General features: G+C 39.7%; 6 protein-coding genes and 3 pseudogenes across 6 annotated transcripts; all 9 read right to left on the bottom strand.

The window, feature by feature from the left end:
* Window positions 1-24,393: 24,393 nt before the first annotated feature.
* LOC101549908 (taste receptor type 2 member 50-like) lies at window positions 24,394-25,347 on the bottom strand. The gene has a single exon (XM_004611395.2). It carries the CDS (start codon window positions 25,345-25,347, stop codon window positions 24,394-24,396), a length of 954 nt encoding a protein of 317 aa, XP_004611452.2.
* An 8,198-nt stretch (window positions 25,348-33,545) lies between these two features.
* On the bottom strand, window positions 33,546-34,544 carry LOC129399100 (taste receptor type 2 member 19-like). The gene has a single exon (XM_055117977.1). The coding sequence runs from the start codon at window positions 34,542-34,544 to the stop codon at window positions 33,546-33,548; it is 999 nt and encodes a 332-aa protein (XP_054973952.1).
* Window positions 34,545-36,560: 2,016 nt separating this feature from the next.
* Window positions 36,561-37,724, bottom strand: LOC129399139 (proteasome activator complex subunit 3-like; annotated as a pseudogene).
* A 13,118-nt stretch (window positions 37,725-50,842) lies between these two features.
* LOC101549650 (taste receptor type 2 member 19-like) lies at window positions 50,843-51,802 on the bottom strand. The gene has a single exon (XM_004611394.2). It carries the CDS (start codon window positions 51,800-51,802, stop codon window positions 50,843-50,845), a length of 960 nt encoding a protein of 319 aa, XP_004611451.2.
* A 1,978-nt stretch (window positions 51,803-53,780) lies between these two features.
* Window positions 53,781-69,253, bottom strand: LOC101544697 (taste receptor type 2 member 50-like; annotated as a pseudogene).
* A 1,695-nt stretch (window positions 69,254-70,948) lies between these two features.
* On the bottom strand, window positions 70,949-72,461 carry LOC129399137 (proteasome activator complex subunit 3-like; annotated as a pseudogene).
* A 4,992-nt stretch (window positions 72,462-77,453) lies between these two features.
* On the bottom strand, window positions 77,454-78,413 carry LOC129399101 (taste receptor type 2 member 19-like). The gene has a single exon (XM_055117980.1). The coding sequence runs from the start codon at window positions 78,411-78,413 to the stop codon at window positions 77,454-77,456; it is 960 nt and encodes a 319-aa protein (XP_054973955.1).
* A 5,361-nt stretch (window positions 78,414-83,774) lies between these two features.
* LOC101549387 (taste receptor type 2 member 50-like) lies at window positions 83,775-84,773 on the bottom strand. Its single transcript, XM_004611393.2, has one exon. It carries the CDS (start codon window positions 84,771-84,773, stop codon window positions 83,775-83,777), a length of 999 nt encoding a protein of 332 aa, XP_004611450.2.
* A 5,472-nt stretch (window positions 84,774-90,245) lies between these two features.
* LOC129399102 (taste receptor type 2 member 19-like) lies at window positions 90,246-91,244 on the bottom strand. The gene has a single exon (XM_055117981.1). The coding sequence runs from the start codon at window positions 91,242-91,244 to the stop codon at window positions 90,246-90,248; it is 999 nt and encodes a 332-aa protein (XP_054973956.1).
* Window positions 91,245-141,690: the final 50,446 nt, after the last annotated feature.

The following is a 141,690-nucleotide window of genomic DNA, read 5'->3' on the forward strand; positions in this document are numbered from 1 at the left end:
GATAAATTCCAACAAAAATAGTGAGTCTGTTTTGAAACTCTAACAACAATAGTGAGTTATGTGTTGAAATCTGGAATGTAATCAAGGTAAAGAGAAAAGGAAGTGAAATTATCACTCACGTACGGGGTGGGTTGGGGGGTGAGGGGTGGGATGTATACTTTTTTTGTTTGTTTGTTTGTTTTGTTTTTGTTTTTATTGGTGGTGGAATATGGGCACTGGTGAAGGGATGGGTGTTTGAGCATTGTGTAACTGAGATATAAGCCTGAGAACTTTGTAACTTTCCACTTGGTGATTCAATAAAATAAATTTAAAAAAATTATTTACTCTTCTAATAAGCACATGGTGATTAAATGTAGCAGAAAACTTTTTGTTTAATTGATCGGTAGGGAATTGGTACAAGAGAAACTCATTATATCATCACTCTGAAACAAAACTGTTATTAAGAAAGTAAAGATTATGGTCACTACACAATTAAAAGATTGTTTGTAAGTAGTGCAAATATATGTAGCACTATAAATTAAGAGAAATTTATTAGCATCTGGAGCATCTGGAGTTTTTGGATCCTAAAGCATTTGATGGCAATACTGGTAACATATGTTCACTACACCCCAAATCTCTCCCCCACCGCACTAAATGGAAACTTTAAGCTTCAATTACTTTTATCCAAAACAAAAGGTGAGGGTTGGGGAGATAGGACCATGGTTAGGGCACTTGTCTTGCATATGGCTGACCCTGATTTAGTTCCTGGCACCCCATGTGGTCCCCTGAGTCCCACCAGGAGTAATCCATGAGCACAGCCCAGTGTAGGCCAACACACACAAAAATTAGAAAATATGAGATAATATAGAAAGAGTTAAAGTATTTAAAGAAACTAGAAAGAGGCAAACCAAAAGAGAAATAAACAGAATGAAATAAGACATTTTATAAAACTAAATGCAGGACAAAAGAATCTTCAAAACACACTATGTTATACAATGTTAGTGCCTTAGACCGATTCAAAAAATGTCACCTAGTGCCTTAACTTGAAAATTAATAAAGAAGGCCATCTTGCCATAATCAGCAGTGAAGAATACGGGCCATTCTGTCAAGCACTGCAGGCCGGAGAATGCTCTAGACCCCAGACCAGGCCAGCAACACAGGGGGGCCAGACAAGGAAGGTACAGCCAGCACGCCTTCTCCAGATGGAGCCCCGGCGACACTGAGCTTCTACTAACACGGCTCTGGTATGCGGGACTGGACATCTCCAAACTGCACGGCCACACAAGCAGCCGCACAACCTTTCCTGATATACAAAATATATGCTCTGGAATGGCTCCGCCACTCCTAAGCATCCATTATCCCAGAGGCACAGAAACTTATCTCAGAATGCAGTGGCTGCTGGCAGATATACTGAACTAAGCTATGGTCCCGTGCAGCCCCGGGAGGGGAAGGGTTTCTGTCCCTTGGCGTTTTCCTCCCTGTGACAGCATGGCGACCGCCACCGTTCAGAATCAGAGAACGTTGGACAGAGAGATAGGAGTTTGCAGTGATGGGACGGGATGCATGGGAATCTTGTGATGGGGGAGGCAGAACCGGCCCTGCCTCCTGCCCAAATGAGACCCCGAGCGGTTGCCCATGTACGGCTCCTCCGCTCCTGAACAGCCATGATCCCAGCACCACAGAAACCAATCTCGGAATGCAGCGGCTGCTGGCAGAAATACCTCTGGACTTAATATGAGAACATCATAGGCTCTTTGTTACCAACAATAGAAAACATACAATCTAATGATGTCATTCCGACAGGTGTGACTGTTGGGGGTAAAACACCAAATAATGATAGCGAGTTTTCTGTCAAAAATTGAATGTAATCAAAGTAAGGAAAGAGTAAAGTGCTAATCGTCTGCCACACGGGCAGAGCGGGTGTGGGGGGGGTATGCTGGGGTTATTGGTGGTGGAACATGTGCACTGGTGAAGGGATGGGTGTTTGAGCATAGTGTGACTGAGACTCAATCCTAAAAGCCCTGTAACTGTTCTCACAGTAACTCAATTTAAAAAATAAATAAATAAAGAGCAAAAAAAATTAATAAAGAAGATTTGTTAGATGTGGTTTTGACTGAACACCCTGAGAAATGTCTATATTTTTTAAAATATCCAAAAGTATTTAAAAATATCGGTTACCACTCTACAAAGCCAAACACTAATAATTCATCCTTACACATTTTTTATTTCATATAAATTCTAGTATAAATCACCAGTTGTCTTATGAGATGCAACAATTTTGTGAAATCCTTTCTTACTGGTAACAGAATTCTATATAATTTCCAGAGTTGTGTTTCCTAAAGTAAATATTTTGGATTTTGAATAAAAATTTCTAGAAAAAATTCTTTCCAAGTCATATGAATAATTACATAATGCTATCTGAGGGAGGAATTTTTGCTTACAATAAGTTTTTTTAGCAATGGAAGCAAAATGATACTAAGTGTTCTTCCCCATTATGTGGGCTCTTTCTGTATTTTGGTCATTGCTTCTTTTGAAGTGCAGAAGCTTCTTAGTTTGATATAGTCCCATTTGTTTATGTTTGCTTCCACTTGCACGGTCAGTGCTGTTTCATCCTTAAAGATGCTTTTAGCTTCAACTTCATGGAGAGTTCTGCCTACATTTTCTCCTATGTACCTTATAGATTCATGTTTTATATTGAGGTCTTTAATCCACTTTGATCTGACTTTTGTGCCTGGCATTAGACAGGGATATCAGTGGTGGGGAATGTGCACTGGTGGAGGGATGGGTGTTTGATCATTGTGTGATTGTAATCCAAACATGACAGCTTGTAATTATCTCACAGTGATTCAATAAAATTTTTTAAAATGATACTAAATATTAGGTATCATTTTCTGTGTATGATTAATTTTTTATATAGTCTCATTTGTTTATTCTATATTTTTGTTACCTTATAAATTGAATTTAGTCTCCAATTGCATCACTCATGTAGAACCCTGAAGTGTCTCCTTTATATATTTTTTATATAGTTTACTGTTTCAACTCTAAATCCATTTTGTATGGTATAATATAAAGTTATGTTCTTTTTCTTTCTTTTTTGTACTAAACAGTGTAGTTTTTCTTTCAGAATTTATTTAGAAGCTTTCTTTCTTCAATTCATTGTATGGCCTTGGTTTCTTTGTCATATATTATATCAGTGTATTCATTTCTGGGCTGTCTCCTAGTCTATTTTTTACTAAAACTATTTTGTTCTGGTGCTATAGTCTTTTAATGGTCAATTCCATTTCTCCAGCTCCCATGAACATTGTTAAGGTTGTACATAATTGAAGCCATCTGTCAAAAATTTTAGATATAAATGTAGAGGAAATGACTGACAATTCTGATACCCTAAGGCAGTATGGGGGAGGGGAAGCTAAATAGTCTCATATCAGATCTTCTCTCAGAAAAGAGCTTATTTCAAAAAGTGAAAGAAATGATGTTCTTATCTGCAGTGAGTACATAACAACATCAGCAACTGTTCATTATTCCTTTTCTTATTTTTCACCCCTATTGAAAATTCTGCCATGAATTCTTCAATGAAAAGATGAGAACATAGAATATGTCAGTGAAAACTTGATGGCTGGAGCAATAGCACAGCAGGTAGGGCGTTTGCCTTGCACGTGACCAACCCGGGTTCATTCCCAGCATCCCATATGGCCCCCTGAGCACTGCCAGGAGTAATTCCTGAGTGCAGAGCCAGGAGTATCCCCTGTGCATCGCCGGGTATGACCCAAAAAAAAAACAAACTTTAAAGTTTTTAAATATTTGCCACTTGTAAAATCAGATGTCTTTATGCAGTTTACTGTGGACATATAAACATGTTTGAAAATTATTGAATTTTTATTTACATGTTTATTCTGCCATTATTAAAATGGAAAAGAATCTTGATAAAGTTGACATGTCTAGAAGAAGAACCCAAGTTTTAGAAAATCACTGGCTGTGATAATATCCTGACCTCAAGTTCTATGTACAGTTCATCTCTATGCATAAAACCCTTGTTAAATTCTGTGCCCAATATCATGCAGAAAAGCAATGGAGTATGACCATAGATGGATTCAATTCCGTCTTTACGAAAAAATATTGATATTCTCTACTTGCTCAAATGGACTCCTTTTCATGTAGTGTTTGTCTCTGATATAGGTTGAGATATTTATAATTAATGCTAAGTGATTGCTGAATTCTCACTTGCCGGCATACCAGTAAGAGCATAGTTTTCTGCATTTTCCCTTGCTTAACCTATCCATATTTTGCACTCATCACCTAAGTTGCTAAGCAGCATTTTAAACCTCATATAGATCCAACAGTGAGTATCTCATATATGAGATGGAACTTAATCGTAATGAGGATGGCCATTACCTTTGGACTCTCTGTTTTTAAGATCACATTGATGAAGAAAGCATCGAAGGTCTCCTATCAAAAGCATCTAAGATTTTCTTGGAAATATGAGAAAATTCAATACTCCCTACAGGCTGAGGGAAAGGCAATCAAATCGCCGTGAACTCTAGTTCACGGAAGAACACGGTGCTCTCGTCCACAGTTCTCACATTTGAGGAGTCCCCCAGATCCACAAGAGGGAAACAAAAGCAAACAAAAGGGAAGTGAAATATGACCACTTCCACAGATGTTTCTTAACTAAGGGAGAAGCCATAAAACTCCTTAGTTTTTAACTATCAGAAATAGCACTGTAGCACTGTTGTCTGTTGTTCATCGATTTGCTGGAGCAGGCACCAGTAACGTCTCCATTGTGAGACTTGTTGTTACTGTTTTTGGCATTATCGAAAACGCCACAGGGAGCTTGCCAGGCTCTGCTGTGCGGGTGGGATACTCTCGGTAGCTTGCCAGGCTCTCCGAGAGGGTCAGAGGAATCGAATCTGGGTCAGCTGCATGCAAGGCAAACGCCCTATAACAATAATAGCAATGTGGTTTTAAAGGGCGAAATATAACAATTAGCACAAATTAACTTTTATTGATTTTTTGCATAGTTTTATTCACCATTTTGTTGTAATAAGAAATATGATGTAAGTTTGAGGCTTGGTGGCTGGATGGGGACATTGGTAGAGGAAAAGTCACACTGGTGGTGGGACTGGTGTTGGACATAGACTGCCTGAAGCAACTCTATTATGAACAACTTTGAAAATCAGTGCTCTAATTTTAAAAAATATAAACTATATATATTCATCTTGATTATGCTATTTGATTATATTTGATTATACTTGATTATGCTAAGGCTAGGTACTACAATGATTTAATAAATCACTGAGATGCATAATTATTTAAACATTTTAACAAAATTAACTTGGAAACGTAACGGTGCAGATTATGGAAACTAAAAAGAGTAGTGTTTTCATCCAGATGCCCACCTGGCAAGGTTTACCATGGTATTTTCTGGCCATCTTATGATATGTACATAATTCTCAGCATTTGCACTACTTTGAAAGAAGTACATTACCTTCATCTGTCATTTCATCAAGAGTAACATCCAAGAAACATGGCTTTGATGATTTACAGCATTTTTCCTTGGTTTCATCCTAAAAATAAGTCAAAAGTAACCTCAAGTAGCATTTTTGTCTGAATGTATATGGAAATACCTATATATGTTTTTAAACCATATATAATATTTATTTTCAAATTTAATAGTGTTATTAGCAAACAATTTTTCCACCTGTGTTTTGCATTTTCAACAATGATGCACTTGGGAGGATTCAGACATAACAGTCACAGAAATGTTACATATATATGCACAAAAACAAACTTTACAGGGAACATTAATTAGGGTTTATTAACCTTAACGTCTTATGTCTGTTTTATTATTCTATCAGGAAATAAAATATTGTATATCATATATATATTCTATATCTAATTCATAATTTGTTTTGCCAAATAGGATTCTACTGTGTCATTATGCCATGACTTATTTATCTATTTGATCTCTAAGAAACATATATATGAGTTCTCAGATCCACCTATTAGAATGATAGTAATAAGTTCATTTTACTGCGTATCCAAGTCACATAAACAAAAGGCCCTCTTGCAAATAAAATAGGACAACAGAATAAGCATATTCACATTAATTACATAATGCCATATTGTTATATTGCAGTTTTTTATTGAATTAAAATTGTCTATGCATGAAAATTCCCATTGTTTCAGATCTAAAATAGCAACACGAGATCCTATTTAGACTTTTAGATAGATTTGACAGATCGTTATATTTAATATCATATTTTTTTCTATTCTATTTTCAAACTTATCTCTAGTTTGAAAATATGCTACCTCTATCCTCAATCTATAATTTCATGTTTATTGATATTGTTTTATAGGTGTCAGATTCACAGACTCAAGAGTTGGTGGGCTGTCGGTGTCCATCAACAGGGGACAGAGTTCCTGTTTAGGAAGGTGAATACTGGAGAGTGTGGCTGGGCCAGTTGCACCACCTGGGAACGGATGTCACGCTCTTGGCTTTCTAAGGTGCCAGTGGCACTGGGCAGAGCATCTAGCAATGCAACACAAGCCATCATCCTAGAGCCACATCTTAGCCCAGGGTGCAAGGTCTCTGTTATTCTGTCTTGGGGCTACACCCTGTGGTACTGGGGTGGGGGCCTATATCTGGTGGCGCTCAGGGAACCATGCAGGGCCAGTGATTGAACCCAGGTCTCTGCATACAAAGCCTGTATTCTGGCCATTGATCTTCCAGCCCGAGATGGCCAATTTTTAGTGTGTATTTATTTGACCTGACTGGAGCAATAGCACAGCGGTAGGGCTTTTGCCTTGCATGCTGCGGCCAACCTGGGTTTGATTCCTCCTCCCCTCTCAGAGAACCCGGCAAGCTACCGAGAGTATCCCACCCGCCTGGCAAGCTACACGTGGTGTATTCGATATGCCAAAAACAGTAACAACAAGTTTCACAATGGAGACATTACTAGTGCCCGCTCAAGCAAATCGATGAGCAATGGGATGACAGTGACAGTATGAATATGTTAGTTTTCAGTTTTCAACTTTATAAACTTCCTTTTCCATCTCAACATTTTTGTTATAAAAAAACTGTTACTATATATAAAAGTTGTTTTAAAGAAAATATTATAGTAGATGTATTTCTTTAGACAAATGTTTTATTAGATAACCTTTAGAAAAAGGTAGTCACTCAAACACATGTTTAAAGGGAAATTTATAGTACTTTTTAACAGCATCTAAATGATACAGTGAAAGTAATGTTAAAATTGAAAATAAACCTTAAGGTCTTCCACTTTGTCATAGAACACAAAATATTGTTTCAAATGTAGGAAGTAAAATGTTGAGTTTTCAGTTGTACAGAACTTAGATGTCATATTAGTGTCAATGTATGAGTGGCCTGAGGGAGAAATAGATCAAAAAACAATGACAAACATTGTATCCTGATATTTCTATGCAGTAAAGGAAGACTTGCTATTAAACTTGAAACATAGTGACAAATAGGTTGAAGAATGTTGTCATAGTTTCATTAGTTTATCTGTAGATACAAATGAGTACATAGACTATTATGAATAAATCCAGTCCTGTTATCAAAGGTCGAATGACCCTGGTCATTGCCATAGTGGTCTGAATAAAATCATCTGATGAGACTTTTTATTCTCAATGTAGCTTCCCATTTATTTTCCCAGCCCAGTGAACCCATTTCCCACTTCATAAGATGAATTCTGTTATCTCTACCAAAAGAAGACCTTTATTCCCAATAATATTTCTATTACCAAATATTCTACAAAAATATTGTTTTTTTTCTTTACTCAAAAAATATTTTCAATGTTCTGGTTCTCCAATAGATTTAAGCAAACTCTGTAGATTACCCCTAACTGCAATGTGTTTTTTAAAAGCTTAATCATAATTCCAGAAAATACAATAAAAATATACTATATGATATGGCTTCAGAGATTTCTTGGGGAAAAGGTTTGCTGTAATTTATGTGCTAAAACAAAAGATTCTAAAAGGGATAGCTTTCTTAGTACTTACAGTCAACTACTATGTCATTTAAGAGTAATTGCTAATTCTGTTCAGCTTTCCTTGGGTCAGTTGTAATTTTTATTTTGTGCCAATAATGAAAAGGAGGAACTCAAGTAATAAGCAGTTACATATGAGGAAGATTCTTTCCCAGTGTTTATATGCTCTCTCTTCTGAGCTGTGCTTTTGAATGTAAATATCTTGGATTTTGTACCAAAATGACTAAAACAAAAGCTGTATGAGTCCTTCATTACTTCTCACTCATCATTACATTGCTATATCTCTCAAATAATTTTTGGCTTGATGATTTTATAATATGTAAATAAAATCCCACATCAAATATACAGTCAGGAAAAAACTAAAACAAACAACTATACAATAAATAAACTAACACCAATTGATAAGCAACTACACTAAAACTATAAAAATATATACGAAGTTTATAGCTGGACAGTACATAATAAAATATGATTTATAAAGATAAGATTTTTAGTGTTTTGGAGGCTGGAACTTTGCATGTGGGAGGCCGGGTTCAAACCTCAGCACCGCATGGTCCCCAGAGAACAGAACTGGAACCAGCTGCCCAATAGGTCTGCCTGTGGTCCACCCACACCCCACCAAAATGAAACCAACAATAACTAATAAAAGAATTTTAGTGACTCAGAAGCAAAAGCTGGTTAGGAAAAAACTAAATAGTTTAACATCAGCACTCACTTAAAACAAAAATTATTTCAATAAGAAATTACTTTCTTAAGTGGACACACAATAGTATTGCAAATAGGTCATGATCTTTTCCATTAGAGTATTACGGTTTAGAAGTTGATCTTTCTCTAATTTTATACCTTCTGTGTAATCTAATACCCTTCATTGCTGTCTGATATATATATGTATATATATACATATATATACGTGAACAAAATTCCCTGTGTCAGTGATGAGTTTTATTATGCCCATCTTTTGTTAACAATGGTTTTGGGGTCAGAGAGATAGTACAGCAGGTCGGGCTCTTGCCTTGCACAATGCTGACCTGGGATTGATCCCCAGATCCCCATATAGTTCCCTGAGCCAGACAAGATTACAGAGCCAGGAGTATACCCTGAGCACCACCACTGTGCTCCCCCAAATAAAACTGTCCCCTTATTAGCTTTAAAGTAAGGATATATGATGAGATAGTGTATTCATCCCACAAAAATATTATACATGATTTAGAATTATATTTCTGTGAAATTTGCTGTGCTATGCTGGAACAACAGCACAGCGAGTAGGGTGTTTGCCTTGCACACAGCCAACCCGGGTTCAGTTCCTCCATCCCTCTCAGAGAGCCTGGCAAGCTACTGAGAATATCCCGCCAGCAAGGCAGAGCCTGGCAAGCTACCCGTGGCGTATTTGATATGCCAAAAACAGTAACAAGAAGTCTCACAATGGAGACATTACTGGTGCCCGCTCAAGCAAATCGATGAGCAATGGGACGACAGTGCTACATAAGTGTGGTGTTTATTATAATAGAAATAATAATAATTGATAAAATAAGTCTTGGTGTTTAAATATATGTGAATATAGTGTCATTCTTTGATTAAAGATTATAACGTGAATATATATGTGAAATATGTATGACTTCATAATATAAATAATCCTCATAATAGGCAAAGATTTGTTTTTATTGCCTACAAAAACTGATTAAAAGTATTTTCCTCTTATTATTTTCCTTACATTCATCATGAACACATACATAGTTTCTGTGATAAACTCAGGAAAATGGCATTCTTAGCAAAATCTTTGGAAATGACTCAGATACACACTGGAAAAGTTAAAAGTGTGTAGAAGTCGCAGGTTCATTAGTTCATTTTCTACGTGAACACACACACCTTCCCACTTTCAGCAGGAACTTCAGCTGCCGCAAAAACGCCAGAAAGGCCAGGTTCATTTTCTTGTTCCCCCAAATCAGGATAACTGAGTGTCCTGAAGGATAGAGTCCCAGAAGAGTCTGGCAATAGGAGATAATGGATCCGTTTGATAGCACTGCTGTACCCAAGAACATAATGATTAAAGCCACAAAGTAACTGACAAGTAGCAAAAGAAAGGAGATGACTGTTTGCATGGCTCTGATGTGGACCTTCGTGCTGTGGTCTTGGCATCCTTTGTCATTGAGCTGCATCTTCTTGAGATGTTTCCACAGCGAAAAGAGTAACAGCACAAAAGATATAAAGGACATAGCAAAGGGTATGAAGTTTGCTATGATGAGGGCAAGTATACTAGAAAAGTACACAATATCTTTCCTTATGTTCTCCCAAGTCATATTTCCATTGTATTCATTCATCCATACCTTGTGACTTGTGTTTGCCACCACTAGATGAAAAACCAAAGAGGGAAAACTTCCAAGGAGTATTAGGGGAACTGTTCTATTTACTCTGTTTTTAAAATAAGCAAATAGAAGGCTAGAAATACGGGCTATCTTGAGCAAATAGAAAACACTAAGGCTAGTAGCAAGCCAAATACTACAATGGCTACTTATTGCCCAGACAATATAAACAACAGTATCTGCTTCTAAATTATATGCAGTTTTATCAAGCCATATTGTAAACCAACTTATTAGTATTACCCAGAGCAGAGCAATTCTGGAGAGTGCCAGACCTGTGAACATTTGATCCACTAAAGAAATCTTTTGCTTCTTGATGTAGTCAATGCAATTCACCAGCACTATGAAGACGTTGGCAAAGTTTCCTAGAACAAATTCTGTCATGAAAAGAATGTAAGGAAGGCTTGGTTTTAGAGTTATCATGCTTGGGAAGAAAAAGAAAGTCTATTATCCTCAGTATCCCAAGGTTATGAATCTTTGCTGATCTGACCTTAGTCTATGTGTAGTTGAGCGTGCATGAAATTCTTGGTTCTTTTACATTCTGTGAGACAGTCAACCAGAAATCACAAGGGTGTTCTCACAGAGAGCTTGTTTCTATCTATTTGAAAAAGGCTCTTACTTTCCAAATATCCTGAATTCATTCTGTTCATATGCTCTATGCCCTAACTGTATGCTGTAATATTTCGTAACTTTGAATTATGTAAATGCCAAAGTTTTGTTTAGCAATCATGCAAATGAAGACATACTCTCTTTGATGCTTTGCATATTTTCTTCTGCGACCTCTCCATCATTTACGTTCATCAACTTTATTTGTTATTTAGTAAAATCGAAAACTCAGTATGTTGACAGTAAAAGGATTGTCTGGATTGTTGATGAAGCTTGGCTAGTATTATGAATTCCTTTTTTAACTTCATGTGAAGAAACCTTCTGGGTCATTTTAATATTTATATATTAATTACTAAGACAAAATATTTAAATCTTTTATAATATAAAAATAATTAAAGAACATGTATATCCCTGCTAGATTCTAGATTTTTATATGTAAATATTCAGTTTTATTTCCTTTTTTAACTGACTTTTATCTCCTAAATATTTTCTAGTTCAATGTTAGAATAAGTTCCTAGTTTTTTATTTTTTTACAGTTCTAATTTTGTATTATTTTTTTCAGTATACATATGAAGCAATTACCTTGATTTCCTCCCTCTTACTTTCATATTTTAAAACACAAATGAGATCCATTTGTATCATAGTATTCAGGCATTACTCATTTTATAACTTGAGCTCCAATGTCAGAATATCAAGAAAAGTAAGCACCACTCATAAATATTCCCTCCTCTTCTGGAGAAGGGGTTAACAGGATAATCACAAAATGTTGGGGAAAATAATTACTTTATATGAAGTCAGATATTATTTTAAAATATGTGTATTGTGCCAGTTTTCTCTGATTAGACTTGTGGACATTGGTTTCATGTGTCAGCTTAATTGGCCCACAAGGCGGTCCAAATACTAGGCTAAAAGTTACACCAGAAGTACCTGCAGTGAGGATGCTGAATGAGAATAACAGTGAGTCAGATGACTGAGTAGTACAGAATGCTCACTGCATTGTGGAGGGGCCTCAACCAAATCACTGAAGGTCAGAGAACAACAAAAAGACTGAGTAAATGAGAATTCACTTTCTCTGTTACCAGACTGTCTTCAACCTGATCTGGGTTTTCTCCTCAACCAGACTCAAACTAAACTGATATTTTTGGCATACGTTCTTGTGATCCTCAAGCATGAAAATAAGGACAGAAAACTCACCATCACTCATGGATTTTTCAGTTTGCAAATCACACAATTTCTCAACCTGCAGAAACACGTGAGCCAGTTCATTGCAGTATAATTTATTACATATATCTATATCTATGATATATTACATATCAACTTATGCTAGTTTTCATTCTCTGAAACATAAAAACACAACTATGCAAAATTTAATAGATGCTTTTCAGGAATAGCTTATACAAAGACCATAAATCATGTATTTGAATAGTTAATAAATATGTAAGAGGTCTACAATAAAGAGTACAGTGGATCTTTAATAACCATTTTTCCTGATTCTGTTGTAACAAACACAAATTGATTGGTTTGTGGGTCAATCCTAACAAACTGTATAACAAACATTATACAGTTCTGGAGATCATCAGTATAAAATAAGTCTCACCTTCATAGACATTCATACAATGTACTGGCAATTTAGGGCAGAATCCACTCTTTCCCCTTTACACCTTTTGCAGGTGGCTCACAGTCTTTCCAAGATTCCCTTTATTCTTTGAAACCATCAACTACATAATCCTGATGGATGTTTCCACCATCTCACTTCCTTCACTGTTTCTGGCTCTCCTGCTGAAAAAGAGCTCTGTGATTACAGCTGGAGAATCCACAACCTCCCAGCACATCGGAAAATTCTATTTCTTCTGTCACCTTGATTCTTCTTACTTTTCAACATTATTCATTGGCATAAGGATCATTATAGTACCTGCAGATTGAGAATGCCATTTAGTATAATTGAGATAACAAGTTCATTAGGGATCTACCTATGTTAGATGCAAACTGGAGTCATAAGAGACATAGCTTTTAATATAATTCATTTTACTATGGCATTTTCTAAAAAGGGCAGTGGAAAGGTCCAGGTGGATGGTAGTAGAGTCCATCTACTACTATGTAATTGGGGGTTCTATCTCTGTTCACTTAAGTAATATGGAATTCCAGGAGAGATCTGAGTAATTTTTTTTTCTGAAAGGGACTTGTAGCAATTTAGTTTGGGAGCCTCTGCTTAAAAGCTGAGAATCAGTATGTTAGTTTTTGAGGCATATTTCTGGGTTTGGCCATTGCATTCATGTGTATCTAAAGGTAGCCATTAAAAAATCTTTCCTACTCATGAAATCTTTTTGTCTTATAAGATATAATCCTGATTGAATTATTTTTGACTGCCTTGAATCAAAATATTGTTAAGAACTGACTTAAGGAAATCTATACCCCACCAATTCATTTGAATACCAGTAGATGTTTTGAGAATGAAATACTTTATAAAAGTTATTTCAAACAAAGAGTACCTTGGTGGGGTTCATTTTGCATTGATTTGGATATGCTCATATGCTCTATTACTATAATATGATCACTTTCAAATTTTCATAGCATCATAAGCAAACTAGTAACACCTGCTTATTTGCGTTTTTACCGACTCCAGTGAAATATGGGTTGTTTCTTCATGTTTTGCTTGGTTTTTTTTAGAGGCTACATTCTGTAGTGCTCAGCACTTATTCTCAGATCTGTGCTCAGGGATCACTCCTGGAAGTGCTCAAGGGATCATCTGTAGTATCAGGGATTGAACCTGAATTGACCACAGTAAGAAAAGGAGCTTAATCCTTATACAATCTCGCCAACATCTGGTTATTATAGCAAGGTTTACCTCATAAAAATGATCATATCCAAACATTACACTGAGTTATTTATGCTATATTTAGACAGATTTCCTGGTTTTTTCTCTAATAAGGAATAGGTATCATTTGTTTATTTTCACTCATGCACTATTTTGTTAATATGTCATCTACATGTTTATCCAACTGATATCTTCATTCAGGGCTGGAGCGATAGCCCAGCGGTCGGGCTTTCGCCTTTCACAAGGCCAACAGGAGTTCTATTCCTCCGCCCCCCCTTGGAGAGCCCAGCAAGCTGCCGAAAGTATCGAGCCCGCGCGGCAGAGCCTGGCAAGCTACCCGCGCATATTGGATATGCCAAAAACAGTAACAATAAGTCTCTCAATGAGAGACGTTACTGGTGCCCACTCGAACAAATCGATGAGCAATGGGATGACAGTGATATCTTTATTCACTTGATCTTTGATGGATATTTCCACGCCTTATCATATTCATTTACAGATCAAAAATAATGCCCACATTTTTGCTTAAAGATCCTAGCACAAAATATCTATAAGCAACATTTAGAGATAGATAGAATGCACATATAAAACAGAAAAACTTTCATAGATCCTATATACATCTTTGTCTAAGTCACATACTTTCATACTGTTGCTATTATTGTTTTTATCGATTTGTAATCTTATAAAGTGTCTAAAAAGTTCCAATACTTCAGGTTTTTCCAAAAGTTAATAATATGACTGCAACTTATATGCTTATATTTATTATAGCATGTTATACTTAAATTCTGCACTTATAACGCCTTTCATAATCTAACTTTGAATTTATCCTTTATTCAAAAACTATTGTTCTCCCTTCCATGATGTTTATTTACTCATATTTCATTGTACCTTGTATTACATTCACCATTCCATTACAGCTTTTCCTTCTTGTTGCCAAAACTCTTGTTAAGAACAAGTATTAGAGAGTCAAGACATTTCCTCCAAATGAAAACCTTGTCAGATTACTTTTAGAAAACTTTGTTGGGGGCAGAGAGAATACAGCAGTTAGGGCACTTGCCTTGCATGCAGCTGACCTCGGTTCAATTCCCAGAATCCTTTACGGTTCCCAAACTCTTCCAGGAGTGATTTCTGAGCTCCGTGCCAGGGGTAAGCCCTGAGCACAGTCAGATGTGGCCCCAAAAGAAAAAAGCAAGAAAAAGAAAATTTTGCTTAAGTCATGCTAAAAGGATCCATTGAGTAAAATTTTGAAGGAGAAAATTAATATACAAGGTGTTCTATGATGGTATCTCATATGTGAAATATATATGAAATATTTATTCATATATGCATGTTCGTGTATATGTAAATATGGCAGGTATGGATAGGTTCTTATAAAAGATCAACTTACTCCCACATACACACACACAAAAAAACTTGTTTTCATTAAGGATATAACAACTGAAATAATCTTCACCCAATTAACCATGCCATTTCTTGTGAAGCCATTTTGATAGAGCAATTTGAAACAACTCAGCCCTTTCAGCTTATCTATGAACGTTAAACTATTATCTGAAGATTGACTTCATTCCCCAATAGAAGACATCTTATTCAGACCCCCAACATGTAACCGTAGTTTTGGACCAGCCTTAAGTTGGAATTACCAGGAGCAGGCCAAAATATACTTTGCCTTTTCATAACTCACTTCAAATGTAAATCTCTTTCCTTTCCCTGAAGGTATCCTACTTGTCAAAGTTCTTTAAACCTAAAATCTGTATTTCAACTAACAAAATACATTCTTCTGACTTCAAGAGAAAAGCCCTGAACATCTGTTTAAATTTCTTACATTTTGGTGTGTGTGGGAGGCGGAGCACAGGGACAGTGAGAAGGAATTTCTCCGTGCAGCTAAGGGAACCCAGGGCCTCTCTCAGCCATACATAGAGAATTCAATGCAAGGGCCTGCCCAAGACATAGAATGACTGCACTCATTTGTGGAATGTAAAATAACGTAGTATGAAACAAACACCCAAGGACAGTAGAGACAAGGGCCAGGAGGATTGTTCCACCATTGGAAGCCTCCCTCATGAGCTAGGGGAGAAGGCGGTTGGGATAGAGAAGGGATCACTAAGTCAATGATGGTTGGAGGGATCGCTCAGGGTGGGAAATGTGTGCTGAAAGTAATAAAGGACCAAACATGATGGCCTCTGAGTATCTCCATTGCAAACCTAATGCCCAAAAGTAGAGAGTAAGAAGGAAATTGTCTGCCATAGAGGCAGAGGGTGGGGCAGAGTTGGGGTGACAGGAGGGATACAGGGGACACTGGTGGTAGAAACTACAGCTGTGGAGGGATGGGTGTTCACTTGTTTTATGACTGAAATTCAATCACGAAAACTTTGTAACTCCATCTCATGGTGATTCAATTAAAAAATTAACTTGAAAAAACGGGCCTGCCCAAGAATGCAGTGTTGCTTAGATCTTGCAGTGCACCCAGGACGTGCTCTGGGTCTTGCAGGATACACCCAGTGATACTCAGGAGACCATGTGGTGCCAGGGATCTAATTCAGCATGTGACAGGAATGCACCTTAACTTCTGTGCTGTTCCCCACTCACCCAACCCCTGCCATACACACACACACTCTCTCTCACACACACACATACACAGAGTGCTCTCCTTTTTATCCAAATTTAAAAAATGAATTATGATTGCTGTTGACACATATTAGTTTGGTATTATAACAAGTTCAAGTCTTTGCTTTTCTCCCAGATAATAAAGGATGCCACTGGAGTCTTGTTGCCAGTGGGGTGAGCGGCGGAGTTAGTCACAAGAGAGAGAATACTGCTACCCTCCTCTGTAATCCACCATGAGCTTGTGTTGAACAGCACACTAAGTGTTTTAGCTTCATCAGGGAATTGCCCTGTTTCTTCCTCCAGAGAAGCTTACCGTGCTCTTGCTAGCATCCCTAATTTACTTAATGTTTATCTTTAACTTTGCCTTTGTGTTTTACCTCTCATTGTCTCAGTTCCCCAAGTCAGTCTTGATTACTTATAAGCCAAAACTCTCAGGTAATTCTGAACTTTGTACTTGTAGTTCTTTGTATTTGAAGTGCTGTATATTTGTACCTGCTTTTCTATTTCCTTTTATATTTTACTATCAAGCAAGGATTCTTTGGTTAAACACAGAAAGTCCATTAATGCTGTGCTCCTAATATTTGGGAGTTGATTGAAATATATCTACTCCTGGGCATCCATCATAATTACTTGACTCAGGCTCCAGTTGCTATAGTTCCTAACACCCCAAGAGGGAGGTCCTGCTGGGGACTCGGGTGGACCCGGGGTGAGTGGCAAAGCTACTTCAGCATCGAAATGGGACAGTCTAGAAAGCATTAATGCATCATCTTGATGCAAGCTGTTATGACTTAAGAGACAGAACCTTCTGGGGAAGGACAAGCTGAACTGGCCTGAAGAGATTTAGTCTGGGGTTTACGGTAAAAGCCTTACTTGCTCTCAGAGCCCAGAGAACTAAGTGTTGGGATTTTTGTTTCTTACTGTGTTTATCCAAACAACTGCAAGTATTAATAACATATGCAACTAGAGAGAAAGACAAAAGCAATGTAGATGTCCCTGGACAGTGTCTCCTTGCATTTCATCTCCCCAAGGGAATTTCCAGACGTTTTATGTCTGTAAATGATCAATCACACCTCGGTCCTATACCTTAACCTCCCTGAGATATCCTATAAGTATGCTAGCAGTACCACATTAAATGGGATGCTTTCATCATCAGGTTGTGGTCCCCCCATTTCTCTATCTCTCTGCTGGGGAGGATGTGAGGCAGCCCTTGGCCACTGAACACACACACGTGGTTGCAGCACCCGCACTCTTATGAACTCACAAGCTTGCTAGTGAGACATTCTGACATAATAACTTGCAACATCAGCAGGAGCTCCTGCATGTGTGGATACCCAGAACCTGATTCCACTTGGTCTGCATAGCCTGGGAACTAGTCCCTACCACTGAAATGTTCAGGGAACATGATTCTCTAGATGAGATTAAATTATGCCCCTCATAGATGTAAAAGAAATATTTTAATCTGACAAGATGATTTCTTCCATAGGCTTTTTCTTTTGTACAAAAGAAATATTTTCCTTAAGCATAGAGGGGCTGAGATAGCCCCACCCAATTAATTATTCCAGCCTCTTCTGTGAAATGACCTGTTTCAAAGAATAGGAAGGATCTGGAACTTTCATTCTTTTAGCATATGGTAGAAAAACAAAATTCTTTTATTTTTAAAGCATAAAAATTTTACACACAAGCAAACACGTAACAACACTAGTGCAGGTGTAGCCTGAAGAGAAGCAAGGTATTTAAGTAAGTGCATTTGCTAGCTAGACACATACTCAGAGAGGGGAGAATAGACACAAATGTTATATTCTTCTCTCAAGAACTGTGTATTATTCACACCTAGGATGTATCCCACCTGTAGATGCCCAATGTGTAAGTGCTGTCTTGAATCAGTGAAATTATTAGCAACTCACCCAAAAGTAAAAATTTTTATCTCTTCCCAACCTACTGAAGATGTAAAATTTCTCCTGTTTTGAAGATGTGTATTCCTCCAAAGCATATAAACCTGAAATCTGCATTAAATGGGGAAGAATCTACGGAATGCCCTCTATTTCACTTCTTTCATAGGGTGGCCCAGAAAATTCTGAAATAAAGCTCTTTCATATTATGCTAAGTGAAATGAGTCAGAAAGAGAAGGACATACATAAAATGACTGCACTCATTTGTGTAATATAAAATAAAATAACATAATATGAGCCTGACCCCCATGGACAATAGAGACAAGGGCCAAGAATGTTGTTCCAAAGCAAACTACCTGTGGCATATTCGATATGCCAAAAACAGTAACAACAAGTCTCACAATGGAGACATCACTGGTGCCCGCTCAAGCAAATTGATAAACAATAGGACAGTGCTATATGTCTGCCTCATGAGCTGGGGGAGAAGGCAGCTGGAATAGAGAAGGGATCACTAAATCAATGATGGTTGGAGAGATCCTTCAGGATGGGAGATGTATGCTGAAAGTAGATAAAGGACCAAACGTGAAAGCTTCTTAGCCTCTTAATATTGCAAGTCATAATGCCCAAAAGTAGAGAGAGAGTATGGGGGAGATTGTCTGCCATAGAGGCAGGGGGAGGGTTGTGATGAGGGGGATTCCAGGATCATTGGTGGTGGAAAATATGCACAAGTGGAGGAATAGGTGTTCAATCATTGCATGACTGAAACTCAAACATGAAAGCTTTGTAATTATATCTCATGGTGATTTAATGAAAAGAAAAGAAAAGAAAAGAAAAGAAAAGAAAAGAAAAGAAAAGAAAAGAAAAGAAAAGAATAGAAAAGAAAAGAAAAGAAAAGAAAAGAAAAGAAAAGAAAAGAAAAGAAAAGAAAAGAAAAGAAAAGAAAAGAAAGGAGAGGAAAGGAGTGAAGGGGAGGCGAAGGGAGGAGAGGGGAGGAAATAAGCTCTTTCTTTTATACAAGGGAGAGAAATAATTCATTTAAGTTGACCATTTTGGTGATCACACAAAAGGGTCGAACAAGCTTGCCTAGTTGCCTAGAGCTGAGGAGGGGGGAAGTTGGGCACTGATCAACTCCCATGAGAGGTAAACCATCCCCCCAAAGCTGCACACAGTAAGGCAAGTCTCCCTCTGGGAAGACATCAGGGAGCTGCCATCTTGGTGGAGGTCTGCAGAATTTTAAATGCCTCAGAGATAAGTGTTCTGTCCTCTCCTTCTCTCTGCCCCAGCTTTCTTTCCAGTTTGCTTATGATTTCCTCATTGGCATTTTCCAACACTGTCTGTCCATGTCTCAGCACTGAGAGAACCTGGAAGCATTTCCACTCCCTAGTTAAGAGGAAAATGGAAAAAATACCCTTCCCGCATTACTTGAGGGTAAAGAAGGCACTTTTATTTAGTTAGGGGTTTTTGTTTCTGTTTTGTTTGTTTTTCCTTTTTCTCATCTCTTTCTTCAATGGATTGTGGCCAATCATAAGGTAAATAGAACAGATTCCTGCGGTAAAGCCTTCTGAGGTTGGGGGTGGGATGTCTGGAGTGTCCTCTCAGGTAAACTAGACAGAGCAGAGACCAGCCCCAGTTAAAAGAGGAACCAGGAAGAGCTGTTTCTTCTTGGGAGAAAGAGCCCAGAGGAACAGTAGGGAAACCTAAAGACAAAAAAAAAATTGTTATTGATCCCAAACACAAGAAGAACACAAGCTTTCAGGCGAAATGTTAAAATCCTTTAATTACATATTATTTCAACAATCAACATTTTTGGGAGGACCATTCCTGGTGGTGCTCAGGGCTTACTACACTCCTTTCTCCCCAACAATAAAACACTAAGAGTTTCCAGACACAAATTGAATGTTTGTATTCTTGGACTCAACCCATAAGTTTCACCCACATGGCCTTTCCCCAAATGTTTCACACATCTTTGCTCTTCTTTTAAGGTCTATTGTAATTACCTGCAATTAATTACAATTAGCTTGTATTGCTAATATTAGTACTATACATTACTTTGTGGTTTCATTCTTTTATCTGAAGCCTCCATTTAACCTGAAAGTTCCACCTTTGAATATAATGTATGAGGTGGAAGAAGGAAGATTCAAAGCCTTCTACTAAGTAGCACTAATCAAGATATCAGTGTCTCGTGAAAATTAATTAAAATCTCAAGAAATTTTAATATTTCTATTTACATTTGCCTATCCTCAGTTTTTAATAACATACATGAGGTATAAAAATTACAATATGTTGGGGCTGAAGCAATAGCACAGCAGGTAGGGCCTTTGCCTTGCTGACTCGGGTTCGATTCCCAGCATCCCACATGGTCCCCTGAGCACCGCCAGGGGTGATTCCTGACTGCACATCCAGGAGTAACCCCTGTGCATCGCCAGGTGTGACCCAAAAAGCAAAAAAAAAAATTACAATATGTAATCAATAACGACATGACAAAAATAGGAACATTTAGCATGAACTTGGATTCTTGAGAATCTATGAAGAAACACAGAGTGGCATTGGTGTGATGATGGAATTATGTGCTTGAGAAACCATTATTAATGGTATTGTAAACCACAGAATCTCGAACAAGAAAATTATAAAACAAACACAGGAGGAATTCAAGACCACAAGAAGAATATGCAAAAAGTATTAAAATGATAAGAACTAGCAATATCGTGCCTCCAAGTGAAAAACACCGGAAACAGTTGCTATCAACCCCAATAGATTATTTCCCTTGTTGTTCAATAATCTATTGCTATTGCAAATAAATAGTATTCAGTGTCCTGACGGTCCATGTTGTAAATGTCATGCTCTTCTCTTCTTTGGGGCTACAGGAAGACTATACTTCTCAACTTCCCTAAATGTCTTGTGCCATTGTGACTAAAGATTGAGCAGTCAGGTGTGAGGAATCTGTGCACCAATTAGACTTGTCCCCCAGAGCTCCCCACCCTCCCCACCCTCACGCCTCCATGTCCTTAGCCTCCAGACTGTCTGGCACTGAAGTGATTCCTAGTCTTATGAATGCCACTTGGTGAAGATGGAAGATTTTTGATCAGCCCAGTTTCCTAGCTACCAGCCATGGGAAGACTTCACAGACTATCAGTATCTTTTCAGAAAAAGCATTATTTAATTTATTCTGTATTTGAGTCAGGATCCAGCTCTAACAATATTTTGTCTATGCAGTCTAATGCAGTTATGGGAAGTTAAAGTATGCTCTTTTTAAAAAAGGGTCCATGAGTATAAGGAAACAGAACAAGAATACACAGGCAGCCAAAGATTCTGTGATGCAAGCTATGTTAGCTGTTTTCCAGCCCTCAAAGAGTTTTTATTAATTTACTTAGAATATAATTTGCACAAGTTTTCTTGTGGGTTGTCTGTGAAACTCAGGAATTCTTTACATTTCTGTGCTGGTGTTCCATTGGGAGAGACAGGAGACAGGTGATTACAATGAAAAATGAATACATAAAAAGCAAAAATAGTTTGCCTTCAAGTTTAGATGTTGATGAAAATAATAGTAAATAAAATATATAACAAAAAGCATTGAGCAAGGAAATTCTCCTTACACTGTGACTGTCACTGTCATCCCTTTGCTCATCGATTTGCTCAAGCCGGCACCAGTAACATCTCCATTGTGAGACTTATTGTTGCTGCTTTTGGCATATCAAATACACCACGGGTAGCTTACCAGGCACTGCCATGCGGGCTAGATACTCTCTTGGTAGCTTGCAGGCTCTCGAGATGGACGGAGGAATTGAACCCGGATTGGCTGTGTGCAACACAAACAGCCTACCCACTGTACCCACTGTGCTATCGCTCCAGCTTTATTAGTGATGTATTCACACAAGTATTATTTTCCACAAGATTGTAATATGACCACAAGTAAAGGTATTCCCTTTAGTTATCATAAAAACATAATAAATACTATATTAGTACAAGAAGAACGAGCATTACATTATGTGTTCTAATATTTAGAGTTCTTGAACTTTTTTGAAGTAGGGAAAAATTAAATACTTTTATTCAATATCAAAAGAAAGACTATTTAGTCAGGTAAAAAGGAACATGATTGATAAATCAGTCATAAAGGCAGTTCAGAAAAAATAATTCTTGAGAGCCGGGGCCTGTGCTCGGCTCCGGCCGGCCGGGTTTTCGGCCCGGGTGCCCATGCCTCTGCAGAGCCGGTGGATGTGGAACGAGCTGGAACCAGAGACAGCTTTAGGAATTGGGGTTCCAGCAAGTGCTTGCACCCATGTATGGAGACTGTGAACTAACTTTGGCTACATGCTGCTCCAGGAAGGGAAATGATTCATTTTCAAACTTAAATCTTGGCGGACTTAATTACTATAATACAGAAATTGTAAACCGCGCGGCCGTTTATGAATGAAGAGACATTTTATCTCTTCATTCTCATCAGTGGAAAACTTATTATCAAACATTTCCCTGTTAATAGAGCTGTATTCTTAGGGGATAAATTCCAACAAAAATAGTGAGTCTGTTTTGAGACTCTAACAACAATAGTGAGTTATGTGTTGAAATCTGGAATGTAATCAAGGTAAAGAGAAAAGGAAGTGAAATTATCACTCACGTACAGGGTGGGTTGGGGGGTGAGGGGTGGGATATATACTTTTTTTGTTGTTGTTTGTTTGTTTTGTTTTTGCTTTTGTTTTTGTTTTTATTGGTGGTGGAATATGGGCACTGGTGAAGGGATGGGTGTTTGAGCATTGTGTAACTGAGATATAAGCCTGAGAACTTTGTAACTTTCCACTTGGTGATTCAATAAAATAAATTAAAAAATAATAATAATAATAATAATTCTTGACATCAGATATAACTTTCATTTCATTTGGGACACACCTGCTGGTGCTCAGGGCTTACTCCTGGCTCTGCTTTCCGGATAATTCCTGGTGGGCTCAGAGGATAATACAGGGTGCTGGGGATCAAACACAGGCTAGTGTGTACAAAAACACCTTACTTGCTGTACTATCGCTCTGGCCCCAATAATTTTCAACAATACATGGACTTTGTAAAAAACAAAACTGGAAGAAGTGACTTATCTAATTGCTTAGAAACACACAGGAGCATTTGGAACGGTTTGAATTGCTTACTTTCTTCTGCATCCCTATTTAAAAAATTCATCCTTTTCTAACAATGCACATACTTGTACAATCTAATATTCTTCAGTAATTTGTTGTACACATAAAAAATTTCTGTAGGGGCTGGAGCGATAGCACAGCGGGTAGGGCGTTTGCCTTACATGCGGCCGACCAGGGTTCGAATCCCAGCATTCCATATGGTCCCCTGAGCACGACCAGGGGTAATTCCTGAGTGCAGAGCCAGAAGTAACCCCTGTGTATTGCCGGGTGTGACCCAAAAAGAAAAAAAAAATTCTGTAAGTTCGGCACGCCTAACATTTTTATTGTGTATATCTTATACTCTCAATAATAGTTGTGGGGGCCAGAGAGATCGTATAGCATGGTGAGGAGTATGGCACTGGTCTCACATCAATTGACCTGGGTTCAATCCCCAGCACCATGTACGGTCCCCTGAGTACCACAAGAAATGATTCCTGAGCACACAGCCATATGAGCCCTGAGTAAAGAACCAGGAATAATGTTTGAGCATTACAGGTGTGGCAACAAACCTAATAGTAATAATAGTGATAACAGTTATTGTTATTACCTATAAACCCTTAAGAAATAATTTATCGTGAAATATTTCTCATCCCAAACATATACTAATTGCATGATTTTAAATTTGTCTATGTTCATCAAAAGACTGAGGATCACATTAATGGTAAAAGCAAAATGTGTGTACGACAAATTACCAAGAAAGGGAAAAAGTTACAATTTTATGAGATTGTTGTAAGTTCTTAGACATGCATACGTAAGTTAATTTTATAGCTATAAGGTACATGATATGTATGTGAAATACATATGAATTAGGAATTAGAAATTTTTTAAACACTAGAATTTTTATCTGAAATAAATTATTCAGTGGTATAATAATCTTATATTTTTTCTAAAATTAATCCTAAACATTATCTATAGCATCTGTGATAAATTTAGGTCACACACTTTTATAGTTAAACATCTATAATTGACTCATTATATTCACATTGAAAAAGCAGTAGGACTAGACAGGGTAGGAGATTCATCAGTTTGTTTTCTGCCTGAGGCAAACAATGTCCTTTTCCTTTCTGTCAGCCTCAACCTCAGCTGACACAAAAAGGAAAGGAAAGACTGTTGCAGCTTCTTATTTCCCCAAATTAAGAAAAATGAGTGGATTGAAGGATACAGTCCTAAATAACTCTGCAAGACATGGAGGACGGTTCTGTTCCGCATCCTGTTAGAACTCCAAACTGAGATGAGTAGAGACACAAAGTAACAAGCCGACAGCAGGAGGTAGGAAGTCATCGTTTTGATGGCTCTGATGTGGACCTCGGTGCTGGGATCCTGCGATTCTTTGCCCTCTGCTTGCATGTTCCTGAGATGTTTCCACAGGGAAAAAATCAGCAGAACAAACGAAGTCAGGGACATCACAAAGGCTGTGAAGGTTGTCAGAGTGAAGACAGACATATTGGAAAGGTGAATAATTTTCTCCCTCTTGTTCCTCACTGTCCTGTTCCCACGATGTTGACTCACCCACTCATTCTCATCCAAGATTGACAGGAGAAGATTAAACATGAAAAACACCAAACTTCCCATGAGTATTATGAGAACTACTCTTTTAACTCTCCTCTTCAAGTAAAGAAATAGGAGGCTAGAGAAATTGGCGATCTTGAGCAAATAGAATATGCTAAGGCTGGTTGCAAGCCACATGCTAGAATGGTAGCTTACAAACCAAGCCACCTTCATAATAATGAATACTTCTAAACTATATGAAGATACATCAAAAAACAATGCATACCAAACTATTAAAAATACACAGAGAAAACCAATCCTGGAGATGGCCAAAGCTACGATCATTTGATCTGCTAAGGAGAACTTTCGTGTCTTGACCCAGTCATTGTAGTTCACCAGCACGATGAAGCCATTGGCAAAATTTCCTAGAACAAATTCTGCCATTACTAGGAAGGTAAGAATGCTTGATAGTAAAGTGATCATGTCTAGAAAGAAAAGTCCAGGCTAGAATCACTGGATGTGATTCTTAATATTCTGACCTTCAATTCTCTGTGCAGTTCATCCCTGGATTCGCATGATATTCTGGTTTTTTTTTTTCAAATTCTGTGAACAAAGCCATGCAGATTAGCAATAGAATAGACCATTAGGCAGATTCAGTCTTCTTTACAGATTCACCACTAGCTCAAGATGACTATCTTTCATCCACTTTCAATCTCGGATAGGTTGGGCTATGCAACAAACTGATGTTTGATGATCACTGGGTTCTCATTTGCCGGCATGCAAACAAGAGAATGATGTTTTGCATTTTTTCCCTTATTTAACCTCTATAATTTTAAAACATTGATACTCCCAACTGACAAATGTGAAGTTCTTTTAATCCACTGTGTATCCCTGGATTCTCCATCCCTCTCGGAGAGCCTGGCAAGCTACCGAAAGTACCCCACCTGCATGGCAGAGCCTGGCAAGCTACCCGTGGTGTATTTGATATGCCAAAAACAGTAGCAACAAATCTCACAATGGAGACATAACTGGTGCCCGCTAGAGCAGATTATGTTCACTCCCAGTAAATGCGTGACCTATTTTTTTTCACTGTAATATCAGAATTATGAAAACAGAATCAAATTTCCCTGTCAAAGGCAACCACTAAAGAACATTAGTGCAGGTATAGCCTGAAGGGTAGCCCAGGTATCTAAGTAAAACCATTTGCTAGAAGTTAGACACACACTCAGAGAGGGGAGAGTAGCCACAAATGCTACATTCTTCTCTCAAGGACTGCAAATTACTCACATCTGAGATGCATCCCACCTCTGGTGCCTAAGGTATAATTGCTGTCTTGGATCAGCTAAAATGTGGAATTAGCATCAACCCACCCAAAAGTAAAGATTTTTGTCTCTTCCTAACTTACCGAAAATGTAAAATTTCTCCTGTTTTGAAGATATCCTTCCAAAGCACATAAACCTGAAATCTGTGTTAAAGGGGGAAGGAGCTACAGAATGCCCTCCATTTCACTTCTTTCTTGGGGTGACCAAGAAAACTCCGTAATAAAGCACTTTCATATCATGCTATGGGAAATGGGTCAGAAAAAGAGTGACATATATAGAACTGCACTCATTTGTGGAATATAAAATAAGATAATATGAGACTGACACCTAAGGACGGTAGAAACAAGGGCCAGGAATATTGCCCCATAGTTGGAAGCCTGTCTCATGAGGTTTGGATGAAGGCAGCTGGGATATAGAAGGGATCACTAAGTCAGTGATGGTTGGAGAGATCCTTCGGGATGGGAGATGTGTGCTGAAAGTAGATAAAGGACCAAATGTGATAGCTCTCAGTACCTACATTGCAAACCATAATGCACCAAAGTATCGAGGGAGTATGAGGTAAATTGTCTGCCACAGAAGCAGGGGGAGGAGTGGGATGGGGCAGGGGGATACTGCGGACATTAGTGGTGGAAATTTTACAATGTGGAGAGATGGGTGTTCAATCATTGTATGACTGAAACTCAAACATGAAAGCTATGTAACTGTATCTCACGGTGATTCAATTAAAAAAAGAAAAAAGAGAAGAGAAGAGAAGAGAAGAGAAGAGAAGAGAAGAGAAGAGAAGAGAAGAGAAGAGAAGAGAAGAGAAGAGAAGAGAAGAGAAGAGAAGAGAAGAGAAGAGAAGAGAAGAGAAGAAAATGAAAGAAAAGACAAGGAAAGGAATGAAAAGAAAAGAAAAGAAAAGAAAAGAAAAGAAAAGAAAAGAAAAGAAAAGAAAAGAAAAGAAAAGAAAAGAAAAGAAAAGAAAAGAAAAGAAATAATGCTCTTTCTCTTATCTGAAGGAGAAAAATAACTCATTTAAGCTGACCATTTTGGTGACCAAACAGAAGGGCCTGAACAACCTTGCCTAGTTCCCTAGAGCTAAGGAGGGGAGGGAGGTGGGTGCTGAGCAACTCCCATGGGAGGTAAACCGTCCCCCCCAAAGCTGCACACAGTAAGGCAAGTCTCCCTCTGGGAAGACATCAGGGAGCTGCCATCTTGGTGGAGGTCTGCAGAATTTGAAATGCCTCAGAGATAAGTGTTCTGTCCTCTCCTTCTCTCTGCCCCAGCTTTCTTGCCAGTTTGCTTATGATTTCCTCATTGGCATTTTCCAACACTGTCTGTCCATGTCTCAGCACTGAGAGAACCTGGAAGTATTTCCACTCCCTAGTTAAGAGGAAAATGAAAAAATGCCCTGCCGGCATTACTGGGGTAAAGAAGGGCTTTTATTTGGATAGGGTTTCTTTTTTTTTTTTTTCTGTTTCTGTTTTGTTTGTTTTTCCTTTTTCTCATCTATTCTCTCACTGGATTATGGCCAATCATGAGGTGAATAGAACAGATTCCTGCGGTAAAGCCTTCTGAGGTTGGGGGTGGGATGTCTGGAGTGTCCTCTCAGGTAAACTAGACAGAGCAGAGACCAGCCCCAGTTTTAAAGAGGAACCAGGAAGAGCTGATTTTTCTTGGGAGAAAGAGCTCAATGGAAAGCAAGGAAACTAAGTAAGGTTTACTTACTTTCCTTACAAACTGGGAAAAGTTTGAAAGGAAAGTAACAAGAACACAGACTTTGAGGTGGAATGTTAAATCCTTTAATAACATATTTCTTCGACAAACAATATTTTTTGGGGGGGACCATTGTTGGTGGAGCTCAGGGCTTACTACACTCCTTTTTCCCCAACAGTAAGCGACAACACTAAGAGTTTCCAGACACAATGGAATGTTTGTATCCTTGGACTTCACCCACAAGTTTCACCCACTTGGCCTTTCTCCAAATGTTTCACATATACTTTCTCTTCTTTTAAGGTCTATTGTAATTACTTGCAATTAATTTTATTTGTTGTACTACTTACCTTAGTACTATACATTACTTTGTGGCTTCATTCTTTTATCTGAAGCCTCCACTTAACCTGAAAGTTCCACCTTTGAATATAATGTGTGAGGTTGAAAGTAAGATTCAAAGCCTTCTACTATATAGCACTACTCAAGATGTCATGATGTCTCATGAAAATTTAAATTTACAAATAAGAAATTTTAATACATATGCATATATTTGCCTATGCTCAGTTTTTACTGACTTGCATGTATCACTATATCACTGTCATCCTGTTGCTCATTGATTTGCTCAGGCGGGCACCAGTAACGTCTCCATTGTGAGACTGGTTACTGTTTTTGGCATACCGAATACACCACGGGTAGCTTGCCAGGCTCTGTCATGCAGGCGAGATACTCTCAGTAACTTGCAGGGCTCTCTGAGAGTGGCAGAGGAACCAAATCCGGGTTAGCCGCATGCAAGGTGAATGCCCTGCCTTCTGCAGGATGAATAAAAAACTACAATATGTAATCAATAATGACATGATGAAAACAGGAACATTTATTTGTTTTAATTTAATAGTTTATTTTTAATTAGTGAGTCAACATGAGGGTACAGTTACAGATTTATACATATTTGTGCTCATGTTTCTCCCTTACAAAGTTCGATAACCCATCCTTTCACCAGTGCCCATTCTCTACCAAAAGTAAACCCAACATCCCTCTCCCCCCTCCCCAGTCCTGTCTCCCCCCACCCCACACTGCCACTATGGCAGGGTATTCCCTTTTGTTCTCTCTTTCTGATTAGGTGTTGTGGTTTGCAATAAAGGTGTTGAGTGGCCATTGTGTTCAGTCTCTAGTCTATATTCGGCATGCATCATCTTTCCCCCACATGACCTCCAATCACATTTTACTTGGTGTTCCCTTCTCTGAGTTGCCCAGAATGAGAGACCAGCCTCCAAGCCATCGAGACAACCTCCTGGTACTTATTTCTACTATTCTTGGGTATTAGTCTTATAGTCTGTTATTCTATAGTCCACAGATGAGTGCAATCTTCCTATGTCTGTCTCTCTCTTTCTGACTCATTTCACTTAGCATAATACTTTCCATGCTGATCCACTTATATGCAAACGTCATGACCTCATTCTTTCTAACAACTGCATAGTATTCCATTGTATAGATGTACCAGAGTTTCTTCAACCAGTCATCTGTTCTAGGGCACTCGGGTTTTTTCCAGATTCTGGCTATTGTAAACAGTGCTGCGATGAACATATAAGTGCAGATGTCATTTCGACTATACTTTTTGGCTTTTCTGGGATATATTCCCAGCAGTGGTATTGCTGGGTCAAATGGGAGCTCAACCTCTAGTTTTTTGAGAATCGTCTATATTGGAAAACAGGAACATTTAGCGTGAAGTTGAATTCTTGAGAATTATGAAGAAGCACAGAGTGACAGTGGCCATGATGGTAGAATTCTGTGCATGAGAAACCATTATTAACATTATTGCAAACCACAGAACCTCAATCAAGAAAACTATAAAAGAAAACCAGCAGGAATTCAAGACTGCAATAAGAATATGCACAAAGTATTCAAGTGAAAAGGGCTAGTAATATTGTGCTTCCAAATGAAAAACTTTCCTTTGTTGCTCAATAATCTATTGCTATTGCAAATAAATAGTACTCAGTGTCTTTATGGTCCATGTTGTAAATGCCATGTTCTTCTCTTCTTCGGGGCTACAGGAAGATGATGCTTCTCAGCTTCCCTAAATGTCCTGTGCCATTGTGACTAAGGATTGAGCAGTCAGGTGTGAGGAATCTGTGCACCAATTAGACTTGTCCCCCGGAGATCCCCGCCCTCACCCCTCCATGTCCTTAGCCTCCAGACTGTCTGGCACTGAAGTGATGCCAAGTCTTATGAATGCCACTTGGTGAAGATGGAAGATTTTTGATCAGCCCGGTTTCCTGGCTACCAGCCATGGGAAGGCTTCACAGACTATCAGTGTCTACCTAGAAAAAAAGCATTATTTAATTTACTCTGTATTCGAGTCAGGATCTTATTGTAACAATATTTTGTCTTTGTAGTCTAATACAGTTATGGGAACTTTAAGTATGTTCTGTTTTTAAAGTGATTCTTGAGTATAGGGAAGCAGAACAAATATACACAGGCAACCTAAAATTTTGTGATGCGAGCTATTTTTACTCTTTTCCAGTCCTCATAGAGTTTTTGTTAATTTAATTAGTCATTAGAATAGAATTTGCAGAATGTTTCTATGGGTTGTCTATGAAATTCAGGAATTCAGCAGTGAAAACACAGCCATGCCTGTACATTACAGTACTGATGTTCCACTGGGAGAGATAAGAAACAGGTTATTAAACGCCCACGGATAGCTAAAACAATTCTTGGGAAAAAGATGATGGGAGGCATCACCCTCCCCAACCTCAAACTCTACTACAAAGCAGTAACAATTAAAACAGCATGGTACTGGAACAAAGGCAGAGCCGTACACCAATGGAACAGGGTGGAATATCCCTACACACAACCCCAAATGTATGATCATCTAATCTTTGATAAGGGAGCAAGAGATGTGAAGTGGAGCAAGGAAAGCCTCTTTAACAAATGGTGCTGGCACAACTGGACAACCACATGCAAAAAAAATGGGTTTAGACCTTGACCTGACACCATGCACAAAAGTCAGATCAAAATGGATTAAAGACCTCAACATTAGACCACAAACCATAAGGTACATTGAAGACAAGGTCGGCAAAACCCTCCACGATATTGAAGATAAAGGTATCTTCAAAGGTGACACGGAACTAAGCAATCTAGTAAAAACAGAGATCAACAAATGGGACTACATTAAACTAAAAAGCTTCTGCACCGCAAGAGATACAGTGACCAGAATCCAAAGACTATCCACAGAATGGGAAAGGATATTTACACAATACCCATCAGATAAGGGGTTGATATCAATGGTATATAAAGCACTGGTTGAACTCTACAAGAAGAAAACATCCAACCCCATCAAAAAATGGGGTGAATAAGGGTTTACGGGTGGTGGAGAATGGGCACTGGTGAAGGGATGTGTTCCCGAACTTTGTATGAGGGAAGCATAAGCACAAAAGTGTATAAATCTGTAACTGTACCCTCACGGTGATTCACGAATTAAAAATAAATTAATTAATTAAAAAATTTAAAAAAAGAAAAAATAAATTAATAAATAAATGCTAGTAAAAGTAAAAAAAAAAAGAAACAGGTTATTAAAAGTAAAAAGTGAATAAATGAAAAGCAAAAATAATTTACCCTCATATTTAGGTATTGGACACAGTCACAGTCTCACTGTTGCTCATTGGTTTCCTCCAGTGGTCACCAGTAATGTCTCCATTGCAAGACTTGTTTCTGTTTTGGGCATATCAAGTATGCCACCAGTAGCTTGCCAGGCTCTGCCATGCGAGCAGAAAACTCTCGGTAGCTTGCTGGGCTCTCGAGAGGGACGGAGGAATCAAACCTGTGTCGGCCCCGTGCAAGGCAAACCCCCTACCCACTGTGTTATCGCTATATTCAATAAGGCATGAAACATAAGACACTGAGCAAGGTAATTCTCATTTCACTAGGCCTTCCTCTTCTTGTTATCAGTCATGTATGTACACAGGTATCATTTTCTACAAGATTGTAATATGACAGCAAGCAAAGGTATTTCTTCCCTTTAGTTATCATACAAACATAAATACAATAGTAGCACCAAAAAACTGATCATTACATTATGGTCAAATATTTTGAATTTTGTATGAACTTGTTTGGAGGTAGGGACAAATTGAATATTTTTATTTAAAATCACAAGGAAGATTATTTAGTCAGATGGAGGACAGGACTGATAACACAGTCATAAGGGTAATTTACAGAAAAATAATTCTTTTTTTTGTTTTTTGCATCACACCTGGTGATGCACAGGGGATATTCCTGGCACATGCACTCAGGAATTACTCCTGTCGGTGCTCGGGGATCATATGGGATGCTGGGAATCGAACCTGGGTCCATCACCGGCAAGGCAACGCCCTACCCGCAGTGCTATCGCTCCAGCCCCACAAAAAATAATTCTTGACATCAGATATGACTTTCTTGTTGGAAAGGATGTTTGGGCCACACCTGCTTGTGCTCAGGGCTGACTCCTGGCTCTGCTTTCAGGGACCACTCCTGGTGGGCTCAGGGGATGATATAGGGTTCTGGGGAATTAAACACAGACCAGCGTGTACAAAAAGCACCCTACCTGCTGCACTATTGCTCTGACCCCAATAATTATCACCAATACGTGGACTTTGTATAAAACAAAACCGGAAAATGTGGTTTATCTAATTGCTCAGAAACACACATAGCATTGAAAACGGGTTCCAATGACTTATTTTCTTCTTCATCCCTATTAAAGAAATTCATCCCTTTCTAATAATGCATATACTTGTACAATCTAATATTCTTCAGTAATTTGTTGTACACATAGAAAATTTCTGTAAGTTCATCACTTCTACCTTTTTATTGTGCGTATTTTATACTCTCAATAAAAGTTCTGGGGGCCAAAGGAGAGACAGTATAGTATGAGAGAAGTAGGGCTCTGCTCTTGCATCAATTGACCTTAGTTCAATCCCCAGCACCACATATGGTCCCTGAGCACCACAAGAAATGACTCCTGAGCACAGAGCCAGATAAATTCCTGAGCAGAGAACCGGGAGTAATGTCTGAGCAATACAGGTGTGGCCCCAAGCCTAATAGTAACAGTAGTAATAACATTTCTTATTGTTACCTATAGACTGCAGCGATAACACAGTGGATAGGGAGTTTGCATTGCACGGGGCTGACCCAGGTTCGACTTGTTCGTCACTCTCGGAGAGCCTAGCAAGCTACCAAGAGTATCCCGCCTGCACGGCAGAGCCTGACAAGCTACCCGAGGCCCATTGGATATGCCAAAAACAGTAACAAGTCTCACAATGGAGATGTTACTGGTGCCCATTCGAGCAAATCGATGTGTGTAGTACAAATTACAAAAGAAAAGAGTTATGGTTTTATGAGATTGTTGTAAATTTGTAGATATGCGTATGTAAGTTAATTTTATAGCTATAAGGTTCATGACATGTATGTGAAATACAGATAAATTCCTATTTAGGAATTAGAAATATTTTTAAACACTAGATTGCTTATCTAAAACAAATGATTCAGTGATCTATTGATCTTATAATTTTTCTAACATTAATCCAAAACATTATCTATAGCATCTGTGATAAATTTAGGTCACAGACTTTTATAGTCAAAAATCTAAAGATGACTCATTTATATACGCATTGAGAAAGCAGTAGAACTAGATAAGGTAGGAGACTCATCAGTTTGTTTCCTACATGAGGCAAACAATGTCCTCTTCCTTTCCTTCAGCCTCAACCTCAGCTGACACAAAAAGGAAAGAAAAGACTGTTGCAGCTTCTTATTTCCCCAAATTAAGAAAAATGAGTGGATTGAAGGATACAGTCCTAAAGAACTCTGGAAGACTAGGAGGATGGTTCTGTTCCGCATCCTGTTAGAACTCCAAACTGGGATGAGTAGAGACACAAAGTAACAAGCCAACAGCAGGAGGTAGGAAGTCATCGTTTTGATGGCTCTGATGTGGACCTCGGTGCTGGGATCCTGGGATTCTTTGCCCTCTGCTTGCATGTTCCTGAGATGTTTCCACAGGGAAAAAATCAGCAACACAAATGAAGTCAGGGACATCGTGAAGGCTGTGAAGGTTGTCAGAGTGAAGACAGACATATTGGAAAGGCGAATAATTTTCTCCCTCTTGCTCCTCACTGTCCTGTTCCCACGATGTTGATTGACCCACACATTCTCATCCAAGATTGCCAGTGGAAGATTAAACATGAAAATCACCAAACTGCCCATGAGTATTATGAGAACTACTCTTTTAACTCTTCTCTTCAAGTAAAGAAATAGGAGGTTAGAAAAATTGGCGATCTTGAGCAAATAGAATATGCTAAGGCTGGTTGCAAGCCAGATGCTAGAATGGTAGCTTACAACCCAAGTCATACTAATAAAAATGAATACTTCTAAACTATATGAAGATACATCAAAAAACACTGTATACCAAACTATTAATAATACACAGAAAAAACCAATCCTGGAGATGGCCAAAGCCACGATCATTTGATCTGCTAAGGAGAACTTTCGTGTCTTGACCCAGTCATTGTAGTTCACCAGCACGATGAAGCCATTGGCAAAATTTCCTAGAACAAATTCTGCCATTAGTAGGAAGGTAAGAATGCTTGATAGTAAAGTGATCATGTCTAGAAAGAAAAGTTCAGGCTAGAATCACTGGATGTGATTCTTAATATTCTGACCTTCAATTCTCTGTGCAGTTCATCCCTGGATTCACATGATATTCTGGTTTCTTTCCAATTCTATGAACAAAGCCACGCAGATTAGCAATAGAATAGACCACTAGGCAGATGCAGTCTATCTTTACAGAAACTGATATTCATCACTAGCTAAAGTTGACTGTCTTTCATCCACTTTCAATCTCGGATAGGTTGGGTTATTTATCAAACTGATGTTTGGTGATCACTGGGTTCTCATTTGCCAGCATGCAAACAAGAGAATCATGTTTTGCATTTTTTCCCTTGTTTAACCTCTATAATTTTAAAACATTAATACTCCCAACTGACAAATGTGAAGCCTTTTAATCCACTGTGTATCCCTGGATTCTCCATCCCTCTCGGAGAGCCTGGCAAGCTACCCATGGTGCATTTGTTATGCCAAGAACAGTAACAATAAATCTCACAATGAAGACATTACTGGTGCCCACTCGAGCAAATCGATGAACTACACTGCAATGCTGCAGTATATCCCTGATACATGGGGATAGTTGTTTTATTTTTTAAAGAGGTCAAAGTACCTGTATTTTTAATAATTTCTTGACATGGTAAAAGAATTTTACATTATAATCCAAAGGCAATAGGTGAGGAGGAGGTGCAGTGGAACAATCCAACAAAAAAGAGAAACTGAGAAACACATGGTAGGAGGTGGGAAGGTTTTAGCTGGAAGGGACTGAGGGTGGATGGGGCACTGCCCAACTAAAATGCAATTGGTTTGTTATTGAGTACTATTCATCGGAAGACAGCATCTGGACTCCTTTTTGACAGCTTCTCGGGAGTGAGAACAGTGCACCAAGCTGGAATATGATTGGGATTGGAAGACAGGGATGAGGGAACAGAAATCAGGAATAGACACTGAGTCACCAGCAGGCCGACTGCAGTATCGACTCTCTCGAGAAAAAAAGTAAGGGTTGATGAGGGTAGACACAAAAGCTGTAACAATAAGTGATCTCTCTAGAAAATTCAAGAGACAGGAGGCAACTCTTCTCTAAGTTTTGACTTGCCCAGATTTCCACATACACACAATGTGAACAAGCATGTGTGGGCAGGCAGGCACGCACACACACACGCAGACACACTCACACACACACACACACACATGCACTATTCCTGGAAGCACAATACTATAAGTGAAATCATTTTCCGAGAGGGTGAGCCGGCAGGAGCGACAGCATCTAACCCTCAGAGTGCAGATACCCCACCCCAACTCATCAATAGCCTGGGCAAAGGCAGTCAGAAGTCAAGGGGCCAGTCTTTGCACCCCGATAAATGATGCCCTGTCACAGGGAAGGGCCCCGGTCCCACTGCATAACCCCTCTCAGTTCTCTCCAATTCTCCTGGGCACCGAGAGGCTACAATGTCAGGAGGTGGGCCCTGTGGATGGTGACTGAGACAATTAATCACCTCCTGAAGATGAGAGACACAAGTCAGGTGAAAGGGGTACTGAAGAGTAGGAAGGCGTGTGTGTGCATCTGGCCTGTGGGCGTGCACATGTACCTACATGTGTGTATGCCAAAACCCTAGTTATAAAAACACCTGCAGGAGCTAGGAACGCAAACGTCTAAGGTGTTTTTTGTCATGATCATGTTAAATGTGGGATGTAGGTAGATGGGAAACCCTAAGCCATCACGAGAGCAACTGCGGCAGGGAGGACCCAGCGTCCCACAGAGGCAAGAGCCACTAACCTTACATCAGGAGGGGAGGAGTTGAGGCCCTGACCTCAACTCCTAAAAAAAAAACAAAACAAAAAAACACTTTGTGTTTACCTTCTAGTTCCCTCAACTTCAAACCAATTAATCATCAAAAGGAAGAGGCAAAGCCCAAGACACAGGAGGGAGAGAGGTGGAAAGACAAAACACAAGTATTCTCGTGCCCCCTATCCTGCACAAACCTGGAGTTTTCTCCAGGTTTTAGAAATGGTCAAATATGGGGGTTTAGGGAAGGAAATAGAAGAGTTCCTGAGGCCTGAAAAAAGAGGTAAACTCGTCACAGAACTACATGAGAGTTTCATTAGACTCTAACTAAAAACAGAGAGAGGTGTGATTACTACTTCCAGCCAGTTTCCCCATCACGATAGTCATGTAACAAACCAAGGCAATATCGGTCTTGAACCTGACTCACAGAGTCCCCTGGCGCTGGCCCTCGTACAGGGTCTCTGCATTACTGCTCCGGGGCTGTTTGATCTTCTCGATATTTTTCAGGATCATATCGTGTAGAGTGACTTATTGATTCCTTAATTCTGATATAATGAACCGCAGGCTGATATACTCTTTCTCATCGATCTCTGTCACCGTGCGACGATAGTCCTCCACATGGGGATATTTAGCTATTTTAGAAACCAATTTGGCTCTTGTAATATAATATCTAGAAATCTGGTCCAGGTACGATGCAGCTTCACTCTCAACAGTTCTTAGTTCTGCAACAGTCTCCTCCTGAATGGATACCCTGAAGTTGTTCCCGTCTTCTATTCTGGGAATCAGGAGCTGTACCCACATTTTTTTTTTTGCTTTTTGGGTCACACCCGGCAATGCACAGGGGTCACTCCTGGTTCATGCACTCAGGACTTACTCCTGGCGGTGCTCAGGGGACCATATGGGATGCTGGGATTCGAACCCGGGTCGGCCGCGTGCAAGGCAAACGCCCTACCTTCTGTGCTATCGCTCCAGCCCCTGTACCCACATTTTGACTGTGTTGCATTTCTCGATCAGCAGCTGGATCTCAGGTTTCACTTTCTCAATAATGTCTACCAGTTGCTGGTTGCTTTTCAGCATCCCGTTGGGCATCACAAACACCTTGGTTCTTGGAAGGCCTCTTCACACTCATCCAACCTTCGTTTCTTGTAAGTGGGCCCATGCAGTCCATCACGGCTGTTGGTGAGAAGAATGGGGTCTGGGACCGGGAGATTCATGTCTGAGTGGATCTGAGTTAGGTCATGGATGTTCAGGATTGGTTCTTTAAAAAAACTATCAAGTTCTAACAACTTCTTTGGGAAGAAATTTGCCACCAAGTCTTCAGCCTCACTTGTGATCCACTTCCTGAAAGAATCAACCTTGAGCTTCACTTCCTGATCCACCTTCAGCAACTAGGCCATGGCTGGGCCGGGCCGGGTACGCAATCGCTCTCTTACTCGCCTTCCCTCATAGGGATAGTTTTCAGTGACTAGGTGAAGAGTAAATTCTTATTACCCAGCATGCCAACAAAAATGGAGAATACTTCTCAATGTTATCCATTTTTAAGCTCTCAAACATTTACACTCACAATCTGAGTGCCAGTAAAACTAATATATATGAAATATGCATATCTTCAACATTCATATTTGTGAATATGTAATTTATAAGATCATGTTCACTCCCAAGAAATGAATGACCTATTTTTTTTCACTGTAATGTCAGAATGATGAAAACAGAATCAAATTTCCCTGTCAAAGGCAACCACTAAAGAACTCAGGAATTACTCCTGGTGGTGCTATTAGTGCAGGTATAGTCTGAAGGGTAGCCAAGGTATCTAAGTAAAACCATTTGCTAGAAGTTAGACACACTCTCAGAGAGGGGAGAGTGCTACATTCTTCTCTCAAGGACTGCAAATTATTCACACCTAAAATGTATCGCATCTCTAGTGCCTAAGGTATAATTGCTGTCTTGGATCAGCTAAAACGTGGAATTAGCAGCAACCTACACAAAAGTAAAGATTTTTTATCTCTTCCTAACTTACCAAAAATGTAAAATTTCTCCTGTTTGAAGATATCCCTCCCAAGCATATAAACCTGAAATCTGTGTTAAATGGGGAAGAAGCTACAGAATGCCCTCCATTTCACTTCTTTCTTGAGGTGGTCCAGAAAAGTCCACAATAAAGCTCTTTCATATCATGCTATGTGAAATGGGTCAGAAAAAAGTGACATATATTGAAGAACTGCATTCATTTCTGGAATATAAAATAAGGTAATATGAGACTGACACCCAAGGACAGTAGAAACAAGGGCCAGGAATATTATCCCATGGTTGGAAGCCTGTCTCATGAGCTAGCAGAGAAGGCAGCTGGGATACAGAAAGGACCACTAAGTCAATGATGGTTGGAGAGATCATTCGGGATGGGAGATGTGTGCTGAGAGTAGATAAAGGACCAAATGTGATAGCTCTCAGTACCTACATTGCAAACCATAATGCCCCAAAGTATCAAGGGAGCATGAGGGAAATTGTCGGCCATAAAGGCAGGGGAGGATTGGGATGGGGCAGGGGGATACTGGGGACATTGGTGGTGGAGAGATGGGTGTTCAATCATTCTATGACTGAAACTCAAACATGAAAGCTTTGTCACTGTATCTCACAAGATTCAATAAAAAAGAAAAGAAAAAGGAAGAGAAAAGAAAAGAAAAGAAAAGAAAAGAAAAGAAAAGAAAAGAAAAGAAAAGAAAAGAAAAGAAAAGAAAAGAAAAGAAAAGAAAAGAAACTCTTCCTCTTATCCAAAGGAGAAAAAGAATTCATTTAAGCTGACCATTTTGGTGACCGAACAAAAGGGCCTGAGCAACCTTGACTAGCTGCCTGGAGCTGAGGTGAGGAGGGCGTTGGGCGCTGATCAACTCCCACGGGAGGTAAACCGTCCCCCCCAAAGCTGCACACAGTAAGGCAAGTCTCCCTCTGGGAAGATCAGGGAGCTGCCATCTTGGTGGAGGTCTGCAGAATTTAAATGCCTCAGAGATAAGTGTTCTGTCCTCTCCTTCTCTCTGCCCCAGCTTTCTTTCCAGTTTGCTTATGATTTCCTCATTGGCATTTTCCAACACTGTCTGTCCATGTCTCAGCACTGAGAGAATCTGGAAGTATTTCCACTCCCTAGTTAAGAGGAAAATGGAAAAATGCCCTGCCGGCATTACTGGGGTAAAGAAGGGCTTTTATTTGGTTAGAGGTTTTTTTTCTGTTTCTGTTTTGTTTGTTTTTCCTTTTTCTTATGGCTTTTCTCAATGACTTGTGGCCAATCATGAGGTAAATAGAACAGATTCCTGCGGTAAAGCCTTCTGAGGTTGGGGGTGGGGAGTATCGGGAGTTTCCTCTCAGGTAAACTAGACAGAGCAGAGACCAGCCCCAGTTTAAAGAGGAACCAGGAGGAGCTGTTTTTTCTTGGGAGAAAGAGCCCAGAGGAACAGTAGGGAAACCTAAAGACTGGAAAGAGCTTACCATTGACCCCAAACACAAGAAGAACCCAGACTTTCAGGTGGAATGTTAAATCCTTTAATTGCATATTATTTCAACAATCAATATTTTGGGGGAACCATATCTGGTGGAGCTCAGGGCTTACTATACTCCTTTCTCCCCAACAATAAGCTAAAACACTAAGAGTTTCCAGACACAAATTGAATGTTTGTATTCTTGGACTTAACCCACAAGTTTCACCCACATGGCCTTTCCCCAAATGTTTCACATATACTTTCTCTTCTTTTAAGGTCTATTGTAATTGCTTGCAATTAATTTTATTGGTTGTACTGCTTATCTTAGTACTATACATTACTTTGTGGCTTCATTCTTTTATCTGAAGCCTCCACTTAACCTGAAAGTTCCACCTTTGAATATAATGTATGAGGTTGGAGAAGGAAGATTCAAAGCCTTCTACTATATAGAACTACTCAAGATGTCATGATGTCTCATGAAAATTTCTATTTACAAATAAGAAATTTAATATATATGCATATATTTGCCTATGCTCAGTTTTCACTAACTTGCATGTATCACTATATCACTGTCATCTTGTTGCTCATCGATTTGCTCAAGCGGGCACCAGTAACATCTCCATTGCAAGATTCTTTGTTACTGTTTTTGGCATATCAAATATGACACTTGTAGATTGCCAGGCTCTGTCATGTGGACAGGATACTCTCAGTAAATTGCCAGGTTCTCTGAGAGGGACAGAGGAATGGAATCATGTCGGCGGCATGCAAGGCAAACGCCCTACCGCTGTGCTATCGCTATATTCAATGAAGTATGCAACATAAAACATTGAGCAAGGTAATTCTCCTTTCACTGGGTCTTCCTGTTCTTGATATAGTCATGTATTTACACAGGTATCATTTTCAAAGATTGTAATATGACAGCAAGTAAAGCTATTTATTCCCTTTAGTTATCATACAAACATAAATGCAATAGTAGCACAGAAAAATGATCGTTACATTATGGTCAAATATTTTGAATTTTTATAAACTTTTTTGGAAGTAGGAACAAATTGAATATTTTTATTCAATATCAAAAGGAAGATTATTTAGTCAGATGGGAGACATGACTGATAACTCAGTCATAAGGGCAATTTACAAAAAGTAATTTTATTTTTTTTTTTTTTGGTTTTTGGATCACACCTGGTGATGCACAGGGGTTACTCCTGGCTCATGCACTCAGGAATTACTCCTGGCGGTTGCTCGGGGACCATATGGGATGCTGGGAATCGAAGCAGGGTCAGTCATGTGCAAGGCAAATGGCCTACCCGCTGTGCTATCGCTCCAACCCACAAAAAATAATTCTTGACATCAGATATGACTTTATTGTTGGAGAGGAGGTTTGGGCCACATCAACTCGTGCTCCGGGCTTACTCCTGGCTCTGCTTACAGGTATCACTCCATTTAGGCTCAGGGGATGATATAGGGTTCTGGGGAATCAAACACAGACCATTGTGTACAAAAAGCACCCTACTTGCTGTACTATCCTCTGACCCCAATAATTTTCAACAATACATGGACTTTGTATAAAATAATACTGGAAACAGTGGTTTTTCAAATTGCTCAGAAGCACACATAGCATTGAAAACAGGTTCCAATTACTTATTTTCTTCTTCATCCCTATTAAAGAAATCCATCCTATTCTAATAATGCATATACTTGTACAATCTAATATTCTTCAGTAATTTGTTGCACACATAGAAAATTTCTGTAAATTCAGCACTCCTACCATTTTTATTGTGCATATCTTATACTCTGAATAATAGTTCTGGGGGCCAAAGGAGAGACAGTATAGTATGAGAGAAGTACGGCTCTGGTCTTGCATCAATTGACCTTAGTTCAATCCCGAGCACCACATATGGTCCCTGAGCATCACAAGGAATGATTCCTGAGCACAAGCCAGATGAAAGCCCTGAACAGAGAACCAGGAGTAATGTCTGAGCAATACAGGCATGGCCCCAAACCTAATAGTAACAATAATAATGACAGTTCTTATTGTTACCTATGGACTGGAGTGATAGCACAGTGGGTAGGGAGTTTGCCTTGCACCAGGCCGACCAGGGTTCGAGTCCTCCGTCTCTCTCCGAGAGCCTGGCAAGCTACCAAGAGTATCCCACCCACATGGCAGATCCTGACAAGCTACCCGTGGCGTATTCAATATGCCAAAACAGTAATAACAAATCTAACAATAAAGACGTTACTGGTGCCCGCTCAAGAAAATCGATGAACAAGGGGATGACAGAGCTAGAGTGCTACATTGTCACCTATAATACCTTAAGTAATGATTTATCTAGAATATTTCTAATCCCAAATATATCCTTTTTGCATGATTTAAAATTGATGTTCATTTTCATCAAAAAACTGAGGATTCCATTAAAGATAAACAGTGAGATGTCTGTAATATATATAACAAAAGAATAGAGTTATGATTTCATGAGATTGTTGTAAGTCCTTATATATGCATATGTAAGTTAATGTTGTAGCTATAAGGTACATGATATGTATGGGAAATAGATGTAAATTTCTATTTAGGTATTAGAAATTTTTTAAACCACTAGATTGCTTATCTGAAACAAATTATTCAGTGGTCTACATATCTCATAATTTTTCTAAAATTAATCCAAAACATAATGTATAGCATCTGTGATCAATTTAGGTCACAGACTTTTATACACAAACATCTAAAAATGACTCAGTCATATACGTATTGAAAAAGCAGTAGAACTAGATAAGGTAGGAGACTCATCAGTTTGTTTTCTATGTGAAGCAAACAATATCCTCTTCCTTTCTGTCAGCCTCAACCTCAGCTGACACAAAAAGGAAAGAAAAGACTGTTGCAGCTTCTTATTTCCCCAGATTAAAAAAAATGAATGGATTGAAGGATACAATCCTAAAGAAATGTGGAATACATGTAGGACAGTTCTGTTCCGCATCCTGTTAGAATTCCAAATTCGGATGAGTAGAGGCACAAAGTAACAAGCCAACAGCAGGAGGTAGGAAGTCATCGTTTTGATGGCTCTGATGTGGACCTTGGTGCTGGGATCCTGGGATTCTTTGCCCTCTGCTTGCATGTTCCTGAGATGTTTCCACAGGGAAAAAATCAGCAACACAAATGAAGTCAGGGACATCATAAAGGCTATGAAGTTTGTCAGAGTGAAGATAGACATATTGGAAAGGCGAATAATTTTCTCCCTCTTGTTCCTCACTGTCCTGTTCCCACGATGTTGACTCACCCACTCATTCTCATCCAAGATTGCCAGTGGAAGATTAAACATGAAAATCACCAAACTGCCCATGAGTATTATGAGAACTACTCTTTTAACTCTTCTCTTCAAGTAAAGAAATAGGAGGCTAGAAAAATTGGCGATCTTGAGCAAATAGAATATGCTAAGGCTGGTTGCAAGCCAGATGCTAACATGGTAGCTTACAACCCAAGCCATATTAATAATAATGAATACTTCTAAACTATATGAAGATACATCAAAAAACACTGCATACCAAACTATTAAAAATACACAGAAAAAAACAATCCTGGAGATGGCCAAAGCCACAATCATTTGATCTGCTAAGGAGAACTTTCGTGTCTTGACCCAGTCATTGTAGTTCACCAGCACGATGAAGCCATTGGCAAAACTTCCTAGAACAAATTCTGCCATTAGTAGGATGGTAAGAATGCTTGATAGTAAAGTGATCATATCTAGAAAGAAAAGTTCAGGCTAGAATCACTGGATGTGATTCTTAATGTTCTGACCTTAAATTCTCAGTGCAGCTCATGCCTGGATTCGCATGATATTCTGGTTTCTTTCCAATTGTGTGAACAAAGCCACGCATCTGCAATAATAGACCACTAGGCAGATTCGTTCTATCTTTACAGAAACTGATATTCACCACTAGCTCAAGTTGACTCTCTTTCATTCACTTTCAATCTCGGATAGGTTGGGTTATTTATCAAACTGATGTTTGGTGATCACTGGGCTCTCATTTGCCAGCATGCAAACAAGAGAATCATGTTTTGCATTTTTTCCCTTGTTTAACCTCTATAATTTTAAAACACTGATACACCCAGTTGACAGATGTGAAGCCATTTAATCCACTGTGGATCCCTGGATTCTCCATCCCTCTCACAGAGCCTTGCAAGCTACCGAAAGTACCTCGCCTGCACGGCAGAGCCTGGCAAGCTACCCGTAGTTTATTTGAAATGCCAAAGACAGTAACAAGAAATCTCACAATGGAGACATTACTGGTGCCCGCTCAAGCAAATCGATGAACTACACTGCAGTGCTGCAGTATATCCCTGATAAATGGGGATAGTTTTAAGTGACTAGGTGAAAAATAAACTTTTATTAGCCAGGATGCCAACATAAATAGAGCAGAATGCATTGCAATGTTTTCCATTTTTAAGCTCTCAAACATTTACACTCACCATCTTAGTGCCAGTAAAACTAATATATGTGAAATATGCATATCTTCAACATTCATGTTTGTGAATATGTAATTTATAAGATCATGTTCACTCCCAGGAAATGCATGACCTACTTTTTTTTCACTGTAATGTCAGAATTATGAAAACAAAATCAAATTTCCCTGTCAAAGGCAACCACTAAAGAACATTAGTGCAGGTATAGCCTGAAGGGTAGCCCAGGTATCTAGGTAAAACCATTTGCTAGAAGTTAGACACACACTCAGAGAGGGGAGAGTAGCCACAAATGCTACATTCTTCTCTCAAGGACTGAAAATTACTCACATCTAAGATGCATCCCACCTCTGGTGCCTAAGGTATCATTGCTGTCTTGGATCAGCTAAAATGTGGAATTAGCATCAACCCACCCAAAAGTAAAGATTTTTGTCTCTTCCTAACTTACCGAAAATGTAAAATTTCTCCTGTTTTGAAGATATCCCTCCAAAGCATATAAACCTGAAACCTGTGTTAAATAGGGAAGAAGCTACAGATTGCCCTCCATTTCACTTCTTTCTTGGGGTGGCCCAGAAAACTCCACAATAAAGCTCTTTCATATCATGCTACGTGAAATGAGTCAGAAAAAGAGGGACATGTATAGAAGAACTGCACTCATTTGTGGAATATAAAATAACGTAATATGAGACTGACACCCAAGGACAGGAGAGACCAGGGCCAGGAAGATTGCCCCATAGTTGGAAGCCTGTCTCCTGAGCTTCGGGGAAAGGGGGATGGGATATAGAAGGGATCACTAAGTCAGTGATGTTTGGAGGGATCATTCGGAATGGGAGATGTGTGCTGAAAATAGATAAAGAACCAAATGTGATAGCCTCTCAGCATCTATATTGCAAACCGTAATGCCCCAAAGTGTCGAAGGAGTGTGAGGGAAATTGTATGCCATAGAAGCAGGGGGAGGAGTGGGATGGGGCAGGGGGATACTGGGGACATTGGCAGTGGAAAGTGTACAATGGTGGAGAGATGGGTGTTCAATCACTGTATGACTGAAACTCAAACATGAAAGCTTTGTAACTATCTCACCGTGATTCAATAAAGAAAAGAAAAGAAGAAGAAAAGAAAAGAAAAAAAAGAAAAGGAATAAAGCTCTTTCTCTTATGCAAAAGAGAAAAATAATTCATTTAAACTAATCATTTTGGTACCAAACAGAAGGGCCTGAACAACCTTATTAGCTGCCTGGAGCTGAGGAGGGGAGGGCGTTGGGCGCTGATCAACTCCCATGGGAAGTAAACCGTCCCCCAAAAGCTGCACACAGTAAGGCAAGTCTCCCTCTAGGAAGACATCAGGGAGCTGCCATCTTGGTGGAGGTCTGCAGAATTTTAAATGCCTCAGAGATAAGTGTTCTGTCCTCTCCTTCTCTCTGCCCCAGCTTTCTCACCAGTTTGCTTATGATTTCCTCATTGGCATTTTCCAACACTGTCTGTCCATGTCTCAGCACTGAGAGAACCTGGAAGTATTTCCACTCCCTAGTTAAGAGGAAAATGAAAAAATGCCCTGCCGGAATTACTGGGGTAAAGAAGGGCTTTTATTTGGATAGGGTTTCTTTTTTTTTTTTTTTTCTGTTTCTGTTTTGTTTGTTTTTCCTTCTTCTCATCTATTCTCTCACTGGATTATGGCCAATCATGAGGTGAATAGAACAGATTCCTGCGGTAAAGCCTTCTGAGGTTGGGGGTGGGGAGTGTCTGGAGTGTCCTCTCAGGTAAACTAGACAGAGCAGAGACCAGCCCCAGTTTTAAAGAGGAACCAGGAAGAGCTGATTTTTCTTGGGAGAAAGAGCTCAATGGAAAGCAAGGAAACTAAGTAAGGTTTACTTACTTTCCTTACAAACTGGGAAAAGTTTGTAAGGAAAGTAACAAGAACACAGACTTTGAGGTGGAATGTTAAATCCTTTAATAACATATTTCTTCAACAAACAATATTTTTTTGGGGGGGACCATTGTTGGTGGAGCTCATGGCTTACTACACTCCTTTATCCCCAACAGTAAGCGACAACACTAAGAGTTTCCAGTCACAATGGAATGTTTGTATCCTTGGACTTCACCCACAAGTTTCACCCACTTGGCCTTTCTCCAAATGTTTCACATATACTTTCTCTTCTTTTAAGGTCTATTGTAATTACTTGCAATTAATTTTATTTGTTGTACTACTTCCCTTAGTACTATACATTACTTTGTGGCTTCATTCTTTTATCTGAAGCCTCCACTTAACCTGAAAGTTCCACCTTTGAATATAATGTGTGAGGTTGAAAGTAAGATTCAAAGCCTTCTACTATATAGCACTACTCAAGATGTCGTGATGTCTCATGAAAATTTAAATTTACAAATAAGAAATTTTAATATATATGCATATATTTGCCTATGCTCAGTTTTTACTGACTTACATGTATCACTATATCACTGTCATCCTGTTGCTCATTGATATTTGCTCAGGCGGGCACCAGTAACGTCGTCTGCATTGTGAGACTTGTTACTGTTTTTGGCATACCGAATACACCACGGGTAGCTTGCCAGGCTCTGTCATGCAGGCGAGATACTCTCTACTCTCGGTAACTTGCAGGGCTCTCTGAGAGTGGCGGAGGAACCAAATCCGGGTTAGCCGCATGCAAGGTGAATGCCCTGCCTTCTGCAGGATGAATAAAAAACTACAATATGTAATCAATAATGACATGATGAAAACAGGAACATTTATTTGTTTTAATTTAATAGTTTATTTTTAATTAGTGAGTCAACATGAGGGTACAGTTACAGATTTATCCATATTTGTGCTCATGTTTCTCCCTTACAAAGTTTGATAACCCATCCTTTCACCAGTGCCCATTCTCTACCAAAAGTAAACCCAACATCCCTCTCCCCCCTCCCCAGTCCTGTCTCCCCCCACCCCACACTGCCACTATGGCAGGGTATTCCCTTTTGTTCTCTCTTTCTGATTAGGTGTTGTGGTTTGCAATAAAGGTGTTGAGTGGCCATTGTGTTCAGTCTCTAGTCTATATTGGGCCCGCATCATCTTTCCCCCACATGACCTCCAATCACATTTTACTTGGTGTTCCCTTCTCTGAGTTGCCCAGAATGAGAGACCAGCCTCCAAGCCATCGAGACAACCTCCTGGTACTTATTTCTACTATTCTTGGGTGTTAGTCTTATAGTCTGTTATTCTATAGTCCACAGATGAGTGCAATCTTCCTATGTCTGTCTCTCTCTTTCTGACTCATTTCACTTAGCATAATACTTTCCATGCTGATCCACTTATATGCAAACGTCATGACCTCATTCTTTCTAACAGCTGCATAGTATTCCATTGTATAGATGTACCAGAGTTTCTTCAACCAGTCATCTGTTCTAGGGCACTCGGGTTTTTTCCAGATTCTGGCTATTGTAAACAGTGCTGCGATAAACATATAAGTGCAGATGTCATTCCGACTATACTTTTTGGCTTTTCTGGGATATATTCCCAGCAGTGGTATTGCTGGGTCAAATGGGAGCTCAACCTCTAGTTTTTTGAGAATCGTCCATATTGGAAAACAGGAACATTTAGAGTGAAGTTGAATTCTTGAGAATTATGAAGAATCACAGAGTGACAGTGGCCATGATGGTAGAATTCTGTGCATGAGAAACCATTATTAACATTATTGCAAACCACAGAACCTCAATCAAGAAAACTATAAAAGAAAACCAGCAGGAATTCAAGACTGCGATAAGAATATGCACAAAGTATTCAAGTGAAAAGGGCTAGTAATATTGTGCTTCCAAATGAAAAACTTTCCTTTGTTGCTCAATAATCTATTGCTATTGCAAATAAATAGTATTCAGTGTCTTTATGGTCCATGTTGTAAATGCCATGTTCTTCTCTTCTTCGGGGCTACAGGAAGATGATGCTTCTCAGCTTCCCTAAATGTCCTGTGCCATTGTGACTAAGGATTGAGCAGTCAGGTGTGAGGAATCTGTGCACCAATTAGACTTGTCCCCCGGAGCTCCCCGCCCTCACCCCTCCATGTCCTTAGCCTCCAGACTGTCTGGCACTGAAGTGATGCCAAGTCTTATGAATGCCACTTGGTGAAGATGGAAGATTTTTGATCAGCCCGGTTTCCTGGCTACCAGCCATGGGAAGGCTTCACAGACTATCAGTGTCTACCTAGAAAAAAAGCATTATTTAATTTACTCTGTATTCCAGTCAGGATCTTATTGTAACAATATTTTGTCTTTGTAGTCTAATACAGTTATGGGAACTTTAAGTATGTTCTGTTATAAAAGTGATTCTTGAGTATAGGGAAGCAGAACAAATATACACAGGCAACCTAAAATTTTGTGATGCGAGCTATTTTTGCTCTTTTCCAGTCCTCACAGAGTTTTTGTTAATTTAATTAGTCATTAGAATAGAATTTGCAGAATGTTTCTATGGGTTGTCTATGAAATTCAGGAATTCAGCAGTGAAAACACAGCCATGCCTGTACATTACAGTACTGGTGTTCCACTGGGAGAGATAAGAAACAGGTTATTAAAAGTAAAAAGTGAATAAATGAAAAGCAAAAATAATTTACCCTCATATTTAGGTATTGGACACAGTCACAGTCTCACTGTTGCTCATTGGTTTCCTCCAGTGGTCACCAGTAATGTCTCCATTGCAAGACTTGTTTCTGTTTTGGGCATATCAAGTATGCCACCAGTAGCTTGCCAGGCTCTGCCATGCGAGCAGAAAACTCTCGGTAGCTTGCTGGGCTCTCGAGAGGGACGGAGGAATCAAACCTGTGTCGGCCCCGTGCAAGGCAAACCCCCTACCCACTGTGTTATCGCTATATTCAATAAGGCATGAAACATAAGACACTGAGCAAGGTAATTCTCATTTCACTAGGCCTTCCTCTTCTTGTTATCAGTCATGTACGTACACAGGTATCGTTTTCCACAAGATTGTAATATGACAGCAAGCAAAGGTATTTCTTCCCTTTAGTTATCATACAAACATAAATACAATAGTAGCACCAAAAAACTGATCATTACATTATGGTCAAATATTTTGAATTTTGTATGAACTTGTTTGGAGGTAGGGACAAATTGAATATTTTTATTTAAAATCACAAGGAAGATTATTTAGTCAGATGGGGGACAGGACTGATAACACAGTCATAAGGGTAATTTACAGAAAAATAATTCTTTTTTTTGTTTTTTGCATCACACCTGGTGATGCACAGGGGATATTCCTGACACATGCACTCAGGAATTACTCCTGTCGGTGCTCGGGGATCATATGGGATGCTGGGAATCGAACCTGGGTCCATCACCGGCAAGGCAACGCCCTACCCGCAGTGCTATCGCTCCAGCCCCACAAAAAATAATTCTTGACATCAGATATGACTTTCTTGTTGGAAAGGATGTTTGGGCCACACCTGCTTGTGCTCAGGGCTGACTCCTGGCTCTGCTTTCAGGGACCACTCCTGGTGGGCTCAGGGGATGATATAGGGTTCTGGGGAATTAAACACAGACCAGCGTGTACAAAAAACACCCTACCTGCTGCACTATTGCTCTGACCCCAATAATTATCACCAATACGTGGACTTTGTATAAAACAAAACTGGAAAATGTGGTTTATCTAATTGCTCAGAAACACACATAGCATTGAAAATGGGTTCCAATGACTTATTTTCTTCTTCATCCCTATTAAAGAAATTCATCCCTTTCTAATAATGCATATACTTGTACAATCTAATATTCTTCAGTAATTTGTTGTACACATAGAAAATTTCTGTAAGTTCATCACTTCTACCTTTTTATTGTGTGTATTTTATACTCTCAATAATAGTTCTGGGGGCCAAAGGAGAGACAGTATAGTATGATGAGAAGTACGGCACTGGTCTTGCATCAATTGATTGATGTTCAATCCCCAGAACCACATATGGTCTCTGAGCACCACAAGGAATGAGCACAGAGCCAGATAAAGTCCTGAGCAGAGAACCAGGAGTAATGTCTGAGCAATACAGGTGTGGCCCCAAACCTAATAGTAACAATAGTAATAACATTTCTTATTGTTACCTATAGACTGCAGCGATAACACAGTGGATAGGGAGTTTGCATTGCACGGGGCTGACCCAGGTTCGACTTGTCAGTCACTCTCGGAGAGCCTAGCAAGCTACCAAGAGTATCCCGCCTGCACGGCAGAGCCTGACAAGCTACCCGTGGCCTATTGGATATGCCAAAAACAGTAACAAGTCTCACAATGGAGATGTTACTGGTGCCCATTCGAGCAAATCGATGTATGTAGTACAAATTACAAAAGAAAAGAGTTATGGTTTTATGAGATTGTTGTAAATTTGTAGATATGCGTATGTAAGTTAATTTTATAGCTATAAGGTTCATGACATGTATGTGAAATACAGATAAATTCCTATTTAGGAATTAGAAATATTTTTAAACACTAGATTGCTTATCTAAAACAAATGATTCAGTGATCTATTAATCTTATAATTTTTCTAACATTAATCCAAAACATTATCTATAGCATCTGTGATAAATTTAGGTCACAGACTTTTATAGTCAAAAATCTAAAGATGACTCATTTATATACGCATTGAGAAAGCAGTAGAACTAGATAAGGTAGGAGACTCATCAGTTTGTTTCCTACATGAGGCAAACAATGTCCTCTTCCTTTCTGTCAGCCTCAACCTCAGCTGACACAAAAAGGAAAGAAAAGACTGTTGCAGCTTCTTATTTCCCCAAATTAAGAAAAATGAGTGGATTGAAGGATACAGTCCTAAAGAACTCTGGAAGACTAGGAGGATGGTTCTGTTCCGCATCCTGTTAGAACTCCAAACTGGGATGAGTAGAGGCACAAAGTAACAAGCCAACAGCAGGAGGTAGGAAGTCATCGTTTTGATGGCTCTGATGTGGACCTCGGTGCTGGGATCCTGGGATTCTTTGCCCTCTGCTTGCATGTTCCTGAGATGTTTCCACAGGGAAAAAATCAGCAACACAAATGAAGTCAGGGACATCGTGAAGGCTGTGAAGGTTGTCAGAGTGAAGACAGACATATTGGAAAGGCGAATAATTTTCTCCCTCTTGCTCCTCACTGTCCTGTTCCCACGATGTTGATTGACCCACACATTCTCATCCAAGATTGCCAGGATAAGATTAAACATGAAAATCACCAAACTGCCCATGAGTATTATGAGAACTACTCTTTTAACTCTTCTCTTCAAGTAAAGAAATAGGAGGTTAGAAAAATTGGCGATCTTGAGCAAATAGAATATGCTAAGGCTGGTTGCAAGCCAGATGCTAGAATGGTAGCTTACAACCCAAGCCATATTAAGAATAATGAATACTTCTAAACTATATGAAGATACATCAAAAAACACTGTATACCAAACTATTAATAATACACAGAAAAAACCAATCCTGGAGATGGCCAAAGCCACAATCATTTGATCTGCTAAGGAGAACTTTCGTGTCTTGACCCAGTCATTGTAGTTCACCAGCACGATGAAGCCATTGGCAAAATTTCCTAGAACAAATTCTGCCATTACTAGGAAGGTAAGAATGCTTGATAGTAAAGTGATCATGTCTAGAAAGAAAAGTCCAGGCTAGAATCACTGGATGTGATTCTTAATATTCTGACCTTAAATTCTCTATGCAGTTCATCCCTGGATTTGCATGATATTCTGGTTTCTTTCCAATTCTATGAACAAAGCCACGCAGATTAGCAATAGAATAGACCACTAGGCAGATTCAGTCTATCTTTACAGAAACTGATATTCATCACTAGCTCAAGTTGACTCTCTTTCATCCACTTTCAATCTCGGATAGGTTGGGTTATTTATCAAACTGATGTTTGGTGATCACTGGGTTCTCATTTGCCAGCATGCAAACAAGAGAATCATGTTTTGCATTTTTTCCCTTGTTTAACCTCTATAATTTTAAAACATTAATACTCCCAACTGACAAATGTGAAGACTTTTAATGCACTGTGTATCCCTGGATTCTCCATCCCTCTCAGAGAGCCTGGCAAGCTACCCATGGTGCATTTGTTATGCCAAGAACAGTAACAATAAATCTCACAATGAAGACATTACTGGTGCCCACTCGAGCAAATCGATGAACTACACTGTAATGCTACAGTATATCCCTGATACATGGGGATAGTTGTTTTATTTTTTAAAGAGGTCAAAGTACCTGTATTTTTAATCATTTCTTGACATGGTAAAAGAATTTTACATTACAATACAAAGGCGATAGGTGAGGAGGAGGTGCAGTGGAACAATCCAACAAAAAAGAGAAACTGAGAAACACATGGTAGGAGGTGGGAAGGTTTTAGCTGGAAGGGACTGAGGGCGGATGGGGCACTGCCCAACTAAAATGCAATTGGTTTGTTATTGAGTACTATTCACGGGAAGACAGCATCTGGACTCCTTTTTGACAGCTTCTCGGGAGTGAGAACAGTGCACCAAGCTGGAATATGATTGGGATTGGAAGACAGGGATGAGGGAACAGAAATCAGGAATAGACACTGAGTCACCAGCAGGCCGACTGCAGTATCGACTCTCCCGAGAAAAAAGTAAGGGTTGATGAGGGTAGACACAGAAGCTGTAACAATAAGTGATCTCTCTAGAAAATTCAAGAGACAGGAGACAACTCTTCTCTAAGTTTTGACTTGCCCAGATTTCCACATACACACAATGTGAACCTGCATGTGTGGGCAGGCAGGCACGCACACACACATGCAGACACACTCACACACACACACACACACACACACACATGCGCTATTCCTGGAAGCACAATACTATAAATAAGTGAAATCATTTTCCGAGAGGGTGAGCTGGCAGGAGCGACAGCATCTAACCCTCAGAGCGCAGATACCCCACCCCAACTCATCAATAGCCTGGGCAAAGGCAGTCAGAAGTCAAGGGGCCAGTCTTTGCACCCCGATATATGATGCCCTGTCACAGGGAAGGGCCCCGGTCCCACTGCATAACCCCTCTCAGTTCTCTCCAATTCTCCTGGGCACCGAGAGGCTACAATGTCAGGAGGTGGGCCCTGTGGATGGTGACTGAGACAATTTAATCACCTCCTGAAGATGAGAGACACAGTCAGGTGAAAGGGGTACTGAAGAGTAGGAAGGCGTGTGTGTGCATCTGGCCTGTGTGCGTGCACATGTACCTACATGTGTGTATGCCAAAACCCTAGTTATAAAGACACCTGCAGGAGCTAGGAACGCAAACGTCTAAGGTGTTTTTTGTCATGATCATGTTAAATGTGGGATGTAGGTAGATGGGAAACCCTAAGCCATCACGAGAGCAACTGCGGCAGGGAGGACCCAGCGTCCCACAGAGGCAAGAGCCACTAACCTTACATCAGGAGGGGAGGAGTTGAGGCCCTGACCTCAACTCCTAAAAAAAACAAAACAAAAGAACACTTTGTGTTTACCTTCTAGTTCCCTCAACTTCCAACCAATTAATCATCAAAAGGAAGAGGCAAAGTCCAAGACACAGGAGGGAGAGAGGTGGATAGAGAAAACACAAGTATTCTCGTGCCCCCTATCCTGCACAAACCTGGAGTTTTCTCCAGAAATTAGAAAGGGTCAAATATGGGGGATTAGGGAAGGAAAGAGAAGAGTTCCTCAGGCCTGAAAAAAGAGGTAAACACGTCACAGAACTACATGAGAGTTTCATTAGACTCTAACTAAAAACAGAGAGGTGTGATTACTACTTCCAGCCAGTTTCCCCATCACGATAGTCATGTAACAAACCAAGGCAATATCGGTCTTGAACCTGACTCACAGAGTCCCCTGGCGCTGGCCCTAGTACAGGGTCTCTGCATTGCTGCTCTGGGGCCGTTTGATCTTCTCGATATTTTTCAGGATCATATCTTGTAGAGTGACATATTGATTCCTTAATTCTGATATAATGACCCGCAGGCTGATATACTCTTTCTCATCGATCTCTGTCACGGTGCGACAATAGTCCTCCACATGGGGATATTTAGCTATTTTAGAAACCAATTTGGCTCTTGTAATATAATATCTAGAAATCTGGTCCAGGTACGATGCAGCTTCACTCTCAACAGTTCTTAGTTCTGCAACAGTCTCCTCCTGAATGGATACCCCGAAGTTGTTCCCGTCTTCTATTCTGGGAATCAGGAGCTGTACCCAAATTTTTTTTTTGCTTTTTGGGTCACACCCGGCAATGCACAGGGGTCACTCCTGGTTCATGCACTCAGGAATTACTCCTGGCGGTGCTCGGGGGACCATATGGGATGCTGGGATTCAAACCCAGGTCGGCCGCGTGCAAGGCAAACGCCCTATCTGCTGTGCTATCGCTCCAGCCCCTGTACCCACATTTTGACTGTGTTGCATTTCTCGATAAGCAGCTGGATCTCAGGTTTCACTTTCTCAATAATGTCTACCAGTTGCTGGTTGCTTTTCAGCATCCCGTTGGGCATCACAAACACCTTGGTTCTTGGAAGGCCTCTTCACACTCATCCAACCTTCGTTTCTTGTAAGTGGGCCCATCCAGTCCATCACGGCTGTTGGTGAGAAGAATGGGGTCTGGGACCGGGAGATTCATGTCTGAGTGGATCTGAGTTAGGTCATGGATGTTCAGGATTGGTTCCTTCAAAAAACTATCAAGTTCTAACAACTTCTTTGGGAAGAAATTTGCCACCAAGTCTTCAGCCTCACTTATGATCCACTCCCTGAAAGAATCAACCTTGAGTTTCACTTCCTGATCCACCTTCAAGCAACTAGGCCATGGCCGGGCCAGGCCGGGTCCACGATCGCTTTCTTACTCGCCCTCCCTCATAGGGATAATTTTAAGTGACTAGGTGAAGAGTAAATTCTTATTAGCCAGCATGCCAACAAAAATGGAGAATGCTTCTCAATGTTATCCATTTTTAAGCTCTCAAACATTTACACTCACAATCTGAGTGCCAGTCAAACTAATATATATGAAATGTGCATATCTTCAACATTCATATTTGTGAATATGTAATTTATAAGACCATGTTCACTCCCAAGAAATGCATGACCTGTTTTTTTTTTTCACTGTAATGTCAGAATGATGAAAACAGAATCAAATTTCCCTGTCAAAGGCAACCACTAAAGAACTCAGGAATTACTCCTGGTGGTGCTATTAGTGCAGGTATAGCCTGAAGGGTAGCCCAGGTATCTAAGTAATACCATTTGCTAGAAGTTAAACACACACTCAGAGAGGGGAGAGTAGCCACAAATGCTACATTCTTCTCTCAAGGACTGCAAATTATTCACACCTAAAATGTATCGCACCTCTAGTGCCTAAGGTATAATTGCTGTCTTGGATCAGCTAAAACGTGGAATTAGCAGCAACCTACACAAAAGTAAAGATTTTTATCTCTTCCTAACTTACCAAAAATGTAAAATTTCTCCTGTTTGAAGATATCCCTCCAAAGCATATAAACCTGAAATCTGTGTTAAATGGGGAAGGAGCTACAGAATGCCCTCCATTTCACTTCTTTCTTGGGGTGGTCCAGAAAACTCCACAATAAAGCTCTTTCATATCATGCTACGTGAAATGGGTCAGAAAAAGAGGGACATATATTGAAGAACTGCATTCATTTCTGGAATATAAAATAAGGTAATATGAGACTGACACCCAGGGACAGTAGAAACAAGGGCCAGGAATATTATCCCATGGTTGGAAGCCTGTCTCATGAGCTGGCAGAGAAGGCAGCTGGGATACAGAAAGGACCACTAAGTCAATGATGGTTGGAGAGATCATTCGGGATGGGAGATGTGTGCTGAGAGTAGATAAAGGACCAAATATGATAGCTCTCAGTACCTACAGTGCAAACCATAATGCCCCAAAGTATCAAGGAATCATGAGGGAAATTGTCGGCCATAAAGGCAGGGGAGGATTGGGATGGTGCAGGGGGATACTGTGGACATTGGTGGTGGAGAGATGGGTGTTCAATCATTCTATGACTGAAACTCAAACATGAAAGCTTTGTCACTGTATCTCACAAGATTCAATAAAAAAGAAAAGAAAAAGGAAAAGAAGAGAAATGAAAAGAAAAGAAGAGAAATGAAAAGAAAAGAAAAGAAAAGAAAAGGAAAGGAAAGGAAAGAAAAGAAAAGAAAAGAAAAGAAAAAAGAAAAGAAAAGAAAAGAAAAGAAAAGGAAAGGAAAGAAAAGAAAAGAAAAGAAAAGAAAAGAAAAGAAAAGAAAAGAAAAGAAAAGAAAAGAAAAGAAAAGAAAAGAAAAGAAAAGAAAAGAAAAGAAAAGAAAAGAAAAGAAGAGAAAAGAAACTCTTCCTCTTATCCAAAGGAGAGAAAGAATTCATTTAAGCTGACCATTTTGGTGACCGAACAAAAGGGCCTGAGCAACCTTGAGTAGCTGCCTGGAGCTGAGGGGGGGAGGGCGTTGGGCGCTGATCAACTCCCATGAGAGATAAACCATCCCCCCAAAGCTGCACACAGTAAGGCAAGTCTCCCTCTGGGAAGATCAGGGAGCTGCCATCTTGGTGGAGGTCTGCAGAAATTTAAATGCCTCAGAGATAAGTGTTCTGTCCTCTCCTTCTCTCTGCCCCAGCTTTCTTTCCAGTTTGCTTATGATTTTCTCATTGGCATTTTCCAACACTGTCTGTCCATGTCTCAGCACTGAGAGAACCTGGAAGTATTTCCACTCCCTAGTTAAGAGGAAAATGGAAAAATGCCCTGCCGGGATTACTGGGGTAAAGAAGGCACTTTTATTTGGTTAGCGGTTTTTTTTTCTGTTTCTGTTTTGTTTGTTTTTCCTTTTTCTCATCTCTTTTCTCACTGGCTTGTGGCCACTCATGAGGTAAATAGAACAGATTTTTGCGGTAAAGCCTTCTGAGGTTGGGGGTGGGGATGTCTGGAGTGTCCTCTCAGGTAAACTAGACAGAGCAGAGACCAGCCCCAGTTTAAAGAGGAACCAGGAGGAGCTGTTTTTTCTTGGGAGAAAGAGCCCAGAGGAACAGTAGGGAAACCTAAAGACTGGAAAGAGCTTACAATTGATCCCAAACACAAGAAGAACCCAGACTTTCAGGTGGAATGTTAAATCCTTTAATTACATATTTCTTCAACAAACAATATTTTGGGGGGACCATACCTTGTGGATCTCAGGGCTTACTACACTCCTTTCTCCCCAACAGTAAGCGACACTAAGAGTTTACAGACACAATGGAATGTTTGTATTCTTGGACTTCACCCACAAGTTTCACCCACATAGCCTTTCTCCAAATGTTTCACATATATTTTCTCTTCTTTTAAGGTTTATTGTAATTACCTGCAATTAATTTTATTGGTTGTACTGCTTATCTTAGTACTATACATTACTTTGTAGCTTCATTCTTTTATCTGAAGCCTCCACTTAACCTGAAAGTTCCACCTTTGAATATAATGTATGAGGTTGAGAAGAAAGATTCAAAGCCTTCTACTATATAGCACTACTCAAGATGTCATGATGTCTCATGAAAATTTCTTTTTACAAATAAGAAATTTTAATATATATGCCTATATTTGCCTATGTTCAGTTTTCACTAACTTGCATGTATCACTGTATCACTGTCATCCCATTGCAAATCTATTTGCTCAAGCGGGCACCAGTAATGTCTCCATTGCAAGACTTGTTGTTACTGTTTTTGGCATATCGAATATGACACTTGTAGCTTGCCAGGCTCTGCCATGTGGACAGGATACTCTCAGTAGATTGCGGGGTTCTCCGAGAGGGACAGAGGAATCGAACCATGTCGGTGGCATGCAAGGCAAATGCCCTACCCGCTGTGCTATCGCTATATTCAATGAAGTATGCAACATAAAACACTGAGCAAGGTAATTCTCCTTTCACTAGGCCTTCCTCTTCTTGATATAGTCATGTATGTACACAGGTATCATTTTCAAAGATTGTAATATGACAGCAAGTAAAGCTATTTATTCCCTTTAGTTATCATACAAACATAAATACAATAGTAGCACAAAAAATGATCATTACATTATGGTCAAATATTTTGAATTTTTATAAACTTTTTTGGAAGTAGGAACAAATTGAATATTTTTATTCAATATCAAAAGGAAGATGATTTAGTCAGATGGGGGACATGACTGATAACTCAGTCATAGGGCAATTTACAAAAAGTAATTTTATTTTATTTTTTTTTTGGTTTTTGGATCACACCTGGTGATGCACAGGGGTTACTCCTGGCTCATGCACTCAGGAATTACTCCTGGCGATTGCTCGGGGATGCAGGGAATCGAAGCAGGGTCAGTCATGTGCAAGGCAAATGGCCTACCCGCAGTGCTATCGCTCCAACCCACAAAAAATAATTCTTGACATCAGATATGACTTTATTGTTGGAGAGGAGGTTTGGGCCACATCAACTCATGCTCTGGGCTTACTCCTGGCTATGCTTACAGGGATCACTCCTTTTAGGCTCAGGGGATGATATAGGGTTCTGGGGAATAAAACACAGACCATTGTGTACAAAAAGCACACTACCTGCTGTACTATCCTCTGACCCCAATAATTTTCAACAATACATGGACTTTGTATAAAATAATACTGGAAACAGTGGTTTTTCAAATTGCTCAGAAACACACATAGCATTGAAAACTGGTTCCAATTACTTATTTTCTTCTTCATCCCTATTAAAGAAATTCATCCTTTTCTAATAATGCATATACTTGTACAATCTAATATTCTTCAGTAATTGTTGCACACATAGAAAATTTCTGTAAGTTCGGCACTCCTAACTTTTTTATTGTGCATATCTTATACTCTGAATAACAGTTCTGGGGGCCAAAGGAGAGACATTTTAGTATGATGAGAAGTAGAGCTCTGGTCTTTCATCAGTTGACCTTAGTTCAATCCCGAGCACCACATATGGTCCCTGAGTATCACAAGGAATGACTCCTGAGCACAGAGCCAGATAAAGTCCTGAGCAGAGAACCAGGAGTAATGTCTGAGCAATACAGGCATGGCCCAAAACCTAAGAGTAACAATAGTAACGACAGTTCTTATTGTTACTTATGGACTGGAGTGATAGCACAGTGGGTAGGGGTTTGCCTTGCACCGGGCCGACAAGGGTTCGAGTCCTCCGTCTCTCTCCGAGAGCCTGGCAAGCTACCAAGAGTATCCCACCCTCACGGCAGATCCTGACAAGCTACCCGTGGCATATTCAATATGCCAAAACAGTAATAACAAGTCTAACAATAAAGACGTTACTGGTGCCCGCTCAAGAAAATCGATGAACAAGGGGATGACAGAGCTAGAGTGCTACATTGTCAACTATAATACCTTAAGTAATGATTTATCTAGAATATTTCTAATCCCAAATATATCCTTTTTGCATGATTTAAAATTGATGTTCATTTTCATCAAAAAACTGAGGATTCCATTAAAGACAAAACAGTGAGATGTCTGTAATATATATAACAAAAGAATAGAGTTATGATTTCATGAGATTGTTGTAAGTCCTTATATATGCATATGTAAGTTAATGTTGTAGCTATAAGGTACATGATATGTATGGGAAATAGATGTAAATTTCTATTTAGGTATTAGAAATTGTTTAAACCACTAGATTGCTTATCTGAAACAAATTATTCAGTGGTCTACATATCTCATAATTTTTCTAAAATTAATCCAAAACATAATGTATAGCATCTGTGATCAATTTAGGTCACAGACTTTTATACACAAACATCTAAAAATGACTCAGTCCTATACGTATTGAAAAAGCAGTAGAACTAGATAAGGTAGGAGACTCATCAGTTTGTTTTCTATGTGAAGCAAACAATGTCCTCTTCCTTTCTGTCAGCCTCAACCTCAGCTGAAACAAAAAGGAAAGAAAAGACTGTTGCAGCTTCTTATTTCCCCAGATTAAAAAAAATGAATGGATTGAAGGATACAATCCTAAAGAAATGTGGAATACATGTAGGACAGTTCTGTTCCCCATCCTGTTAGAATTCCAAATTCGGATGAGTAGAGGCACAAAGTAACAAGCCAACAGCAGGAGGTAGGAAGTCATCGTTTTGATGGCTCTGATGTGGACCTTGGTGCTGGGATCCTGGGATTCTTTGCCCTCTGCTTGCATGTTCCTGAGATGTTTCCACAGGGAAAAAATCAGCAACACAAATGAAGTCAGGGACATCATAAAGGCTATGAAGTTTGTCAGAGTGAAGATAGACATATTGGAAAGGCGAATAATTTTCTCCCTCTTGTTCCTCACTGTCCTGTTCCCACGATGTTGACTCACCCACTCATTCTCATCCAAGATTGCCAGTGGAAGATTAAACATGAAAATCACCAAACTGCCCATGAGTATTATGAGAACTACTCTTTTAACTCTTCTCTTCAAGTAAAGAAATAGGAGGCTAGAAAAATTGGCGATCTTGAGCAAATAGAATATGCTAAGGCTGGTTGCAAGCCAGATGCTAACATGGTAGCTTACAACCCAAGCCATATTAATAATAATGAATACTTCTAAACTATATGAAGATACATCAAAAAACACTGCATACCAAACTATTAAAAATACACAGAAAAAAACAATCCTGGAGATGGCCAAAGCCACAATCATTTGATCTGCTAAGGAGAACTTTCGTGTCTTGACCCAGTCATTGTAGTTCACCAGCACAATGAAGCCATTGGCAAAACTTCCTAGAACAAATTCTGCCATTAGTAGGATGGTAAGAATGCTTGATAGTAAAGTGATCATATCTAGAAAGAAAAGTTCAGGCTAGAATCACTGGATGTGATTCTTAATGTTCTGACCTTAAATTCTCAGTGCAGCTCATGCCTGGATTCGCATGATATTCTGGTTTCTTTCCAATTGTGTGAACAAAGCCACGCATCTGCAGTAATAGACCACTAGGCAGATTCGTTCTATCTTTACAGAAACTGATATTCACCACTAGCTCAAGTTGACTCTCTTTCATCCACTTTCAATCTCGGATAGGTTGGGTTATTTATCAAACTGATGTTTGGTGATCACTGGGCTCTCATTTGCCAGCATGCAAACAAGAGAATCATGTTTTGCATTTTTTCCCTTGTTTAACCTCTATAATTTTAAAACACTGATACACCCAGTTGACAGATGTGAAGCCATTTAATCCACTGTGGATCCCTGGATTCTCCATCCCTCTCACAGAGCCTTGCAAGCTACCGAAAGTACCTCGCCTGCACGGCAGAGCCTGGCAAGCTACCCGTAGTTTATTTGAAATGCCAAAGACAGTAACAAGAAATCTCACAATGGAGACATTACTGGTGCCCGCTCAAGCAAATCGATGAACTACACTGCAGTGCTGCAGTATATCCCTGATAAATGGGGATAGTTTTAAGTGACTAGGTGAAAAATAAACTTTTATTAGCCAGGATGCCAACATAAATAGAGCAGAATGCATTGCAATGTTTTCCATTTTTAAGCTCTCAAACATTTACACTCACCATCTTAGTGCCAGTAAAACTAATATATGTGAAATATGCATATCTTCAACATTCATGTTTGTGAATATGTAATTTATAAGATCATGTTCACTCCCAGGAAATGCATGACCTACTTTTTTTTCACTGTAATGACAGAATTATGAAAACAGAATCAAATTTTCCTGTCAAAGGCAACCACTAAAGAACATTAGTGCAGGTATACCCTAAAGGGTAGCCCAGGTATCTAAGTAAAACCGTTTGCTAGAAGTTAGACACACACTCAGAGAGGGGAGAGTAGCCACAAATGCTACATTCTTCTCTCAAGGACTGAAAATTATTCACACTTAAGATGCATCCCACCTCTGGTGCCTAAGGTATAATTGCTGTCTTGGATCAGCTAAAATGTTGGAATTAGCAGAAACCCACCAAAAGTAAAGATTTTTATCTCTTCTTAACTTGCGGAAAATGTGAAATTTCTCCTGTTTGAAGATACCCCTCCAAAGCATATAAACCTGAAACCTGTGTTAAATGGGGAAGGAGCTACAGATTGCCCTCCGTTTCACTTCTTTCTTGAGGTGGTCCAGAAAACTCCACAATAAAGCACTTTCATAATATGCTACGTGAAATGAGTCAGAAAAAGAGGGACATGTATAGAAGAACTGCACTCATTTGTGGAATATAAAATAACGTAATATGAGACTGACACCCAAAGACAGGAGAGACCAGGGCCAGGAAGATTGCCCCATAGTTGGAAGCCTGTCTCTTGAGCTTTGGGGGAAGGGGGATGGGATATAGAAGGGATCACTAAGTCAGTGATGGTTGGAGGGATCATTCGGGATGGGAGATGTGTGCTGAAAATAGATAAAGAACCAAATGTGATAGCCTCTCAGCATCTATATTGCAAACCGTAATGCCCCAAAGTGTCGAGGGAGTGTGAGGGAAATTGTATGCCATAGAAGCAGGGGGAGGAGTGGGATGGGGCAGGAGGATACTGGGGACATTGGCAGTGGAAACTGTACAATGGTGGAGAGATGGGTGTTCTATCACTGTATGACTGAAACTCAAACATGAAAGCTTTGTAACTGTATCTCACCGTGATTCAATAAAGAAAAGAAAAGAAAAGAAAAGAAAAGAAAAGAAAAGAAAAGAAAAGAAAGAACAGGAATAAAGCTCTTTCTCTTATGCAAAAGAGAAAAATAATTCATTTAAACTAATCATTTTGGTACCAAACAGAAGGGCCTGAACAACCTTATTAGCTGCCTGGAGCTGAGGAGGGGAGGGCGTTGGGCGCTGATCAACTCCCATGGGAAGTAAACCGTCCCCCAAAAGCTGCACACAGTAAGGCAAGTCTCCCTCTAGGAAGACATCAGGGAGCTGCCATCTTGGTGGAGGTCTGCAGAATTTTAAATGCCTCAGAGATAAGTGTTCTGTCCTCTCCTTCTCTCTGCCCCAGCTTTCTCACCAGTTTGCTTATGATTTCCTCATTGGCATTTTCCAACACTGTCTGTCCATGTCTCAGCACTGAGAGAACCTGGAAGTATATCCACTCCCTAGGTAAGAGGAAAATGAAAAAATGCCCTGCCGGCATTACTGGGGTAAAGAAGGGCTTTTATTTGGATAGGGTTTCTTTTTTTTTTTTTTTTCTGTTTCTGTTTTGTTGGTTTTTCCTTTTTCTCATCTATTCTCTCACTGGATTATGGCCAATCATGAGGTGAATAGAACAGATTCCTGCGGTAAAGCCTTCTGAGGTTGGGGGTGGGGAGTGTCTGGAGTGCCCTCTCAGGTAAACTAGACAGAGCAGAGACCAGCCCCAGTTTTAAAGAGGAACCAGGAAGAGCTGATTTTTCTTGGGAGAAAGAGCTCCATGGAAAGCAAGGAAACTAAGTAAGGTTTACTTACTTTCCTTACAAACTGGGAAAAGTTTGTAAGGAAAGTAACAAGAACACAGACTTTGAGGTGGAATGTTAAATCCTTTAATAACATATTTCTTCAACAAACAATATTTTTTTGGGGGGGACCATTGTTGGTGGAGCTCATGGCTTACTACACTCCTTTATCCCCAACAGTAAGCGACAACACTAAGAGTTTCCAGTCACAATGGAATGTTTGTATCCTTGGACTTCACCCACAAGTTTCACCCACTTGGCCTTTCTCCAAATGTTTCACATATACTTTCTCTTCTTTTAAGGTCTATTGTAATTACTTGCAATTAATTTTATTTGTTGTACTACTTCCCTTAGTACTATACATTACTTTGTGGCTTCATTCTTTTATCTGAAGCCTCCACTTAACCTGAAAGTTCCACCTTTGAATATAATGTGTGAGGTTGAAAGTAAGATTCAAAGCCTTCTACTATATAGCACTACTCAAGATGTCGTGATGTCTCATGAAAATTTAAATTTACAAATAAGATATTTTAATATATATGCATATATTTGCCTATGCTCAGTTTTTACTGACTTGCATGTATCACTATATCACTGTCATCCTGTTGCTCATTGATATTTGCTCAGGCGGGCACCAGTAACGTCGTCTCCATTGTGAGACTTGTTACTGTTTTTGGCATACCGAATACACCACGGGTAGCTTGCCAGGCTCTGTCATGCAGGCGAGATACTCTCTACTCTCGGTAACTTGCAGGGCTCTCTGAGAGTGGCGGAGGAACCAAATCCGGGTTAGCCGCATGCAAGGTGAATGCCCTGCCTTCTGCAGGATGAATAAAAAACTACAATATGTAATCAATAATGACATGATGAAAACGGGAACATTTTTTTTAATTTAATAGTTTATTTTTAATTAGTGAGTCAACATGAGGGTACAGTTACAGATTTATCCATATTTGTGCTCATGTTTCTCCCTTACAAAGTTTGATAACCCATCCTTTCACCAGTGCCCATTCTCTACCAAAAGTAAACCCAACATCCCTCTCCCCCCTCCCCAGTCCTGTCTCCCCCCACCCCACACTGCCACTATGGCAGGGTATTCCCTTTTGTTCTCTCTTTCTGATTAGGTGTTGTGGTTTGCAATAAAGGTGTTGAGTGGCCATTGTGTTCAGTCTCTAGTCTATATTGGGCCCGCATCATCTTTCCCCCACATGACCTCCAATCACATTTTACTTGGTGTTCCCTTCTCTGAGTTGCCCAGAATGAGAGACCAGACTCCAAGCCATCGAGATAACCTCCTGGTACTTATTTCTACTATTCTTGGGCGTTAGTCTTATAGTCTGTTATTCTATATTCCACAGATGAGTGCAATCTTCCTATGTCTGTCTCTCTCTTTCTGACTCATTTCACTTAGCATGATACTTTCCATGCTGAGCCACTTATATGCAAACGTCATGACCTCATTCTTTCTAACAGCTGCATAGTATTCCATTGTATAGATGTACCAGAGTTTCTTCAACCAGTCATCTGTTCTAGGGCACTCGGGTTTTTTCCAGATTCTGGCTATTGTAAACAGTGCTGCGATAAACATATAAGTGCAGATGTCATTTCGACTATACTTTTTGGCTTTTCTGGGATATATTCCCAGCAGTGGTATTGCTGGGTCAAATGGGAGCTCAACCTCTAGTTTTTGAGAATCGTCCATATTGGAAAACAGGAACATTTAGAGTGAAGTTGAATTCTTGAGAATTATGAAGAATCACAGAGTGACAGTGGCCATGATGGTAGAATTCTGTGCATGAGAAACCATTATTAACATTATTGCAAACCACAGAACCTCAATCAAGAAAAGTATAAAAGAAAACCAGCAGGAATTCAAGACTGCGATAAGAATATGCACAAAGTATTCAAGTGAAAAGGGCTAGTAATATTGTGCTTCCAAATGAAAAACTTTCCTTTGTTGCTCAATAATCTATTGCTATTGCAAATAAATAGTACTCAGTGTCTTTATGGTCCATGTTGTAAATGCCATGTTCTTCTCTTCTTCGGGGCTACAGGAAGATGATGCTTCTCAGCTTCCCTAAATGTCCTGTGCCATTGTGACTAAGGATTGAGCAGTCAGGTGTGAGGAATCTGTGCACCAATTAGACTTGTCCCCCGGAGCTCCCCGCCCTCACCCCTCCATGTCCTTAGCCTCCAGACTGTCTGGCACTGAAGTGATGCCAAGTCTTATGAATGCCACTTGGTGAAGATGGAAGATTTTTGATCAGCCCGGTTTCCTGGCTACCAGCCATGGGAAGGCTTCACAGACTATCAGTGTCTACCTAGAAAAAAAGCATTATTTAATTTACTCTGTATTCGAGTCAGGATCTTATTGTAACAATATTTTGTCTTTGTAGTCTAATACAGTTATGGGAACTTTAAGTATGTTCTGTTTTTAAAGTGATTCTTGAGTATAGGGAAGCAGAACAAATATACACAGGCAACCTAAAATTTTGTGATGCGAGCTATTTTTACTCTTTTCCAGTCCTCACAGAGTTTTTGTTAATTTAATTAGTCATTAGAATAGAATTTGCAGAATGTTTCTATGGGTTGTCTATGAAATTCAGGAATTCAGCAGTGAAAACACAGCCATTCCTGTACATTACAGTACTGGTGTTCCACTGGGAGAGATAAGAAACAGGTTATTAAAAGTAAAAAGTGAATAAATGAAAAGCAAAAATAATTTACCCTCATATTTAGGTATTGGACACAGTCACAGTCTCACTGTTGCTCATTGGTTTCCTCCAGTGGTCACCAGTAATGTCTCCATTGCAAGACTTGTTTCTGTTTTGGGCATATCAAGTATGCCACCAGTAGCTTGCCAGGCTCTGCCATGCGAGCGGAAAACTCTCGGTAGCTTGCTGGGCTCTCGAGAGGGACGGAGGAATCAAACCTGTGTCGGCCCCGTGCAAGGCAAACCCCCTACCCGCTGTGTTATCGCTATATTCAATAAGGCATGAAACATAAGACACTGAGCAAGGTAATTCTCATTTCACTAGGCCTTCCTCTTCTTGTTATCAGTCATGTATGTACACAGGTATCATTTTCCACAAGATTGTAATACGACAGCAAGCAAAGGTATTTCTTCCCTTTAGTTATCATACAAACATAAATACAATAGTAGCACCAAAAAACTGATCATTACATTATGGTCAAATATTTTGAATTTTGTATGAACTTTTTTGGAGGTAGGGACAAATTGAATATTTTTATTCAAAATCACAAGGAAGATTATTTAGTCAGATGGAGGACAGGACTGATAACACAGTCATAATATACAGAAAAATAATTCTTTTTTTTGTTTTTTGCATCACACCTGGTGATGCACAGGGGATATTCCTGACACATGCACTCAGGAATTACTCCTGTCGGTGCTCGGGGATCATATGGGATGCTGGGAATCGAACCTGGGTCCATCACCGGCAAGGCAACGCCCTACCCGCAGTGCTATCGCTCCAGCCCCACAAAAAATAATTCTTGACATCAGATATGACTTTCTTGTTGGAAAGGATGTTTGGGCCACACCTGCTTGTGCTCAGGGCTGACTCCTGGCTCTGCTTTCAGGGACCACTCCTGGTGGGCTCAGGGGATGATATAGGGTTCTGGGGAATTAAACACAGACCAGCGTGTACAAAAAACACCCTACCTGCTGCACTATTGCTCTGACCCCAATAATTATCACCAATACGTGGACTTTGTATAAAACAAAACTGGAAAATGTGGTTTATCTAATTGCTCAGAAACACACATAGCATTGAAAACGGGTTCCAATGACTTATTTTCTTCTTCATCCCTATTAAAGAAATTCATCCCTTTCTAATAATGCATATACTTGTACAATCTAATATTCTTCAGTAATTTGTTGTACACATAGAAAATTTCTGTAAGTTCATCACTTCTACCTTTTTATTGTGTGTATTTTATACTCTCAATAATAGTTCTGGGGGCCAAAGGAGAGACAGTATAGTATGAGAGAAGTAGGGCTCTGGTCTTGCATCAATTGATTGATGTTCAATCCCCAGAACCACATATGGTCTCTGAGCACCACAAGGAATGACTCCTGAGCAGAGAACCAGGAGTAATGTCTGAGCAATACAGGTGTGGCCCCAAACCTAATAGTGACAATAGTAATAACATTTCTTATTGTTACCTATAGACTGCAGCGATAACACAGTGGATAGGGAGTTTGCATTGCACGGGGCTGACCCAGGTTCGACTTGTCAGTCACTCTCGGAGAGCCTAGCAAGCTACCAAGAGTATCCCGCCTGCACGGCAGAGCCTGACAACCTACCCGTGCCCTATTGGATATGCCAAAAACAGTAACAAGTCTCACAATGGAGATGTTACTGGTGCCCATTCGAGCAAATCGATGTATGTAGTACAAATTACAAAAGAAAAGAGTTATGGTTTATGAGATTGTTGTAAATTTGTAGATATGCGTATGTAAGTTAATTTTATAGCTATAAGGTTCATGACATGTATGTGAAATACATATAAATTCCTATTTAGGAATTAGAAATATTTTTAAACACTAGATTGCTTATCTAAAACAAATGATTCAGTGATCTATTAATCTTACAATTTTTCTAAAATTAATCCAAAACATTATCTATAGCATCTGTGATAAATTTAGGTCACAGACTTTTATAGTCAAAAATCTAAAGATGACTCATTTATATACGCATTGAGAAAGCAGTAGAACTAGATAAGGTAGGAGACTCATCAGTTTGTTTCCTACATGAGGCAAACAATGTCCTCTTCCTTTCTGTCAGCCTCAACCTCAGCTGACACAAAAAGGAAAGAAAAGACTGTTGCAGCTTCTTATTTCCCCAAATTAAGAAAAATGAGTGGATTGAAGGATACAGTCCTAAAGAACTCTGGAAGACTAGGAGGATGGTTCTGTTCCGCATCCTGTTAGAACTCCAAACTGGGATGAGTAGAGACACAAAGTAACAAGCCAACAGCAGGAGGTAGGAAGTCATCGTTTTGATGGCTCTGATGTGGACCTCGGTGCTGGGATCCTGCGATTCTTTGCCCTCTGCTTGCATGTTCCTGAGATGTTTCCACAGGGAAAAAATCAGCAACACAAATGAAGTCAGGGACATCGTGAAGGCTGTGAAGGTTGTCAGAGTGAAGACAGACATATTGGAAAGGCGAATAATTTTCTCCCTCTTGCTCCTCACTGTCCTGTTCCCACGATGTTGATTGACCCACACATTCTCATCCAAGATTGCCAGGATAAGATTAAACATGAAAATCACCAAACTGCCCATGAGTATTATGAGAACTACTCTTTTAACTCTTCTCTTCAAGTAAAGAAATAGGAGGTTAGAAAAATTGGCGATCTTGAGCAAATAGAATATGCTAAGGCTGGTTGCAAGCCAGATGCTAGAATGGTAGCTTACAACCCAAGCCATATTAAGAATAATGAATACTTCTAAACTATATGAAGATACATCAAAAAACACTGTATACCAAACTATTAATAATACACAGAAAAAAACAATCCTGGAGATGGCCAAAGCCACGATCATTTGATCTGCTAAGGAGAACTTTCGTGTCTTGACCCAGTCATTGTAGTTCACCAGCACGATGAAGCCATTGGCAAAATTTCCTAGAACAAATTCTGCCATTACTAGGAAGGTAAGAATGCTTGATAGTAAAGTGATCATGTCTAGAAAGAAAAGTCCAGGCTAGAATCACTGGATGTGATTCTTAATATTCTGACCTTAAATTCTCTATGCAGTTCATCCCTGGATTTGCATGATATTCTGGTTTCTTTCCAATTCTATGAACAAAGCCACGCAGATTAGCAATAGAATAGACCACTAGGCAGATTCAGTCTATCTTTACAGAAACTGATATTCATCACTAGCTCAAATTGACTCTCTTTCATCCACTTTCAATCTCGGATAGGTTGGGTTATTTATCAAACTGATGTTTGGTGATCACTGGGTTCTCATTTGCCAGCATGCAAACAAGAGAATCATGTTTTGCATTTTTTCCCTTGTTTAACCTCTATAATTTTAAAACATTAATACTCCCAACTGACAAATGTGAAGACTTTTAATGCACTGTGTATCCCTGGATTCTCCATCCCTCTCGGAGAGCCTGGCAAGCTACCCATGGTGCATTTGTTATGCCAAGAACAGTAACAATAAATCTCACAATGAAGACATTACTGGTGCCCACTCGAGTAAATCGATGAACTACACTGCAGTGCTGCAGTATATCCCTGATACATGGGGATAGTTTTTTTTTTAAGAGGTCAAAGTACCTGTATTTTTAATGATTTCTTGACATGGTAAAAGAATTTTACATTACAATCCAAGGGCGATAGGTGAGGAGGAGGTGCAGTGGAACAATCCAACAAAAAAGAGAAACTGAGAAACACATGGTAGGAGGTGGGAAGGTTTTAGCTGGAAGGGACTGAGGGCAGATGGGGCACTGCCCAACTAAAATGCAATTGGTTTGTTACTGAGTACTATTCATGGGAAGACAGCATCTGGACTCCTTTTTGACAGCTTCTCGGGAGTGAGAACAGTGCACCAAGCTGGAATATGATTGGGATTGGAAGACAGGGATGAGGGAACAGAAATCAGGAATAGACACTGAGTCACCAGCAGGCCGACTGCAGTATCGACTCTCCCGAGAAAAAAGTAAGGGTTGATGAGGGTAGACACAGAAGCTGTAACAATAAGTGATCTCTCTAGAAAATTCAAGAGACAGGAGACAACTCTTCTCTAAGTTTTGACTTGCCCAGATTTCCACATACACACAATGTGAACATGCATGTGTGGGCAGGCAGGCACGCACACACACATGCAGACACACTCACACACACACACACACATGCGCTATTCCTGGAAGCACAATACTATAAGTGAAATCATTTTCCGAGAGGGTGAGCCGGCAGGAGCGACAGCATCTAACCCTCAGAGTGCAGATACCCCACCCCAACTCATCAATAGCCTGGGCAAAGGCAGTCAGAAGTCAAGGGGCCAGTCTTTGCACCCCGATAAATGATGCCCTGTCACAGGGAAAGGCCCCGGTCCCACTGCATATCCCCTCTCAGTTCTCTCCAATTCTCCTGGGCACCAAGAGGCTACAATGTCAGGCGGTGGGCCCTGTGGATGGTGACTGAGACAATTAATCACCTCCTGAAGATGAGAGACACAAGTCAGGTGAAAGGGGTACTGAAGAGTAGGAAGGCGTGTGTGTGCATCTGGCCTGTGTGCGTGCACATGTACCTACATGTGTGTATGCCAAAACCCTAGTTATAAAAACACCTGCAGGAGCTAGGAACACAAACGTCTAAGGTGTTTTTTGTCATGATCATGTTAAATGTGGGATGTAGGTAGATGGGAAACCCTAAGCCATCACGAGAGCAACTGCGGCAGGGAGGACCCAGCGTCCCACAGAGGCAAGAGCCACTAACCTTACATCAGGAGGGGAGGAGTTGAGGCCCTGACCTCAACTCCTAAAAAAAACAAAACAAAAGAACACTTTGTGTTTACCTTCTAGTTCCCTCAACTTCCAACCAATTAATCATCAAAAGGAAGAGGCAAAGTCCAAGACACAGGAGGGAGAGAGGTGGAGAGAGAAAACACAAGTATTCTCGTGCCCCCTATCCTGCACAAACCTGGAGTTTTCTCCAGAAATTAGAAATGGTCAAATATGGGGGTTTAGGGAAAGAAAGAGAAGAGTTCCTCAGGCCTGAAAAAAGAGGTAAACACGTCACAGAACTACATGAGAGTTTCATTAGACTCTAACTAAAAACAGAGAGAGGTGTGATTACTACTTCCAGCCAGTTTCCCCATCACGATAGTCATGTAACAAACCAAGGCAATATCGGTCTTGAACCTGACTCACAGAGTCCCCTGGCGCTGGCCCTAGTACAGGGTCTCTGCATTGCTGCTCCGGGGCCGTTTGATCTTCTCGATATTTTACAGGATCATATCATGTAGAGTGACTTATTGATTCCTTAATTCTGATATAATGACCCGCAGGCTGATATACTCTTTCTCATCGATCTCTGTCACTGTGCGACGATAGTCCTCCACATGGGGATATTTAGCTATATTAGAAACCAATTTGGCTCTTGTAATATAATATCTAGAAATCTGGTCCAGATACGATGCAGCTTCACTCTCAACAGTTCTTAGTTCTGCAACAGTCTCCTCCTGAATGGATACCCCGAAGTTGTTCCCGTCTTCTATTCTGGGAATCAGGAGCTGTACCCACATTTTTTTTTTGCTTTTTGGGTCACACCCGGCAATGCACAGGGGTCACTCCTGGTTCATGCACTCAGGACTTACTCCTGGCGGTGCTAAGGGGACCATATGGGATGCTGGGATTCGAACCCGGGTCGGCCGCGTGCAAGTCAAACGCCCTACCTTCTGTGCTATCGCTCCAGCCCCTGTACCCACATTTTGACTGTGTTGCATTTCTCGATCAGCAGCTGGATCTCAGGTTTCACTTTCTCAATAATGTCTACCAGTTGCTGGTTGCTTTTCAGCATCCCGTTGGGCATCACAAACACCTTGGTTCTTGGAAGGCCTCTTCACACTCATCCAACCTTCGTTTCTTGTAAGTGGGCCCATGCAGTCCATCACGGCTGTTGGTGAGAAGAATGGGGTCTGGGACCGGGAGATTCATGTCTGAGTGGATCTGAGTTAGGTCATGGATGTTCAGGATTGGTTCTTTAAAAAAACTATCAAGTTCTAACAACTTCTTTGGGAAGAAATTTGCCACCAAGTCTTCAGCCTCACTTGTGATCCACTTCCTGAAAGAATCAACCTTGAGCTTCACTTCCTGATCCACCTTCAGCAACTAGGCCATGGCTGGGCCGGGCCAAGTACGCAATCGCTCTCTTACTCGCCTTCCCTCATAGGGATAGTTTTCAGTGACTAGGTGAAGAGTAAATTCTTATTACCCAGCATGCCAACAAAAATGGAGAATACTTCTCAATGTTATCCATTTTTAAGCTCTCAAACATTTACACTCACAATCTGAGTGCCAGTAAAACTAATATATATGAAATATGCATATCTTCAACATTCATATTTGTGAATATGTAATTTATAAGATCATGTTCACTCCCAAGAAATGAATGACCTATTTTTTTTTCACTGTAATGTCAGAATGATGAAAACAGAATCAAATTTCCCTGTCAAAGGCAACCACTAAAGAACTCAGGAATTACTCCTGGTGGTGCTATTAGTGCAGGTATAGTCTGAAGGGTAGCCAAGGTATCTAAGTAAAACCATTTGCTAGAGGTTAGACACACTCTCAGAGAGGGGAGAGTGCTACATTCTTCTCTCAAGGACTGCAAATTATTCACACCTAAAATGTATCCATCTCTAGTGCCTAAGGTATAATTGATGTCTTGGATCAGCTAAAACGTGGAATTAGCAGCAACCTACACAAAAGTAAAGATTTTTTATCTCTTCCTAACTTACCAAAAATGTAAAATTTCTCCTGTTTGAAGATATCCCTCCCAAGCATATAAACCTGAAATCTGTGTTAAATGGGGAAGAAGCTACAGAATGCCCTCCATTTCACTTCTTTCTTGAGGTGGTCCAGAAAACTCCACAATAAAGCTCTTTCATATCATGCTATGTGAAATGGGTCAGAAAAAAGTGACATATATTGAAGAACTGCATTCATTTCTGGAATATAAAATAAGGTAATATGAGACTGACACCCAAGGACAGTAGAAACAAGGGCCAGGAATATTATCCCATGGTTGGAAGCCTGTCTCATGAGCTAGCAGAGAAGGCAGCTGGGATACAGAAAGGACCACTAAGTCAATGATGGTTGGAGAGATCATTCGGGATGGGAGATGTGTGCTGAGAGTAGATAAAGGACCAAATGTGATAGCTCTCAGTACCTACATTGCAAACCATAATGCCCCAAAGTATCAAGGGAGCATGAGGAAAATTGTCGGCCATAAAGGCAGGGGAGGATTGGGATGGGGCAGGGGGATACTGGGGACATTGGTGGTGGAGAGATGGGTGTTCAATCATTCTATGACTGAAACTCAAACATGAAAGCTTTGTCACTGTATCTCACAAGATTCAATAAAAAAGAAAAGAAAAAGGAAGAGAAAAGAAAAGAAAAGAAAAGAAAAGAAAAGAAAAGAAAAGAAAAGAAAAGAAAAGAAAAGAAAAGAAAAGAAAAGAAAAGAAAAGAAAAGAAAGGAAATGAAAAGAAAAGGAAAGGAAAGGAAAGGAAAGGAAAGGAAAGGAAAGGAAAGGAAAGGAAAGGAAAGGAAAGGAAAGGAAAGGAAAGAAAAGAAAAGAAAAGAAAAGAAAAGAAAAGAAAAGAAAAGAAAAGAAAAGAAAAGAAAAGAAAAGAAAAGAAAAGAAAAGAAAAGAAAAGAAAAGAAACTCTTCCTCTTATCCAAAGGAGAAAAAGAATTCATTTAAGCTGACCATTTTGGTGACCGAACAAAAGGGCCTGAGCAACCTTGACTAGCTGCCTGGAGCTGAGGTGAGGAGGGCGTTGGGCGCTGATCAACTCCCACGGGAGGTAAACCGTCCCCCCCAAAGCTGCACACAGTAAGGCAAGTCTCCCTCTGGGAAGATCAGGGAGCTGCCATCTTGGTGGAGGTCTGCAGAATTTAAATGCCTCAGAGATAAGTGTTCTGTCCTCTCCTTCTCTCTGCCCCAGCTTTCTTTCCAGTTTGCTTATGATTTCCTCATTTGCATTTTCCAACACTGTCTGTCCAGTGTCTCAGCACTGAGAGAACCTGGAAGTATTTCCACTCCCTAGTTAAGAGGAAAATGGAAAAATACCCTGCCGGCATTACTGGGGTAAAGAAGGGCTTTTATTTGGTTAGAGGTTTTTTTTCTGTTTCTGTTTTGTTTGTTTTTCCTTTTTCTTATGGCTTTTCTCAATGACTTGTGGCCAATCATGAGGTAAATAGAACAGATTCCTGCGGTAAAGCCTTCTGAGGTTGGGGGTGGGGAGTATCGGGAGTTTCCTCTCAGGTAAACTAGACAGAGCAGAGACCAGCCCCAGTTTAAAGAGGAACCAGGAGAAGCTGTTTTTTCTTGGGAGAAAGAGCCCAGAGGAACAGTAGGGAAACCTAAAGACTGGAAAGAGCTTACCATTGACCCCAAACACAAGAAGAACCCAGACTTTCAGGTGGAATGTTAAATCCTTTAATTGCATATTATTTCAACAATCAATATTTTGGGGGAACCATATCTTGTGGGCTCAGGGCTTACTACACTCCTTTCTCCCCAACAATAAGCTAAAACACTAAGAGTTTCCAGACACAAATTGAATGTTTGTATTCTTGGACTTAACCCACAAGTTTCACCCACATGGCCTTTCCCCAAATGTTTCACATATACTTTCTCTTCTTTTAAGGTCTATTGTAATTGCTTGCAATTAATTTTATTGGTTGTACTGCTTATCTTAGTACTATACATTACTTTGTGGCTTCATTCTTTTATCTGAAGCCTCCACTTAACCTGAAAGTTCCACCTTTGAATATAATGTATGAGGTTGGAGAAGGAAGATTCAAAGCCTTCTACTATATAGAACTACTCAAGATGTCATGATGTCTCATGAAAATTTCTATTTACAAATAAGAAATTTAATATATATGCATATATTTGCCTATGCTCAGTTTTCACTAACTTGCATGTATCACTATATCACTGTCATCCTGTTGCTCATCGATTTGCTCAAGCGGGCACAAGTAACATCTCCATTGCAAGATTCTTTGTTACTGTTTTTGGCATATCAAATATGACACTTGTAGATTGCCAGGCTCTGTCATGTGGACAGGATACTCTCAGTAAATTGCCAGGTTCTCTGAGAGGGACAGAGGAATGGAATCATGTCGGCGGCATGCAAGGCAAACGCCCTACCAGCTGTGCTATCGCTATATTCAATGAAGTATGCAATATAAAACATTGAGCAAGGTAATTCTCCTTTCACTGGGTCTTCCTGTTCTTGATATAGTCATGTATTTACACAGGTATCATTTTCAAAGATTGTAATATGACAGCAAGTAAAGCTATTTATTCCCTTTAGTTATCATACAAACATAAATGCAATAGTAGCACAGAAAAATGATCGTTACATTATGGTCAAATATTTTGAATTTTTATAAACTTTTTTGGAAGTAGGAACAAATTGAATATTTTTATTCAATATCAAAAGGAAGATGATTTGGTCAGATGGGGGACATGACTGATAACTCAGTCATAAGGGCAATTTACAAAAAGTAATTCTATTTTTTTTTTTGGTTTTTGGATCACACCTGGTGATGCACAGGGGTTACTCCTGGCTCATGCACTCAGGAATTACTCCTGGCGGTTGCTCGGGGACCATATGGGATGCTGGGAATCGAAGCAGGGTCAGTCATGTGCAAGGCAAATGGCCTACCCGCTGTGCTATCGCTCCAACCCACAAAAAATAATTCTTGACATCAGATATGACTTTATTGTTGGAGAGGAGGTTTGGGCCACATCAACTCGTGCTCTGGGCTTACTCCTGGCTATGCTTACAGGGATCACTCCATTTAGGCTCAGGGGATGATATAGGGTTCTGGGGAATCAAACACAGACCATTGTGTACAAAAAGCACCCTACTTGCTGTACTATCCTCTGACCCCAATAATTTTCAACAATACATGGACTTTGTATAAAACAAAACTGGAAAAAATGGTTTATCTAATTGCTCAGAAACACACATAGCATTGAAAACGGGTTCCAATGACTTATTTTCTTCTTCATCCCTATTAAAGAAATCCATCCTATTCTAATAATGCATATACTTGTACAATCTAATATTCTTCAGTAATTTGTTGCACACATAGAAAATTTCTGTAAATTCAGCACTCCTACCATTTTTATTGTGCATATCTTATACTCTGAATAATAGTTCTGGGGCCAAAGGAGAGACAGTATAGTATGATGAGAAGTACGGCTCTGGTCTTGCATCAATTGACCTTAGTTCAATCCCCAGCACCACATATGGTCCCTGAGCACCACAAGGAATGACTCCTGAGCACAGAGCCAGATAAAGTCCTGAGCAGAGAACCAGGAGTAATGTCTGAGCAATACAAGCATGGCCCCAAACCTAATAGTAACAATAGTAACGACAGTTCTTATTGTTACCTATTGACTGGAGTGATATCACAGTGGGTAGGGAGTTTGCCTTGCACCGGGCCGACCAGGGTTCGAGTCCTCCGTCTCTCTCGGAGAGCCTGGCAAGCTACCAAGAGTATCCCACCCACACGGCAGATCCTGACAAGTTACCCATGGTGTATTCAATATGCCAAAACAGTAATAACAAGTCCAACAATAGAGACGTTACTGGTGCCCGCTCAAGAAAATCGATGAACAAGGGGATGACAGAGCTAGAGTGCTACATTGTCACCTATAATACCTTAAGTAATGATTTATCTAGAATATTTCTAATCCCAAATATATCCTATTTGCATGATTTTAAATTGATGTTCATTTTCATCAAAAAACTGAGGATTCCATTAAAGATAAACAGTGAGATGTCTGTAATATATATAACAAAAGAATAGAGTTATGACTTCATGAGATTGTTGTAAGTCCTTATATATGCATATGTAAGTTAATGTTGTAGCTATAAGGTACATGATATGTATGGGAAATAGATGTAAATTTCTATTTAGGAATTAGAAATTTTTTAAACCACTAGATTGCTTATCTGAAACAAATTATTCAGTGGTCTACATATCTTATAATTTTCCTAAAATTAATCCAAAACATAATGTATAGCATCTGTGATCAATTTAGGTCACAGACTTTTATACACAAACATCTAAAAATGACTCAGTCATATACGTATTGAAAAAGCAGTAGAACTAGATAAGGTAGGAGACTCATCAGTTTGTTTTCTATGTGAAGCAAACAATGTCCTCTTCCTTTCTGTCAGCCTCAACCTCAGCTGACACAAAAAGGAAAGAAAAGACTGTTGCAGCTTCTTATTTCCCCAGATTAAGAAAAATGAGTGGATTGAAGGATACAGTCCTAAAGAACTCTGGAAGACTAGGAGGATGGTTCTGTTCCGCATCCTGTTAGAACTCCAGACTCGGATGAGTAGAGGCACAAAGTAACAAGCCAACAGCAGGAGGTAGGAAGTCATCGTTTTGATGGCTCTGATGTGGACCTTGGTGCTGGGATCCTGGGATTCTTTGCCCTCTGCTTGCATGTTCCTGAGATGTTTCCACAGGGAAAAAATCAGCAACACAAATGAAGTCAGGGACATCGTGAAGGCTATGAAGTTTGTCAGAGTGAAGATAGACATATTGGAAAGGCGAATAATTTTCTCCCTCTTGTTCCTCACTGTCCTGTTCCCACGATGTTGACTCACCCACACATTCTCATCCAAGATTGCCAGTGGAAGATTAAACATGAAAATCACCAAACTGCCCATGAGTATTATGAGAACTACTCTTTTAACTCTCCTCTTCAAGTAAAGAAATAGGAGGCTAGAAAAATTGGCGATCTTGAGCAAATAGAATATGCTAAGGCTGGTTGCAAGCCAGATGCTAACATGGTAGCTTACAACCCAAGCCATATTAATAATAATGAATACTTCTAAACTATATGAAGATACATCAAAAAACACTGCATACCAAACTATTAAAAATACACAGAAAAAAACAATCCTGGAGATGGCCAAAGCCACAATCATTTGATCTGCTAAGGAGAACTTTTGTGTCTTGACCCAGTCATTGTAGTTCACCAGCACGATGAAGCCATTGGCAAAACTTCCTACAACAAATTCTGCCATTAGTAGGATGGTAAGAATGCTTGATAGTAAAGTGATCATATCTAGAAAGAAAAGTTCAGGCTAGAATCACTGGATGTGATTCTTAACATTCTGACCTTAAATTCTCAGTGCAGCTCATGCCTGGATTCACATGATATTCTGGTTTCTTTCCAATTGTGTGAACACAGCCACGCAGATTTGCAATAATAGCCCACTAGGCAGATTCATTCTATCTTTACAGAAACTGATATTCACCACTAGCTCAAGTTGACTCTCTTTCATTCACTCTCAATCTCGGATAGGTTGGGTTATTTATCAAACTGATGTTTGGTGATCACTGGGTTCTCATTTGCCAGCATGCAAACAAGAGAATCATGTTTTGCATTTTTTCCCTTGTTTAAACCTCTATAATTTTAAAACACTGATACACCCAGTTGACAGATGTGAAGCCATTTAATCCACTGTGGATCCCTGGATTCTCCATCCCTCTCACAGAGTCTTGCAAGCTATCGAAAGTACCTCACCTGCACGGCAGAGCCTGGCAAGCTACCCGTAGTGTATTTGAAATGCCAAAGACAGTAACAAGAAATCTCACAATGGAGACATTACTGGTGCCCGCTCGAGCAAATCAATGAACTACACTGCAGTGCTACAGTATATCCCTGATAAATGGGGATAGTTTTAAGTGACTAGGTGAAAAATAAATTTTTATTAGCCAGGATGCCAACATAAATAGAGCAGAAAGCATTGCAATGTTTTCCATTTTTAAGCTCTCAAACATTTACACTCACCATCTTAGTGCCAGTAAAACTAATATATGTGAAATATGCATATCTTCAACATTCATGTTTGTGAATATGTAATTTATAAGATCATGTTCACTCCCAGGAAATGCATGACCTACTTTTTTTTCACTGTAATGTCAGAATTATGAAAACAAAATCAAATTTCCCTGTCAAAGGCAACCACTAAAGAACATTAGTGCAGGTATAGCCTGAAGGGTAGCCAAGGTATCTAAGTAAAACCATTTGCTAGAAGTTAGACACACACTCAGAGAGGGGAGAGTAGCCACAAATGCTACATTCTTCTCTCAAGGACTGAAAATTATTCACACTTAAGATGCATCCCACCTCTGGTGCCTAAGGTATAATTGACGTCTTGGATCAGCTAAAATGTGGGAATTAGCAGCAACCCACCAAAAGTAAAGATTTTTATCTCTTCTTAACTTGCGGAAAATGTGAAATTTCTCCTGTTTTGAAGATATCCCTCCAAAGCATATAAACCTGAAACCTGTGTTAAATGGGGAAGGAGCTACAGAATGCCCTCCATTTCACTTCTTTCTTGAGGTGGTCCAGAAAACTCCACAATAAAGCACTTTCATAATATGCTACGTGAAATGAGTCAGAAAAAGAGGGACATGTATAGAAGAACTGCACTCATTTGTGGAATATAAAATAACGTAATATGAGACTGACACCCAAAGACAGGAGAGACCAGGGCCAGGAAGATTGCCCCATAGTTGGAAGCCTGTCTCTTGAGCTTTGGGGGAAGGGGGATGGGATATAGAAGGGATCACTAAGTCAGTGATGGTTGGAGGGATCATTCGGGATGGGAGATGTGTGCTGAAAATAGATAAAGAACCAAATGTGATAGCCTCTCAGCATCTATATTGCAAACCGTAATGCCCCAAAGTGTCGAGGGAGTGTGAGGGAAATTGTATGCCATAGAAGCAGGGGGAGGAGTGGGATGGGGCAGGGGGATACTGGGGACATTGGCAGTGTAAAGTGTACAATGGTGGAGAGATGGGTGTTCAATCACTGTATGACTGAAACTCAAACATGAAAGCTTTCTAACTGTATCTCACCGTGATTCAATAAAGAAAAGAAAAGAAAAAAAAGAACAGGAATAAAGCTCTTTCTCTTATGCAAAAGAGAAAAATAATTCATTTAAACTAATCATTTTGGTACCAAACAGAAGGGCCTGAACAACTTTACTAGCTGCCTGGAGCTGAGGAGGGGAGGGCGTTGGGCGCTGATCAACTCCCATGGGAGGTAAACCGTCCCCCCCAAAGCTGCACACAGTAAGACAAGTCTCCCTCTGGGAAGACATCAGGGAGCTGCCATCTTGGTGGAGGTCTGCAGAATTTGAAATGCCTCAGAGATAAGTGTTCTGTCCTCTCCTTCTCTCTGCCCCAGCTTTCTTTCCAGTTTGCTTATGATTTCCTCATTGGCATTTTCCAACACTGTCTGTCCAATGTCTCAGCACTGAGAGAACCTGGAAGTATTTCCACTCCCTAGTTAAGAGGAAAATGGAAAAATGCCCTGCCGGCATTACTGGGGTAAAGAAGGGCTTTTATTTGGTTAGAGGTTTTTTTTTCTGTTTCTGTTTTGTTTGTTTTTCCTTTTTCTCATGGCTTTTCTCAATGACTTGTGGCCAATCATGAGGTAAATAGAACAGATTCCTGCGGTAAAGGCTTCTGAGGTTGGGGGTGGGGAGTGTCTGGAGTGTCCTCTCAGGTAAACTAGACAGAGCAGAGACCAGCCCCAGTTTAAAGAGGAACCAGGAAGAGCAGATTTTTCTTGGGAGAAAGAGCCCAGAGGAACAGTAGGGAAACCTAAAGACTGGAAAGAGCTTACCATTGACCCCAAACACAAGAACACAGACTTTAGGTGGAATGTTAAATCCTTTAATAACATATTATTTCAACAAACAACACTTTTTTGGGGGACCATACCTTGTGGATCTCAGGGCTTACTACACTCCTTTCTCCCCAACAGCAAGCAAAAACACTAAGAGTTTCCAGACACAAATTGAATGTTTGTATTCTTGGACTTCACCCACAAGTTTCACCCACATGGCCTTTCCCCAAATGTTTCACACATCTTTCCTCTTCTTTTAAGGTTTATTGTAATTACCTGCAATTAATTTTAATGGTTGTACTGCTTATCTTAGTACTATACATTACTTTGTAGCTTCATTCTTTTATCTGAAGCCTCCACTTAACCTGAAAGTTCCACCTTTGAATATAATGTATGAATATAATGTATGAATATAATGTATGAGGTTGAGAAGAAAGATTCAAAGCCTTCTACTATATAGCACTACTCAAGATGTCATGATGACTCATGAAAATTTCTTTTTACAAATAAGAAATTTTAATATATATGCCTATATTTGCCTATGCTCAGTTTTCACTAACTTGCATGTATCACTATATCACTGTCATCCCATTGCAAATCTATTTGCTCAAGCGGGCACCAGTAATGTCTCCATTGCAAGACTTGTTGTTACTGTTTTTGGCATATCGAATATGACACTTGTAGCTTGCCAGGCTCTGCCATGTGGACAGGATACTCCAGTTGATTGCTGGGTTCTCCAAGAGGTACAGAGGAATCAAACCGTGTTGGCCGCATGCAAGGCAAACGCCCTACCCACTGTGCTATCGCTATATTCAATGAAGTTTGAAACATAAAACACTGAGCAAGGTAATTCTCTTTTCACTGGGTCTTCCTGTTGTTGTTATAGTCATGTATTTACATTGGTATCATTTTCAAAGATTGTAATATGACAGCAAGTAAAGCTATTTATTCCCTTTAGTTATCATACAAACATAAATGCAATAGTAGCACAGAAAAATGATCGTTACATTATGGTCAAATATTTTGAATTTTTATGAACTTTTTGGGAGTAGGAACAAATTGAATATTTTTATTCAATATCAAAAGGAAGATGATTTATTCAGATGGGGGACATGACTGATAACTCAGTCATAAGGGCAATTTACAAAAAGTAATTCTATTTTTTTTTTTTTGGTTTTTGGATCACACCTGGTGATGCACAGGGGTTACTCCTGGCTCACGCACTCAGGAATTACTCCTGGCGGGTGCTCGGGGACCATATGGGATGCTGGGAATCGAAGCAGGGTCAGTCATGTGCAAGAAAAATGGCCTACCCGCAGTGCTATCACTCCAGCCCACAAAAAATAATTCTTGACATCAGATATGACTTTATTGTTGGAGAGGAGGTTTGGGCCACACCTGCTCAAGCTCAGGGATTACTCCTGGCTCTGCTTTCAGGGATCACTCCTTTGGGGCTCAGGGGATGATATAGGGTTCTGGGGAATCAAACACTTGACCATTGTGTACAAAAAACACCCTACCTGCTGTACTATCTCTCTGACCCCAGTAATTTTCAACAATACATGGACTTTGTATAAAATAATACTGGAAACAGTGGTTTTTCAAATTGCTCAGAAGCACACATAGCATTGAAAACGGGTTCCAATTACTTATTTTCTTCTTCATCCCTATTAAAGAAATTCATCCTTTTCTAATAATGCATATACTTGTACAATCTAATATTCTTCAATAATTTGCTGCACACATAGAAAATTTCTGTAAGTTCAGCAGTCCTAACTTTTTTATTGTGCATATCTTATGCTCTCAATAACAGTTCTGGGGGCCAAAGGAGAGACAGTATAATATGAGAAGTAGGGCTCTGGTCTTGCATCAATTGACCTTAGTTCAATCCCCAGCACCACATATGGTCCCTGAGCACCACAAGGAATGACTCCTGAGCACAGAGCCAGATAAAGTCCTGAGCAGAGAACCAGGAGTAATGTCTGAGCAATACAGGCGTGGCCCCAAACCTAATAGTAACAATAGTAATAACAGTTCTTATTGCTACCTATTGACTGGAGTGATAGCACAGCGGGTAGGGAGTTTGCCTTACACGGGGCCAAACTGGGTTTGAGTCCTCCGTCTCTCTCCGAGAGATTGGCAAACTACCAAGAGTATCCCACCCTCATGGCAGATCCTGACCAGCTACCCGTGGCGTATTCAATATGCCAAAAACGGTAATAACAAGTCTAACAATAGAGACGTTACTGGTGCCCGCTCAATAAAATTGATAAACAAAGGGATGACAGAGCTAGAGTGCTACATTGTCACCTATAATACCTTAAGTGATGATTTATCTAGAATATTTCTAATCCCAAATATATCCTATTTGCATGATTTTAAATTGATGTTCATTTTCATCAAAAACCTGAGTATTCCATTAAAGGTAAACAGTGAGATGTGTGCAATATATTTTACAAAAGAAAAGAGTTATGATTTCATGAGATTTTTTGTAAGTTCTTAGATATGCATATGTAAGTTAATTTTGTTGCTATAAGGTACATGATATGTATGGGAAATACATATAAATTTCTATTTAGGAATGAGAAATATTTTAAACCACTAGATTGCTTATCTGAAACAAATTATTCAGTGGTGTATTAATCTTATAATTTTTCTAAAATTAATCCTAAACATAATCTATAGCATCTGTGATAAATTTAGGTCACAGACTTTTATACACAAACATCTAAAAATGACTCAGTCATATACGTATTGAAAAAGCAGTAGAACTAGGTAAGGTAGGAGAATCATCAGTTTGTTTTCTACGTGAAGCAAGCAATGTCCTCTTCCTTTCTGTCAGCCTCAACCTCAGCTGACACAAAAAGGAATGAAAAGACTGTTGCAGCTTCTTATTTCCCCAGATTAAGAAAAATGAGTGGATTGAAGGATACAGTCCTAAAGAACTCTGGAAGACTTGGAGGATGGTTCTGTTCCGAATCCTGTTAGAACTCCAGACTCGGATGAGTAGAGGCACAAAGTAACAAGCCAATAGCAGGAGGTAGGAAGTCTTAGTTTTCACAGCTCTGAAGTGGACCTCGGTGCTGGCATCCTGATCTTCTTTGCCATCCGCTTGCATGTTCCTGAGATGTTTCCACAGGGAAAAAATCAGCAACACAAATGAGGTCAGGGACATCACAAAGGCTGTGAAGATTGTCAGAGTGAAGACAGACATATTGGAAAGGTGAATAATTTTCTCCCTCTTGCTCTTCAGTGTCCTGTTTCCAAGATATTGATTCATCCTCAATTTCTCATCGAAAATTACCAGTGGAAGATTAGACATGAAAATCACCAAACTGCCCATGAGTATTATGAGAACTACTCTTTTAACTCTCCTCTTCAAGTAAAGAAATAGGAGGTTCGAGAAATTGGCGATCTTGAGCAAATAGAATATGGTAAGGCAGGTTGCAAGCCAGATGCTAGCATGGTAGCTTACAAGCCAAGCCATATTAATAATAATGAATAATTCTAAACTATATAAAGATTCATCAAGAAACACTGTATACCAAGCTATTAAAAATACACAGAGAAAACCAATCCTGGAGATGGCCAAAGCCACGATCATTTGATCTGCTAAGGAGAACGTTCGTGTCTTGACCCAATCATTGTAGTTCACCAGCACGATGAAGCCATTGGCAAAATTTCCCAGAACAAATTCTGCCATTACTAAGATGGTAAGAATGCTTGATAGTAAAGTGATCATGTCTAGAAAGAAAAGTCCAGGCTAGAATCACTGGATGTGATTCTAAATATTCTGACCTTCAATTCTCTGTGCAGTTCATCCCTAGATTCGCATGATATTCTGGTTTCTTTCCAATTGTGTGAACAAAGCCATGCAGATTAGCAATAGATCGACCACTAGGCAGATTCAGGCTTCTTTACAGATTCATAACTAGCTCAAGTTGACTCTCTTTCATCCACTTTCAATCTAGGACAGGTTGGGTTATTTATCAAACTGATGTTTGGTGATCACTGGGTTCTCATTTGCCGGCATGCAAACAAGAGAATGATGTTTTGCATTTTTTCCCTTATTTAACCTCTATAATTTTAAAACATTGATACTCCCAACTGACAAATGTGAAGTTCTTTTAATGCACTGTGTATCCCTGGATTCTCCATCCCTCTCAGAGCCTGGCAAGCTACTGAGAGTACCCGGCCTACACAGCAGAGCCTGACAATCTACCTGTGGCTTGCTAGTGCTACATTCTTTTCTCAAGGACTGCAAATTATTCACACCTAAGATGTATCCCACCTCTGGTGCCTAAGGTATAATTGCTGTCTTGGATCAGCTAAAATGTGGGAATTAGCAGCAACCCACACAAAAGTAAAGATTTTTATCTCTTCTTACTTACGGAAAATGTGAAATTTCTCCTGTTTTGAAGATATCCCTCCAAAGCATATAAACCTGAAATCTTTGTTAAATGGGGCCTGAAAATCCTTGACTAGCTGCCTGGAGCTGAGGATGGGGAGGGCAGTGGGGGCTGATCAACTCCCATGAGAGGTAAACCGTCCCCCCAAAGCTGCACACAGTAAGGCAAGTCTCCCTCTGGGAAGACATCAGGGAGCTGCCATCTTGGTGGAGGCCTGCAGAATGTTAAATGCCTCACTGGCTTGTGGCCAATCATGAGGTAAATAGAACAGATTCCTGCGGTAAAGCCTTCTGAGGTTGGGGGTGGGGAGTGTCAGGAGTGTCCTCTCAGGTAAACTAGACAGAGCAGAGACCAGCCCCAATTTTAAAGAGGAACCAGGAAGAGCAGATTTTTCTTGGGAGAAAGACCCCAGAGGAACAGTAGGGAAACCTAAAGACTGGGAAAAGTTTGCCATTGACCCCAAACACAAGAAGAACACAGACTTTTAGGTGGAATGTTAAATCCTTAAATCACATATTATTTCAACAATCAACAATATTTGGGGGGGACCATATCTGGTGGAGCTCAGGGCTTGCTACACTCCTTTCTCCCCAACAGCAAGCAAAAACACTAAGAGTTTCCAGACACAAATTGAATGTTTGTATTCTTGGACTTCACCCACAAGTTTCACCCACATGGCCTTTCCCCAAATGTTTCACACATTTTTCCTCTTCTTTTAAGGTTTATTGCAATTACTTACAATTAATTTTATTGGTTGTACTGCTTATCTTAGTACTATACATTACTTTGTGGCTTCATTCTTTTATCTGAAGCCTCCACTTAACCTGAAAGTTCCACCTTTGAATATAATATATGAAGTTGGAGAAGGAAGATTCAAAGCCTTCTCCTATATAGCACTAATCAAGATGTCATGATGTCTCATGAAAATTTATATTTACAAATAAGAAAATTTAATATATATGCATATATTTGCCTATGTTCAGTTTTCACTAACTTGTATGTATTACTATATCACTGTCATCCCGTTGCTCATCGATTTGCTCAAGCGGGCACCAGTAACTTCTTCATTGTGAGACTTGTTACTGTTTTTGGCATATCCAATACACCATGGGTAGCTTGCCTTGCTCTGCCATGCTTGCGAGATACTCTCTGTAGCTTGCCGGGCACTGAGAGAGGCGGAAGAATCAAACCCGGGTCAGCCCAGTGCAAGGTGAATGCATCTGCCCGCTGCATGAGGAATAAAAAATTATAATATGTAATCAATAATGACATGATGATAATAGGAATATTTAGCATGAACTTGAATTCTTGAGATTCTATGAAGAAACAGAGTGACAATGGGTGTGATGATGGAATTATATGCATGAGAAACCATTATAAATGGTATTGTAAACCACAGAATCTCGAACAAGAAAATTATAAAGGAAAGACAGGGGGAATTCAAGACCCAAAGAAGAATATGCACAAAGTATTAAAGTGATAAGTACTAGCAATATTCAGCCTCCAAGTGAAAAACACTGGAAACAGTTGCTATTGACCCCAATAGATTATTTCCTTTGTTGTTCAATAATCTTTTGCTATTGCAAATAAATAGTATTCAGTGTCCCGACAGTCCATGTTGTGAATGTCATGCTCTTCTCTTCTTTGGGGCTACAGGAAGACTATACTTCTCAGCTTCCCTAAATGTCTTGTGGCATTGTGACTAAGGATTGAGCAGTCAGGTGTGAGGAATCTGTGCACCAATTAGACTTGTCCCCCGGAGCTCCCCGCCCTCACCCCTCCATGTCCTTAGCCTCCAGACTGTCTGGCACTGTAGTGATGCCAAGTCATATGAATGCCACTTGGTGAAGATGAAAGATTTTTGATCAGCCCAGTTTCCTGGCTACCAGCCATGGGAAGGCTTCACAGACTATCAAGTATCCTTTTAGAAAAAAAGCATTATTTTATTTTGTATTCGAGTCAGGATCTTATTGTGACAATATTTTGTCTTTGTAGCCTAATACAGTTATGGGAACTTTAAGTATGTCCTATTTTAAAAGTGATTCTTAAGTATAGGGAAACAGAACAAATATACACAGGCAACCTAAAATTTTGTTATGCAAGCTATTGTTTACTCTTTTTCAGTCCTCACAGAGTTTTTATGAATTTAATTAGTCATTAGAATATAATTTGAACTTGTTTCTGTGGGGTGTCTATGAAATTCAGGAATTCAGCAGTGAAAACACATCCATGCCTGTACATTACAGTACTGGTGTTCCACTGGGAGAGATATGAAACAGGTGATTAAAAATAAAAAATAAATAAATGAAAAGCAAAAATAATTTATCTTCATGTTTAGTTATTGATCACAGTCACAGTCATCCCGTTGTTCATCGATTTGCTCAAGCGGACACAAGTAACATCTCCATTGCGAGACTTGTTACTGTTTTTGGCATATTGAATATGCTACTGGTAGTTTGCCAGGCTCTGCCATGTGGACAAGATACTCTCAGTAGCTTGCCAGGTTCTCTGAGAGGGACGGAGGAATCAAACCTGTGTGGGCCGAGTGCAAGGCAAATGCCCTACCCGCTGTGTTATCGCTATATTCAATGAAGTATGTAGCATAAAACATTGAACAAGGTAATTCTCCTTTCACTAGATCTTTCTGTTCTTGTTATTAGTCATGTATTTACACAGGTATCATTTTCCGCAAGATTGAAATATGACAGCAAGTAAAGGTATTTATTCTCTTTAGTTATCATGGGGCTGGAGCGATAGCACAGCGGTTGGGCTTTCGCCTTTCACCTTTCCCGTGCGGCCAACCCGTGTTCGATTTCTCTGCCCCTCTTGGAGAGCCCAGCAAGCTACCGAGAGGATCGAGCCCGCACGGCAGAGCCTGGCAAGCTAACCGTGCGTATTGGATATGCCAAAAACAGTAACAATAAGTCTCTCAATGAGAGACATTACTGGTGCCCGCTAGAACAAATCGATGAGCAATGGGATGACAGTGGTAGTTATCATACAAACATAAATACAGTAGTAGCACCAAAAAAAATGATCATTACATTATGGTCAAATATTTTGAAATTTTTATGAACTTTTTGGAAGTAGGGACAAATTGAATATTTTTATTCAATATCAAAAGGAAGATTATTTAGTCAGATGGGGGATATGACTGATAACTCAGTCATAAGGGCAATTTACAAAAAATAATTCTTTTTTTTTCTTTTTGGATCACACCTGGTGATGCACAGGGGTTACTCCTGGCTCATGCACTCAGGAATTACTCCCTGGTTGTGCTCGGGGACAATATGGGATGCTGGGAATCGAACTTGGGTCAGTCATGTACACGGCAAATGTACTACCCGCTGTGCTATTGCTCCAGCCCCACAAAAAAAATAATTCTTGACATCAGATATGACTTTCTTATTGGAGGGTAAGTTTGGGCCACACCTACTCGTGCTCAGGGCTTACTCCTGGCTCTGCTTTCAGGGATCACTCCTGGTGGACTCAGGGGATGATATAGGGTTCTGGGGAATCAAACACAGACCATTGTGTACAAAAAGCACCCTACCTGCTGTACTATCCTCTGACCCCAATAATTTTCAACAATACATGGACTTTGTATAAAACAAAACTGGAAAAAGTGATTTCTATTTGCTCAGAAACACACAGAGCATTGAAAACAGGTTCCAATTGCTTATTTTCTTCCTCATCCCTATTAAAGAAATTCATCCTTTTCTAATAATGCATGTACATGTACAATCTAATATTCTTCAGTAATTTGTTGTATATATAGAAAATTTCTGTATTTTCAGCACTCCTACCATTTTTTGGTGCATATCTTATACTCTCAATAATAGTTCTGGAGGCCAAAGGAGAGACAGTATAGTATGATGAGAAGTAGGGCACTGGTCTTGCATCAATTGACCCTAGTTCAATTCCCAGCACCACATATGGTCCCTGAGCACCACAAGGAATGATTCCTGAGCACAGAGCCAGACGAAAACCCTGAGCAGAGAACCGGGAGTAATGTCTGAGCAATACAGATGTGGCCCCAAACCTAATAGTAACAATAATAATAACAGTTCTTATTGTTACCTATGGACTGGAGCGATAACACAGTGGGTAGGGCGTTTGCCTTGCAAGCAGCCGACCCAGGTTTAATTTCTCCATCTCTCTCGGAGAGCCTGGCAAGCTATGATAGTATCCCGCCCGCACAGCAGAGCCTGGCAAGCTACCCATGGCGTATTCAATATTGCAAAAACAGTAACATATCCTAATTGCATGATTTTAAATTGATGTTCATTTTCTTCAAAAGACTGAGGATTCCAGTAAACATTGAGATGTGTGTAGTACAACTTACAAAAGAAAAGAGTTAAGATTTTATGAGATTGTTGTAAATTCTTAGATATGCATATGTCTCAATGCTGGGTCTCATTCCCCTGACCCTGAAAGAGCCTCCAAAGCGGCATCATTGGGAAGGATGAGTAAAGTAAGAGGCTTCTAAAATCTCAGAACTAGAGTGAATGGAGACGTTACTGAGACAGCTGAGGAATTCGACAATCAACGGAATGATGATAATAATATGATGATACATATGTAAGTTAATCTTTTAGCTATAAGGTACATGATATGTATGTGAAATATATATTAATTCCTATTAGGAATTAGAAATTTTTTAAACACTAGATTGCTTACCTGAAGTAAATTATTCAGTAGTATATTAATCTTATAATTTTTCTAACAATCAAAACCTAATATATAGCATCTGTGATAAGGTTAGGTCAAAGACTTTTATAGTTACACATCTGAAAATGACTCAGTTATATACACATTGAAAAAGCAGCAGGACTAGATAAAGTAGCAGATTCATCAGTTTGTTTTCTGCCTGAGGTAGACAATGTCCTTTTCCTTTCTGTCAGCCTCAGCCTCACCTGACACAAAAAGGAAAGAAAAGACTGTTGCAGCTTCTTATTTCCCCAGATTAAGATAAATGAGTGGATTGAAGGATACAGTCCTAAAGAACTCTGGAAGACTTGGAGGACGGTTCTGTTCCGCATCCTGTTAGAACTCCAAATTGGGATGAGTAGAGACACAAAGTAACAAGCAAACAGCAGGAGGTAGGAAGTCATCGTTTTGATGGCTCTGATGTGGACCTCGGTGCTGGGATCCTGGGATTCTTTGCCCTCTGCTTGCATGTTCCTGAGATGTTTCCACAGGGAAAAAATCAGCAACACAAATGAGGTCAGGGACATCACAAAGGCTGTGAAGATTGTCAGAGTGAAGACAGACATATTGGAAAGGCGAATAATTTTCTCCCTCTTGTTCCTCACTGTCCTGTTCCCACGATGTTGATTCACCCACACATTCTCATCCAAGATTGCCAGGATAAGATTAAACATGAAAAAGACCAAACTTCCCATGAGTATTATAAGAACTACTCTTTTAACTCTCCTCTTCAAGTAAAGAAATAGGAGGCTAGAAAAATTGGCGATCTTGAGCAAATAGAATATGCTAAGGCTGGTTGCAAGCCAGATGCTAAAATGGTAGCTTACAACCCAAGCCATATTAATAATAATGAAAACTTCAAAACTATTCAAAGATGCATCAAAAATCCCTATATACCAAACTATTAGAAATACACAGAAAAAAACAATCCTGGAGATTGCCAAAGCCACGATCATTTGATCTGCTAAGGAGAACTTTCGTGTCTTGACCCAATCATTGTAGTTTACCAGCAGGATGAAGCCATTGGCAAAACTTCCTAGAACAAATTCTGCCATTACTAGGATGGTAAGAATGCTTGGTAATAAAGAGATCATGTCTAGAAAGAAAAGTCCAGGCTAGAATCACTGGATGTGATTCTTAATATTCTGACCTTAAATTCTCTGTGCAGCTCATGCCTGGATTCACACAATATTCTGGTTTCTTTCCAATTCTGTGATCATTGCCACGCAGATTAGCAATAGAATAGACCACTAGGCAGATTCAGATTCTCCTTACAGAAACACTGATACTCATCGCTAGCTCAATGAGTAGCGATTGAAAGTCAACATCTCATCCACTTTCAATCTCAGGTAGGTTGGGTTATTTATCCAACTGCTATTTGATGATCGCTGAGTTCTTATTTGCCAGCATGCAAACAAGAGAATCATGTTTTGCATTTTTTCCCTTATTTAATCTCTATAATTTTAAAGCATGTATATTCCCAACTAACAAATGTGAACTTCTTTTCATACTGTGTATCCCCAGATGCATGGGGATAGTTATAAGTGATTCTAGGTGAAGAGTAAATTCTTATTTGCGAGCATACAAACAAAAATGTATCAGAGTGCTTTGCAATGTTTTTCTTTTTGAAGCTCTCAATAATTTACACTTACCATCTTAGTGCCTGTAAAACTAATATATATGATATATATGCATATCTTAGATATTCATATCTGTGAATATGTAATTTATAAGATCATGTTTATTCACAGCTAGGAAAATGCATGACCTATTATTTTTACTGCAATGTCAGAATGATGAAAAAGAATCAGATTTTTCCAGTCAAAGGCAACCAAGATTTTCTTTGGAATCCCAGAAAGGCCTGGGTTCCCTAAAAGTTGGCTGTTAATAAATACTTCTCTATGACTTAATTTTTATGTTAATAAATACACCAAAATTTATAGATTCTATGAATAAAACTAGTTCTTAAATGTGAAGTCAGTCAAGAAATCCCTTTTTCTCTCTGTAGTCTATACAGTATATGGTTCATGCCTATGTAATATATCACTAACACTCAGGTCTCTAATGAAATTTTTCTTTGATCCTATTTCATACTGTAAAATTAGATTTTCATTAGAATATTTAGGAATCTTGAAAAACATTCCTAAGGAACTTAAAAGATACCTGTGTTTTCCATTACAGGTTTTAGACTTTGTATAATGTTATTGAGATGTCTTGTGTTTTTCTAATTCATAATTTTTAAATCAGCCTAGACTGCTCTTTCAGATAAATAGATGGAATTTATCATGTACCTTTGTATTTATATCAACTTCATCTTTTAGTAAAACTGGGGTGGGTGTGTGTGTGTCTGTGTGTCTCTGTGTGTTGCAAATCTTAGAGTTCAGGTAGGAAAATCCATATTGTCTGCTTCAAACAAACCTAGGCCTTATTTAAAGGCCTATTTAAACATTTGCTTCAGATTAGTCATGAATAAATGCAGAGAATTGTGATATCACCTTTTGCCCACTCAGGAAACTAATTGTATAACATGCTTTCCATTTTGCCTCTGGTCCAGTGTAGGCTCAAAGGATTAGTACTTATTCTTTAATCAGATTACCTGAGACTTCAAGGTTAACCTGAGAGAACAACCATTTATAAATTTAATGTAGAAGGTTTAAGGAAGATGTCTCCCTGAAACCACAAGGATAATGGAATAAGCTGTTAAAAACTGCATTTGAATTCATCACAATGAATGGAGGGTCGTCAGGCCTAAACACGAGTGGGCATGCAGGGAGATATGATATGCCTATTTTCTTTTTCTTAGCTGTCACAGAAATTATAAAAAAAAAAATCTGTGTTGAGTGGTGGAATCAAGATGGCATTGGGGCTGGAGTGATAGCACAGCGGGTAGGGCATTTGCCTTGCACGCAACTGACCCTGGTTCGACTCCCAGCATCCCATATGGTCCCCCAAGAACTGCCAGGAATAATTCCTGGTGCATGAGCTAGGAGTAACCCCTGTGCATCGTTGGGTATGACTCCAAATGGAAATAAAAAAAAAAGAAAGATGGCATGAAAGGGAATTTTGTAGATGTGTGACCAAACAGCAGCAAAGCACAAATGGATCACAGAATCTCACACACAGAGAAAGTGCAGCCACCTTCCGCAACAAGGAACCTGGAACAGATTAGGGAGTTAAATAAAATCAGGGTTGGGGTAGGAGTAAAGTTGATGCACAGATGCCAGTCACGGGGAAAAGTTAAAATGAAGTAGCAAGTTGGAAATTGGAAAGAGACACCGCATAAAAGGCATATCAAAGTAAAGGGGAAGGAATATTGAAAAGACAAAATAGGCAAAGAGAAACTTTACAAAATACAGAATTTCTATTAAAAAATGCAAATTGGGGGGGCTGGCAGAGATAGTACAGTGGGTAAGGCCTTGCACACAGGCCTTTCACACAGCTGACCTGGTTTTTATTACTGGCATCCATATGGTTTCTTGCAGACTGGCACATGTGCATGTGGCAAAGATCCATCAAAACATATAACTCAGCCACAAACATACTCGGGAAAGGGATTGACAGCAACACAAAAGCAGAAGATATTAAGCCATCCCTATGACTCTCTAATTTTAAAAAATTCAATAAAATACAGACTGAGTTCCCTCATATCTTTCATATAAAAAAAGAATAAGGAGTGCAGAACCAGAAGTAACCCCTGAGCATTGCTGACCCAAAAAGCAAAAAAAAAAAAAAAAAAATTTAAAAAAAACAATAAGGAAACAGCAAATTTTCCAAAAGCAACAAAAACTGAGAGCTGGACTTTATGCAAATAAGTTTTGGACACTAATAATCTTCTAAGTCTGAATCAAGAAGAAACAGAGCACCTAGACCAATTTCCATGAAGGAAATGGAAATGATAATCAATATAGTTACCAAAAACAAATGCTCAGGCCCACCTGGGTTTTCTAGCAAATACTTCCAAACCTCAAAGATGACCTACTTACAATTTTCAGTATCTTCCTGAAAATTCAAGAAACAAACCCACCCAAAGAGTTTTTATGAGTCAAGCATACAAAAAACATACAGAGACACCAGTAAAAAGAAAGCTATCAGCCTTTATCCCTGAGGAATATAGATAAAAAAGCCCTCAACAAAATATTAGCAAACTGGATTAAAAATACGTTAAAAGGATCATATACCATGACCAAGTAGTATTTTTCCCAGGGGGAGATGTTTTGATATATAGAAGTCGATCAGTGTAATATACCGTATTACAATGTAATATACCAAGGAAAAAATAAATACCATATGACCATATAAATAGATGCAGAAAAACATTTGACAGAGTTCAATATCCATTTATGATTAAAACTCTATCAATAAATTGAAGACAGAAAACACTTTCTTCAATATAGTTAAAGACATTTACTGTATTACCATGAACCAACACCTTACTCAACAGAGAAAAACTAAGATCCTTTTCAGATTCCCTAATATCGGGCGCAAACTATGCTTTCCACTCTCACCACTACTATTCAATAAAGTGTAAAAGTCCTTGTAGTCATAACAATTAGTGAAGAAGAATATATTAAGAGGGCTGTTAGATTAGAAAATAGGTCAAATTTTCAGTATTTGTAGGGTTTGAGAGATAGCACACAGGTAGGGCATTTGCCTTGCACTCGGCCAACCCGAGTTCAGTTCCTCCGTCCCTCTGGGAGAGCCCAGCAAGCTACCAAGAGTATCTCACCCTCAGAGCAGAGCCTGGCAAGCTACCCGTGGTGTATTTAATATGCCAAAAAAAGTAACAACAAGTCTCACAATGGAGACGTTACTGGTGCCCACTCGTGCTTGAGCAACGGGATGACAGTGATACAGTGACAGTAGATGACTTGATACTATAGTGACCCTAGGGACTTGATCAGAAAAATCCTGGGGACGGTGAATTTCCACATCAATGTGGCAAAACCTAAAATCAGCATACAGAAGTCTGAGGTAAACCTATATGCAAACACTAAAATAGAATATTAGTAAAAGAAATAATACTATTCACAATTCCACAATTCAAAAATTCAAGTACCTGGGAATTGACTTAACAAAAGTCTTATATAAAGAAAACCATTTCACAGTTAAAAGAATTAAAAGAAGACATAAGAAAATGGTAACAAAACCCCTGTCGTGCATTAGAAGGACTAATACTGTCAAAGAACAATCCTACCCAAAGCAACTATAGACTCAAGGCAGTTTCTATAAAAATATCCATGACATTTTTTAAAAAACATAGACAAAACATAGCTGAAATTTATATGGAGGAATAAAACCCTCCAAATAGTCCAAGCACACCATAGAAATAAAAAGATGAGAGGCTTTTCTTTCCTGAATTTAAGTTATGTTACAAAGCCATAGATTTACTAGTAAATTCTTCAAAACTTCAAAGAGGACCAAATTCATATCCTTCCCAAGGTCTTCAAGTCAAAGAAATAGGAAGACTTGTGAACAGTTTCTCTGAGGCCCATTTTACCACAATATCAAAAGCAGGTCGAGACATGAATGAAAAAAAAATTGCAGATTAAATCCCTAATGAACACAGATGGATGCAAAGATCTTCAGCAAACTCTTTGTGTACTGAGCTTAACAAGACAATAAAGAGATTATAAACCATGATCAAGTGGGATCAATCTCCAAGATGCAAGGGTGGTTATATATATACAAATCCATTCATGTGAAACGCCACGTTGCTAACATGAAAGTTAAGAATCATATGACCATGGCAAGAGATGAAAAGGGGAATTCAGTGAAGTTTAATATCTATAACAATTTAAAATGTTCCAAACCAAAATGTAGGTATAAAGCTCAGAGAGTGTATCCAGCAGGTAAGGCACTTGCCTTTCATGGCACAGACCCAGGTTGGACTCGCAGCTCTCCCTGTGGTCCCCAGAGCCCACCACAAGTGATCTCTGATTACAGAGCCAGGAATAAGCCCTGAGCACTCACAGTTGTGTTCCCAAAACTGAAAAAAAAAAAAAACACCAAAACAGAGATATAAATAACAATATTATAAAACCCATATAACACAAATCTGCTATTAATACCATATTCAGCAGTAAAAAATCTTGCCTTGGGGCTGGAGCAATATAGCACAGTGGGAAGGGTGTTTACCTTGCACAAGGCCAACCTGGGTTTAATTCCCAGCATCCTATATGGTCCCCTGAGCACTGCCAAGAGTGATTCCTGAGTGCAGAGCCAGGAGTAACCCCTGAGCATTGCCAGGTGTGCCTTTATAATTAGACCTAAACATTTTCCACCCTGACCACTGTCATTAAACATCTTAACATAATTTATTACCATAATCATTAAGCAATAAAGAGTAATAAAAGGGATTTAAATTGGAAAATAATTCAAGCTATGATTATTTGCAGATGACATCATATAATAGCAGTCCTCAAAATATTCCACAAAACCATAAATCTGAAAACAATAAATATATATATTAAAGAGACAGGTAAAAATCAATATGCAGAAATTTGTTGCATTTTTATATGTAGTGAGGTAAAAAGAGAACAAAGTAAAATGCAGACAAATAATCCCGTTTACAATCATGTCCCTCCAAGTTAAGAATCTGGGAATCAATAAAGGAAATCAATGACTTATCAAAGAAAACTACAAATTACTGTTAAAAAAACTAAAAAAGACACAAACTAATTCTTCGTTTAATATTGATTTTATGGAAATAAAAATATTTAGCATGAACTTGAATTTTTCAGAATCTATGAGAAAAAAAAGAAGAAATCTTTCAAGATTTCTGTAAAATTATGTATAAATTGTCCTACAAATCCGTGTTCTAAATGCCATGCTCTATTTTCTTTGGGGCAATAGGAAGACTGTATTTCCTAACCTCCTCATGGATCATTGCACCATTGTCACTAAAATCTGAACAAAGTCAGGTGCATGAAAAATATATACCAATATGAACTCATTGCCCAGAGGTACCAGGCTCCTATACTAAAGACTGTCTGGAAGCCACTTTCTGAAAACAGCAAATCACTTCCCTGCATATCTGCTGTTTGTTACGGCAGAATTTAACTTATTCTGTAGGTGAGCCAAGATATTGTAGTAACAATATCCTGTCTACACAATCTATTGCAGAGGTTGGAACTTAAAGTAGAAAGATACTGACCTCTGAATTTAAGGAAAGAGTGTCAAAATACAGAGACTGTGTGGTGTGAGTTTTCTCCGTTTTACAACCCGTATAGTTTATTAATTTATTGTTCATTTGAATGTAATTTTGAATAATTATTCCACAGGCCGATTAGGATATTGAAATAGCCAGCAGTATAGCACAAGCATAAATATACATTGTAGTGCTTATATTAAAAACAAACAGACCAAAAAATTGGATGTGGAAAGATTAACTTCACATTTAGATAATGGTAAAAATTCATCATTTTAACAGTTTATAATAAGTAAAATAAATTCTTGAACAATGTTACATATTGCTATACTATATATCCCAATTCTTGTTATCAATGAAATAGAAACAGATTATTTTCCACAATTTCATTTGGAAAATGGTGTGCAACATTTTCTACAAAATTGTAACATCACAGATACAAAGATGTTCAATTTAGTTACTATACAAAGTTCATATGTAGCTATTATACAACCTCTATTAGCACAAGCAGACGGGTCACCCTATTGCATGTTTAAATATTTTGAATATTTCTAAGAATTTATTTATGAAAGGTAAAAATTGCATTTTTTTAAATTCAGTGTTAAAATGGAAGATTACATAGTATGGTGTGGGCCATGACTGATAACTCAGAATTTAGGAGAAGTTTCGGAAAACACTAACATATTTTTTTCTTTGTTGTTGTTTTTGTTTTTGTTTTTTTCAAAACACTGACAAGAAATTTTATTTATTACGGTTTAAGTAACATGGTTACAATAAGTTAAAGTTTATGTTAAGCTGTACAAAGTTCATGCATATGTACCACGGCCAATGGCCCAAAAGTCTCCACCATTGTGCCTTTGTCATCTCTAGTTTACTTGTCGCCCACTTTTCTCTATCCCTCACTGCTTAGTAACCTGAGTTTGTGATCCAAGGTTAATAGTTTGTCACTTCTCACTACAGTCTATTTCCTTGTCTAATGACAAAATGATCTTAGAGTAAAATCTACAAAGATTTAATTGGAATCAAAGTATTAAGAAACTAGAATCTACAGAGAGTAAGATATTTGCTTAAATGTAACTGACCCCAGTTTGATCCCTGGCACCACGTTTGATATCCCCTGAACATTGCCAGGAGTGACCCCTAATCGTAGAGCCAGGCGTAAACCCTGACATTGCTGCATGTAATCCCAAAACAAGAAAGAAAAAAAAACTAGAATCTTAGTATAAAATAATTACAAATTCTTGAACTTTTGCTATAAAACCAAAATCGCCAAGTGCTACAGGGAGGAAATAAAGGTGGCGAGGAAGAGACAGACTAGACATGACTAAGGACAGGGCTGGAAGACCTTGGGCATTTTGGTGGTGAAGAAGTTGCCACAATTTTTTCACTAAAGTTAGAAGCATTAATGTTATTATAACCATGTTTCCAAAACAACAATTAAAAGTAAATGGTTAAAAAAAAAAGATACTGGGTGTCTTCTCAACTAACATATCTGACTCACCTCCAACTTCAGCTCTATGTCTCAACTTATTTAAAGATCAAATCGTATACAAATTACCTATAGACAGTAATTCTTATATAATAAATGCATTTTTCCCTCTCTCTTTTTAATTAAATTTATTTATTTTTTGATTAGTGAATCACTGTGAGGGTAGTTACAGATTTACACATTTTAGTGCTTGAAACACTAACATATTTTACATCAAATATAACTTTCAAAAATATACGTTCTTCATAAAAGGTTTGACTTTCCTAACTACATAGGAATAAATAGCAGCACTGAAAAGAGGTTATCATCATTTTTCTTTCTTCTTTAGCCCCATTAAATAACTTGATCTTTTACTAGCTACTCAGCTACTTGTATAATCTAATATTATACAGTATTTTGTTGTCCACATAAAAAATTTTGTAGGTTTAGCATTCCCAAATTTTATTTTGTATTTATCTTAATAACAGTTATAATTTTTCACTATTAAATAATAATAATTCACGCTGGAAATTCCTCTTTGGGATACCCCAATAGTGTTCTCATCCTGTTTTCGTAGGGCCCACGTCTCTGAGGCGTATGTTAGCGCAGGAAGAACAGTGGAGTCGAAAAGTTGTGCCTGGAGTCAGAGGTTCTTCGTCCTCTTAACCACTTCTTCAGTGCTCTTGAAGGTGTTCCATACTGCTCTCTTCCTCCTGTGCAGTTCTGGAGCCAAGTTGTTCCTCACATTGAGTTCTCAACCCAGGTACACATAGCTGCTGCATTCGGAGATGTTCGTTCCATTGAGAGCAAATGGAACGTCAGGGACTAGTTCATTTTTCACGAACATCATTTTGCTGAGATTCAGCTGCAGTCCGACCTTTCCACGCTCGTGGTTGAAGTCGGCCAGCATTTGTGCTGCTTGGCTAGTGTTTGGCATTATGAGAACGATGTCATCAGCGAAGCGGAGGTGGTGTAGTTGCTGACCATCTATCTTCACTCCCATTTCTTCCCATTCCAGTCATCGCATGATGTTCTCAAGGGTGACACTGAAGAGTTTTGGTGAAATGATATCACCCTGCCAAACCCCTCTCTTTATGTCAATGATCACTTCCTTGTAGAATGGTGAGATCCTGGTGGTGAATCCGTAATACAGCTCGAGGGGGATCTTGATGTACTGAGTTTGAACGCCCTGTTTGGCTAGGGCTTCGATTTTATACCTTAAAGTTGTATGATTTTGAATTCATTTTGGGTTAACATCCAAAAGACTGAGGCCCAAATGAGAGCTACACAAATGGTCAACTGTGATGATACAAATTACAACAGAAAATAGTATTGATTTCTTAAGATTATCCTACATAATCTTAAGAAACATATAGAACTATAAATTAATTCTATAATTGGGAAAAAGATAAATGAGTACATATGTGAAATCACCTTACTTCATAATTATGAGAAATTTCTTTGACTATTTTAAAACATTAGATCATTTATCTGAAACAAATTGGTTAGCAGTAGACTCGTCTTATTTTCTAATATTCAATTTGTTTACTTCATGAAGGCAAATTATTCCCCCACTGTGAGGGCCCGCCCTGTCCAGCAGGTAGGACCCTTTGTGGGGCTGAGGAGGGGACGCAGCCGAATGAACAGACGCAGAGACAGAGGAGGAGGAGAAAAGGAGAGAGAGCTTTATTCACTGGCAGCTACAGCATTTTATACTTGCCTGCTGGGAGGCAGGTAGTGGTATGCGTGCCCGGACCCCGTACAAACAGTAGTCAATCACAGATTGTGACATGTTCATCTATCATGTCAGGCACGGGTATCGGCTAGTGGAATGGTAAGGTCAGTAAGGTCAGTAACGGCGACCTTGTTAGAGAAGTTTTAATTAGGCCCCTGTTTGAGAAGTGCCAGGCTCTGTCTTACTTGAAGATAAGAGCCAGGATTGAAATATGGCTTCCTACATCTCCCCCTGTTTTGTTTTAAATTAACTGTGGTCAGGGGAGGCATTGTCCGGTATCCCTTGTGACAAAAAAACTCCATTTTTGCAGGGAGAGGAGGGAAGGGATGATCGGGTCTATGCAGGGGGCTCCTCACAGGCCCCATCAGTCCCTAGTCTTGGAGTAACCTCTATGCTATACCGGAATACCTCACAGGGAGCCGGGCCCGGGTATCAGCCCTCCCTTGCAGTGCTTTGCCTGGCAACCTGATCCACTAGAAGAAATCCTTGGGAGCCCGGCATCCTCAAGGCAAAGAACTGGAGGAAGTTGAGGTATGAATCTGAACAGAGACGTCAGAGTTCTGCAAATCAAGCATGATAGTGAACCTATATAGGCTTGACTTTAATACCAGATAAAGCTGATAGCAGATAAAGCTAAAGTCTTTATAGCAAAGGAGAAAGGACTATCCAAGGTCAGACTTAAAATATTTAGAGCTATATTCCAGCATCTCTTCCTTTTCTGTTTACAAAACGCCAAAGGTCATAATAGTTCCGATGGGTCGCAGATTTAGTGTCAGCTACTTTTTTATGAAGAAGGCAAAATCTTAAAACCAATAGAATGAACATGATCAATAAAGCTGTACCAGCACTACCGATAGCATGGGTAATGCTTTGCCACCATGACCTAGGGTCAAGACCCTGTAATGCTTCTGCAATGCCCTGGGCTAAGTTTTCATACTGAACTCCTGGGAGTTTATTCTTAAACACTCGAACAATCTCATTCTGAAGGGCGAGAGTGTCTAAAGACATGTTTTCTTTCAGATCTTGCAAATGGTATCTAATTTTTCCCCAAGTGTAAGTGGACCCATTATATCTATGGGGGGTGATACAGAAAGAGGAACTATTCCAGTCACAAAACAGTCTCATTTGTTGCTCTAAGGTATCAACCCGGCCCTGGACCCAAAGTAACGCTTGTTGTAGAATGTCTAATCGTTGCTCAGCATCATGGTTGACAGTGGCCTGCCTTGTCCAAAGGTGGTGAGAGTCATTCTGCCATGTTTTGACAAAATCGTGTGTCTGGATCGAGGTTTGAAGAGCTGTTCCTGCAACAGCAGCAGTAGTGGTTACAGCAATGAGTCCCAGGACAGCTGCGATCAGGAGCCCAAGGAATCGTCTGGAACGCCGGAGCAGTCGTGTCACGACTTCAGTCAGGAGCCCTTCAGCAGGGGAGCGTTGCCATTCTCTGGTCAGGTTCACTGGCAGCCATATATGTGATCTGGCCTTTAACAAAATTATACTGTAGGGAGAATCTGTAGAGATCACATCTTCTTTGGCAGATCCCCTGTTGATGGAGGTTTCTTTATTTTCAGCCAGGACAGTGCAGTTGCGGATGCGGTGGCAATGAGGAGAAGCGAATTCCAGGGCAGTGGCATTTGCCTAGGAGAGAGCAGAAGGGACACTGTCCTCAGAGGATTCATTTATCCTCTGGGCAGAAGTTGGTTCAACCGGAGCAGGTGCATCGACCTGCCTTAGCAGTCGTTCAGGGAGCCATCGGGCTACACCACCAGCACCATCAAATATGCAAGCTGACCCTCGGCCCCATATAAGGACTGGATCGGGACCCTTCCATATACCACTCAGAAGGTCTTTCCACCTTACTTTTGCATAAGTGGGACTGGTGGAAGTATGCCAAAAACGGTCCGCCGCGCTGCGGTTTTCTTTATCCAGTATGAGAAAGTTCACAACAAACAAAGCATGAGATAGTAGCACCTTAGGGGAAAGCGAGACTGGGTACAGTTCCTTTTCTGTCCGGAGCTTCTGAATATATGATTTAAGCGTGAGATGAGCTCGCTCCACTATCCCCTGCCCTTGAGGGTTATAGGGGATCCCTGTACGATGGGAAATCTGCAGCTTCTTGCAAAAATTCTCAAACTTTTTTCTAGTGTATCCTGGACCATTGTCTGTCTTTATTAGCTGCGGTTTACCTAGTACAGAAAAGCAGTACAAGACATGAGCAATAACATTTTTTGAGGCCTCTCCAGTCTGGGCTGAGGCGCAAATAAACCCACTGAAAGTGTCAATGGTCACATGCACATATTTAAGCTGTCCAAAGGACAGAATATGAGTGACGTCCATTTGCCAGATGGCATTAGGGACTAGTCCTCGGAGATTGACCCCTAAGTGAGGCACAGGCAGGAGAGATACACAGGAAGGGCACTGGCGCACAATCTGTTGTGACTGCTCACGCGTGATTTTAAACATAAGGTGGAGAGTTTGAGCATTTAGATGGTGAAGGGCATGTGCAGCCGTGGCCTCTTGTAGCGGATCTGTTTTTAGAGTTAGTGCTGCGAAGGATTGGGTGGCCAAATCTGCCAAGTGATTGCCTGTTGCCAATGGCCCAGGGAGGTTAGTGTGGGCACGAAGATGGCCTATGAAAAATGGAGCTCGCCGGGAGCGAATACACTGTCGGATTTGCAGAAACAATAGTGTTGCAGAAGAGGAGGGCTTTATGTAACTAATGGTCTCCAGTAATGGTATGGAAAAGGCCACATAAGCACTATCTGTGTATAAATTGAAAGGAAAAAGGGAGAAATTTTTAAAAACCATTAGAACAGCCGTGAGTTCAACCAGCTGAGCAGAGGATTCCTTTGTGGAAAAAGAAATAGTCTCACCCTCACAGACATAGGCAGCCTGGCCGTTGGAGGATCCATCAGTGAAAATCACTTTAGCCCCAGGAATAGGGCTGGATTTGGTGACAACGGGGAAAAACCCATTGATGTAAAGCCATAAATTGTATCAACTTATTGGGAGGGTAATGATTGTCTAAAACTCCTGAGAAGGAGGCGCAGGCAATAGGCCAGTCATCGGTATTTTGAAGAAGCCAGTTTAAATGTCCCTTATTATAGGGTTGAATAATAAAAGCTGGTTCAAGACAAAAGTGTCTGGAGAAAAACTCCTTCCTTCAATAATTAAGGATGCCACTAAGAGATAGTAGGGTACAAGAACTTTCTTTGGTGTGGCAGGAAGGTGAATCCAAGAAACAGGGTTTTCCTGCCAAATTAAGCCTGTGGGGGAATGAGAAGTAGCAAAGATAAGGAAGTGAAAAGGGCGCTGATAATCTAGAGAGCAAACAAAATGATTTTCGATTGCCTTTTCTATGAGAACTAGGGATTCTCGGGCTGCTGGTGTCAGACTCCGAGGGGAAGAAGGGTCAGCATCACCGCACAAGAGGTCATAAAGGGGCATAAGATCTCCTTTTGTAAGTTTGAGATAAGGACTGAGCCATGTTATATGCCCAAGCAGTTGTTGAAAGTCATGTAGTGTCTTTAACGAAGTAAGCTTTAATTGTGTTTTTTGCAAAAGTACACGGGACCCCTGGAGGCGGAATCCAAGAAAGGTATAGGGGTCAGCAGTCTGAATTTTATTGGGGGCAATTTGAAAGCCAGACTGAGTAAACGCACAAATTACTTGATTGCAGCAGAGCATAGTGACCTGTGGGTCAGATCCAGCAAGCAGTATATCATCCATATAATGGATCATATAGATGTCGGGCCATTGTGCCCTGATGGGAGCAAGAATTTGAGCCACAAATTTTTGACACAGCGTGGGACTATTTGCCATTCCCTGGGGTAAAACTTTCCATTGAAAACGTTGCATGGGCTCTTTATAATTAGTAGCTGGCAAACTAAAGGCAAAACGGGGGCAATCATCAGGATGCAAAGGAATTGAGAAAAAGCAGTCTTTTAAGTCAAGTACTATCTTATGCATTTCTGAAGGGATGGCTGCTGGGGACGGCAATCCAGGTTGAAGTGCCCCGAAAATGACCATGGTTTTATTTACTGCTCTTAGATCCTGTAGCAGTCGCCAACTGCCGTTTTTCTTTTTTATAACGAAGATGGGTGTGTTCCAGGGGGAGGAGGTGGGCTCTATGTGCCCTGCCGAGAGTTGTTCCTGCACTAACAGCTTGGCGGCCTGTAATTTTTCAATAGGGAGGGGCCACTGGTCCACCCATACAGGTTCATTGGATTTCCACATGATCTTATCAGTATGGGGTGCAGGAGGAACAGTGGCAGTTACTGAAAAAAACCTAAGCCTGCGCGGTCATTTTTCACTGGGGTGAGGGCTAGCGGCGCAGGCATGCCTTGGAGGCTTTTACCTAAACCTTTTCCAGGAGAATAACCAGCTGAGAGGAGCATGTCCAGGCCCTTGGTGTCAATTAGTAAAAGGTCCATTTGTGAGAGAATATCCCGGCCCCAGAGATTGACAGGGAGCCCGGGCAGAACATAAGGGCGTACAGTCCCAGATTTGCCCTCCTTGGTGCACCAATCAAGCGAGGATGAACTTAACATAGGGTTTTGGGATTGGCCTATACCCTGAAGGTGAGTCAGCGAGGGGGTAAGGGGCCACCCTTTTGGCCAGTCTTTTTTGGCAATGATTGTTACATCTGCACCAGTGTCAATCAGACCCAAAAGCTCCTTCCCGTTGATTTCTAAAGTCATCATGGCTTTGCAACCAAGAATGCGCTGGGCAAAAAATGCAAAAGTATCTGGCACTGGGGTTGGTTCTTCTTCTGCTGTTATAGGAATGAGTAATAGCTGTGCCAGTCGCGTGCCAGCATCCAAGACTGAAAATGGGGAGGTTGATTCAACTACTACTCCAATCTGCCCTTGAAAATCAGCATCTACAATCCCGGGGAGTACTTGCACACCCTGAGCAAGCATATTGCCTAGTCCAATAATCAGGCCAAAAGTTCCAGATGGCAAAGGGCCACAGGCGTTGACATACACTATCTGCGGGCCCTGTTCTTTAACTAATATTGTGCGGGAGGTGGCACAGACGTCCAATGCGGCTGAGTAGGGGATGGCTTTGCAAAGGGATTGGATGCCAATAGGCTGAACAGCCCATGATTTTGAGGAGCCCCAGTCATGGGAGGAGGAGCGGATTGGGGGCCCTGGGGCTGGCCCCGAATCCAGTTTCCCGACCCGGCCCTCTGGAGGCACTCTGACCTCCAGTGGAAACCCTGTTTACACACAGGACAAGGAGTTTTAGGTCTGGGCCGAGGTTTTTTATTGGGGCAGTTTTTTGAAAAATGTCCAGGCTGCTGACAGCCAAAGCACAGCTTGTTCTGGCTGTTCGCTGGTTGAATGGCAAGTTGTTTGAAAGCAGCCCCTATAGCAAGCCCTATTTTTTGGGTGGTGGGATCAACATCAGAGCATAGCCTGATGTATTCTGAAAGAGTCTTCCCACGCTTATGGGGGCGAAGTGCGGCCTGGCAGGTGGAGTTAGCATTCTCATAGGCCAGGTGGCGGATCAGCTCATTATCTGTCTCTTCGCTTCCCATAAGTTTTTCAGCTGCCTCCGTGAGGCGCCCTATGAAATCACTATAGGGCTCATTAGCTCCCTGATGAACCTTAGCTAGGGATGTTACCACTGACCCTTTAGAGGGAAGCCTCCTCCAGGCCCGGAGGGCAGCCGTTTGTATCTGGGCAAGTAGCCCTGGGGGAAATTGAGCCTGCACCTCATTAGAATCGAAGGGTGCATGGCCCTGAAGTTTAGCAAAGACCCAGGATGAGGAAGAGCCTCCTGACGCGACATTGCTGCGTGCCATGTCTTGGCATTGATCAGAATAATCTGTTTTCCACAAGAGATAGTCTCCTCTACTCAGGACAGCCTTAGCGACTGAGAACCAGTCGTTTGGCGTGAGCCATCCCTCACTAAGGGAGTCCAAGAGGCCAAGCGTAAAAGGAGCAGTGGGGCCACAAGAAGAGACAGCAGCCTTTAAATCTTTCAGGTCCCCGAATTTTAATCTATTGTAGCTTTGGCGGATTGGTGCTTGAGGAGTTACGTCCTGAGGGGGATTTACCTCTTCAGGATGTGCCCCTTCCTCAGGCTGATAGGCCTCCTCAGCTTCTCTATCTGAGGAATCATCATCATCGGGTGGAGCCGTGGCGGAGGTGGGGTAATTGAGGGCCCGAGAATGGGACCTGGTAACTGGAAAGGCAGCCACGGGTTTTAAAACTAGAGTGTGGCGGGGTGAAGGAGAGACTGAGCTTTTCTTACTAGGCCCTTGAGAGAGGCTAGGTCCTCGAGAGAGGGTAGAAGGCTGCAGGGCACTCACAAGTTCCTTATCCAGCTGCCTTATTTGAGTCAAAAGTTGGACATATTCCTGCTTCTGTTGGAGAACTGCGCGTAAAGCAGCAGTGTCCCGGGCAAGCTGGTGGACTGTCTCACTGGTGTCATAGGAGGAATTAAAAAAGGCAGTGGCGTGGGACAGATAAGGGGGTGGCTGTTTTCCTGACGGGGGCCAAGGGGCTGAGGGCTGATACCTCGCCACCTCATTTTCCAGGATAGCCCCGTCCTCCGGGGGCAGGAATTCGGATTCTGGAGGGGGGGGATCAGAGATGCCAGAAATCACAGGATAAAGTCTCGGAGGCGCCTTTGCTTGGGAGGGCTCTGATAGGGGAGCAGGATGGTCAGAGTCTATAGTGGCGGAATTTGAGGAGTCAGCCTCCTGCATGGGGGGGGCCTCATTCCTACAGACTGAGGGAGCCTTAGAACTCTTATACCTTTTCCTCAAAAAAGTCTCACATTCGGAAACAAGGTGCTGAGTCTCTGGCTGTCTTTGTTGCCTCTTAAGAGTCTCATTTATTAAGTTCCAATAAGAAAAGGCAGAAGTAGGGATTTTTTCAGGACCATACTGTTCATAATAATTTTCCATACAATCACCTACTCTGGCCCAATTCTTTTCACTAATAATCCCCTCCTGAGGGAACCAGGGGCAAATATCTTCTATAAAGAGAAAAAATTGCACTAGGTCTTTTTTCTTTACTTTTACTCCACGGTCTTTAAGGAAGTTTTTCAGGGCTTTGACAAAGGGCTCCTTTTTAGAGAGTGTTTGTCCCATAATTTTAGGAAGTAAGGGAGTGGAATTTATCTTTATCAGCGGGAAAAGCACCTTTCGAAAATGCAAATAGTAATAAAAATAAGGATAGTGAGAAAAACGATGCAAATAACGGGGATTTCCCAGGGGTGAACACAGACGAAGGAAACAGAAGATAAGCAGGCCATAAAACAAGAAGAGAAAAAAGAAATGGTCACTAGTAGGCTGTTTCTGCCAACTCGGCAGAAATGAGAACACAGGAGAAAGGGATTCAACTTTCCACCAGTGACTGTCTTCACTGGGAGGCTGTTTCTGCCAACTAGACAGAAATGAGAACACAGGAGAAAGGGATTCAAGCTTCCACCAGTTACTGTCTTCACTGGGAGGCTGTTTCTGCCAACTAGACAGAAATGAGGACACAGGAGAAAGGGATTCAAGCTTCCACCAGTTACTGTCTTCACTGGGAGGCTGTTTCTGCCAACTAGACAGAAATGAGGACGCAGGAGAAAGGAATTCAAGCTTCCACCAGTTACTGTCTTCACTGGGAGGCTGTTTCTGCCAACTAGACAGAAATGAGGATGCAGGAGAAAGGGATTCAAGCTTCCACCAGTTACTGTCTTCACTGGGAGGCTGTTTCTGCCAACTAGACAGAAATGAGAACACAGGAGAAAGGAATTCAAGCTTCCACCAGTGACTGTTGTCACTGGGAGGCTGTTTCTGCCAACTAGACAGAAATGAGAACATAGGACAAAGAGATTCAACCTTCCACCAGTGACTGTCTTCACTGGGAGGCTGTTTCTGCCAACTAGACAGAAATGAAAACACAGGACAAAGAGATTCAAGTCTTCCACCAGTGGCCATCTTCACTGGTAGGCTGTTTCTGAGCTAACTCGACGGAAATTAAAGTACAGAAAGAAATGGTCACTGGCAGGCTGTTTCTCTAACTCGGCAGAAATGAAAGCACAAAAGGCACAAGAAGGGTGGGGGGGACGGGGACACTCATAACAAACCACTCAGATGCATGTCTGGCCGGTGAGGAACTTAGCCATAGTGGATCAGCCTGAGAGGTGACTTGCGGCCGGTGTCTAAACCAGCACCACCCTAGACCATATGTTCCTCGTGGAATCGCAGACAGCCCACTCGGACTCCGTAACCTTAAAGGGATCTTAAGGATGCCAAGTCGTGGAGCCACAGACTCAGTACAAGGACGAGGACGTCCAAGACTGCACAATCACTCACACATACACACACACACACACACACACACACACACACACACACACATAAGACAAGGGAATTCAAGACTTTCTGCCAGTGACCGTCTCGTCCTTGACACTATACTGTCAAGTCTGGTCTCATGCCAGGGTGTGACGAGACTGTATTCGAGCCCGGTCCCAAACCAGGGTGTGCGTCAAGAGAGAGGCGACCCTCAGGGTGTGCGCCAAGAGAGAGGCGACCCTCAGAGATACTCACTTCTTCGTGAGTCCGTCGGCCGACGTGAACTTGACCGGGCGTTTGGTGGTCCCCTATTGCCCCACGTTGGGCGCCAGGTGTGAGGGCCCGCCCTGTCCAGCAGGTAGGACCCTTTGTGGGGCTGAGGAGGGGACGCAGCCGAATGAACAGACGCAGAGACAGAGGAGGAGGAGAAAAGGAGAGAGAGCTTTATTCACTGGCAGCTACAGCATTTTATACTTGCCTGCTGGGAGGCAGGTAGTGGTATGCATGCCCGGACCCCGTACAAACAGTAGTCAATCACAGATTGTGACATGTTCATCTATCATGTCAGGCACGGGTATCGGCTAGTGGAATGGTAAGGTCAGTAAGGTCAGTAACGGCGACCTTGTTAGAGAAGTTTTAATTAGGCCCCTGTTTGAGAAGTGCCAGGCTCTGTCTTACTTGAAGATAAGAGCCAGGATTGAAATATGGCTTCCTACACCCCACTTCCTTTCTCTTAGCCTGAACCACAGCTGGCACAAAAGTGGTAGGAAAGAAAGACTCTTTCGACTTCTTATTTCCCCAAGTCAGGATAATTGAGTCAGTTGAAGTAGATAAAGTCCCATAATAATCTGGAAAACTGGAAGACAGACCTATTACGCATTCTATTAGAACTCCAAATTGGGATGATTAGAGACGAAAAATAACAAGCCAACAGCAGGAGATAGGAAGTCATCGTTTTTTATGGTCTGATGTGCACCTGGGTACTGGACCACAGCAGAGATCCTGGGATTCTTTGCCATTTATTTGCATCTTCTTGAGATGTTTCCACAGGGAAAAAATCTGCAACACAAATGAAGTCAGGGATATAATAAAGGCTATGAAGCTTATTAGCATGTAGAAAGACGTTTATAATAGCCAGAATTTGGAAAAAACCTGAGTGCCCTAGAACAGATGACTGGCTGAAGAAACTTTGGTACATCTATACAATGGAATACTATGCAGCTGTTAGAAAAAATGAGGTCATGAAGTTTGCATATAAGTGGATCAGCATGGAAAGTATCATGCTAAGTGAAATGAGTCAGAAAGAGAGAGACAGACATAGAAAGATTGCGCTCATCTGTGGAATATAGAATAATAGAATAGAAGTCTAACACCCAAGAACAGTAGAAGGAGGCTGTCTCCATGGCTTGGCCCCTGGTCCCTCATTCTGGGTAACTCAGAGAAGGGAACACCAAGTAAAATGTGGTCGGAGGTCATGCGGGGGAAGGGTGATGCGTGCCGAATGTAGATTAGAGACTGAACACAATGGCCACTCAATACCTTTATTGAAAACCACAACACCTAATCAGAGAGAGAGAACAAAAGGGAATACCCTGCCATAGTGGCAGTGTGGGGTGGGGGGGAGATGGGACTGGGGAGGGTGGGAGGGATGCTGGGTTTACTGGTGGTGGAGAATGGGCACTGGTGAATGGATGGGTTCTCGAACTCTGTATGGGGGAAACATGAGCACAAAAATGTATAAATCTGTAACTGTACCCCCACAGTGATTCACTAATAAAAAATTAAAAAGAAAAAAGAAAATACACAATAAATCAGCACATTTTTGCAAAAAAAAAAAAGAAAGAAAGAAAGACGTATCGGAAAGGTGAACAACTTCCACTTGATCCTCACTGTCCTGTTTCTTTTATGATTATTCATCCATGTAATCTGTGAATTTCAGTAGAAGATTAAACAACTAAGATTAAAAGACCACATTTCCCAGGAGTATTATGAGAATATTGTTTTCACTTTCCTTTTTAAGTAAAGAAATAGAAGGCAAGAAAAATTGGCTATCTTGAGCAAATAGAGCATGCCGAGACTAGTAACAAGTCAGATGCTAAAATGACAATTTACAAACCAGGCCATATTAACAATAATGAATACTTCTAGACTCTCTGAAGATTTATTAACTAATGTTGCATGCAAAACTATTAATAATCTGCAGAGAAAAGCAACTCTGGATACTGCCAAGACCATGATCATTTGATCTACCTCGGAGAACTTTTATTTCTTGATCCAGTGATTTTAGTTGACCAGCACTAGGAATCCAATCCAGCAAAATATCCCAGAACAAATTCTGCCATTACTAGGATGGCTAAGGATGCTTGGTCGGGAAGTGACCTTGTCTAGAAAGAAAAGTCTAGTCCAGAGTCCCTGGATATGATTCTTAATATTTTGACCGTAAGTCCTACCTGCAGCTCATCTCCAAATTGCATGATATTCTTGTTTCTTTTCAACTTCGTGAACAACATTGTGGAGGATAGCAATAGAGTATGCCAATAGGTTCAGTCTATGTTTATGGAAACATTGATCTTCCCTACTATATCAAGTTGACTCTCTTACTCACGGTAAATCTAGGATTAATTGGGATGTTTATTACTGATGTTAGTTCTCATTTGCCAGAAAGCAAACAATAACATCATGTTTTACAATTCTTCCCTTGCTTAGATTCTATAATTTCTTTTTTTTGGGGGGGTTTTTTGGGTCACACCTGGCATTACACAGGGGTTACTCCTGGCTCATGCACTCAGGAATTACTCTTGGCGGTGCTCAGGGACCATATGGGATGCCAAGAATCGAACCTGGGTCAGCCATGTACAAGGCAAATGCCCTACCCACTGTGCTATCTCTCCAGCCCCTAGACTCTATAATTTCAAAAGATTGACATTCCATACTAGCTCACGTGGACTCCCTTTCATCTACTGTATACCTTTGATAGGTGAGCATATTTATACGTGATGTTAGGTGATGACTGGATTCTCATTTGCCAGCATGGAAACAATAACTTTTTACTTAGTGCTTTGCAATGTTTTCTCATTTTATTCTTATATAATTTTCTTTTTGTTTGTTTGTTTGTTTTGGTTTTTGGATCACATCTGGTGATTCACAGGGGTTACTCCTGGATCATGCACTCAGAAATTACTCCTGGCGGTGCTTGGAGAACCATATGGGATGCTGGGAATCAACCCCGGGTTGACTGCATGGAAGTCAAATGCCCTACCCTCTATGCTATCGCTCCAGCTCCTCATATAATTTTCACCCATCATTTAGTGCTAGTAACACTTAGAACCATATGTGTATATGTGTGCGTCTTAATGTAGATGCCTAATTTATAAGATGATGTTTGCTCATAACAAGACATGAATTCTACAGATATTTTTATATCAGAATAATGAAAAAAAGATTCTTTGATTTTCCTCGTAAGGGCAACCAAGATTTCCTTTAGGAACTCATAAAGGCTAATATTTCCTAACGACTGACCATTAACAAGTAATTCTTGTCCATAACTTTGTGTTTTGGCAGAATCTCCTGCCCCAGCACCAGGCTGTTTTTTCCGGGGCCCCTCTCAAACTGAGGGGTGGGTTGAGCTTCCCTCCCCACCCCAAGCAGAATCCTGGCAGCTGAAAACCTCCAGAACCCAGCCACAGTCATGCTCAAGGCCACTCTCCACACACTCGGACGAGTCTCACTCATGAAGGAACAGACAGAGGAACCCAGGTATATGGAACCCGTGACTGAAATCTCCAAGCCTGCTTGGATTGGGACTGGGTCTCCTCCACCCAGATCCCCAGTTTTCCAGTAGCTTGGCAGTCACACCCACAAACTGCCTTAGCACCATGTAATCTCATCAACGGCTAAGATCCAGAGACTATAAAATAAAGCTCCCAGAAGAAAGCTGCATGCTGAAAGTAGACTATAGAACAAACGTGATGGCCACTCAATACCTCTATTGAAAACTACAACATCCAACAAGAGAGAGAACAAAATGGAATGCCCTTCTGCAGAGGCAGGGTGGGGTGGTGGGGGTTGGGATGGGGGTAGTGGGAGGGATACTGAGAACATTGATGGAGGAGAATGGGCACTGGTGGAGGGATGTAAATGAAATGCAAACATGAAAGTTCATAGTTTGTAACTGTACCTCATGGTGATTCACTAATAAAAATTTTTTAAAAAAGAAATTAAGTACTACCAAACCAACTATACCCATTAATCTTCTCCCTAGCATAAAAGAACTCTTTTCTATCTGGTGATTACACTGAATACTTTTCAGCATAAGTTTTATAATTTTATATTTTTATATATAATATCATTAAAATTTGGACTTTCTGGATGTCTAAGTGAATTAAGTGTTGTTGTACATTTGCTTGTCTTGTTAAAAAGAGAGAGAGAGAGCAACGCAGAATCTCGCACGGCAGAGCCTGGCAAGCTGCCTCTGGCATATTTAATATGCCAAAAACATTAACAATAATGGGCCTCATTTGCCCACCCTGAACGTGACAGGGATGAATGGAGACATTACTGGTGCCCGCTTGAGCAAATCAATGAGCAACAGGACAACAGTGATACAGTGAACTTTGTGTTTTGCAAGTTAATAAACACACACATACTCATTCGCCTACACTCACATAGATATCACTATATCATATGGATAAAAGTAGTGTGCTATAGTTTCTAAATGTGAAGTTATTTTTTCATCTAGAAGAAAATCTTCCTTTTCTACCATGTTAACATTTCAGCCCATTATTAATACCTATGTAAGACACCATTAACACTTTATAGTCTATGTAATACTTTAAGTTTAAAATATTAGGATATCAAAAGTTTGAAAAATATTCCTATTCTAGCGCTGGAGCGATAGCACAGTGGTTGGGCTTTCGCCTTTCACACGGCTGACCCAAGTTCGATTCCTCCGCCCCTCTAGGAGAGACTGGCAAGCTACTGAGAGTACCGGGCCCGCTTGGCAGAGCCTGGCAAGCTACCCGTGCGTATTGGATAGCCAAAAACAATAACAATAAGTCTCTCAATGAGAGATGTTACTGGTGCCCATTCGAACAAATCGATGAGCAACGGGATGACAGTGACAGTGACAGTGACTTACATTTCTATTCCAGTTAAAAATGTTTATGATTTTCATTACAGAATTTAGACTTTATATATTTTTCAGAATTCATGTTTCTCTATTTGTATAGTTTTAAAACTTGTCTACACTTTGTTTTTAGATAGATTGAAATCATCTTTCATCTTTGGAGTTAATCAATTTTAACTTTTAGAAAACCTGAGTTTTGTTTTTGGAGTATGTGTATTTGTATGTGCATGTTTATGATGAGATAATATTTATTTAAGACATGCATATTCTGTTATTTAGAATCATATTAGCATCTAAAGATTGAACTCCAATAAGAGCTAGATGCATGTAAACATGTGTACTGTATTAAATTCAGTGGAAATTGCAATGATGTCCTGCTATAAATCTTGATACCTGAAAATATAGTCATTTTTAATTAGAAGGGAATAACATTAGTATGTATCTGAAATATACATAACTTCATAGATATGAGTAACTTCTCATAATACTTGTAAAATTAGGTTGGTAAGTAACCAATTTAACTACACAAGTATTATGAGAAACTAATATTAATCTTATCATCATCTTGTATTTATTACTCACAACTATATATTTTTATACTATTTAATTAAAAGACTTTTGTAGTTAAATCTTTGAAAAATCTGCTTATACACACATTGAAAAATAAGTGGAAATATAAAGTGCTGCACACGCATCTGTTTTCTGTAGGAAGACACTCACCATTCCACTTCCTTTCTTCCGTTCAGTCTGAACCTCAGCTTCCACAGAAATGACAAAAAGACCCGTTGCAGCTTCTTGTTTCCCCAAATAAGGAAAAGTGAGTGGATTGAAGGACATAGCCCTAGAAGAGTCTGGCAGAAGAAAATGACCCATTTGTCGTACACCGTTTTGGGATGCCAGAATAAGATAATTATAGCTACAAAGTAACTGATCAATAGCAGGAGAAAGGAGATCACAGTTTGCATGGCTCTGAGATGGACCTTGACTCTGGGGTCTTGGAATTCTGTGCCACTGAGTTTCATCTTCCTGAGATGACTCCACAAGGAATAGATTAGTAGCACAAGAGATGCCAGGGACATGGCGAAGGGGATGAAGTTTGCTAGTGTGAAGACAATCATATTTGAAAAGTGCATCGTGTCCATTGATTTGGTCTTGCAAGTCATATTTCCTTCATATCTATTCACCCATGCATTTTCATCTATGCCTGTCACTGCAATAATGTAAAGCAAAAATGGCAAACTCCCCAGCAATATTATGTGAACCACACTTCTAACTCTTCTCTTCAAATAAATAAAGAAAGCCCTAGAGAATATGGCTATCTTGAGCAAGTAGAATACGCTGAGACTAGCAGTGAGCCAGACGCTAAAATGGTTGCTTAATAACCAAACTATATTAGCAATCATGAATAATCTTAAACCAAACAAATCTGCTTTCAATATTGCGCACCGACTCATTAAAGTTATCCAGAGCAAACCAATTCTGGAGACCGACAAAGCCACAAGCATTTGGTTCACTAAGGAAATCTTCTGTCTCTTGATCCAGTCAAAGCAGTTCACCACCACTATGAAGCCATTGGCAAAATTTCCTAGAATAAATTCTGTCAGAAAAAGGATGTAAAGAACGTCTGTTCTTAGACTTATCATGTCTTTAAAAAAAGTCTGTCTCTTATCACCAGTATCATAAGGTTGTGATCCTTTAATAAAATGAACTTAGGTCGTATGTGAAGCTAATCTCTGAATGTGCATGAAATTCTTGTTTCTCTTAAATTCTGAGATTAACCATTAGAAAACAAAAAAAAAGTGTTCTATTGCGGAGCTTGAGTCTGTCTTTCTTGCAAAACCCCCTTTTTTTTTTCCAAAAACTTCAAATTAACTCTATACTGTCCTCGTGCCTTTGCTGTTTGTGGGCTGTGATGTATGAACAGAATAGATGTCATAACTACGATGGTGTAAATGCCAAACACTCATTTGCTAGAATTCAAATGAAAGCATATTCTCTTTCATGATTTTGCGTTTTAACTTCTGTTAACCTCTCCATCATTTGCATTCATCAACCTTACTTGTCATTTAGTAAAATTGAAAAACCCGTTGATGGTAAGGTGAAGTCTGAATTGTGGATGGAGGTTTATAATAGCTGCCGTGGATTTTGTATTAAATAGCACATTAATTTTCTCAAATCAGCTTAGTATTTAAACATTAATTACTTAAATAAAATTTTCAAATATGTCATGTATTTTCCAGGAAATTACAAAAATAAAACCCTTGTATGTCTCATGTCTCTCTATGTGACTATTCAGTTTTATCTCATTTGTTTTATTGATTTTTAACTTCTTACTATGTTATAGGTTAATTGTGGAAAAATGAATCTCTACTTTGTTAAAAACATTTGGTAAAAAAATGTTAATATTTTATAGATAATTATAGCAAAATAAATCTATAAACTATAAAACTATACTTTATACAGTTTTATTTTTATAATTCTCTTCAGTATATCTACATACAAAATAAATGCCTTGACTTCTTCCCTACCTATTTTTTATACCTTGTAGCACAAAAATATTATCTTATATCAGAGTATTCAAATATCATTAATTTTATACCATTGTTTAATTTTAGAATATCAAAGAGTTAACATCATTCAAAAATCTGTGTGAATATGTGTGTGCATTCGTGTGTTTGCATGTGTGTGTGTGCACATGTGTGTAATTTTTCTTAGGCCACACCCAGTTGTGCTCAGACATTATTCCTCACTCTGTCCTCAGGGATCACTCCTGGTGGGACTCAAAGGACCTGTGCAGTGAGAGGGATCCAACCTAGGTTGGCCACATGCAAAGCTCCCTCACTGCTGAACTATCTCTCTGGTCCCATCACACAAAACTCTTAACTCCACTTCTGATGAAGGGAGCATATGGGACAATAGCATCAAGCTTGGCACAAGTATTACTTGCTATTGACTTTTTGGTAAATCTAGTGCCATTTTTTTTCCCCACCAGAGTTCTCAGCCTGGGCACTTGGTACCTGAAATTACTCACAGATTGGTGTCTGTGGAGAATATTCATGAAGCGGTGGAGCTGAGCCCTTGGCATAAATGCAGCGGTTGGGTGAGGGTGTTGGAGCTTCAGCTAAGTGGGTATTCGGCCCTCCCAGCTCTCAGGGACCTTCTAGAGCTTTCAGCTGCAGGGATCGGTGGTGCCATAAAGTTTGGCTGTTTGTTGTGCACCTTCTGACTGATTTAGATTTAGTGTCATTTTAGATGTGCATAGTGCCGGGTTTTCTGGGAGTAAAATTGTTGTGGTTAATTTTATTGTATTTTAGGTGATGTGATTACAGTCGTAATGCTTTTCTGGCTTCATTACATAAGATTACTATACCTTCACCACCGCTAGGGTGCCCAGACTCTTCACTTCTGTCTCTATGTGACTGCTACTCTCCCTACACCTCACTCCACTCTTTGGTAATTTCAGCTTGGGTGAATCTGCCATCATTCATTGTTGTCTATTACCTTGATTTATTTCTCTATATTCTAGGATAGATGAATGATATCCAGTACTTGTCTTTTTTCACCTGAAGTTTCCCCACAAGTTTCTTGTGGTGAAGCCTGAAGTTTCTTTTGGCATTTCACTGGGAAGCAGTTCCATCCAAATTGCAAGATTTCATAATATTCCACTATGTATGTACCGCAACTTTTTTACACACCATTCATTACTGGACGTTTGGATTGTTTGCATATCTTGGCTACAGTACTGAAAGCTGTCATAAACATAGGTGTACATATATCTTTTTGAGCTATTGTGCTCTTGGAGTAGATGTCAAGAAGTGAAATTTATGATCACATGGAAGTTCTCTATTTACTCTTTCGAGAACTCTCTGTATAGTTTTCCGTATAGTTTTCCATAGAGGCTGAACCAGGACAACATTCCCATCAACTTTGGGGTTTTTTTTTTGTTTTTTTTTTTGCTTTTTGGGTCACACCCAGCGATGCTCAGGGGTTATTCCTGGCTTTGCACTCAGGAATTACTCCTGGCGGTGCTTGGGGGACCATATGGGATGCCGGGGATCGAACCCAGGTGGGCCGCGTGCAAGGCAAACGCCCTGCCTGCTGTGCTATCGCTCCGGCCCCAATTCCCACCAACTTTGAATGACTGTTCCTTTTCCACTATATCCCCACCAATACTGATAGATCCCAATATTTTTATATATGCCATTGTCACAGATGCTAAATGATGTCATTATTGCTTTGATTTGCAATAAGTGGCAGTTAACACATTTCCATATGTCTACTAGATGTCATGCCTTCTTCAGAGAACTGTTCGCTGGGGCTGGAGCGATAGCACAGCGGGTAGGGCGTTTGCCTTGCACGCGGCCGACCCGGGTTCGATTCCCAGCATCCCATATGGTCCCCCAAGCACCGCCAGGAGTAATTCCTGAGTGCAGAGCCAGGAGTAACCCCTGTGCAGAGCCAGGTGTGACCCAAAAAAAAAAAAAAGCAGAGAACTGTTCGCTTACGTCCTCTCCCCGTTAAAAACAAAAGAAATAAAATCAAGAGGGGCACTCCCAGGTGATTGTCAGAGGTCCAGAGGTTTTTTCTGCCAATCTTCAGCCAACCAGGTTGTGGTTACTGCAAAGATCTAATTATGTGCTGCTGCTAGGGCCCAGTGGTGCCAGAGATTACCCAACTTGCTGCAGAGGTGCTCAGAAGCCTCAAGATCATTCTCAGTGATTCTCAGGGACCCCAAGGGCTGCATTCGGTGATGCTTGGAGAAGTGATGCTGATGTCAAGGATCCAGTCAGGAGCTGCTACATTCTAGGCATATGCCTCAACACTTGGACTTTCTGGTTCCCACCCCAGTTTTTAATGGGGTTTTGCTATTTTGCTGCTAAACCTTGCTAGTGCCGTATGTATTTTGAATATTAGTACTTCATCTGATGTTCTGATGGATGGTACACAAATATTTTCTCCTAGTTAGCAGGGTGACATTTTACTTTAACCCAATTTTCTTTTGTCATGCAAAAACTTTTTCCTTTGATGTGGTCCCATTAGCTCATTTTGAGTTTGTCTCTTGGCCAACGGAGTTGAATCACTGGAAACATCTCTGAGGTCTGGGGTTCAAATCTTAGATAGTTCTGTTAATATTTTTCCAATATATTTTGTGAATTCTGCTCTCATCCTGATAGCTATCAACCACTCTAAATTATCTTTTGTGTCTGGTGTGAAATATGGATTCAGGGTTTTTTTTAATGTGGTTATCCTATTTTAATTAAGTTCTCCTTACCCCATTTCATGCACCCAGTTCCTCTGTCACAGATTAATTGTTTAAAGATCTGAGAGTTGGGGCTGGAGTGATAGCCCAGCGGGTAGGGTGTTTGACTTGCACACGGCAGACCCAAGTTTGATTCCTGGCATCCCCTATGGTCCCCCTGAGCACCACCAGGAGTGATTCTGAGTGCAGAGGCAGGAGTAACCCCTGAGCATCACCAAGTGTGACCCAAAACTCAAAAAAAAAAAGGATCTGAGGGTTTATCTCTGGGATCTCAATTATATTTCTTATATAATTGTTGTCTTTTGCTCAGTATATGGTGGTTACTTTTTTTTCTGGCTATCACAGGGTATTTTATTTTATTTTTAAAATTTATTTATTTTGTTGAATCACCATGAGCTACAGTTACAAAGTTTTATGTTTGAATTTCAGTCATACAATGATCAAACACCCATCCCTCCACCAGTGTACATTTCCACCACTAATGTCCCCAGTATCCCATACCGCCATTGGGACAATATGGGATCCCAACCCTCCCCCTGCCTCTAAGGCAGATGATTTCCCTCTTACTTGCTCTCTACTTATGGGCATTTTGGTTTGCAATACAGATACTGAGAGGCCATCATGTTTGGTACTTTCTCTACTTTGGGCACACATCTCCCATCCCGAACCATCCTTCCAACCATCTTTGACTTAGTGATCCCTTCTCTATTCCAGCTGCCTTCTCCCCCAGCTCATGAGATAGGCTTCCAACCATGGAGCAATCATCATGGCTTTTGTCTCTACTGTCCTTGGCTGTTAGTTTCATATATTTTATATTCTATGGTGGTTTACTTTTACATGTCAATTTGATCTGGTCACAGGTAGTTAGACACTAGGTTAAACATTTTACTGTGTATATCTGTGGTGGTATTTCTGTATATAAGATTAACATTGAATCATTATACTGAGTAAACCATATTACTCTCCCCATTGTGGATATATCTCATCCAGTTCACTGAGATTGGAAGAGAACAAGAGACTGAGCAGAAAATCATTCATCCTTCTCTATCAGGCTGTCTTCAACCTTGACAAGGATTTCCTCCTGAACTCAGACTCAATGTACAGTATAGATTCTCCTAATTCACAGGCCTGTGAAGTGAGACTAGAAATTTACCATCATATCTCATGAGTCATTAAGTTGCGAGTATTAGATTTATCAATCTTCATGAGCATACAAATATATTCTTATAACAAATCATCATGAACAAATTTGCAAACCACCATGTTTGTGTGTGTATATATATATATATACATATATATATATATATATATAGTGTGTGTGGAGGGAGGGGGGAATTACATAGTAGGACTTACCTATTCCCTGTAAACTCCAAGATATTTTTGCACAGAATTTCTTTAAATTTTTTATTAAGATATGATTATTACCATAATAAGATCCAAATAAAAAATAAACTTCAATGCAATATACTTTAGATTCAAGTTGAGAACTTATTTAAATGAGAATAAGCAAAAAGAAGAGAGAGAACAAAAGGGAATGCCCTGCCACAGAGGTGGGGTCGGGTGTGGGGGTAGCGAGGTTGGGGTGGTGGGAGGGATGCAGGGACCATTGGTGGTGGAAAATGGGCACTGGTGGAGGGATGGGTACTCTATCATTGTATGACTAAAACACAAGCACGAAAGTTTGTAAGTCTATAACGGTACCCCCATGGTGATTCAATAATAAAAAATTTTTTTTAATGACAATAAGCATTTTTTTAATTTATTTTAATTTTGGCGACAACACAGCAGGTAGGGCATTTGCCTTGCATGAGGCTGACCTGGGTTCCATTCCTCTACCCCTTTTGGAGAGCCTGGTAAGCTACCAAGAGTGTCCCGCCCACAAGGCAGAGCCTCGCAAGCTACCCATAGGGTATTCGATATGCCAAAAACAGTAACAACAAGTCTCATAATGGAGACGTTACTGGTCTCAAGCAAATTGATGAACAATGGGGGATGACAGTGATACAGTGATAAGCATTTTATTATTTTTTGTATTAAATGGTTATTTTCCTTATTTACATAGGTTAAATCACAAGGCAATCACAAATTGGCTCTTAGTGATTTATTTTGTGGTCATTCTATTCGCCATTTCTTAAAGTTTTATTAGAACAACTAATATACAGTCAATTTCTGATGTGTCTAATGGAGCAGGTTGGGGAGGGGAGGGAAAATGGGGACATTGGTGGAAGTAAGGTCACACTAGTGGTGTTGGACACTAATTGCCTGAAGTGACTGCATAATGAACGACTTTGTAAATCATGGTGCTCTTAATAACAATTTTTTAAAAAACAAAAAAAATTAAAAATAAAAAAACTCAAGTTTGCTTGTAAGGATGTATACAAATGATCAGAGTGACATGAGCAAGCTACACATTGCTTCTAAGTGAAACAAATGGTTTTCTTATATAATAATTTATTGAAAGGTTTAGTGAAATGTTACCTAATGGACTACAACCCCAAATTCTCTAGGTTATGCTCTTCTCTTTATTCAGGACTATGGAAAGACTGTTCTCCATATCCTCCCTGACTGATAGCTCTGTTATTGAGACCGAAATCTGGCAAATGTCACAGGAGAGATTCTGTCCGCATCATTTACAGACTCTCACCAAAGCTCCCCTTGAGTCTTCCTATTCTTATTCTCCAGATTGTCTGTGACAATTCCAAGTCATTGAGAAGTCACTTGTTTCTGAAGATGGCAGATTTTTTTTATCAGTCTGCTTACCTGGATATCCATGAGAAGACTTCTCATGAGCATCAATATCTAAAAATACTATAATTTAATTTAGACTGTGTTTAAGTCAGAAGTCTCTGTGGTTTTTCTATCTAGTCTGCCTAATGCAGTAATAGAAACAGTGTGTGGGTTTACTGGCATTTGAATGGTAAAGAAACAGTACTATAATATATAGCCAACCAAATATTTTGGATTGGGAGTTATTTTCACTGCTTTCCCAGCTCAAGTACTGTTTCTTTGGTCACTAGAAAAATAATTCTGATCTAATATTCAATGGGTTGGTGTTCAGATAGTCATCAGTAGAAATACACGTAGCAATATGCATTTTAGTAATGATAGTATACCAGAAGAGACATATAAATCATAAACAAAAAAATAGAACGTGAAAATGACTGGTCTTAAGAATTAGATAACATTAAATTTCATAGTATTAAGAAATACATGATAAAATTATTGTGTAAGTTTGTATGCTTTTATATTTGACATTTCTATCAATTATATGTCAAATATTATTTTCATAAATTTCCACATCTGATCAAGAACAAATCTTAAATATGTTCCTTTTAGTTAGTATAAAATATCATTAACATTTTAATATATGCAGAACAGTGACTGAATTATCTGCATTATCTGCTATAATTTTTGTAAATCTTTTTTTAAGTTATGATTCATTGCTTTTATGGTTTTTAATACTTTCATAAAATATTATGGTATTACAGCATAAGTTTTATGTACTCATCATTATAAATCAGGATCATTATATACTAATAAAAAAACAATAAGCAATTTTTCACTCATGGAATATAAATTCTAATAGCAACAATATGTTCCCTATTTTTATTGAAACTGAAATAATGTGGTTTACAGGAGTTTCCACATTATTGTTTTATACTTGTATTGATATTTCACCACCTCCACCACCAATATCAACAACCCTCACTGCTGTCCTACTGTTCCTTCTCAGTCATATAAACCTTTGCAATAGGAAAAAATTGAACCTTATTTTACTCAAGGTAAAAAGGAAAATTACACAACAAGATGAATGATACAGTTAGAACTTACTTTATTCAAGGTAAAAGGGGGAATTACATAATAAGGTGAAGGCCACAACTGGTACTTCAGAGGCCCAGCAGCAGTTTAGTGGAAAAACAAATAAATTTGCCATCATGTGTAACTTCAAGAAAATGCGTTGCTAGTGAAAACCTGGAAGAAATGACTTTCCCAGTCCTAGGAACACACGACAGTACTGAAAACAAGTTATAATCACTTTTCTCTCTGCTTTTTAGAAATTAAACTTTTACTTTAAAAATAGATTTTTACTATCTGATATAATCTAACATTGTTCAATAGTTTGTTGAGCATATACACAATATTTTTGTAAATATTGTAGTCCTGAATTTCAAGGTGCTTTTAACAAGATATATATGTTCCCTTTTAATTATTAAATACAATCCACAATGAAATTATCCACCTTAAATATATAAACCCTCATTGCTGATGTAGAATTAATCTTCACTAGCATCCAAAAGACCAAAATATTAACCAATGAAAGCTAAACATATTATTTCATATTGTGACTCAACGTAAAACAGAAAACAATACTAGTGTCCTGAATAAGATTTTGCTTAAATATGCTTGTGTAGAAACGTATTATTTAGTTGCAAGGTATAATAGACTGAGTATGTAAAATAGTCAAGAATTCCTTCATAATTATAAGGAGATTCACACTTAATTATGTACATTTTATTGCTGACCTGAAAATGTTGGTCAAAATGTTTTAATCTAGCATTTTCTTATATTTATCAAAAACAAGTGCATTATTTATAACATTCTTGGGTAAAACACTTTCATAACTTAATCTTTAAAAATGGCTCCATTGAAAATATACAGTTGAATTAATACAGTCCTAGACTGTATTAATTCAACTGTATATTTAAAAAACAGTAAGTGTACAAAATATTAGCATTACAGGTCTGTTTACATGAAAACAGATGCCCCTCTCCCACTTAATTACTTTCTCTTCACTGCGTCCTCCACTGCCACAAAAATGACACAAAGGCTTGTTTGAGCTTCTTATTTCCCCAAATCAAAATCAATGAATGGCTGGAAGGATACAGTGCTAAAATAATTTCACAAACCTGGTGGACTGTATTATTCAGTTGCCTGTTTATACCCCAAATTGTGGTGATTAGCGCCCCGAAGTAACAAGCGTAAAGCAAGAGAAAGGAGATGACCATTTGCATGGCTCTGATGTGGACCGTGGTGCTGGAATCTCGGGATCCTTCTCCATTCCTTTTCATCCTTTTGAGATGTTTGTCCAGGGAAAAGAGTAACAGCACGAAAGATGTCAGAGACATAGTAAAAGGGATGAGGTGTGTGGCTGTGAAAGTGATCATAACAGGAAGGCATATTACCTCCTTCCTTTCGATGTCCCAAGTTGTGTTTCTTCTAGATACAGGTGTCCACACACAGTCAACTCTGCTGGCTGCTGCAATAGAAACAGTCAAAATTGCCAAAGATCCCAATGCCATTATGAGAAGGACTTTTTTAATGCTTCTTTTTAAATAATGAAATAAAGGGCTAGAGAAACTGGCGATCTTGAGCAAAAAGAATATGCTGAGGCTTGTAGCAAACCAGATGCTAGAATGGTTGCTTACTGTCCATGTAATATTAAAAATAACATATACTTCTAAACTATATGGGTCTTCAAAAAACATAGCTGTAATCCAGTTTGACGTTATTACCCAGAGCAAAACCAGTCTGGAGATGGCCAAAGCCATGAGTATTTGATCCACGAAAGAGATCCTCTGTCTCTTGATCCAGTCCTTGCAGTTCACCAGCACTATAGAGCAATTGACAAAGTTTCCCAGAACAAATTCTGCCACTAATAGGATGGAAAGAATGATTGTCAGTAAAGTTATCATATCTAGTGGGAAAAACCAACTTTAATATTACCAAAACTCCCAGTTGATTTTACTTTACTAGTAAATAACAAATAACACTTCTATATATTGTTCTTATTCTATATGCATCTAAGTTCTGAATGTGCATAAAATCATGTCTTTTTTAAAATTCTATAACCAGTATCAAGAAAAGAATAAAACAGCAAGGTATGCTAATGAAGCTCAACGTTGCGTTGTCTGGCAATAGAAAATCACTGCTATTCTCCCAACATCTCAAATTAACTCTATTTATAAACTTGGTATCCTTGCTGTGTGCTGTGATATTTTATAACTGCTAAGGATGTAAACGCTAAATTCTCATTTGCTAGCATGCAAACAAAAACAAATTTTCTTTCTTGGTTTTGCATTTTTCCTATGTAGCCTCTCCATCATTTGTGTTCATCTATGTTATTTAGTATAATTTAGATGCCAGGTATATCGGTTGTAAAGTTATTGGCTTGTTAGATGCAGGTTGTTCATCATCACTATGAATTTTTGCTTTTGATGTCAGATTTAGCAGAAAGAACCCCAAAATTTCCTGTCAAATCATCAAGGTTTTCTTGGGAATCCATAGACCCTTTAGACTGTGTACTGATAACTAACTTTGTTAAAGTTTTCTTTAGGTACCAACTTACAGTGATAATGGTCCTGGCATAATAATGTTGCTACACCAAGTTTATCATGGAATGTCAGTGTTTCTTGCTTTTAGGGTCTCACCCAGCAATGCTCAGGAGTTACTCCTGGCTTTGCACTCAGGAGTTACTTCTAGCAGTGCTTGGGAGACCATATGGGATGCCAGAGATTGAACCTGGGTCGTCAAGTGCAAGGCAAATTCCCTGCCTGCTGTGCTATTGCTCTGGCCCCTCTTAACGATCTTTAAGTCCACTTTTGTCCTACCAATTCACTCTGCCACCCCCATCCTCCCCTGCACGCACACACACACACACACACACACAAACACACACACACAAACACACACTCTTCCGCTTTAAGCCAACTCAGTTCTAGAATCACATTATCAGCATGTTATCATCAGCCATTTGTATTTCTTTACTGTGATTTTTTTATATTAATCATAAAATATATTTGTACTTCCTTTGACTCAGTATATGATAACTTCCAACTCCATCCATGCACATTTTTATATAACTTTACTCCTGAAGGGCCAGAAAGATGGTCCAGCAGATAAGGTGCTTGCCTGGAACAGAGACAACCTGGTTTGATCCCTGGCACCACAGATCGTCCACCGAGCCTGCAAGGAGTGAACCTTGAGTACTGAGCCAGAACTAAGCCCTGAGTACAGCCAGCTGTGAGCAAAAATAAATAAATAATAAGCATAAAATATTTAAGTACACACATCCATTTGATTTATAATGAATTGGGTAGGGCTGACCCGGGTTCGATTCCTCAGTCCCTCTTGGAGAGCCTGGCAAGCTACCAGAGAGTATCCCGCTCACACAGCAGAGCCTGGCAAGCTCCCCATGGCATATTCGATATGCCAAAAACAGTAACAACAAGTCTCACAATGAAAGTGTTACTGGTTCCCGCTCAAGCAAATTGATAAACAACAGGATGATAGTGAGTGACAGTGACATTGTACCAAAACCTATAAGATTTAAAAATATCCTTTTTTTAAAAATTTTTTAAATTTTATTGAATCACTGTGAGATAGTTACAAGCTTTCATGTTTGGGTTACAATCACACAATGATCAAAGAGGTTAACTAGCTTTCAATCTATAGTTTTCTCTCATTTGGACTTTGTTAATAACTATCATATGTGTTTATATGCATATATGTTAGAACATTTTACTCATTAGTCAATTTAGAATCTAAGTATTAGTACTCTAAAGTATTGAAATATTTTATAAATATTCCTGGAAATTTCCAAGGACAATGGTTTCCATGATAGACTCTAGGTATGTAGACTATACATATGTATATTCCTTTTATCTCATTTGTTTAATTCATTTTGACTTCTTAATATTTGCCAGATTAATAGATAATAAAGTGAGCTTTTACCTTTGAATATTATAGTTTTATTTTTACCTTAAAATTGTTTCAGCATATATATACAAAACAAATTCCTTATTTCTCTTATTTCTGTAACTATAATAAAAATATCACTGTCACCGTCATCCCGTTGCTCATCGATTTGCTTGAGGGGGCACCAGTAATGTCTCCATTGTGAGACTTTGTTGTTACTGTTTTTGGCAAATCAAATATGCCACAGGTAGCTTGCCAGGTTCTGCCATGCGGGTGGGATACTCTTGGTAGCTTGCTGGGCTCTCCGAGAGGGGTGGAGGAACCGAAACCAGGTCGACTGCATGCAAGGCAAACGCCTTATCTGCTGTGCTATCGTTCCATCCCAATAAAAATATATCAACTTAATATCATATAATTAAAGTATTATTAATTTTATATCACAATTTTAAATTTCAGACTAAGAAGAGTACAATCCATGGTACAAGGAATTACCCAACACCCCCCATCGGGGCTTGGGTGTCTCAGGGCCACAACCAACAGTGCTTAGGGGCCGACAGAACTGAACCCAATGATACTCAGGGACCATGGTGTTGAGGACTGAAGGCAAGACATGTACCTATATCCCCATGCTATCTATACATACTATACATACTACACATACCAGTGCCTCAATAATAAAATAACTATGGATATAGAAAGAATTCAGTATTAAAATAAGAGCATGAACAAATTATCAAAATGGCATAAACTTGTTACACCAAACTTTATAAGGAACTTCATTTGTTGTACAATAACTTATTGATAATTACAGTGAAGTGTTTCTAAGCCATGGCAAACCTTGAGAGCTTCACAATTTATCTCAGGAGAGAGGCAAGCCAACGCACCAAAATTCATGGGTACACCAGTCTTAGGGGCACCCTCAGGAAAAATCTAGGTCAAGTCCCCACCCTGCCAAAGCCCTAGGGACCTTCCCATACCCCAAGCTGCCACCGTGGCAAGGGCCCAAACTTCACTGCTTCACCACTAATCTCTGCAGAGACACCAAGCCAGTGAAACTTCCAGGTACATCAGTTTTGGTGCTGGAAAGAGTGGGGCCTTCTTGGTGTGGGGTTGGGCAGCCTCCCTCCACCCCCAATAAGCCAGAAATCCCACAAGCCACCCACATCCCACAGCCTCTGCCATGTAAATGATGCAGCTTCACAGCTTTGTAACTAATCTCGGAAGAAATGCATGGCAAGCCTCTGAGACTCATGAGCACACAGGTCTTTGGTCTAAAAACTCTGGGCTCCCCCTCCGGCGGGGGCAAGCTGAAAATCATTCCAGGTGTACAGATCCCGAAGTACACATATGCAGCCACTCAACAACTCCAAATTCCACAATACTAACAGTTTAGAAATAGGACACCAGATCTGATGGGAAAGTAGCATCGAGGCCAACTAAGCCCATTAAACAGAAACACTAAAAAGGAAGGCTCAGGGGCCGAAGCAATAGCACAGCGGGTAGGGCATTTGCCTTGCACACGGCCGACATGGGTTCGATCCCCGGCATCCCATATGGTCCCCCAAACACTGCCAGGAGCAATTCCTGAGTGCAAAGCCAGGAGTAACCCCTGAGCATTGCTGGGTGTGACCCAAAAAGCAAAAAAAAAAAAAAAACGGAAGGCTCAGTCACAACAAACAGCTCGACTAAACCCCAGACAATAACTTTAATAACCCCATTGTGAGTGATACCAATGATTACAAATTTTCTTTTACTGAGTATGTTTTTTATAATTTCATTAGCTACTTTGTTGTAAAAAAACAATGTAAAATAAATTATTTGTGGGTCTGGAGCGATAGCACAGGAGGTAGCGAGTTTGCCTTGCACGCGGCCGACCCGGGTTCGATTCCCTGCATCCCCATTGGTCCCCTGAGCACCACCAGGAGTAATTCCTGAGTGCATAAGCCAGGAGTAAGCCCTGTGTATCATGACCCAAAAAGAAAAAATAAAATAAAATAAATTGTTTGTGTCTGCTGAGGGGGCAAGCTTGGGGGTGGGTGACAAACTGGGGACAGTGGTGGAGGGAAGGTCACATTGGGTTGGTGATGGAACATCGAATGCCTGAAACAACCGTATTACAAACAACTTTGTAAACCACGGTGGCTAAATAAAGTTAAAGAAACCTTAGAAAAGCCCGAGCAGCAAAGCCTCTGCCATGCTCTGGCTGGACTCCACAGTCTCAAGACTGAGCTCCACAGAGAATTTAATCTGCCCATAACTTCAGGAATATGGGGACTTGGGGATGGAGTCTCCAAGCCTTCTCGGAGTTGAAACGGGAGACCTCCCCCCACTTCCCTGTACCTTTGGGAACCTCAGCAGCCACACCTGCATCCCACCGCCTCTGCCATGTAAGCTCATCTACTGCCCTTGATCCAGAGATGCATAAATAAATATTGAAAGAGACCAACTAGCTGAAAAAATTTCTCAAATGCCCTTCCCAGGCTGAGACCTCTGGGGTAATCTCAAGAAGGGAGAGAGCCAGCTCCCACCCTGACAAAGCCTCAGCAGCTGCACTCAAGCCCCAAAGCTGCCCCCATGCCTCCAGCCAGACTGCCCAGTTCAATCTTCTGGATTTTCTGAAGCGACATCTCCAAAACTCTACAAAACCGACATCCCAGTGCACACCAGATTGGATGGAAATATAGCATAGAAGTCAACCGAGGTTGACTAACAAAAACATTAACCCAGCAGGCCTAACTCACACCACTTACTTAGCAAAAACCCTCAGACGAGGACTTAACGTCCCTGTGGTGAGATATAACAATTTTTTAAAATGTTCTTCTACTGAAATATATGTTGATCACTTCATTAGCCATTTAGTAGTAGCAAGCAATATAAAATAAACTTTTTTTGGGGGGGGAGAGTGGCCTTGTATCTTCAGTCTGGAACAGTGATGACTTCAAGGCAATTTTGGAAGATATGTGTCTAATGATATATATTTGGGCTGTTTTGTTTCTTGGGTAGCTGCATTGAGAAGATTCCTTAGGCACAGTGATACCATTAAATAGAATTATTAAATTCATATTGTGTGTGACTTACTATATATATTGCAGACTATAGATAATTGGGCTGGAGCAATAGCACAGCAGGTAGGGCATTTGCCTTGCACGTAGCCAACCTGGGTTCAATTCTTCAGTCCCTCTCGGAGAGCCGGCAAGCTACAGAGAGTATCCCACCCGCACGGCAGAGCCTGGCAAGCTACTTGTGGTGTATTCAATATGCCAAAAACAGAAACAAGTCTCACAATGGAGACGTTACTGGTGTCCGCTTGAGAAAATCGATGAACAATGAAACGACAGTGCTACAGTGCTATATTTTAGATTCAAGTTGAGAACTTATTTAAATGAGAATAACCATTTTATTATATTTTATTAAAGGGTTATTTTCCTAATTTGCATAGGTTAAATCATAAAGCAACCACAAATTGGCTCTTAGCGATTTATTTTCTGGTCATTCTATTTGCCGTTTCTTAAAGTTTTATTAGAACAAGTACTATAAAGTCAATTTCTTATGTGTCTAATGGGGCAGGTTGGGGAGGGGAGGGAAAATGGGGACATTGGGGAAGACAAGGTCACACTGGTGGTGTTGGACACTAAATGCCTGAGATGACTGCATAATGAACAACTTTGTAAACCATGGTGCTTTTAATAACAATTTTTTTAAATAAAAAATTAAAAATTAAAAACCTTAAAGTTTGCTTGTAAGGATGTGTATAAATTATCAGAGTGGCATGAGCAAGCTACACATTGCTTCTAAGTGAAAAAAAAAATTGTCTTCTTATATAATAATTTATTGAACATTTTAGTGAAATGTTACCTAATAGACTACAACCCCGAATTCTATAGATTATGTTCTTCTTTTCATTCAGGGCTATGAAAGGCTGTTTTCCATATCTTCCTTGCTGAGACCTCTGTTATTGAGACTGAAATCTGGCAAATGTCACAGGAGAGATTCTGTCCGAATCATTTACAGAACCTCACCAAAACTCCCCTTGTTTCTTCTTATTTTTATTCTCCAGAATGTGTGTAACACTTCCAAGTCATTGAGAAGTCACTTGTTTCTAAAGATGGCAGATTTTCCATCAGTCTGCTTACCTGGATATCCATGAGAAGACTTCTCATGCACATCAATATCTAAAAATGCCATAATTTAATTCAGATTGTATTTAAGTGAGAAGTCTCTATGGTTTTTTATCTAATCTGTCTAATGCAGTAGTAGAAACTTAGTGTGCGGGTTTATTGCCATTTGGATGGTAAAGAAACAGAACCATAATACATAGCCAACCAAAGATTTTGGATTGAGAGTTATTTTCACTGCTTTTCCAGCTCAAATACAGTTTCTTTGGTCATTAGAAAAATAATTTTGACCAAATATTCATTGGGTTGATGTTCAGACAGTAATCAGTAGGAACACAAATAGCAATATGCATTTTTGTAATGATAATATACCAGAAGAGACATATAAATCAAAAGCAAAAAAAAGGAACATGAAAATTATTTGTCTTAAGATTTGGATAACATTAAATTTCATACTATTAAGAAATAAATGATAAAATTATTGTGTAAGTTCATATATTTGACATGGACTGCAGTGATAGCACAGCGGGTAGGGCGTCCGCCTTGCACACGGCCCACCCAGGTTCGATTCCTCCGTTCCTCTCAGAAAGCCCAGCAAGCTACCTAGAGTATCCTGCCCACACAGCAGAGCCTGGCAAGCTACTCGTGGTGCATTTGATATTCCACAAACAGTAACAACAAGTCTCACAGTGGAGACATTATTAGTGCCCGCTTGAGCAAATTAATGAACAACGAAACGACAGTGCTACAGTGCTACAGTGCTTATATTTGACATTTCTATCAATTATATGTCAACTATTATTTTCATAAATTTCAACATCTGATAAAGAACAAATCTTAAATATGACCCTTTTAGTTAGTATAATAATATCATTAACATTTTACATTGACATTTTTCATTAACATTTTTCATTAATTTTCATATTTCATTTAATAGATGCAGAACAGTCACTGAATTATCTGCATTATCTGCCATAATTTTTATAAATCTTTTTTAAGTTATGATTCATCGTTTTTATGGTTTTGTTTTCCTTTTGGGTCACACCTGCTATGCACAGGGGTTACTCCTGGCTCTGCAGTCAGGAATTACTCCTGGTGGTGCTCAGGGGACTATTCGGGATGCTGGGAATAGAACCTGGGTCAGTGCGTGCAAGACAAATACCCTACACGCTGTTTTTATGGGTTTTAATACTTTAATAAAAATATTATGGTATTACAACATGAGTTTCATATATTCATCATTATAAATCAGGATCATTCCATACTAACAAAAAATAATAAGCAGTTTTTTCACTCATGGAATATAAATTCTAATAGCAACAATATGTTCCCTATTTTCATTCAAACTGAAATAATGTGGTTTACAGGAGTGTCCACATTATTGTTTTATACTTGTATTGCTATTTCACCACCTCCACCACCAATATCAACAACCCTCACTGCTGTCATACTGTTCCTTCTCAGTCATATAAACTTTTACAATAGGAAAAAATTGAATCTTATTTTACTCAAGGTAAAAAGGGAAATTACACAATAAGATGAAGGCTACAGTTGGAACTTACTTTATTCAAGGTAAAAGGGGGAATTACGTAATAAGGTGAAGGCCACAACTGGTACTTCGGAGGCCTAGCAGCAGTTTAGTGGAAAAAACAAATTTGCTATCAGGTGTAACTTCAAGAAAATGTGTTGCTAGTGAAAACCTGGAGGAAATGACTTTCCCAGTCCTAGGAACACACAACAGTACTGAAAACAGGTCATGATCACTTTTCTGTCTGCTTATTCTACTATAGATATTCAACTTTTACTTTAAAAGATTTTTATTTGGTGTATAATCTAATGTTATTCAATAGTTTGTTGTGCATATACACAAAATTTTTGTAAATATTGTAGTCCTGAATTTCAATGTGCATAAGACTTTTAACAGCAGATATATATGTGCCCTATTAATTATTAAGTATAATCCACAATGAAAGATACCCACCTTAAGTATATAAACCTCATTGCTGATGTAGAATTGATCTTCCCTATCATCCAAAATACCCAAAATATTAACCAAATGAAAGCTAAACATATTATTTCATATTGTGACAGAACTTAAAACAGAAAACAATGCTAGTGTCCTGAATAAGATTTTGCTTAAATGTGCTTGTGTAGAAATGTATTACTCAGTTGGAAGAGTTAAAGACTGTGTATGTAAAATAATCAAGAATTCCCTCATAATTATAAGAAGATTCACACTAAATTTTGTACATTATATTACTGACCTGAAAATGTTGGTCAATATATGTTAATCTTATTATTTTCTTATATTTATCAAAAACAAAGGCATCATTTATAACATTCTTGGGTAAAACACTTCCATAACTTAACCTTTGAAAACGATTCCATTGAAAATATACAGTTGAATTTAATATAGTTTTAAAAAACAGTAAGAGTATAAAATTTTAGTATTACAGGTCTGTTTACACGAAGACAGATGCCCCTCTCCCACTTAATTACTTTCTCTTCACTGCATCCTCCACTGCCACAAAAATGACATAAAGGCTTGTTTGAGCTTCTTATTTCCCCAAATCAAAATCAATGAATGGCTGAAAGGATACAGTGCTAAAATAACTGCACAAGCAAGGTGGACTGTATTATTCAGTTGCCTGTTTATACCCCAAATTGAGGCAATTGTGGCCCCGAAGTAACAAGCATAAAGCAAGAGAAAGGAGATGACCATTTGCATGGCTCTGATGTGGACCGTGGTGCTGGGATCTCGGGATCCTTCTCCATTCCTTTTCATCCTTTTGAGATGTTTGTCCAGGGAAAAGAGTAACAGCACGAAAGATGTCAGAGACATAGTAAAAGGGATGAGCTGTGTGGCTGTGAAAGCGATCATAACAGGAAGGCATATTATCTCCTTCCATTCGATGTCCCGAGTTGTGTTTCTTCTAGATATAAGTGTCCACACACGGTCAGCTCTGCTGGCTGCTGCAATAGTAAGAGCTAAAATTGCCAAAGATCCCAATGCCATTATGAGAAGGACTTTTTTAATGCTTCTTTTTAAATAATGAAATAAAGGGCTAGAGAAACTGGCGATCTTGAGCAAAAAGAATATGCTGAGGCTTGTAGCAAGCCAGGTGCTAGAATGGTTGCTTACTGTCCATGTAATATCAAAAATAATATATGCTTCTGAAGTATATGAGTCTTCAAAAAACATAGCTGTAATCCAGTTTGACGCTATTACCCAGAGCAAAACCAATCTGGAGATGGCCAAAGCCATGAGTATTTGATCCAGGAAGGAGATCCTCTGTCTCTCGATCCAGTCCTTGCAGTTCACCAGCACTATAGAGCAATTGACAAAGTTTCCCAGAACAAATTCTGCCACTAATAGGATGGAAAGAATGATTGTCAGTAAAGTTATCATATCTAGTGGGAAAAACCAACTTTAATATTACCAAAACTCCCAGTTGATTTTACTTTACTAGTACATAACAAATAACACTTCTATATATTGTTCTTATTCTATATGCACCTAAGTTCTGAATATGCATAAAATCATCTTTTTTAAAAATTCTATAACCAGTATCAAGAAAAGAATAAAACAGCAAGGTATGCTAATGAAGCTCAACGTTGCGTTGTCTGGCAATAGAAAAACACTGTTATTCTCCCAACATCTCAAATTAACTCTATTTATACACTTGGTATCCTTGCTGTGTGCTGTGATATTTTATAACTGCTAAGGATGTAAATGCTAAATTTTCATTTGCTAGCATGCAAATGAAAACAAATTTTCCTTCTTGGTTTTACATTTTTCCTATGTAGCCTCTCCATCATTTGTGTTCATCTATGTTATTTAGTATAATTTAAATGCCAGGTATATCGGTTGTAAAGTTATTGGCTTGTTAGATGCAGGTTGTTCATCATCACTATGAATTTTTGCTTTTGATATCAGATTTAGCAGAAAGAATCCCAAAATTTCCTGTCAAATCATCAAGGTTTTCTTGGGAATCCATAGACCCTATAGACTGTGTACTGATAACTAACTTTGTTAAAGTTTTCTTTAGGTACCAACTTACAGTGATAATGGTCCTGGCATATAATGTTGCTACACCAAATTCATCATGGAGTGTTAGTGCTTCTTTTAACTCTTTTTTTTCTTTTAAGATCACACCCAGTGATGCTCAGGGGTTACTCCTGGCTCTGCACTCAAGAGTTACTCCTACTGGTGCTTGGGGGACCATATGGGATACCAGGGATTGAACACGGCCGCATGCAAAGCAAACACTATTGCTCTGGCCTCGCTTAACTGTTTTTAAGTCCACTTTTGTCCTACCAATTCACTCTGCCACCCTCATGCTCCCCCCCAGGCGCGCACACACACACGTATTCATAAAAGTGCAAGAGGATAGAAAGAAAGAAATATTGTTTGAAGATAGACCACAGTGACACACAAAGAATCTCGAAATGTAGCAACTCGCTACAGAGATGCCTCCAAACTTTGCACTAGATTGCTTTCACTGGACTCCTCCAGACGGGAGCAGGTACTGTCCCTCCACCTGCCCCTTAGAAATCCCGGCGGCCGCCCCCTTCCAGAACCCAATAAAAAAAAACCCAGGTACATGGGAGCAGTAACGGCAAAAGCCAGGCCTCACAGGATGAGGGATGAGCCGACCCTTCTCATCCCTCCGCCCCAGTGGGACCTTGAGATGATGCCCGCGAACTGCTTCCAGCTACTACTTAAGCTTCTTAATGGCCGTGATTCAGAGACACACAAAGGAATCTTGGAACCGAGCAGCTCATTACAGAGCTCACTCCAGGCCCTAATTATCTAAAGTGCCTGGCCTCACAACATCTTATGCTATTCATAACAAGCAATATAAAATAAATTGTCTAGCATTGCCTTTTCAGAAGGTTTGAGTGGTGGCAGAAAAATTCCAAATAATGATGGTGGGACTGGTGTCAAAATATTGAATGCAATCCATGTAGAGAGAGAGTATTATGGAAATTGTCTGCCACACAGGCAGAAGAAGGGTTCAGATGGGGGTGATACTGGGGATTCTGGCGGCAGAAAATGTGTGCTTGATTGGATGGGTGCTTGATCATTGTATAACTGAAACTAAAACATGAAAGCTTTGTAACTGTATCTCACCGTGATTTAAAAAAAAAAATGGTATACCACAGTCTTCTCCAGAATGTGAAAAATAAAGAATGTCTTTTGGGGGAAGGTTTTATGCCATTTCTCCAAATATCTTGTTCTGGAGTTCTCTGCATACATAAAAGTTAATCTTACCTTTTCCCGACTATTCCAGGAAGCACATGAGTATCCTAGCAGAGAGGGTCAGAATGAAACAAGACATATATTATCACTCATAGACTATGAATATTCTATCAAAGATTCACATGATTAAAACAAATCATCAATATGTAAATGATTTTTTCTAGTGTTTGAAAACGTGGTACACACAAACCATAAGGTACATTGAAGACAAGGTCGGCGAAACCCTCCACGATATTGAAGATAAAGGTATCTTCAAAGGTGACACGGAACTAAGCAATCTAATAAAAACAGAGATCAACAAATGGGACTACATTAAACTAAAAAGCTTCTGCACCGCAAGAGATACAGTGACCAGAATCCAAAGACTATCCACAGAATGGGAAAGGATATTTACACAATACCCATCAGATAAGGGGTTGATATCAATGGTATATAAATCACTGGTTGAACTCTACAAGAAGAAAACATCCAACCCCATCAAAAAATGGGGCGAAGAAATGAACAGAAACTTTACCAAGGAAGAAATACGAATGGCCAAAAGGCACATGAAAAAGTGCTCTGCATCACTAATCATCAGAGAGATGCAGATCAAAACAACTTTGAGATACCACCTCACACCACAGAGACTAGCACACATCCAAAAGAACAAAAGCAACCGCTGTTGGAGAGGATGTGGGGAGAAAGGGACCCTTCTTCACTGCTGGTGGGAATGCCGACTGGTTCAGCCCTTCTGGAAAACAATTTGGACGACTCTCAAAAAATTAGATATTGAATTCCCATTTGACCCAGCAATACCACTGCTGGGAATATATCCCAGAGAGGCAAAAAAGTACAATCGAAACAACATCTGCACATGTATGTTCATCGCAGCACTGTTTACAATAGCCAGAATCTGGAAAAAACCCGAATGCCCCAGAACGGATGACTGGTTGAGGAAACTTTGGTACATCTATACAATGGAATACTATGCAGCTGTTAGAAAAAAGGAGGTCAAGAATTTTGTAGTCAAGTGGATGGGCATGAAAAGTTTCATGCTGAGTGAAATGAGTCAGAAAGAGAGAGACAGACATAGAAAGATGGCACTCATCTATGGTATATAGAATAACAGAGTGGGAGACTAACACCCAAGAACTGTAGAAATAAGTACCAGGAGGTTGACTCCATGGCTTCGAGGCTGGCCTCACGTTCCGGGGAAAGGGCAACTCAGAGAAGCGATCACCAACTACATTGTAGTCGAAGGCCATGTGGGGGAAGGGAGTTGCGGGCTGAATGAGGGCTAGAGACTGAGCACAGCGGCCACTCAACACCTTTATTGCAAACCACAACAGCTAATTAGAGAGAGAAAACAGAAGGGAATGCCTTGCCACAGTGGCAGGGTGGGGTGGGGGGGAGATGGAATTGGGGAGGGTGGGAGGGACGCTGGGTTTACGGGTGGTGGAGAATGGGCACTGGTGAAGGGATGGGTTCCCGAACTTTGCATGAGGGAAGTATAAGCACAAAAGTGTATAAATCTGTAACTGTACCCTCACGGTGATTCTCTAATTAAAAATAAATAAATTTAAAAAAAAAAAAAAAGCTGAAAAAAAAAAAAAAAAGAAAACGTGGTACAGTTTATAATACTAAGAATCAATGTAGACACATAAATTGAGTTGTTAAATTAGAGTATACATCCTTTTTTTTCCTTTTTGGGCCACACCGGCTATGCTCAGGAATTACTCCTGGCTCTGCACTCAGGAATTACTCCTGGTGGTGCTTGGGGGATCATATAGGATGCTGGGGATTGAACCTGAGTTGCAGTGTGCAAGGCAAACGCCCTATCCTCTATTCTATTGCTCCAGCCCCTACATTTTCTTGTTTAATGTAGACAATGATTTATAAATTTATTTACAGTACAGTTTCAGGCACACACTGTCCCCCTTCCAGTCCCATCCTTATGACCCCGTTCCTCCAGCAATGAACCCCAGGCACCCTTCTACCACTCAACTCCTTGACAGACATTTTTAAAATCTAATTTTTGCAGTTTGTATCCCATGCTTTCAGTTCTGTTGGGTCTATTAGTTTACACACACACACACACACACACACACACACACACACACACAGAGATAAGCCCAAGATTCCTGTCCCCTTCCTTATGTTACTTCCAGGCCTCCTTTTCTTGATTCTCTCCTTCATTTCTCTCCTTCCTTGGAATTTTTGGTTTCTGTAATCTGGAGCTAATATTTTGCCCCTCTTTGATAACCTTTCCTTCCCCAGACATGTTATTCTACATACCACAAGTTAGTGGACATGTGGTACTTTCCTTGTTCATCTGATATAAGTTTTCTTAGAACAAACATTGCTATATTACCATATTAACCTACTTTCTACATCATAGTTTTCTACACATATTCTGATAATTGCTATATAAATATTATAGATACTATTTTAATACACACAGAAAGGTCACCAAGTAATATACCTTAAGTTTTAACATGGGTAAATGAACACTTTGTTTTGTTTTGTTGGAGGGAGAGGGATCGGGCTACACCCAGCAGTACTCAGGGCTTACTCCTGGCTTTGCATTCAGTGATCACTCCTGGCCAGCTTAGGGGACCATAGGCGGTGCTAGGGATAGGACCTGGGTCATGTTCAAGGCAAGCACTCTCACACTCTGCTGTCTCCCAGACCCCAGTAAATGAATGTTTCTTAATGGTGATGATAGGAAATAGTTGAAGCTTATCTGATGTATCTAAGGGATGTTTGGGTAGCAAGATGAAGAAGACAGGCAGCTGAAATGCCCAAGAAATTTTTAAGGGTCGACAAAACAATTTGAAATCAGAATACACTGCAGAAAGTATTCTCCATTATTGCAAATTGGTAAGAAGTGACTTTCCTTATGGACAAAGGGCAGCATTAAAACAGGTCAGGAGGAAGAAATAGCAATCTGAAGCAAATAACCTCAGCATGTAAGAATTGATTATTACCATCCCAACAATGGTAAATTGGAGATTTAAACTACAAAAGCCAGACACGTCTTGCTACTTGTGTGTGGTTAACAACAATGCTCTTTTATTGCTGTGTGTGGTTAACTGTAATGGAAAATAGTCATGATTTCCTGAGATGGATTGCTGAATCTAAAGTATTTTTAAACCCGAGTGCCCTAGAACAGATGACTGGTTGAAGAAACTCTGGTACATATATACAATGGAATACTATGCAGCTGTTAGAAAAAATGAGGTCATGACGTTTGCATATAAGTGGATCTACATGGAAAGTATCATGCTAAGTGAAATGAGTCAGAAAGAGAGAGACAGACATAGAAAGATTGCACTCATCTGTGGAATATAGAATAATAGACTATAAGACGAACACCCAAGAATAGTAGAAATAAGTACCAGGATGTTGTCACCATGGCTTGGAGGCTGTTCTCTCATTCTGGGCAACTCAGAGAAGGGAACAGCAAGTAAAATGTGGTTGTTGGTCATGTGGGGGAAAGATGATGCGGGCCAAATATAGACTAGAGACTGAACGCAATGGCCACTCAACACCTTTATTGCAAACCACAACACCTAATCAGAGAGAGAGAACAAAAGGGAATACCCTGCCATAGTGGCAGTGTGGGGTGGGGGGAGACGGGACTGGGAAGGGGGGGTGGGATGTTGGGTTTACTGGTGGTGGAGAATGGGCACTGGTGAAGGGATGGGTTATCAAACTTTGTAAGGGAGAAACATGAGCACAAAAATGTATAAATCTGTAACTGTACCCTCACGTTGACTCACTAATTAAAAATAAACTATAAAAAAAATTAAAAAATAAAAAAAATAAAGTATTTTTAAGCTCAGGTTAACACTTCTTTATTTGCAAAAGAATAAAGAAAATGCATGTGAAATGTGCATGCCTCAATAAATTTGAGGAATTCTGACTTGTGTTATAAAAATCTATTGCTTAATATTGAAAATAATCTAGACTCTCTAAGATAGTTTTAGCTGGGAGACACAAGCTACCCCATTTACTTTGGGTTTTTTCAGTGTCACAAAAAATGACAGAAGGGCCTGTTTCGGCTTCTTGGATGTCCAAATCAGGATAAACAAGTAGCTTGAGATACATAGGATTCCCATGGGCAGATCATGAGAACAAAATTCTTGATAACCCATAAGAACAAAGCCTGAGATCTTTATAAGTATAAAGAAACAGGCGACTAGCAAGAAAAAGGAAGTCTTAGGGCCAGAGCAACAGCACAGTGGGCAGAGGGCTTGCCTTGCAAACCCAAGTTCCACCCCTGGCACCCCACGTGGTCCCCTGAGACCGTCAAGAGTAATCCCTGAGTGCAGAGTGCAGAGCCAGGAGTAAGTCCTGAGCATTTGCCTAGTGTGAAGGAAGAAAAGTGAAGAGGGAGGGGGAGGGGAAGAGAGAAAAGGAATGGGGGAGGAGAGAGGGAAATTAAGAGGAGGGGAGGGGAGCTGAAGTGAGGGGAGGAGGGGGGAGAAGACAGAAGAGCATGCTAAGAGGGCACACTTGGGGAGTGATTGGGAACATGGGGACAATTGTGGAAAGAAGGTCACTCTAGTGATAGGATTGGTGTTGGAGCATTGAATGCCCAAAGTAACTGTATTATGAACAGTTGTTTCACAGTGTTGAAATAAAAGATTATTATGCAATATCTTCTTAGAAATCCCATCAAGGCCAGCACTCCCTAAGACTTGCTTTTGATAAGTGAAACTTAACTGTGACTTTATCTTTTATAAGCTCAAAAACATATAAATAAACACATACATAAATCTCATAGACAGAATCAGTGTCCTGTAATGAATATTGTATTGTTGTCAGGGAGATCATCTAAATTATGATCTCTCTTTTCTCCTATGAAAACTTTTTAACTCGTTATAAAAAAAAACTATAGAATATGGAATATATGTGCGAATATAGATATAACAGATGACAATATATGATCTGTATAATAATAATACAGCATACATAATATATCACATTCAGTTCTATAACAGTCTCTTTTTAGAGGTTACTGAATTCTGGTGTACTTTAACATTTAGAAATTTTGTCAATATTTCTTGAACACTTAAAAAAATTGTATTTGCCATTACAGATTCTAGACCTCACCCAGAATCACTTAGGTTAATTTTCTATAGTTAAAGTTGTCCCTAATCATTTTTACAGTGAATCTTTAGGTGAATAGATAGCAAAATCAATCACGAGCTTGGATTTTATCTGGTTTATGTTGTTCATTTCTGAGGTGACCTACATCCTGTGAATTATTCAGTCTGTCATGGCAATTTTCTGACCACCTCAGGTGGTCCATACATGTGCCCTATTGAGGTATTGAGAGTCTCTTGCCCACACGCCTGGCTGTCTTTCCCAGGGCCCCTCAGGGGATGGGCTCCAGCTTCCCTCCTCACCCTCAGCAGAGCTCCCGGCAGCCAAAGACCACTGTAACCTAGC

The sequence above is a fragment of the Sorex araneus genome, chromosome 10 (genome assembly GCF_027595985.1).
Source record: "Sorex araneus isolate mSorAra2 chromosome 10, mSorAra2.pri, whole genome shotgun sequence".
Classification (NCBI taxonomy): Eukaryota; Metazoa; Chordata; class Mammalia; order Eulipotyphla; family Soricidae; genus Sorex; species Sorex araneus.

What these genes read in the sequence shown, in the direction of transcription:
- LOC101549908 (XM_004611395.2), bottom strand. Translation starts at nt 25,347, where the DNA reads ATGGCAGAATTTGTTCTAGGAAATTTTGCCAATGGCTTCATCGTGCTG.
- LOC129399100 (XM_055117977.1), bottom strand. Translation starts at nt 34,544, where the DNA reads ATGATCACTTTACTATCAAGCATTCTTACCTTCCTACTAATGGCAGAA.
- LOC101549650 (XM_004611394.2), bottom strand. Translation starts at nt 51,802, where the DNA reads ATGGCAGAATTTGTTCTAGGAAATTTTGCCAATGGCTTCATCGTGCTG.
- LOC129399101 (XM_055117980.1), bottom strand. Translation starts at nt 78,413, where the DNA reads ATGGCAGAATTTGTTGTAGGAAGTTTTGCCAATGGCTTCATCGTGCTG.
- LOC101549387 (XM_004611393.2), bottom strand. Translation starts at nt 84,773, where the DNA reads ATGATCACTTTACTATCAAGCATTCTTACCATCTTAGTAATGGCAGAA.
- LOC129399102 (XM_055117981.1), bottom strand. Translation starts at nt 91,244, where the DNA reads ATGATCTCTTTATTACCAAGCATTCTTACCATCCTAGTAATGGCAGAA.